At 48.3% G+C, this 144,179-nt stretch overlaps 1 protein-coding gene across 1 annotated transcript; it reads right to left on the bottom strand.

Moving 5' to 3' along the window:
• Positions 1-39,493: 39,493 nt before the first annotated feature.
• SPSB4 (splA/ryanodine receptor domain and SOCS box containing 4) lies at positions 39,494-130,312 on the bottom strand. Its single transcript, XM_043874737.1, has 3 exons — positions 129,658-130,312; positions 115,502-116,348; positions 39,494-40,973 (listed from the first exon to the last, which is right to left on the bottom strand). Exons 2-3 carry the CDS (start codon positions 116,193-116,195, stop codon positions 40,846-40,848), a joined length of 822 nt encoding a protein of 273 aa, XP_043730672.1. The 5' UTR covers positions 116,196-116,348; positions 129,658-130,312; the 3' UTR covers positions 39,494-40,845.
• Positions 130,313-144,179: the final 13,867 nt, after the last annotated feature.

The following is a 144,179-nucleotide window of genomic DNA, read 5'->3' as shown; positions in this document are numbered from 1 at the left end:
AGCTACATAGGGCCTGGAAAGTGACTAAGAGTCTCTCATCTGTTTTTCTTCAGGGATTCTCCCAGAAGCCCTGTGGAATAGGTGTGACAGGTACAGGAATTCTTCCCCAGTTGCATCCCTCTAGTTCAAAAGGCTTATCCATGTGGCTGGACTCCTGAGTCCCCTCCCCACACTCAGGAGCCCCATTAGAATGGAGCCAGGACAAATGGTGTGTCATTCCAGACATGACTTGGGGACCCTGCTTATAATGTCAGAAAGATGTGATTATTTGCATGGGGAATGATGTGGATGAAAAACAGGGCTTTTCATGCACAATAATTTCAGTAAGGCAAGCAGATGTACAAGAATCTTTTTGAAATGTCAGAGAACTAGATTCTGAAAGCATTTCTTGTGAATTAATTATATATTAGGTTATTTCTAACCTAAAATGTTTCAAATGCTATTAAGATGTTGGGTGTTTTTTTTTAATTGATACTCTATTGTTCTTTTAGAGGTTATATATTAATAAATGTATTAGAAAGTTTTTATACTCACATTTATTATTAATCCCTCAACCTTATTTTTTGTAAGGTTTGAGTTCCACACATGCATTGTTTTTGTTGAGTAAACATAAACCTCAAATTTGAAAACAAAGTCTGTATCATCCCTGAAGTTAAACATATTAAGTAAAGGGCCTCTATGTTTTCTTGGTGGGTCCTGCTTGTTTGGACCACGGGAGAGGAGTAAGGCAGGAAACCTAACCAAATTGGAAAACAGGTGACTAAAACCTCACCCTGCCCTCCATCTATCCCCTCATCCATCCCTTAGTCCGCCCAATCCATCCATCCACTCCAACATCCATCCACTTATCCACCCATCCATTCGTTTGTTCATCCATCCATCCAACAAGTATTTAAGGAGCACCAGAGTCAGATGTTGTAATGGAAACATGGAGATTAGGCAGACATGGCGTGCGTCTTCACATAGTAAATCTTTGCTCTTCACACAAAGCAGGGTACTTTCCCTCAAGCAGCAAGTCCTCACTGCTCTGGAGCTCTCATTTATGCAATCACACATCTCAGCCTTGCTGGGGGATGTCCAAGTAAACTTTGCTCTCCAGTCTTGGGGACCAGAATCCAAGAGATTTCCTCAAATCACTCTGGGAGATGGTTGTAGTCAGAGTGGACCATCAGAGGTCTCAGACTGATCATCAGATCCAAAGTCCTTCTGATGCCTAATACCTACTCTTCTAGGTACCAATACTAATAACACACAAAGCCTTCTGAGCAAATATTCAAGTGCATTGAATAATTATGACATATCGGCAAAATTGATGAGTATGTTCTTATTTTTTAAAAGTGTATGGTTCTTTTTAGGTTCTATTCCTCTTCTGGTTCTGCCCTAAAATTCTGATGTGTTCCCCAAGGTTAAATTCTGTACCCTGAGTGATCTCAGCTGCTTCTTTTACCAAATCTGAATCCTGGTCCGACTAGACTTCTTAAGCCCTTGACTTGTGTGTCTATTTTCCTGCTGGACTCCCATGTCGCAAAAGGGACAGAAATTCAGTGCATCCTAAACCAAGCTCATGGCAAGTACAAAATCAAGTCCCCAAACTCTAAGATCTGATGAATGAAATCCACAGGGGATGTCTTGTGGGCTCTCCAGAGTAGCACAGAGAGACTATAGCTAATTCAGGGACATGAACCCAGCTCAAGAAGGAGCAGCAGAGGGATTCTAAGTGGCAGAGAAAATCAGGCCCTCAGGCAGAAAACTATGCTATTATCCAAGGAAGGGAGACCTGGAGAGAGGGTCCTGGACAGACTTGCCATAGAGAGGAAACTTAGCCATGGGGTGGGAGGTTATTTTAGATTTCTCTGGTTAAGGGCTCATGCTTCCTAAGCAGCTGAATGATTACAATGTTACCTTCTAAGCCCACTGACTCCTTCAGAACCTTCCTGACTCCAGATCAGAAGCCCACTCTGTGAAAATACTCCCTTCCAGGGGAAGGGGGGTACCTCAGTCTCCTGTGAGTATGGTTATGTGAGCCAGTCCTGAGTGGCCCAAGAATCCCAGACCAGTTAGAACCTGGACTCCTCAGGTTCCGGTGGCCTAAGAAGGCATGGTCTATTTTGTACTGCATTAATGACATCCAGTTGATCAACATTTGCACCAGGGAGCATGACCACCTTCTTGCTGTGATCTCAGGACCACTGGTTCTGCCATTTCCTTTATTTATTCAAACACCTGAGTGTTCTTCCTTAGGAGCCATCTCTCCAGCAACTAAGGTTTCCATGCTGTTCAAGTGCAGTTTTGCACATAAGTATAAATTGAGAATTCCATGGATGGAGGGACCTGGCGGGCTACGGCCCATGGGGGTCACAAAGAGTCGAACACGACTGAGTGACTAACACTTTCACTTTCTTTAATAAAATGATTCAATTTGGGGAGTATTTGCTAAAGAAAAACACTCCATGATCCAGAAATTCCATTTCTAGGTCTATAATAAAAAGAAATGAATGCATACATCGCACAAAAGAATGTTCATCCTGACCTTTTCCATTATAGCCAAAACCCCAAATGTCCATCAACAGAACAATGGATAAAACACTGTGGATATCCATACAATAAAATATTACATAGCAAGAAAGAAGAATCAAGTAGTGATACATGCAGCAACACAGATGAATCTTATGGACATACAATGATTGAAAAGAGACACAAAAGGCTCATACTGTATCATTCCATCCACATCAAGTCCAAGAAGAGGCAAAATAACAAGTCATAGAGGTCAGAGTCGCGGTGACTTCCAGATGGGGAATACTGACTGTGACGGGGTGGAAAGGAAACTTTTGGGAGCTGGACATGTATTGAGTTAGCTAAAAAGTTCATTCAGGATTTTCAAAACCTCTGTCGAGAAAACCCAACAGAACTTTTTGGTCAACTCAATATTTGTCATGACCTGGGTGGTGGCTACGTGAATATATTCATATGTGAAAATTTATTGGTTATACGTTGAAAAACAGTGCACTTTTGACAATTTACTTTGTCACACTTTTTCAGACTTCCCAGGTGACTCAGCTGGTAAAGAACCCACCTGCCAATTCAGGAGACATAGAGAGGTGGGTTCAATCCCTGGGTGGGGAAGATCCCCTGGATTAGGGCATGGCAACCCACTCCAGTATTCTTGCATGGAGAATTCCATGGACAGAGGAGCCTGGTGGCCTGTAGTCCATAGGGCTGCAAAGAGTCAGACACAACTGAAGTGACTTAGCACACAGGCACGCTTTTCCAATGTTGAAAAAGAGAACAAAAATTGGAAAAATTTTTAAAAATTCAGTTGGTCTTGAGCAGAGTATTCCTTGAATCCAAGGAGATCAATTGTATTTAATCTCTCATACAGACTCTGACCAAGCTACATTTTTCTTCAGAGGTAGAGAGTAAATATTTGAGTAAAAATTTTTCTGCGCTATACCAGCTCTGTCACAATTATGCACGTCTGCCCTTGTAGCAGGAGAACAGTCACAGACAGTAAGTAAATGAGCAGGTGTGTTTGTGCACCAATAATACTTTACTTAGAGAAACAGGCAGAGCATCAGATTTGCCTGCAGACCATACTTTTTGACCTCTGATCTAATCCATTGTTGGTGACTTCCCAGGAAAATGGTTGAGACTGCTTCAATGTTGAGAACTTCAAGGTTCACCAGAGAAGAGTGCAATGATCCATTACTTATGTCCGTCAAAAGAATGAATATAGGTATCTGTACAACTGAATCAGGGCCTTCCCTGGTGGTTCAGATGGTAAAGAATCTGCCTGCAATGCAGGAGATGTGGGTTCGATCCTTGGGTTGGGAAGATTTCCTGGAGAAGGGCATGGCTACCCACTCCAGTATTCTTGCCTGGAGAATTCCATGGATGGAGGAGCATGGCGGGCTACAGTCTGTGGGGTCACAGAGTCAGACACAACTGAATGACTAACACTTCATAACTGAATCACTTTGCTGTACTCCTGAAACTAACCTAACATTGTAAATCAACTATTGTGCGGTGCTGTCACTTCAGCAGTGTCTGACCCAAAGTGGAGCCTTAGAATTTCCTGTTCATAAAATTCCCTGAGGGAGGTGGGAGGGGGGATCGGGATGGGGAATACGTGTAACTCTATGGCTGATTCATGTCAATGTATGACAAAACCCACTGAAATGTTGTGAAGTAATTAGCCTCCAACTAATAAAAAAATAAAAATAAAAAATAAAAACCTTTTCCTAAAAAAAAAAAAAAAAATCCCCTGAGCCACTTTTGCCAATTAGACCACCTCTCCAGGGCACCATTCTTCTCTGCCCTCTGTTTTTGGGGATTTGTTTGTTTTGGCTGCACTGCGGGGCATGCAGGATCTTTAGTTTCCCAACCAGGGATGGAACCTGCGCCCCCTGCATTGGAAGTGCAGGGTCTTAACCACTGGACCGCCAGGGAAGTCCTCCCCTTCCCTTCTGCTTTGCTTTTGTTCACAGCCCAGCAGTGGCAGCACCCCTCCCCACCTCGTTTTCAGAGCAGCGTAGCCCTCCCCAGACTCTACACCCACATCCAGTCTTCCTTTTACCTCGTGGCCAAAGACCACATGTTCCGGCTATGCAACGGGGCACCTCCTGTGAGTCCCTGTGGTGCCCCAGCCTCTGCCAGGAGGAGGGGAAGAAGGGAAACTCCTCCCGCCTCTGACCCTCTGGGATGAGGGGGGACGGTAGTGGTGGGGAAGGAACTACAGCCAGTTTTGATTTTACTTATTTATATGATTTTTATTGTAGTGCGGCATGTGGGATTTTAGTTCCCTTATCAGGGATGGAACCCGCGTCCTCGGCATTGGAAGCGCGGAATCCCAACCACTGGACCGCCACTTGAAGTTCCCGTTTTGATTTTAGAAACCACTCTTTAACCTGGGACACCTGCCTCGCATGCCCCCTCCGCCACGCCCAGCCCCTTCGGCAGTCCGTCTCCCTCAGTGCAAGAGATGCCTCCTTTTCCTAGAATCAAACCTCCCGTGTCTGCAATTCTCACCTCTTCTGTCTCCTCACTCCTCTACTTTCCTCCTCTTTCTCTGGGTCTCAACTGCTATCTCCACTGACTTCTTCGGATCTGGATTTAAAGACTCAGTTCTCTTTCAGTCTTTGGGAGAGGGGAAGAAAAACAAAAACAAACACAAACCTGCTTTAAATCTCGTGATCCATTTCCACCTGCTGTCCTATCTTTCTCCTCTTGTCCCCAGCCAAGATCTGGAAAAGTCGTCTCTGCTCATGGTCCAGGCACCAGATCCCCAGCCTTTCCAGCTGGTCCCCGCCGCGGTCTCCGCTCCACCGAAACCCGCTGCGTTCACACCGCGGGCGACCTCTCTGCGGCGACATCTAGCGGCCACCCCGCAGCCACTCCCCTCTCCGCTGAGTCCAAGCCGGAAACTCGCCCTGCGCTCCAGACCCGGGTCCTAGGGCTTCATGACCTCATTCCTCCCGCGTCTCTGCTCCTCCCGGCCCGCCCCTGAAAGAGCAGTTCTACTGGACTCTCCAGGCATCTTCCCACTCTGGGTGCTCTCGTTGAGCAACGCTGATGTCATAACCATCGTTTCTGACGCCACGCCTCTCCTTGGAAAGTTCTGGCATCTTGGGGAAGATGATTATAACAGGGACTGCGGGTTGCATTTACTCTCCTCTTTTTGCCTAGTAACGGATCACTGATAATTACCGGGTTACGTTATTGTTCACACAAAAAAAGATGGTATTTCCCAGCCTCCCCTACCTGTGGTTGTGGCCCCATGACTTGGTCCAGTTGAGGTGAACTCGTCACGCTGCAGAGCTGGGGGTGGGGAAGACTTCACTTGGGGTCACCTCCCGTCTATCGTTTCCCCTTCCTCCTTTTCACTGACTGGAGGGAGATGTCATGTTTTACTCCACTACCAACTTGGATCATGAGCTGACTTCAGGGATAGGTTCCGAGTGGTAGATCGCAAATGTTGGGAGCGGTCTGGATCCTGGACAACTTGGCAGCGCCTCAACACCTGCCCTGCATGCTCATTTGGACTTCTCTTATGGGAGGAGAAGACATACATACAGAACAGAACACTGCACCGTGTGTTTAAGTCCCTGTTGAATCTGTTGAGTTTGGGAGTCAACAAGAATCCTGATATATCTCTCCTCCTCTTGCCCATTGAGAAGTTAATGATCTTCTCCCATCCCAAACCTGGTCCTTCTCCCGTGTGTCTTAACGCCCCCTCCCACCCCATTCCCTTCTTGGCCTTCCCCTTGTCCATACCAGAAGTGGTAGTTGTTGAGCTGCTCTGTCATGTCTGACTCTTTGCAACCCATGGACTGCAGCACACCAGCCTTCACTGTCCTTCAGTATCCCCAGGAGCTTGCTCAAACTCATGTCCATCGAGCTGGTGGTGCCATTCAACCACATCATCCTCTGTCGTCCCCTTCTCCTCCTGCCTTCAATCTTTCCCAGCATCAGGGTCTTTTCTAACGAGTCAGTTCTTTGTATCAGGTAGCCAAGGTATTAGAGCTTCAGCTTCAGCATCAGTCCTTCTAATGAATATTTAGGGTTGATTGTGTTCAATTCCCTCCTGTCTTCTTACACCTAGCCAGTGATCAGGTCCTCACTGTATCTCAGGATGCACACTGCCTCTAGCCCCTGGTTCGGGCCACTGTAAACTGTCACTCCACAACCACCCATAGCTCTTGGGGTCCTGGGGAGCTGGGAAACTGCTGAATACAGGCAGTGATCCTGGGAGCTAGGCCTGAAGTGAAAGGAGAGACGGAGAGGTGAAGGTGACCGGGAGCTGTGATGGTAGAATTATTACAAATTACAAAAACTGGGACTTGCCTGGTGGTCCCGTGGTTAAGAATCTGCCTGCCAGTGAAGGGTACACGGGTTTGAGCCCTGGTCTGGGAAGATCCCACACACCATGGAGCAACTAAGCCCATGCACCACAACCACTGAAGACTGTGTGCCTATAGCCTCTGCTCCACAACAAGAGGAGCCACTGCAAGGAGAAGCAAGGATGAGTAGCTCCCAGTCTCCACAACTGAAGAAAGTCCATGCACAGCGATGAAGACCCAGTACAGCCAAAAATGAAACAAAAACTACAAAAATTTATACAAGCAAATCATTTCCTTAAGTTGATGGCTAAATGTTAAAATGTCATTTTTCATACCATTTATAATCTTGTCACGGTCCCTTTAACAAAGTTTGGTTAGATTTCAGTGAAAATTATCTTCCAGAGTAGTTCTTGTTCTTCCCACCCCCAAGGAAGGGAGGGGGTAACTTTACTGCGATTAGTATGTATGGTGAAGAATTTCATGCTAATGAGGTGTGTCAGCAGTGATAATTGAACCACATTTAAAAAAACCAAAAAAGAATGAATGCACATGCTTGCATTGGTGAGGGAGCCTGGGAGCCTGCTTGAGCAAAGGGAAGAGGAGCCCCTGAAGGGACGTGAGGACGAAGGACAAGCCCTGGCTGCCCCACCATTTCCTCCAGGTCCAGCCAGATGGGATGGTGTCACACCCAATAGAAAAGCCAGGCCAGATCTCAACATTTGCTTTTGAGATCTGCTGCAGCAGGCCTTTCCTCGGGACTTCCCTCTTTCCCCCCAAAGTCATTTCCAGCCACTGCTTCTTGGGGAGACTTAATTATCAATTCATAGGCTGTCTGTATGGAGAGTAAGGAAGGACAGTCAGGGCCCCTGGGCATGCTCAGGTTTAATCTTCCATCTACTAACTACCTGCTGTGTGCCTGACTCCCTGCTGACAGCCTCCATCATCCTCTGGGAGAGTTTTTCATGCCAATTTTGTGGGTGGGACACTGGCACTTGGAGTGGTGAAATGACTTGCCCAGAGCAACCAGGGCAGTGCAGCTTGAAAGGAATGGGCCTGGGACTGACCTGAGTCTGTCTGACTCCAAATCGCTGCTCATTCCCTGCTCACCAGGTATCCTGAGCCTGGATAAGGATGTCCATCACCTGCAGAGCTATTAAGAATTCTGAGTCTACAGGCTTCTGTCATGGCTCAGCGGTAGAGAATCTGCTTGCCAATGCAGAAGACATGGGTTCGATCCCTGATCTGGGAAGATCTCACATACCACAGAGTGAGTAAGTCTGAGTGCCACAACTACTGAGCCTGTGCTCTAGAGCCTGGGAATCACAACTGCTGAAGACCTTGGGCCCTAGAACCTGTGATCAACAAGAGAAACCACCATGATGAGAAGCCCTCACACTGCAACCAGAGAGTAGCCCATGCAGCAACAAAGACCCAGCATAGCCAAAAATAAGTTTTAAAAAATAGCACCAACTTTGTATTTCAGGATACTTAAAGAGAATTCTAAGTCCAGGGACTTTCCTAGCAGTCTAGTGGTTAAGAGTCATGCTTTCAATGCAAGGGGCATGGGTTCAACCCCTGGTTGGGAACTAAAATCCCACATGCCACATGACTGGGCCAAAAAAAGAGACAGAATTCTGAGTCTAGGGACAAACCCCAGAGATTCTGCTTCAGTTGCTTGGAGCTGGAGCTGGGAGTCTGTTTCCACGAGGGCCCCAGGTCTCCCAGATGACCCTGATGCTCAGCTGGGCTAGGACTGGCCCTGCATCAGGTCCCACTGCCTCAAGGTGATAGAAGCTGCTGCCTCAGGGCTGCAAGGAGGGGTTGCTGCTTGCCTGCCCCTGATGAGGCAGCTGCAGCCTTGCACAGGGGTCTGGCCAAGTATGAAAGAATTACACTCAGCAGTAGGCCCAGGAGAGCCTGCTGTAAAGTGGAAGTGCCAGGAGACAGCTGTGTCCCTTTGTTTTTCCTCCCTAACACCAGGTTCAGGGATTGTAACATTGAATTCTTTGTGCATTTGACCGAATCTAGTCTTTCTTCTTTCCATCCATCCCATACAGAGATGCCAAGTTAAGCAGCTGGGCACAGTGTCGGCGAATGTCAGCTCCTGTTTGAACATTTGCTCTGGCTTCTCCCCATCCAGAGGGCTCAGGTGAAGCTCCTGGCCCCAAGGTGGTCTGATCTGACCTCCTGCTCCTGCCTTCTCTCTTGCTGGTCTCCTTCATGAAGATGCTGGACGCTTTGCTCTGTTTCATCCCTCCTCCCCTCCCTGATTTGGAATACCCCTAGAGCCCTTCTTTATTCTCCAAATCCCATCCCAGCTTAAATATCCCCATCTCCAGGGAGCCCTCCATGATTGGCCTGGCCCATATTCCTTCTTAGAACACGCTGCCATTCATGTCTTGGATTCTGCTGTGTCCTGTGATTTTCACATGTCTGTGTTCTAAGAACACAAGTAGAGGTCATGTCTCAAGGTCACTGGCTGGGTCTTGAATGTCTTCCCCACTCTGCACCTACATTTCCTAGGGCTTGAAGCCCTGGATTTTCCTAACAATTTCCTTTCCCCTCCTTCCCCTGTTCTCAAAACGGCCTTGCCCAGTGACCCATTATTCTGCCATGAAATCAGTAAGCGAGTTTGTGATAATTCAATCATGCTATTTAACTTTTTCATTTTATTAGAAGAAGAGCTAAATTTTATGGCACGTCTACCTTTTGTTAGGGGTTGTGCCTCCGTTATCTTATTCATCAGGAAAACTCCCTGAGGTAGGTGTAGTATCCATTCTGTTGATGTGGAAACGTTCGGGAAAGTTAAACCATATGCCCAAGGTCCCGCAGCCAGTGAGGGACCAAATCCGGAAGTGAGGTTCAGGTAAGGGACATTCAATCGTTCCGAAGCACAAACTTCTTTCCTGAGCTGCAGTGTTAACAATAGCCGCTAGGCGGCGTCTGGCAGCAGCCGCGAGTGGGGGACAGGCTTAAATGGAACGCTGGTGACATACTGAACCTGTTGTGCCTACATTCACCACCAGGGGGCAAGCGGCGGAAAGAAATAGCACAAAAGGGTCGCCTAAGAGGTGGCTTAGCCACTAGATTTGAGAAACTTGTTTTCAAATGACTGGTGAACCCATTACCTTAGGGCTGGGGTAGGCACAGAAGCTCATTGATTATTTTAGTTATTCTAAACATTACAAGTTTCGAAATGTGTTACTGAAATCTTCCTCACGTATAATTGAAGCACCATCAGTTCAGTCGCTCAGTCGTGTCCGACTCTTTGCGACCCCGTGAATCGCAGCACGCCAGGCCTCCCTGTCCATCACCATCTCCCGCAGTTTACCCAAACTCACATCCATCAAGTCGGTAATGCCATCCAGCCATCTCATCCTTTGTCGTCCCCTTCTCCTCTTGCCCCCAATCGCTCCCAGCATCAGGGTCTTTTCCAATGAGTCAACTCTTTACATGAGGTGGCCAAAGTATTGGAGTTTCAGCTTCAGCACCAGTCCTTCCAATGAACACCCAGGACTGATCTCCTTTAGGATGGACTGGTTGGATCGCCTTGCAGTCCAAGGGACTCTCAAGAGTCTTCTCCAACACCACAGTTCAAAAGCATCAATTCTTCAGCGCTCAGCTTTCTTCAGAGTCCAACTCACATCCATACATGACCACTGGAAAAACCATGGCCTTGACTAGACGGACCTTTGTTGGCACCAAAGTCTAAGCAGAACTTTAATCTTTCTTGTTGACTTCAGGTTATCCGCATGGTTGGCAAAAAGAGCAGAATCTCATTTCTGCACCCTCCTGGCTTGGCCAACAAAGAAAACGACTTTTAATTATCTCGTGTAGACTGAACACTTTAAATGCTTTATCCCATTTCATCTTTACATTGTTGAGGGGTTCCAAGAGGTGAAGTGACTTGCCTAAGTTTACATAGTAGAGCCAGGATTTCAACACCAGTGGATCCAACTTCAAAGTTTCTTACCCTCTTGAAGCCTCAGTCACCTCATCTGTTCAAGAGGCATAATTATAATAACACTTGTCTCAGTGTCGAATAAGATAATATGTGTGAAATGCTTCAGAGAGGGCAAAGATGTGGGGGATTAAAGTGGGTGATGTAAAAGATGCTGGTGGCCTGAGGTCTGTCACATGGTGAATCTAAAACAGGTCCCCAATCCTATTCTCCCTTCTCTAGCACCAATAACAATAGAAATTCCTGTGGCAGGTCTCTTCATATCTGATTTACACAAGAAACTGAGGCCAAAAAGGGGATGAGATTTAGCTGAACTCTTTGAACTGGCTGGTGTTCGTTAATTCTCATGGAGTCACGTACTTGCCAAACGTTTCTTGAATACTTATCATGTATCAGGCCTGTGCTAGGCCCTGGAATACAGAGCTGACTAGGTTGAAGGTGCTGCCTTGACTTTCAGGTATTCACACTCGAGAAGAAGCAGGACTGCATTTTCACCCCCACTCAACTCTGTGATGTCACCTCACCCATGCGTGCATTCATAGACCCACCTACCAATTAACCCATTCATCTACTCACTCCTCCATCCATCCACCTATTTGCCTACTATCAACCTACCTGTCTATCAGTTCATCCATTCATCCATCTACCCATCCAACCGCTTATCTGTACATCCATCTAAACAACTGTTTATGCTTTTGTTTTTTGGGTGAAGTTCCTCTGTAGTGCTCTCACAGTCATTTGTGTCCCCTTTGTCGCCTCACTGATCGCTATGTTATAATGGTTTGTTCGCTGGCCTATATTCTCTTCTAAATAGCGAGTTCCTGGAGGATGGGAAATTGGACCATGTAAGGCATTCAGTAAATGCTTGTTAATAAAGCATTGGTGCCTGAAATAGGAGCTGGGCACTCAGGGATGGTCTGAGACAATCCCCTGGAATGCAGAAAGACCACTTTGGAACTTCTGTTTGCACTTTAGTTTTCAGTTCAATAGCAAGAACATAGTTAATCATCTCCTGGTATTTGATATCCAGATTGAAAATGGTATTGCGGACGGATAGTCCTGCCTCACTCCTAGTAGGTGAGGCATCCTGAGAGAAGGATGAGAGTCTTCACCTGTGGATAGACTGCTGAGAACCCTTTCTCTCTCTCTCTTTTTTTTTTTTTTTGGCTATGCCACACAGCATGCAGATCCCTGGTTAGTTCTCTGATCAGGGATCAAACCTGCGCCCCCTGCAGTGGAAGTGGGGTGACTTAACCCCTGGACTTCCCAGGGAAGTCCTGAGAACCCCTCTCTTGTTTGCTGGCTTTCAAGCTATTGAAAATACAGTAATTCTTCAACTGTGGTTTGTCACTGATGTCAATTTATATAAGCGAGATTTTCAAGCAGCAAAATCTTTGTGTGACTTTGTAACAAGATACTGAGTAACCAAAATTTCTGAATTAGTTGGTGGTTAAATATGTTTAATATCATCCCCTGAACTGAGTATTGTATGACAACACTGGGCTTTATATTTAGCAAAATATGGGGGTCAACCAAGAAAGGAGACGTGGGATTTGGGTCACAGGGGATTCCCTGTAGCACAGCTGGGCAGGGGATGTCAGAATGTCTGCTGGGCAGCAAGCCCAAAAGGTAGCCAGTGCAGATGGAGCTGATGCTGGAGGACTTAGGGGAAAATGACTCGTTGGAAGGCCTGATGTTTAGCCAGGATATGCCAGTTTAAGTACTTCTGAATTGGTTGTTGAATAGCAGCTAATGTGAGACACCCTCTTTCCCGGCCTAGCCTCTTCCTGGCAGCTGGACCTTACCATGATGCAGATCCAGACTCCAGGAGTTAATACCTGGCACAACAGAGGGGCTTCTACCATCTGCCCCTGGCTTTGGGGGCAAGCGCTTTGTCCATTCTGGTCACTATCTGCTATGAATTATCCCCATATACTGAATTAAATTGGGTTGGTTAGTGATTAAATCTTTTCAGCATAATTCTCTGCTCATTAGAGTATCTGTTATAAATGAAAGTTTTTAAATAAAAGTGAGGCGATGAAATAGACAATAGTACAAAGAAAAGAAAGGCAAGCAGAAATTCCAGGACAAACAAAAGGCTTACAGGAAAGACAATGTGCTCATAGTATGTTGTTACAGTGACTGGCCGAACCACCATCAATATTGGCCTAACCATAGTCATGCAAAAACTGCTCCTCCATTTTCAATTTTTAAACTTGGCCTGTAAACAAAGAGCAGAAATGTTATTTATAGTTGTGGAACAGAACATCAATCTTGAAAAAATAAAGTAAAGCTTAGCAGGGCTGGGAGGAAGGAATAGAGAGGGAAATTAATAATATTTTTCATCTCACCAAGGGAAAGTCAAAAGGCAGTGGAGAAGGATGATGGGTTTAGAAGTAGAAATATAAAGGTAGTATTTATACTTTTATAGTCATCCAAGCAAGGAATGCATATGAATATCTGAACTCAGATTAATCAGGAAGCTGATTAATAGACCATACCTAAAATTGGTCATTCTAGAAAGCATGTTAAAGTCATACTGTCTTAAGATACAGAGTGAACCACCAGCAGAGCAGCTGGAAGAATTCAGAGTGACCCCATTAGGAGCCCGGGAGGATGGCTGGCATCTTTCCTTACAAGTTGCTCTGTGCTGCTTGATGGTGCATGTGCTAAAAACTCCAAAGCAGTAAATGGAGGTTTTTGTGTGATTAAAATGTTTGAGGTGGGGACTGTGACAATTCTGCATTCCATGGCAGTTTCTGAAATCTAAAATTTATTGACAGACAGCTTTGCTGAGAAATCTTGCCATTCAGACTCTTCTCAAAGAAACTGGGCCTCTCTTCCCTGCTGGGTGGTGGGGAGGGGACTGACAGATCAGTCCGTTTACAATTTACAACAACACTGCCTGTCTGTTGCTATAGGAAGCACGGGGGACTATGGGGACCAGGGGAGCGATGTCCTATCTGCTCTGAGCTAAAAACGCTGCCCTCGGCCAGATGCCCCCTGGATTGAGTTCTGAAACAGTGGGGCTGGTGGAGATGAAGGGAAGGGCATGCGGCCAGGGCTGGAGTTTGCACAGAGCACTGCCCAGCAGCCAGAGGGCAGGAGGGGCTGGCAAGGCAGCCCTTGGAGGACTGAGCAGTGCAGGAGAGGGCCCAGGATCAGGCAGAGAGCCAGCGGGCAGTTTCCCTGCCCCTCCTGGGTAGATTGCCGCATGCCCTGCCCTCCCACCCACCTCCTTTGACTTCATGTGTCTTGGTTTCCAGGCTCTTTCTGGCTTCTGACTAAGGCTTCTGCCTTTTTAGCCGACACAAAATTGCTCTCTCCTCTCCCTGCTGCTGGGTTTGGAGATCCTGTTTTTTGGGCTAGCATCTCAAGGCTCCCCATGGTTCTGCTGTCCAACTTCCTCCTCAGCTCTGACTCAGGTCTTGGGAATATGGTCCCCTGAGGGCTGCCACTAGCCCATGGGGTGGTTTTGTGCCTTTTCCTCCAGGCAAACACTGCTTGGGTCAGGATTCATAAATAAGCAAGAGGAGTATTGACTGGACTTCAGTCCCACTGCCTTTCAGTTGGGGCCTTGGTGCAGTGCTCAACCTGCACAACTGTACATGGAGAGCCTGACACTTAAGAACCTGCACAGCTTTCTGACAAAATGAAACAAAACAGCTCTCAGACTAGTGGGAGTTTAGAAGGGGTCAGCTTGAGAACAAAGGTACTGTTGTATTCATCTTTAATAGCTCAGTGTCCAAGAACAGGGTCTGGCACTTTGTGGCTTGAGTAGATGGCCTCACATCCATGTTCACCAGCTCAGATGCCAAAATAAGAGCAAGGGAAGCCAGGAGCCTCATTGCACAGCTGCACTGCACATCCTGCCTGGTGGGGCCAGGGCTACACCTTCAACCTCTAGTTCTCCTCAGCTCAGGCTTGGGGCACCCCATTTCTGCCCTTGTGGGACTCAGTCTAGGCAAAGTATCTGAAGCTAGAGGTGGGAGTGGTTTCTAAATGTTGCTTTTTTAATTATTTATTTATTTGGCTGTGTTGGGTCTTCGTTGCCCCACGCATGTAGGATCTTAGTTCCCTAACCAGGGGTTGAACTTGTGTCCCCTGCATTGGGAGGCAGATTCTTGACCACTGGACAACCAGGGAAGTCCTTGTGAAATTATTTTACCCAAAGGGAGATCTGTTCCTCACAGCCAAGGGGAGAGAAGGAACAGGCACTGCCATGGAGTGGTTATAACCAGGATGGGGAGATACTAGATTTTTTTTTTTTTATATTAGTTGGAGGCTAATTACTTCACAACATTTCAGTGGGTTTTGTCATACATTGATATGAATTAGCCATAGATTTACATGTATTCCCCATCCCGATCCCCCCTCCCACCTCCCTCTCCACCCGATTCCTCTGGGTCTTCCCAGTGCACCAGGCCCGAGCACTTGTCTCATGCATCCCACCTGGGCTGGCGATCTGTTTCACCATAGATAATACACATGCTGTTCTTTTGAAGCATCCCACCCTCACCTTCTCCCACAGAGTTCAAAAGTCTGTTCTGTACTTCTGTGTCTCTTTTTCTGTTTTGCAAAATCATACACCATGACCAAGTGGGCTTTATCCCAGGAATGCAAGGATTCTTTAATATCCACAAATCAATCAATGTAATACACCACATTAACAAATTGAAAGATAAAAACCATATGATTATCTCAATAGATGCAGAGAAAGCCTTTGACAAAATTCAACACTCATTTATGATTAAAACTCTCCAGAAAGCAGGAATAGAAGGAACATACCTCAACATAATAAAAGCTATATATGACAAACCCACAGCAAGCATCACCCTCAATGGTGAAAAATTGAAAGCATTTCCCCTGAAATCAGGAACAAGACAAGGGTGCCCACTCTCACCACTACTATTCAACATAGTGTTGGAAGTTTTGGCCATAGCAATCAGAGATACTAGATTTATCATGAGAACAAATAATGAATAATTCAAAGTCACATATCAGGACCAAACCCTGTAGTTCCGCCTCCCCCGCCCCACCCAGACTCCACCAGTGAGCGGATCCACTGAGCCCTGCCTGGGGCTCCCGGGAGTCTGGGGTGAGCCTGTACTGCCTGCTACCAGCTCCAGGGCTCTTTGAAATTACCTGTTACGCCTTAAAAATTCATGAGAATTTTGCACTCTACTTCTGGGCTTGTTGTAACCTAACATTGTGTGTTAAACTTCTTTCCGTGAGTAAAACAGAAGCTGCACAGAGAGGCCTGAGTTTCCCTATGACTCCACATCCTGCCAGCGCAGTCTCCGTGTAGAGACAACCATTCTGCTATTTTTCTGTCTCCCTCCCTTTCTGGTGCTGATGACTCAGTTTCTCTCCGAGAGAACCATCCTCCCCCATTCTCTGTCCATAGTCAGACTCTGCCCTCTGTCCTGGGGGCGAGACCTCCTAAATCAAATGTCCTTCCTCTGAGCCCAGTGGTTACTCAGGAGTGAACACGTGACCCATGCTGAGCCAATCTGCATCAGTCTTAGGACTTCTGCTTCCACTACTGGGGTGGATGTCTAGTGGCCTCGGCCTGCAGTGGCTTAAAGCGTGATGTTACTACCTGGCCAGAGACTGAGGTTGGGTTGTTGCAGTGAGAACACTGAAGCCTAGCCACTAGACCAGTGGTCAGGGACAAGGCCCTGGCTTCTTGGGTTTGCAGAAGAGAATTCTGACAAAGACAGAAAGTAGAGAAACAAGTAATGTGTTTATTAGGAGGAAAAAATACAGTACGTGGGATTAGACACTGGCAGACTCAGAGAGAGAATCGCACCCTCATGGTAGCTTGAATCACTTTAATGGGGCATTTCTTCCAGATCCCCTTTGGCCAGTCATTTTGATTTGCCTGGTTCTGAGTCTGTGTTTGGTTTATCTCAAGATCCTCCCACCACGTGTGTGTGTGTGTGTGTGTGTGTGTGTGTGTGTATTTCTTAGCCAAGATGAATTCTAGCAAAGAGGCTTAGGGGTAGTTGACTTACTATGAGGTGATGCCCACTCCCTTTTTGACCCCTAAGAAGCCTTTCTGTGCATGTGTAATGAGGAAGTCTCCTTGACTTTGAGAATGAGGAATATGTGGTCTTTTATCTCATCTGAGCAGGACCCAGTCTCCATCATCCTGCTTTTATGGTGTTTCTGCTATTATGGAGTTTCTGTCCATAATAATTCTGAAATTGTTCAACATGAGACTCATCTATCTCCTGTCTTAGGATGAGAAGGCCTATTCCTACTAGAATGGCTAAACTGCTGGGAGACAGCCTGGAAACCTTGGGGCCTAGTAGAGAAACACTAGGGAATGAATCAATCCAAAGCACAGCAGAATTCAAACAGAAAGAGGAAAAGTCCCAATGGGCCGTGTGAGTCCCTGGATCTAGCTATACCTGAAGCTGTATAATCTGGGGGTTAAACTGGCTTGCATTAGGTTTCTTTCACTTGTAACCCACAGAGCTCTAACTAATTCAACCCGTGGACACATGCCCCAGTTAGGAGGCCCAGTCTGACTGGAAAGAATTTCAGAACTTTGGCATAGGAGCCAGAAGACTGGATTTGGGTCCCAGCTTTCCCACAAACTTGCTCTGTGATTTTAAGGGTTGGATTAGGTCATCTCCAGGGTTTCTTCCAACTCTAAGATCTTCTGCCTAAAAATCTTACAGAAATGTAATGAAAGGCAAATTTACCGTGGTCTTGGGATGGGATTTCTGGGCTGCAGATCTGGAGAGTCTGACTCGGTGTCTGGGTGGGGCTTAGAAATCTGTATTTCTAATGCAAAGTCCAGGTGGTTCTGATACGTCGCCAGGTTTGGAAACCACTCAGATTCTTAAATTCCTCTTCTTAAGGCAGTTGTTTAAAGAGTCATCTGATGAGAATTTCCTGAGCACCTACTATGTGCCGAGTCACCTTCTTCTGACAATGGCCTTCCTGTTGGGTGGGGAGGGGACCCTCCATCCTCACACTGCACTTTCTGTAAAATCCTGAAGCTGGCTCCGAGAAAGAACATACATCACTGGCGACACACTTCTTCAGTCATTCAATTGCTTCATAAATGGTATTTAAAACTTTTATTGATGAATAAGCCATTCACTGTCCACTCGGTTCATTTATAAACAGCAAAAGGTGAACGCATGCATTTATGTTGCCGTTGCCATTGAGGTCTCGTGTAAAACCTTAACAAGCCCCTGCCATGGCAACCATAACTCCCACATTACTCGAATTCAAATGGCTTATTATCAAGATAAACATTTATTCTATTAAGGTATGCAATATGAGTGTCATATTTTATACATGGTTACTTGTAGCATAGTTCAGCTGGGGGCCAACACCATATTGAATTATTTAAAACCATTTCTCCCTGGGTTATTAAAAAGTTCAGTAAAATATATATTGGTGTATAAAATTTTAATGCATGGTTCACATTGCAGTATTTGCAAGCTCTTGGTCCTTAGAAGGGGAAAGCCAGGGAAGGCACACTCCACACAGACTGTGTGTTTGAGAAGTTGCTCAACCAAACACAGCCTACACTTTGTCTCAGCAGAGACTGCCAGCCCTGCCAGGCTCTCTTATACAAGAAACAGGCGGGGAGTCCAGGATAAGGGACAGCCACCAATAGTGGTACTGAGAAGACTCTGAGTCCCCAAACTCAGTGACTTTGACCCTTGCTGACCTGATTACAGAATGAAAGTGAAAGTCATTCAGTCATGTCTGACTCTTTGCGACCCGCCATGGACTGTAGCCCACCAGGCTCCTCTGTCCATGGAATTCTCCAGGCAAGAATACTGGAGTGGGTTGCCATTTCATCCTCCAGGGGACCTTCCCAACTCAGGGATGGAACCCAGGTCTCCCACATTGCAGGTGGATTCTTTATCTTCTGAGCCACCAGAGATTACAGAGTGGTATCTACCAATTCTGCTGTGTGTGACCCCTATAACTCCCAGGTCACTCAGGTGGGCAGGGAATCAGGTGTTCCCTGCACTGTTATTGACTCGTCCTGTGAGTGGTCATTTTTATCTTCTCTGAACCACACCTTCCTTAGAAAGGCTAAGTGGGGCTAGAGTATATGGTTTTATAAAGCTCAGCCAATGGACTTCAGTGGTGGTCTAGTGGCTAAGACTCTGCGCTTCCAGTGCAGGGGGCCCAAGTTTGATCCCCAATCAGGGAACTAGATCCCACAAGCTGCAACTAAGAGTTCACATGCCGCAACTAAAGATTCCGCATGCCACAAGGAAGATCAAAGATCTGGCCTGTAGCAACTAAGATCCAGTGCAGCCAAATAAAAATAAATAAATGAATATTAAAAAAACAAACAAACTCAGCCAAGGCAGAGAAGCCAGCTTTGGTCCTGTCAAATTAAGTCCCGCTGTGGTCAATCTCCCCTCCTAGCAGCCCAGAGACCCTGTATTGGCACAGTAGGCTCTGCTGGCCAATGCCTGATCCTCCCAAGGCATTGGGACAGGGGGTCCTTCAGCTTGAGCACATCATGGCATTCCTGTGAGTCACAATAAATACCAGGGGTGGTGAGTATATGACACATAGCACATGAAGTGCTCCCCGAGTATCCATTCCCGTCCCACACATGTTAATGCTCTTCTGAGGTCTGACTTATCCACATTGTCTCACTTTTCTTCTTTATCCCCCCGTGGTGGCGGGGGGTCAGGCTGGACGTTCAGTGAGTGAGTGTTCTACGGCAGGAAAATGGATTGGTTGTTCATTTCTCGTATCCTTTCTGCAGCAGGAGACCCTCTGAAGGAGAAGGTCATTTTTCTCCCTTATCTTGCTTCTCTGAACAGATAACGGCAGACAGGGCCAGGGCTTCTTACCTCTGGAGATGTCAATATTTTGGGGTTTCAGACCCCAGAACAGAAACTTCCAGGAGTCTTCAGTCGGGGTCCCCAGAAGCAGGTCCCAAGAATAAGGATTTGGGACAGTCTGGAAGGCAATCCCCAGAGTCACAGGTTGGGGAGTGAAGCAGGAGCTGGAGGGAAATCACTTACTCCCGCCCCCAGACACCTGGGAGATGGTGGGAGATACAGCACTGTTTCGCCAGGGGCTGGTGGGCTTTTATCCACCAAGGGATATTTGTCATTGGTTGAAGTTGCTCCCAGGGCCTTAGCATCTGGGCACTTCTGGCCTGCACCCTGGACCCCACACTCTCCTGCACCCCACACTGTCCTGCACCCCACACTCGCCTGCACCTTGAGAAGCCCTTGAGCAGAGTCTCAGGGGCTTTGTAAGAAGATGCTCTTGGCCTCCCCAGAAAGGTGAGTGCTAGGGTGAGGAGCAGAACACCTCCAGTGACCCAGAACCAGATGGACAGAGCCACGTGGAGGAGGTTAAGCTTGGCTGTCCATGAGGAAAGGCTGGAGTCTGGGTGTGGGTGACTTCAGGAGATGGGGGGAAGCCAGTGGTGGTGAGTGCATGCAAGGTGAGGATGACACCTCACTTTCAGGTCAGCAGCCCCGAGGGAAGGCACACAGATGTCAGGGAGGGGGCCTTAGTATATGTGACTCTGGGGAGCAGCAGTGAGCAAATGCTGTGCCCAAGCCAGGCAGGAGGAGCTGACCTCACCCATTTTAAACGGATAACGTAGACCATGAGAATCTCAGTGGTGGCTGTGATGACCTGAAGACCAGAGATGTTTCCTCAAGTTTTTAGGACTGTGTAAATCCCCTTGGCTTCTTGCATGACCCTGGAAAAGGGAGGGTATCCCCAAACATGAGTTATGTTGGGCATCTCACTGTCCTACTAAGTGGGGGCTGAAAGCCAGATTAAACTTAAGTTAAAAGAAAAGAAAGTACAGTTGTCTCTCAGTGTCCGAGTTGAGGCAGTGGGTGGCAGAGGTGATTTTTTCCAGGGCCCTCTACAGATACCAATATCTGGGGATGCTCAAGTCCTTTATATATTGATAAAACGGTGTAATATTTGCATATAACCTACTGCACATTCTTCCGTGTACTTAACTCATCTCTAGATTACTTATACTATCTAATACAACATAAATGCTATGTAAATAGTTTCAAGTTCAATATAAAAGCTATGAAAATACTTATAAATAGAATGTAAATAGTTGCTAGCATGTGGCAAGTCCAAGTATTGCTTTAGAAACTTTCTGGAATGTATTTTTTCCTGAATGTTTGCTATTCTCAGTTGAATCTTCAGATCCATGCTATCAAGGGCTGTCATGGAGGCTTTGTTGCCCTTGAGTGTTGTGGAACAGATGTAAATTTCAGTGGTTGGAGTGAATAAAGTTTTGAAATCAATAAGGAGGGGAAGCCTGAAGGGTGAGCCCTTGTACTAAAATCCTGTGTGTCCAGCAGGGACACAATGGAAAGTCTTTTTTGCAGCAAGTGAATAGCATCAAGAGGCTGGAACACAGAGCAGAGAGTGATTTTTAAATGACAGAGACTCCCCCAAACTGCCTCTTCATCTTTAAAGACTAACAAAGTGTGTCAAGTCATGGAGAAGAAGAAGAATAGGACTTGGATTTTTTAATATTTATTTTTGGCTGCATTGGGTCTTCATTGGGCATATGGGCTCTTTTGCTGTGATGCATGGGCTTAGTTGCGTCTTCAGCATGTGGGATCTTAGTTCCCTGACCAGGGATCGAACCTTCATCCCCCATACTGGATGGTGGATTCTTAACCACTGGACTACCAGGGAAGTCCCTGGACTTGGATCTTATGACAAAGTCTAGATGCTCATGAGAACTTTAAAACTGAGTAGGACATCCTGTTCCCCAAAGGCAGCCTGTTGCTTTGAGAGAGAGCACAAGTGAAGACAGGTTCAAGAAAGGCCAGGAGGAAGTCACATCTGACACAAGCAGGTGTGGCACTTGGGGATTTCAAAGTTTGGGGCAACTGTGCCTGATGGAAGTTGTCTCCTGACCTTCCCCCAAACACCAGAGCTGGCAAAGCCATTGGGAAGGGCAGGCCAGTGTGTGTGTGGGGTGGCAAGCCACTGAGCTATCTATCTATATCTACCATGAAGATCTCAGTGAATATGTTGAAAACATGGTACCAGTAACTCAGATGTCCACAGCTGACAGAATGCACTGTGATCTCACTTAGATGGAGGCACATGGCAAACTGGAAGGAAAATTAAAAACACCCAGAGTGGGGACTTCCTTGCTGGTCCAGTGACCAAGACTCCACGCTCCCAGTGCAGGACACCTGGGTTCCATCCCTGGTCAGGGAACTAGATCCCACATACTGCAACTAAAACACCCTGCATGCCACAACTAAGACCTGGCTGGCACAGCCCAATAAAGAGATAGCCAAATAAAATATCTTTTAAAATTTCTTAAAAAAAAAAAAACCCCGAACATCCAGAGTGCATCCACCTAAAACACATGAAACAGATATTGTTAAACTATCGAAGGAACCCCCACATTTATTTACACACACATGCCTCAGGCCAGCCCTAAGATAATAATTCTAAGCCTTGGGTGATGGAGGAGGTGTCTTTAAGAAATCAGGGTCTGAAATGCATCCATGATTCCACCAGAAGCATGGGGGGTATGGAGGAAACTTCCAGAAGCAAGTGGGGCCTCAGCTGCAGGGATGAAATGTGAAGCAGTAGAGTCAGCTGGGGAGGGCAGGGAGCACAAGCATTTCTGTGTAGCAGGAAGGGCAGGTTGGAAGGTTCAGGACTGGGGTTGGAGACATAAACAAAGGTCGGGTCACTGTGGTTCCCTGTAAGTATTATGATCATATATTACTCTTTAAATTGGACACTTTGAAGAAACACTTTATTTTGAGATAATTATAGATTCACATGCAGTTGTAAGAAATAATACAGAGGGGTCCTGAGTACCCTTTACCCAGTTCCCCCCAGTGGTAATATTTTGTAGAATGATAATACAAGGTCACAAACAGGAGACTGACATTGCTATAGAGAAGATACCGAATACCATTCCCAGGACCTGTGCGGCTGTGACTTTTAGCTCTACTAATTCCCTTCCACCACCTGTCTCTTTAATCCTAGAAACCATTCATCTGTTCTCTATTTCTATAATTTTGTCCTCTCAAGAGTGCTATACAAGTGAAATCAAACAGTGTGTTACCTTTGGAATAGGTTTTTTCACTCAGCAACATTCTCTGGAGATTCATCCAGGTTGTCACATGGATCAATAGTTCATCCCTTTTTATGGCTGAGTAGTATTCCGTGGTGTGGATGTGACATGGATTGTTTAACCCCTCATTTGTTGAAGGACATCTGGATTGTTTCCAGATTTTAATTTTTTGAGGAACCTTCACACTGGAACCACAATGGCTATAGCAATTTACATTCTACTAACTGCACGCGGTGCTGCTAGTGGTAAAGAACCTGCTTGCCAACGCAGGAGATTTAAGAGACACAGGTTTGATCTCTGGGCTGGGAAGATTCCCTGGAGAAGGAAATGGCAATCCACTCCAGTATTCTGGCCTGGAGAATCCCATGGACAGAGGAGCCTGGCGGGCTACAGTCCATAGTGTTGCAAAGAGTTGGACTCTACTGAAGCGACTTAGCATGCAAGCAACAGTGCCCAAGGGTTCCCTTTTCTCCACACCCTCACCAGTGGTGTTGCCCCTAATTTTTATTTTACCCATTCTGATAGGTGTGCAGTGATATTTTATTTTGATTTTCATTTGTACTTCCCTAGTGGCTAGTGATGTTGAACACCTTTTCGTATGCTTATTTGCCATTTGTATATGAATGAAATGTTTGTTCATGTCTTTTGCCCATTCTCTAACTGAATTATATATTTTTTTCTTTTAACTGTTGAGCTTTGAGGGTTCTTTATATAATCTATTATAAATACTACTAGTCTTGTTGAATATGTAGTTTGCAAATATTTCTCTCATCCTGTAGCTTGTCTTTTTATCTTCCCTACAGAGTCTTCCAAAGGTTTTAAATTTTATGGAAATCCAAGTTATCATTTTTTCCTTTTATGGATCATGCTTTTTGTGTCAATTCTAAGAACTTGTCGCCTTAGATCCAAATGAAGCACTTTGAGAGCAAACATCCAAATGAAGCACTTTGAGACTGAACCACAACTGTGGTGCCTGGTGCAAGGATGCCTGCTCCACTGTACACATATCAAGATAAATAGCTGTACTTATTGGGAAGCAACAAGATTGAGATTTAGGTAGAAAAGGGATTGGCAGGGCTGAAAGTGACTGAGCCCCTTAGGGAGAGGCTTTTAAAATTCAAGGAATCCAGAAGGTCATGATGGAAAGAGCCTTAGGAATCATCTAGACCAATCTTCTCAATATATGGATGAAGACACGGGGCGGGGAGGGCACTAATAATGAGCACCCCCATCAGCAGATTCTTAATCACAAATCATGGAAACCTTAAATGGAGGAGTTGAGAGATTTGTTAGTTTCATAACTTTAATGCAAATTCAGGCCAGTGGGAATCTTGTTAGGTCTGCGGTGGGGCCTGAGAGTCTGCATTTTTGATAATTTCTCAGGTGATACCTGTGCTGCTGTCCATGTAGCAAAGTTTAGAGAACATTAAATAGCTCACAGAAGGGACTTGGCAGGTGGTCCAGTGGCTGAGACTCTGAGCTCCCAAGACAGGGGGTCTGGGTTTAATTCCTGGTCAAGGAAATAGATCCCACATGCTGCAACTAAGAGTTTGCATCCTGCAACTAAAGTTAATCCTGAGTGCCGTAACTAAGATCCGACATAGTCAAATAAATAAACATATATTTATATAACTCACAGGATTTCCAGGTGAGTCAGAAAACAAGTCAAGGCAGCTTCAGGGCAGGAATAATGCCTGGATCCCTGTGAGAAGCAGAACTGTGGGGCCCTATGTGCTGCGGGCTGAGCTCCCCCACCTCCCCACCCACTACTGCCACCCTTGCTGAGTTGATCCCCTGAGGACCTGTTTCTTCACATCATGAACTTCAGAACTACAGGATGGCCCGGGGTGTCTGACCAACAGAGTGGGGTTTAGGATGGTCTCTGGCTTCAAAAGAAGCTGGGAAAGGAAAATCCCCTAGCCCAACCTGCCTAACCCTCCTCGTAGGGGGTCCCCAAACTCAGTTCCAAAGGGTTGCGTGTGTGTTAAGTCATTTCAGTCATGTCTGACTCTTTGTGACCCCATGGACTGTAGCCCGCCAGGCTCCTCGGTCCATGGGATTCTCCAGGCACGAACACGGGAGTGGGCTGCCATGCCCTCCTCCAGGGCTTGCTGACCCTCATCTCCTCCGTCTCCTGCATTGCAAGTGGGTTCTCTACCACTAGCACCACCTGGGAAGCTAAACAGACAGAAAATTGTTTGCTGTCCATTACATCTCTCATTTATGATCAAAGTCTACAATCTCTCAACAACCAATGAGATTTTTAAAAAATTATTATTTAAAAAAATTATTTATTTTTATTTTTGGCTGCTCTTGTCTTTGTTGCATCTTGCCGGCTTTCTCTACTTGCAGCAAGCAGGGGCTACTTTCTTGTTGCGGTTTGTGGGCTTCTCATTTCAGTGGTTTCTCTTGTTGTGGAGCGTGGGCTCTAGAGCACGCAAGCTCAGTGGTTGTGGCCTGCAGGCTTAGTTGCTCTGAGGCATGTGGGATCTTCCTGGACCAGAGATCAAACCTGTCTCCTGTATTGGCAGGTGGATTCTTAACAACTAGACCACCAGGAAAGTCCCCTAATAAGGTTTAAAGAACTGAAATCTGGAAGGAAGAACACATAAACTCAAGTGTATGAGGGCCAATAATAATTTTTTGTTCCTCTGTCTAATTAAAGAAGTGAGTGAGTATTTACTGAGTGTCTACTATGAGCGAAGCAATGAAGGGGAAGGATCCTGTATTCATCTTTCCATTTTGTCAGGAACTAGGTTGCAAATATCCCTGCAAGTTTCTTTAGGCTTCTGACTTCTCTCTGACCTGCGGAAATCACAGAACGGTCTATCTTCAAGAAAGAGAAGTTTCCTTGGCATTCATGATTCCCTTGAACTTCTGTTTGGATTTCAATTCATTTGCACCAAATTATTAAACTCCACTTATTTATTTCACCAGCAGGCTCATGGGACAGTTTTCTTCATACGGAGGGGAGAATGGGCTGTCTTTCTGGAACATTCCAAAGCATAGTTGGAAGATGATGATCTTATAACAATCAGAGAGAGATATGGCACACCACAGATGAAAGAAGCCTCAAGAGGTCAAAGTTTCCAAAGTAATGAACAATGGAAAGAAGGAAGATAGAAGAGGTATTGCTACTGATGGTCAGTATGAAAATCTGCAATCCTAATTCAGACATGCAGATATGTACCTTTATGAAGAAAACTGGAAATGGTAACTAAAAGGGTAAGTATATAAGAGTTTTTTCTACTTCTTTAAATTTCATTGAAAGGATTATTGACTGTTTAAATAACAATAACAACAGCAACAACCCACAGTGGCTTATAGGGGTTATACATACAAGTGAAATATATGACAGCAAAAACAAAAGGCTATGATGGGTGATATGAAAGCATAGGCTGTAAGGTCCTTATACAATATGAATAGTGGTAAAACATCACTTGAAGGTACAACATGAGAAGGTAAAGCAGCAACCATTAACAAAACAAAGAGCTATAGTTTATAAGTCAACAAAGGAGATAAAATGAAGCATAAATAATTCTCATGTGTGCTCAGTTGCTTCTGTCATGTCCAACTCTTTGTGATCCCATGGGCTGTAGCCCGCCAGGCTCCTCCACCCATGGGATTCTCCATGTAAGAATAATGGAGTGGGTTGCCACGCACTGTTCCAGGGGATCTTCTTGACCCAAGGATCAAACTCACATCTCCTGTGTCTCCCGCACTGTAGCGGATTCTTGACCCACTGAGCCATGTGGGAAGCCCTAAACAATACTCGGGTCATTCAAGAGGAGACAGAAAATGAATAAAAGGAGCACAGAACAGATGGGACAAGAGCTACCATTAAAAAAAAAAGTATTTCTTTTAGGCAGTATAAAGTTTTTAGCCAAGTAGAAAAATCCTGGGATACATGACTTCACTGATGAGTTCTATGTAACATTTAAGTAAGAAATTATATCAACTTTACACAAATTTTTCTAGAAAATGAGAGAATCCTTTCTAACTTATTCTAAGAAGTCAGTATTACCCTGACACCAAAAACAGACAAAATACATTACAAGGAAAGAAAGCTACCGACTATGTCACTAAATTGAGGCAAAAATTTAAAATAAAATGTTAGCAAATCAAATCCAATAATGTGTAAAAGGGGTTATACATCACTTGTGAGTTTATCCCAGGAGCAAGGTCAGTTTAATGTGTGTCAACTGATCAATGAAATTAATGAACTAAAAAAAAACCCATATAATCATCTCAAATATGGAGAAAAACACTTGATAAAATCCAACATCCACTCCAGATAAAAACTCACAGCAAATAGCAGTTTCTTCTAATGGAAACGTCTTCAAATTGTTAAAGGACTTTTATGAAAAGCCTAGAGATAACATCTTAGCTAAAGAGGAAGACTGAATACATAAAATCAGGAACAAAACCAGAATGTCTGCTCTCACTGTCTCTATTCAACATTGTGCTGGTGGGTTAGCCAATGAAATAGGCAAGGAAAAGAAATAAAGGCATTCAGACTGATAATGAAGTAGCGCTGTCCTTATTTGCAGGCCACATATCTGGCTGCATGTGGAAAATCTGATGAAATTTACAAAAAAGACACTGGAACTAATAAGTGAGTGCAGCGGTGTTGCAGGATACAAGAACACAAACAAACACAAACCAGTTGTATTGCTATATACTAACAATCAATGACCCAAGTAGGAAATATTTAAAAAAAATGTTTATTGCAATATAGTTGATTTACAGTGTGTATTAGTTTCAGGTTACAGCAAAGTGAACCTGTTATGAATATATCCACTCTTCTAAAAAATGTATTAACAGCATCAACAAATATTAAATACATATTAAATACTTAGAGGTGAATCTCTAAGTTGGACACGACTAAGCAAATGAACAACAACAAAAGAGGTGAATCTGACAGAATCTATGCAAGACTTATCTGCTAAAACTACTAATCACTTTTGAGAGAAATTAAAGAAAACTTGAAAAGAGAGATATATGTTTTTCATGAATTGGAAAGCTCAATGTTGTTAAGAAAGCCATTCTTCCCACATTGATCTATAGATTCAATGCAATCCCTATTGAAATCCAAGCAAATTTTCCTTTTGGGAGAAATTGACAAGCTGATTCTAAAACTTGTGTGTAAATACAGAAGACCTAGGATAGTCAAAATAAATTTCATAAAGGACAAAGTTGGAGGACTAGTACTAACTGGTTTCATGACATTATAAAGCTGCAGTAGTCAAGACAGTGTAGTATTGGCATCAAAATAGGTAGATCAGTAGAACAGAAAAAGTTCACACATATAGAGACAACTAAATTTTTATGAACATGCAAAGGCAATTAGGTGAAGAGTAGCCTTTTTTAACAAATGGTGCTGGGACCTTTAGGTTTCCCCAGTGGCTCAGTGGGTAAAGAATTCTCCTGCAATGCAGGAGACACAGGAGAAGCGGATTCAATCCCTGGGTCAGGAAGATCCCCTGGAGCAGGAAATGGTAACCCACTCCAGTATTTTTGCCTGAAAAATCCCATGGACAGAAGAGCCTGGCAGGCTACAGTCCAACAGGTTGCAAAGGGTCAGACATGCCTGAGCAACTAAGCACCAAGCGCTATACAGGAAAACTTTGATCAACGTCTTACAGAATACACAAAAATTAACTCAAGGTGAACCAAAATCTAAACACAAAACCTAAAACTACAAAACTTCTTGAAGAAAACAAAGGAGAAAATCTTGTGAGCTGGGGTAAAGCAAAAATTTCTTTAATAAGACACTAAAAAGGGACTTCCCTGATGACCCAGTGGTTGCGGGTCCACCTGTTGGTGTCGGGGACACAAGTTCAATCTCTGGGCAGGGAACTAAGATCCCACGAACCATGGAGCAACTAAGCCGGTATGCCACAACTTCAGAGCCCATGCTCTAGAGCCTGCAAGCCACAGCTACTTAGCCTGCACACGCCCCAGAACCCACACATTGTGAACAGAGAATACCCCTGCTTGCCACAACTAGAGAAAGCCCATGCAGAGCAAGGAAGAGCCCCATGCATCTCAGCAAAGACCCAGGGTAGCCAAAAAAACCCACCAAAATCACAGTACATGACAGAACAAATGAATGATCTGGATTTCATTGAAGTTAAAGATGTCTGCTCTTAAAGGACCCTAATAAGAGAATGAAAAGACAGGCTACACACTGGGAGAAAATAAAACATACGTATGACAAAGGATATCAGATCTAGAGTATGTAAAGAACTCTCAAAATTTAATAATAAAAACCAAATGAAGCCAATTAAAAATGAGCAAAAGATTTAACAGACATTTCCAAAAAGAAGACATATGGATGGTAAACAAACATGTGAAAAGATATTTAACAGCATCAACCACTAAGTATCTGGAAATGAAAAACTCAGTGAAATACCACCTCACACCTAAACTTATTTAAAAAAAAAAAAGCTAATCCTATCAAGGATGGGAAGGAAGTAGAACTCTCCCATACTGGGAAGGTAAAATGACACAACAAATAATGTGGCAATTTCTTTAAAAGTTAAACATACACCTGCCATATGATCCAGCATTTTACTCTTTGATTTTTACCCAAAAGAAAAGGAAGCACATGCCCACACATGAATATTCAGAGCAGCTTTATTTGTAATAACCCCAACCTAGAAGCAACTCAAATGTCCATCAATGGCCAATGGATAAACAAATTGTTGTGTACACTACTCAGCAGTAAAAAGGAATGAACTACTGCAGGGCATAAAAATATGGACACTTCATAAAACAATTAAATGAAAGAAACTAGATTTTTAAAAAAGCACATAAAAATCAAGTATGTTCATTAGTGATCAAAAAATGAAAACCTCAAGCTATTAAACTCCAAGTTTAGAGTGCAGTTACTGAAGATAACACTGATAATGGGAAATTATTAGTGATCTGGAGATCAAATGAGGGAATTTTATTTTCATTTTTAAAGATTGGTTAGAAATGGCAAGTTGATTTCAATAATCAGGATCTCACTAATTATCAACTCACGTGCTCAGATATAAATGTCCAACCTTCCATATCAACCCGCTTGCAGAGAATCCATTTATTATTATTATTATTATGGACAATTTTAAACAATGAGTAGAATGAGCAGTATAATAAACTCTCATGTTCCCATTACCCAGGTTCAAAAATTTTCAACTCATCGCCTATCTCATTTCATCTATAGATCCCCCTGTGCCTCCAGCCCTGACATCAGGCTATTTTATCTGGAAATATTTGTTTGTGAAATATTGTTTCATTCATGAATCGCATTATTTTCAGTCTCTGTTTCAAATTTCTAGTAATTCAGAACCAGTCCTGGCAACTTCATCAGAAAATCTTGGGGGCGGGGAGGGGCGGCGGGGCTGGGAAGGAATGTAGGACTGCCCACACATTGATCAACTTGCCAAGAGATTTTTCTTAAGAAAAGAAAAAAAAAAGCTTATCTTCTCTGTTTACAAAAAAAAAAAAAAAAACAACACTTGCTTTTTCTGTAGCTAGTGGGCAGTGATATTCTATTAGACTCTGTGAAAATCCCAGGAGCTGTTGTGTAACATGACTGTTATCCAGGAAAGGAATGTGCATTTTTAGATGGAAATCTGAAATTCTAGAACGTGTCCCCTGTGGGCAATCGGACTCTTACAGGCATCCACACTTGCTTTACAGGAGGCTACTTGATATGGGAAGTAACCCAGCAGATGCTGTGTTCCCATGAGTGCCTCCAAGACATCAGAGATGTCTTCATCTTCATCCCTGGAGATGTTTTCACAATGGGGTTCTTTGTTCTTCAAAACCTTCAAAAATCTCTCCACCCGATTTTCTTTCTTGTCTTTTTCTTTTCCCCTACTGTGGAACCATCCACCTTCTCAGATGCAATAGCTCTACTGGTTGCTGCCAAGGGAAATACTGCATTAAATCCAAAGTATTTTTAGTGGGAAAGAAATAACTTTGAAAACAGAAATATTATTGATACTGCTTCTTCCCCTTTTTTTGTTGTTGAATTTAGGTATGCTATACATAAAAGAAGTACAGGATTCCTAACCATATAGCTTGATGAATTTCTACAACTATATGTATTCATGTCACCATCACCTGGATACAGATGTGGAACCTTTCCAGGACCCCAGCCAGCTCCCTCATGTGTATCCCCAAGATCAATAACAAAGCCCCCTCCGAAGTAACAGTCTTATGACTTCTACAATCAGAGCTCACTTTTGCCTGTTCTTGAACTCACCTAGGTGGAATTGTGTATTCTTTTGTCTTTTAGTTGACATTGTTATGAGATTCATTCATGCTACATATAGTAGTGGTCCATTCCTCTTCAAAAAAACCATAATGTATTTTTCCATTGTATGAATATTGCCTCCACAGATCATCTCTTTTCCTGTTGATGGACACTTGGGTTGTTTCCAGTTTGGGCTGTAAGGAATAGTAATGCTCTCTTGGTCAGTTATATATATGGTAATCATTTTCTCTCAGGCTATGTCCTTGCATTTTTAATTTCTAATATGTCTTTTAATGAAGAAGTTATTAATTTTAATGATGGTCTATATGTGTGACTTTTTCTTTATGATTACTGCATTGTGTACTCTGCTAAAGAAGTCTTGCTTACCCCAAGGACATGAAGATTTTATCTTATGTTTTCTTCTAGAATTTTTGTTGTTGTTGCTTTACATTTCATGTTTAGGTCTCTAATCACTTTCAACTGAATTTTTTGTCTATGACGTGAGATAGAGGGAAAGTGTGTGTTTTTCCACAAGGACATGCAATTGACCCAGCAACACTTGTTTGAAAGACCATTTTTGCCCCCACTGAATTTTAGTAACACAATCCATTGACCATATTAGCAAAGTCTATTCTTTTCTATTCATTGGTCTATTTGTTTATCCTTATACAAATCAAATGATCCTAATTTTTATATATTTACAGTGAGGTTCAATATCTGATAAAATAAATCCTCCTACTCTTCCTTTTTCTGATTTTTTTAAATTGGAGGATAATTGCTTTAAAGTGTTGTGTTGGTTTCTGCCACACATCAATATGAATAAGCCACAGGTATACCTACATCCCCTTCCCCCTGAAACCCCTCTCCCTCCCCATCCCAGCCCTCTAGGTTGTCACAGAGCACTGAGTTGAACTCCTTGTGTCACACTGCAAATTCCCACTTGCTATCTATTTTAAGAAGATATACAGATAGCCAACAAACACAGGAAAAGACGCTCAGTTCCATTCCGTCACTCTGTTGTGTCCGACTCTTTGCGACACCACGGACAGCAGCACGCCAGGCTGCCCTGTCCATCACCAGCTCCCGGAGCTTGCGCAAACTCATGTCTATCGAGGAGTCGGTGATGCCATCCAACCATCTCATCCTCTGTCGTCCCCTTCTCCTCCTGCCCTCAATCTTTCCCAGCATCAGGGTCTTTTCCAAGGAGTCAGTTCTTTGCATCCGGTGGCCAAAGTATTATTACTTGAGAAATGCAAATCAAAAGTACAATGAGGTGTCACCTCACACTGGTCAGAATGGCTATCATTTTAAAAATCTACAAACAATAAATGTTGGAGAGGATATGGAGAAAAGGGCAACTTCTTGCACTGTTGGTGGGAATGTAACTTGATACAGCCACTGTGGAGAACAGCATGGAGATTCTTTTCCTTTTTTTTTTTGATTGTTTACAGCAATCTTATGTCCTTTGCATTTCCAAGTAAATTTTGAAGCAACTTGTCAATTTCCACAACACAACTCAGAAAATTATTATTGTCACTGCATTGATTTTATAGGTCATTTTGGGATGAACTGACATCTTAGTAACATTGAATCTTTCAATGAACACGGTATGTTGCTCCATTTATTCGGCTCTTCTTCAATGTCTCTTGACACTGTTTGTAGTTTCCAGTGTAGAGGTCCTACACCTATTTCATTAGATTTTCTTATTTTTTGTTACTATAAATGACATTGCTAACATTTAATTTTCTAACTGTTGCTAATATGTAGATATACAATTTTAAAAACATTGTTCTTGAATGCAGTGACCTTTCTAAATTCTCTTACTAATTCTAGTTTTCTATAGATTTGTTTTTATGTATACAATGATGTCATCTGCAAATGTTGGTTGTATTTCTTCTCTTCCAATTTTCAATACTTTGTAATTTCATATACATGTCTTATGGAACTGCTTAGATTTCTAATATAATGTTGCATAGAAATAGTGGGCAATCTTTCCTTAGTTTGTTGGCTAAGAGGAAAGCATTCAATAATTTATCATTAAACATGATATTAGCTGTAGGTGTTTTGTAGATTTCTTTTACTAGATTAAGAATGTTTCCCTCTTCCTAGTTTTCAGAGTCTTTTAAAATCATAAACAAGGGTGACATTTTAGCAAATGTTTTACATTTACATCTGAGATGATAATGGTTTTTCTCTTTCACTTGGTCAATATGATGAATTGCATCATTTTTGATTTTTAAATCAACTCATGAAACAAACCAACTTTGGTCAAGATAAACCTTTTATCTTGGATTTGCTTTGCATTTTTGTTTAAGATCTTGTGTTTCTATTTTGTGTAGTTTCTGGAAATGTTATGTGCATGGTGGTGGTTGTTCGGGAGTGGCCAGATACATTAACTTCTGGTTGTGCCTGGGTCAGACTCTGGGTCAGTGCTGGGAAGGCTTCATCCACTCGTGGCTTCCTCAGTCTTGTCTACTCTAAAGCAGCTTCTCCTTGTCATTCTGCAAGGGGCATTTCAGCATAGAGACGGCTTTAATCTCAGGACAGTCAGGATGTGTCACACCTGGTGGATCAGAATAGCACTGTTGTTCAGTTGCTAATTCATGTCCAACTCATTGTGACCCCATGGACCACTCCCCTGTCCTTCACCATCTCCGTGAGTTTGCTCTAACTCATGTCCATCGAGTCGGTGATGCCATCCAACCATCTCATCCTCTGTCGTCCCCTTCTCCTCCTGCCTTCAATCTTTCCCAGAATCAGGGTCTTTTAATGAGTCAGCTCTTGGCATCAGGAGTTTCAGCTTCAGCATCAGTCCTTCCATGAATTTTCAAGGTTTATTTCCTTTAGGACTGACTGATCTCCTTGCTGTCCACGAGACTCTCGAGAGTCTTCTCCAGCACCACAGAATAGCTCTGGGGTAATTCCAATCCTAGCAGACCGGTGGCATCCTGGAGCTAGCTCTTACTAGCCTGCAACAGCTGATGGTTAAAATTTCATGAATTTTGAAAGCTGGTTATTGATTACAACATTATTAAAAATTCAATCATATAAACTTGAAATTCAAAAAATTATATTAAAAACAAAGGTAATAAAAACTCTAAAGTTATCACTTTTAATTATATTACTATCAACCTTGCCCTGCTTCCCAAGAGGCGCTCGTGGTAAAGAATCTGCCTGCCAACGCAGGAGATATGGATTTGATCCCTGGGTTGGAAAGATCCCCTGGAGAAGGAAATGGCAACCCACTCCTGGGTTGGAGAATTCTTGCCTGGAGAATTCCATGGACAGAGGAGCCTGGTGGGCTACAGTCCACAGGGTCACAGAGTTGCACATGACTGAGTATGCACGCTCAAGTATGCATCTTTGCCCTGTGGGTAACTGACATTTAGGTATCTATATGGCGGAAAAAATATTTAATGGTTGGCCACTGACCATCTTTTCCCAACTCTGCATTTAGGGACATCATACTGGAGCTTGAAATTGGCTGTGGTGGGAGTATTTATACTATGGAAAACAGCAAAGACTTCAAATCAGGCTTTTAAATTTTTCCCCGGAGAGCTGGTTGTTAGACATCTGCAAACTGTTAGTCACTCAGTTATGTCCAACTCTTTGTGACCCCATGGACTTTAGCCACCAGGCTCCTCTGTCCATAGAATTCTCCAGGCAAAACTAATGGAGTGGGTTGCCATTTCCTTCTCCATAGACATCTGCAAACATACGGCTATAGCAACTTCTGCATCTGCTCCCTATGTCTATTCACTGTTTGGCACCATCACCAGCTTACTTGTTTGTGTTCCTTTCCTACTAGATGATAAATTGCATAAAGGTGGAGATTTTTATTCACTTTCTTCACTGTAGTTTCCTCAGCACCACCAGCAGGGCCTGGCACACGGCAGGCACTCAGCAACTCCAGGGTTCCTCATACAAAAGAGCCCTATTTACTGGGTAGAAAAAACAAGTGAAGACAATGTCACCATGCTGAATTGGCTTGTCACTGGCTTATTCACTCCCAAATCCATCAAGAAAGTGGAGGGAGCACACTGTTATTGGCCAAACGTGTCATCTTGTGTAAGAAAGCAGGAAATACGCTGTTCTTGCAGCCAGGTCTCACTATCTCAAATTCTTCCATTCAAACCCAAACCATCTTCAGTCTGTCCCACACTAGCTATTCTTTAGTTATTCTGATGGGTCATGACAACACTCTCTGAGAAATTCTCCACATACCTTGGGCCCCAAAGAACAGGGTGGGGGTGGTGGTAAGTAGGGCTGGAATCAATCCGTCACGAACCGTGCAGCATCACGGCAGAGCCGGCTGGTCCTTCCTTCCTGGCTCTGGAAAACAACTGGGTCAACATCACTAAAAAGGAAGGAAAAAGGAGAAGGACTCCCTGGCTTTGGACTTAATCACATTGGTGACAAGCGCCATTCAAAATATTCCCCTCTAGGAGAATGCTGGGTAGGCTGGGTCAGTTTTTTCTCTTCTAGAACACACAGTTGGCCCTTTGTATTCCGGAGTTCTGCAGCCTGCGGGTCAACATGAATCTGCTCATGTGGAACCACAAATAGGAGCGTTGACCTCACTGCGCCATCTTATACGGTAAGGAACTTGAGCATCCGAGGAGTTTGGTATCTCTGGGGAATCCTGGAACAAATCCCTCATGGATACCGAGGGAGGACTGTACACGCTCACTAACATCACGACGTCTTCACTGAGATGATGGACTCAAGCACCTCATCCAGGTGGGCTCAACCCTGCCTTCACACTGGACTCACCTGGAGAGCTTTAAAAACTACCAAGGCTAGGACGCTGCCCTCAGAGGTCCTGATTTAATTGGTCTGGGGAAGGACCTGGGTCCTGGGACTTTTTACAGTGTTCCTCAAGGGATTCTAACATGCAACCAGGCTTGTATAATCATATAATACAGCTCATTAACAGGAGGACCCAAGGAATTGGTCCTCAAGGAATTCACTGTCTAACCAGAGACGCTCAGGGCATCTCTGGCGTCTGGGCAGAGATCCTTGATGCCTGTGAGCTCTTTGGACATCAGCGGCTAAGCATGTGAGATATTTCAAAGTCAAGTCCAGAAACAGCAGACGTGCTTTGTGAAGCCTCCCTTGGCTTGATTGTGCATGTGTGTGTGCGTGTATGTGTTTACCCACTGATGTATGTCCTGGTGATAGTCCAGAGAGGCGAATGCAGATGCCTTGACCCCGACTCAGACAGCTAACGCCCAGGAGGCAGGTTGGCAGTGAGAGGTCCCCTGTGTCTTGGGAGGGGTGGATCACAGAACGGGGGCCCCTTCTCAAGGGGCGGTCACTACTCAGCCTCTGCCAGCATCACCAGCAAGGAATGTGGGCTTGGTCTTACCACACCTCCCTAATTTTTAAGAGGTCAGAAATCTGGATTTTCTGTTCAATTACTTGATTTTTTTTTTCTGAGTTGGGCTCAATTTCATTAAATCACACACACACTCTAAGTACGATAACGATACCCATCTGTAGACCAGGATGGGACTCAGTCCCCCAGAACTAGAAGGAACAGCAGACCAGTTTTCTGTGTTTTAGATTAAAAGTGGAGATCTTGTCTCCTCACTGCGGACCTGGGGAGCAATGTGCAGGCTCTTTTGCCCCTTTGCCGAGGCACAGGTATGACTTACATTGATTGGCTCGAGGTCCTGGGGAGCGGGTAAAACTGTCCTGGCACAGATCAATCACCATGTCACTCTGTGGCCTGCCACCTGCTACCATTTTGGCTGTGACATCGTGAGGTGATGAAACCTTTGTTTCTTGGTGAAAGAAAGCCCCCGGCTAAAGTAGCCAACTGCTGCCATGAATGATGGGAAGAAAGTAAGGGAAGGAGGGGTGGCTCCAGAAAGTGGGAATGTGACATTGGGGTAAGGAGAGAATGATGGGACTGATGGGAGGGCACTCAGCAGGGCTCGGCTCTGTGGGGAACCTGGCCCACCATATGCTATTTTGCAGACAATTAAAAAGTGATTAGCAGGACTGTTTGAGTAAGTGCTTCTGTCAGGAACCTCAGAGAACGTGCCAGGGATGAGAGGGCCAGGGGTGGGTGATGATGGATACTGGCGGTAAGGAGGTGCCCAGGGTGTCCACCAAGGAAAGGCTGTCAGAGAGCCTGTGTGTGTGTGTGTGTGTGTGTGTGTGTGTGTGTGTGTGTGTGTTGGTTGGTTGGTCAGTCACTAAGTCATGTTCAACTCTTGTGATCCCGTGGACTTTGCCGGCCAGGCTCCTCTGTTCATGGATTTCCCAGGAGTGGGTTGCCATTTCCTTCTCCAGGAGATCTTCCTGACCCAGGGATCGAATGCACATCTCCTGCTTGGCAGGCACGCTCTTTACTACTAAGCCACCAGAGAAGTCCATGTGTGTGTGTAGGAGGTACCAACACACAGGAAGCCTAGACGTGTGTCGCACATACACAGGCGAACTGAAGGAACCTGGGGCAGAGAACAGAACAGGGGCTCCCGACCTCAGCTCAGCTCACAGCGGTGCAGAACCTCGAGCTTGGAGCAGGATGGGGCAGCCGGAAGTTTCCTTCATTGAGCAGGGCACCACCACCCACTCCCTACACTTGTTTGGCTCCCTTGTGTTTTTCCAGAACTCAGCATCTCTCCAGAGGCCTTCCTTGGTTGCCCTCGGCAGTGGGATCCCTCTGCTCCCCACTCTGGTGCCCTTGGCCCAGCTCATCTTTTCCCTCTGACGTCATCTCACAATTGTTTTGCTTCTGTGTCGTCACCTTTCCTTAAAATGTGAGCTCCATCAGACAGCCCACACCTCCCTCCTGTCCCCAGGCAGTACTGGGCGCATGCAAATGCCCAACAATACCTGTAGAACGGCCAGGGACTCAGAGGTGTGAGGTTCCAAAGGACCCAGGAATTCCTCCCTGCCACCCGCCTGCCTCCCCTCCCTGGATTCTCCTTGCAGGTTCTGTGGGCACCCTAACTGTAGATGGGACCCCTCTACCCCCGACCATGTGTTTGGTCCCAGCTGAGTTGCTGAGTCCATGTGTTTGGTCCCAGTGCTGTGTGGGAAGGAGCAGGCCCAGGTCCTACCATTCCAAGGCTCATGGGCCACTGAGCAAATGAGGTCACAGGGCATAGAGGGGCTCCAGTTCACGTGCTTGGGCAGGGGTCCTAGGTGCCAGGAGAGGCATCATCAGCCCAGGAGACAAGGAACTGACTCTCAGAGCAGGTAGACTTTGGTGGGTGGGTTTAGGAGGGCTTCCTGGAAGAGAATGGCTCAGACCTCTTTGGGGAGGGTGATCCTGGAGCACGTGAAGTGAGGACTGGGAGGGCGCTGCTGAGGGAAAGGAATTACATGAGCAGGATACAGTCAAACTGGAAAGCTGGTGCTGAAACTGGGAACTTATGTGCTGAGAAAGGGGTCCTTACCCTCCGGTAACCTGGTCCAGCCCATATACTGTGTAGAGAAGAGGGTGACTTATCCAAGGTCACGGCATATATAAATCTGGATTCAAACCCAGGCCTCCTGACCCCGAAGCCTGAGGCGGCGCCTGCCTTCTACAGCCCAGACCTGCCTGAGGCTGAGTCCTGGCCTGGGGTCAGAGTGGTGGAGGACACGGCCCCTGGGGGTGGGTGCAGCATGTCTGGTTCTTTTGGTCTGTCCTCACCAGGGGTGTCTTCCCTAAAGAAACAGGTGTGGAGTGCCTCTTCCAGGAAGCCCTCCCTTCAGGCTTTATCTGCCCCAATCCCTGCAAGAGCTCCCTCTTCCTTCATGAATGACTCCACTGGGGATGGATAGATCTGCTTGAACTCATGGTCCTCAGAGGCTGGCAGAGTGCGTGTTGACGGCCTGTACTGCTGAATGGATACTGCACCAGTCCTGGCCTAGACCCCGGCCTGAACTGGCTCCCGACTTCCTTCCAACTCTGAGCCTGGCTGACCCACACACTCACCCTTTGGCAATCTGCACTGCTCCTTGTTGATGGCATGTCCTGCCAAAGTTGCATCCAACCCCACTTTTGGGTCACTTTGGAACTGTTGGCCCTTTGGGTTTATCCTGCTCCACCCTGTGCCCCCTGAAGAGCCATCCCATGGATATCACAGTGCTGGCATCCATAATTTGGCCCGTTTTTCCACCTTGGTAGTTAGCCTTATATGGCCCCCAGTCCCAGGCCTGTTCTCTTGGCTGGGGCGGGCCTTTGTAAAATGCCTGGAGTCTGGACTCACATGGGGACAACCAGACAGAAGAGATGGGACGTGCCTGGAGAGGGAGGCACAGGCCTGCCTTCTCAGGGTTTGGCAGCTAGGCTGACAGAAGACGCCCTCCAAGCCCCTCCCCAAAGAGCAGCGAATAAACAGCTGAAGGACTGAACAACAGACTTTATTAGAAACGCTCTTCATTCATCAGTCAATTCACATTAAGGTGGCAGGAGGCAGTGCCGTCTGGGGCTCTGGTGTCCCACTGTTGTGACAATTTCCAGTTAAAAATCGGTCTGGGCAGGGAGTGTTGGAAACACAAGAGATGCCCTGTGGCGGCGGCGGCGGCGGCAGCAGCATGGGTCCCCAGGGAGGACAGGCCAGGCCGGTGGAGAAGGTGCCCCATGTCCACCCTTCCACTTACAAGGCTGCCCCGTGGCCCCAAGCTGATAAATACACAGCACGTCACACATGCACGCGCACGCGCACACACACAGACACACAGACACACACACACACACACACACGCATGAAACAGAAGCAAACTCGCGTGAGTATCCTCAAGTGAAAAAATAATTCGCTCAAATAAAGCTTTGTGGCAGCCAGGCTGCATCCTGAATGGACAGTTGCCTGGAGACCCTCAGCCCCCCCCGGAAGGCTCCCCAGCCAAGGACATCACCCCCTCGGGTGTCACAAGGCCCCCAAGCCCCCCATTAGCACCTGTGGACTAAGTACTGCCCTCACCACACTCCTCTTTTAAAATGCATCACTACTTAAAATAACAACAATAATAAAGGAGACACTCATTCCCTGGGGTGAATTTGTCAGACTCAGCTTCCCTGAAGAGAGGTGCCCGGAGAATCCAAAGACTGGGGGTCAGGATGGGGAGCTCATGAGAGGGGAGGTAAACAACATTCAGAGAGGTAAGCTGGGACGAGTCTCAACACTGTTTTGTCCACTCGCCAATTCCACAGCTGGGCATCCCTGGGTCACAAGTCTTTCAAAGGGGCAGAGAGTCCTAAAGTGTCCTGACAATCCTGCTGCTCTGGGAGGGGCGCGGGGGGCACAAAGGGCACGCGTCAAGCTGCTTTCACCATTCATTATTCAGAGGCAAAGTTCTCCCCAGAGCGGGCCAATTTTCCCCTGGCCCTGTCTGCAGCGGGGCCACAACACAGAGTCTCCTGCCCAAATGTTTTATTCATTCTCTTGAATAAGGAAACAGGCTCGTGGATCAATATCGGTGGCCGCTGTGTCTCGCTCAGCGGGGCAGGATCTCCAACCCGGCGCAGGCTCCAGGCTCTTCCTGGCTTCCAAAGAGGTGTCTGACTTGGGAGGGTGGCTTCCAAGGCAGCAAATCCTTTTGGCAACAGACATTGTGTTTCCAAACTGGGGAAGACGTCCAGGCCTTTCAAAGAACTGAATGTTCCGGCAAACCGGGGTGGGGAGGGAGACTCCTTCCTGACGTATTGTGTGACCGAGAAGGGACAGGCCCAGGCTTTGGGTGCCCCCGCTGCCCCCGCTCACTGGTACTGCAGATAGTTCTTGAGAGACTGAGGCAGGGGCAGGGAGCTGATGTCCTGCAGGCGCTGACGGCCCAGGGCCAGGCGGATGCATCTCCGGCACAGGTCCATCAGCGGCAGGGGCTCGGCTGCAAGGAGAGGGAGGAGGGTTAGAGTCTTGTGAGAGCCTGTCCTCACATCTCTCCCATCCACCCCATGCACAGTCCCGGCTGCCTGCCCCCGGGCTGCCCTTCAGAGGGCCCTGAGCTCCTCTGAGAAGCTTTCTCTGGTCATATTAGGAGAAACTGAAGGCTTAGAGCAGTGTTTTTCAAATTGTGGGTGCAACAGACTAAAGACTCATGGAATCAATTCATTGGGTGGTGACCAGCGATAAAGAAAAGAAAGGGAAAGAAAAGAAAAAAACACAGAGGCATGCCCACAGTAAGGGGTGAATACTGTTCCATGAAAGCTCTCTTTCCGATGTAGGTGTTCACTGTGTCTCAATGCAAAAAATACTCCTCATTGCAGGTCATGATAAAAGTGAGACGGCTGACCTAGGGTGTATCCTCTTAGAAACAGGTGGGGCGGGGGCTATTTGGAATGTCTTTAAAACCTCAAACTTCGTATACTATCAAGGGTGAAACAGATCACCAGCCCAGGTTGGATGCATGAGACGGGTGCTCAGGGCTGGTGCACTGGGAAGACCCAGAGGGATGGGATGGAGAGGGAGGCAGGAGGGGTGATCGGGATGGGGAACACATGTAAATCCATGGCTGATTCATGTCAATGTATGGCAAAAACCACTACAATATTGTAAAGTAATTAGCCTCCAACAAATAAAAATAAATGAAAAAAAAATTAAAAAAATAAAATAAAATAAAACCTCAAACTTCTCCTCATAATCTCTTTTGATAGTCAGTGGAAGACTGCATTTTCTTCTAATGTCTATTTCTGGAAAAAATTCATGAACTAAAAGTCATAAGCCATGGAACCTCTGGACATAGGACCAAGCTTTAACTAGGTTTATTGCAGACACACTTATGAAGCTCTTATTCTCTTTCAGGTCCTCTGATCGGACTCTGGGGATACTGAGAGTCCAGTACAGAGAGCTCTAAGGTAAGGCCAAAGACAGCCCTGAAAGTGGAGGAAGGCTCGACGTCTGGAGGTTTAAATACATGAATAACTGTAGTAGAGTTAACATATGAAGTAATTATTACATGCACAAAGACAGAAGCCAGGCCATTGCTTGAAAAGCTTTAAAGGGAGGATACCTGAAATGGGGTTTTGAAGGGTGAATTTATGTGATGTTTTATGTGATGTGAGTTGGGACGTGTTCTAGGCAGAGAGAACAGGTAAAAACATAGAGGTATAAGATAGGACAAGCTGGGAGGTCTGGAGAGAGGGGAATGGTGCTACTTAGCTGGATCAGGAATGAAGAGGATGCTGTCATTTGCTGCCTCATGTGGCTTGTGCAGCCCTAGTTTTCCCAAGCCCACAGGAACATGCTAGAGGCCTGCAGCTGCATCTTAGCACTTTTTTTTGGTCAATAGAACATGTGATGTTTAAAAAGCATTCTATAACATGCTAAGATACAATAAAACTGTAAGTGGTAAGCACTAACACAAGAGCTGTGATAGGAATAATATCACAAGGGAATGGAAAGAATGGGGGAGTGTTGAGAGTACATTTTATAGGAATTTTCATTTATTGGAGCTGCAGAGTTAATGAGAAGAACCCTTAAAATCAAAGCCAGACTTGACTGCTGCATTGGGAGCCACATACAAGAGCATACCCAGGCATCCTTCATGTGGGGCAAGGCTGCCTGGTGGCATATCTGGGTGTCGTGTTGGTGGTTTTAAATGCTCTCACCTCTGTATCCTCTTTCGATCCGCATACAAACTCTTTAGGCTGACCAGGGAGGCCCAGACATCCCTTGTTTCCCAGGCCTAGAAAGCAGATCACTCACCCAGAGTTTTGTGGTCACATGGTCAACATGCTTAGGCCAACACCTGACACCCCCCTCGAGATGTCCTTATCTCTCCCCTAGCAACACCCCTGCACCCAGCTCTCCTCCCACTTTCCCCACCTGGTTCTCATCCAAGCTTTGCACTGTCCCCAAAATTAGGCCTCTGCGAACCCCTTTCCCTGCCTCTCCACCTGAATTGTCCCATCTTTGACCTCTTGACCTTCCCATGATCTCCTTTTAGTTCCTATAGAACCAGTGCTTGCTGCCTGCGCCCCTGGACATTAGGGAGAAAAAACCCTTAAGTCCTTATTTAATGAGAAATTGCTACTTACTTACCAGGTAACATGAGAGATGAAATACAGTTGTAGCTACTGTTTACTGAAGGAGTGTTATGTAGGCCAGGTGCTGAGCTAAGCTTTTTATCTGTCCCAACTCATTTGCTCTTTAGACTTCCCTGGTGGCTCAGATGGTAAAGAATCTGCCTGCAATGCAGGAGACCTGGGTTCGATCTCTGGGTTGCGAAGATACCTTGGAGAAGGGAATGACAATCCACTCCCAGTATTCTTGCCTGGAGAATTCCACAGATGGAGGAGCCTACAGTCCATGGGGTCATAAAGAGTCAGACATGACTGTACCCACTCATGTGGGAATTGGGTAGGAGCTATTATTATCCCCATTTTAAGGAGGAAGAAATAGAAATACAGAGCAGGTAAGTTACTTGTCCAAAGACACGCAGCTGGTAAATGGCAAAGCTGGGAGTTGGACCCAGGCAGCCAGAAACTGAAAACTCTTATCTCTTAGCCATATTTATTGAGCGTCTATTCTGTCCCTTTGCTATGTTAGGTTTATTTCATTTAGAGTTGACGCCATCTACTTCAGAAAAAAGGAGACAGGCTCAGAGGGAAAGAGGCTTGTCTGGACAAGCACAGCACAAAAGCCTGTATGTGGAGCTTCACGCTGCTTCCTTTAAACACCACACAGTAATGGAAGATCACTTTAAAGTATGAAGAAGGAGAGGGCCTCCTGCCTCCCAGGTTCACACAGTCCGAAGATTATTACTCTGGCTCCGACCACTTTTCAGGTCACTGATGCCCATCTCTCCCACCATGAGGTCTGCACCCACCTAACCAGGCTGCCTTGGGGCCTTAGGAAGCATCACTATCAACAAAGCTAGTGGAGGTGATGGAATTCCAGTTGAGCTAGTTCAAATCCTAAAGCATAATGCTGTGAAAGTGCTGCACTCAATATGCCAGCAAATTTGGAAAACTCAGCAGTGGCCACAGGACTGGAAAAGGTCAGTTTTCATTCCAATCCCAAAGAAAGGCAATGCCAAAGAATGCTCAAACACCACACAGTTGCACTCATCTCACATGCTAGTAAAGTAATGTTCAAAATTTTCCAAGGCAGGCTTCAACAGTACATGAACCGTGAACTTACAGATGTTCAAGCTGGATTTAGAAAAGGCAGAGGAACCAGAGATCAAATTGCCAAAATCTGCTGGATTATTGAAAAAGCAAGAGAGTTCCAGAAAAACATCTACTTCTGCTTTATCAACTATGCCAAAGCCTTTGACTGTGTGGATCACAACAAACTGCGGAAAATTCTTCAAGAGATGGGAATACCAGACCACCTGACCTGCCTCCTGAGAAATCTGTATGCAGGTCAGGAAGCAACAGTTAGAACTGGACATGGAACAACAGGCTGGTTTGAAATAGGGAAAGGAGTACATCAAGGCTGTATATTGTCACCCTGCTTATTTGACTTATAAGCAGAGTACATCATGAGAAATGCTGGGCTGGATGAAGCACAAGCTGGAATCAAGATTGCCGGGAGAAATATCAATAACCTCAGATATGCAGATGACACCACTCTTATGGCAGAAAGTGAAGAACTAAAGAGCCTCTTGATGAAAATGAAAGAGGAGAGTGAAAAAGTTGGCTTAAAGCTCAACATTCAGAAAACTAAGATCATGGCATCTGGTCCTACCACTTCATGGCAATTAGATGGGGAAACAGTGTCAGACTTTATTTTTTTGGGCTCCAAAATCACTGTTGATGGTGACTGCAGTCATGAAAATCTTTTATTTTCATGCTCCTTGGAAGGAAAGTTAATGACCAACCTAGACAGCATATTAAAAAGCAGAGACATTACTTTGCCAACAAAGGTCCATCTAGTCAAAGCTATGGTTTTTCCAGTAGTCATGTATGGATGTGAGAGTTGGACTATCAAGAAAACTGAGCACTGAAGAATTGATGCTTTTGAACTGTGGTGTTGGAGAAGACTCTTAAGAGTCCCCTTGGACTGCAAGAGATCCAACTAGTCCATCCTAAAGGAAATCAGTCCTGAATATTCATTGGAAGGACTGATGTTGAAGCTGAAACTCCAATACTTTGGCTACATGATGTGAAGAATTGACTCATTGCAAAAGACCCTGATGCTGGAAAAGATTGAAGGCAGGAGGAGAAGGGGATGACAGAGGATGAAATAAATGGTTGGATGGTATCACCAACTCAATGGACATGAGTTTGAGTAAACTCCAGGAGTTGGTGATGGACAGGGAGGCCTGGCGTGCTGCGATTCATGGGGTTGCAAAGAGTCGACACATCTGAGCGACTGAACTGAACTGAAAGGGGCTGCCCTGCCACCAAGACGCCTTTTCTGCTCTCACACCTGCCCATTTCAATGTGGACCCTGCCAGCCATGTGACCCTTCTCACGTTCTTCAGGGCCATCAGACAACCCCCTCTTCTGGCATATGCCCTCTGGGGGATGTCCAGGAATTCGAAGTCCCTGATTTCAAGCTCCAACTCTGCCAACTCTAAGTCTGTGCCTTTGAGAACGGAACTGGGAGCGCTTGTTTCTTCACTTGTAAAATGGAGCAACAATCCCCAGGTTCCCAGAGAAGATTAAAGGAAATGACAAAATCACAGCACCTCCCCCTCGGCACGGTGCCTGGCAGGAGCTAGGGAAACCGGCCCCCACTCTTGGTGTATTGGTGGAACAGACCTGGGTGCCACCTTGACTGGAAGTGCTCTCATCCTTCACCCAGAGAACATGGCAAGGACTATTTCATTTTCTTTTTTTTTACCTTAAAAAATTTTTTAGGGCTTCCCTGGTGGCTCAGTGGTAAAGAATCCACTTGCTAATGCAGGAGACATGGGTTCAATCCCTAATCCAGGAAGATCCCACATGCCATGGAGCAACTAAGCTCGTGCACCACAACTACCGAGCCTGTGCCCCAGAGCCCAGGAGCTGAAACCACCCAGCCCGCATGTTGCAACTACAAAGCCCAAGAACTCAGAGTCCATGTTCCACAACAGGAGAAGCCGCCACACTGCAACTAGAGAGTAGCCCCTGCCAGACACAACTAGAGAAAAGCCCTCAGAGCAACAGGAATTCAGCATGGCCATAAATAAATACATACAATTATTTTTAAAATTTTACAGTTAAAACAATGAAGTTACAGAAAGTTTGTGAGTATGGTACAAAGAACTTTTTTCTTGACCCATTTGAGAGTGAGTTGCCAACCTGATGCCCAGTCACCCCTAATTACTTTAGTGTGCGTTTCCTAACAAATGGGCAATGGGGTCATTCTCCTGTATGTACTACAGTGCAGCCACTAAACCAGATTATGTGGCACTACTGCCGTGGATTAATAATCCCCAGGCCCCATTCAAGGATCACCCACAGTTTCAAAATGTCCTTTCTAGCAAAACAGCCCAGCTAAGAATCATTCGTTGCATTTAGTTGTCCTGTCCCTTTTATCTCCTCATTCATTGTTAAATTACAAGGAGATGGTGAATTTAAAAGACATCAGCCTGACGCATCTGTCTTAGGTCCCCCAACCCCCAGCCTGGGCCTGTCACAGGGGGATGGCCCAGAAACTGTCTATTAAATGAATGAATTAACTTGCTACCTTGGGGTGTGTCTTCTATAGCTGTTTCAAGCTATGGAAACAAATTGCTCTCAACTGGCAAGGTTTCTGACTTAGCTCCCCATACTCATGTAAACCCCCTGAGAACAGGGCAGGAGGCTTGTGATGAGGGTTAAATGAGTTAGAAAGTATAATGCACTTGGCACAGTAACCAGCACATAGTAGGTGTCAGGCATTTGGCACCTCTATCTCTTCCCCATCCAGGTCACCCTTTGTGAGGATGAGCTTGGGCAGGGCTGTTAATGACATGGGGTCTGCTGGGAGGCCGGGCTTCCCCGGTGGTTCAGATGGTAAAGAATCCGCCTGCAATGTGGGAGATCAGGGCTCAATCCCTGGATTGGGAAGATCCCTTGGAGGAGGGCATGGCAACCCACTCTAGTATTCTTGCCTGAAGAATCCCCACGGGCAGAGGAGCCTGGTGGGCTACTGTCCATGGGGTCACAAAGAGTTGGAAATGACTGAGTGACTAAGAACTGCTGGGAGGACAGCAATTCTTTCTTTGAGTGACGGGAGATGGGTTTGTATTTTGCAACAGGAAAATTTGGAGCTGTTAAGGTTTGACAGTCACTGCCAGGATTTAAGAGCTTTTGTAAGAGCTTTTAAAGCTCCAGGCACATACTAAGTCTTCAGTGTCCAGAATGCTAAGCCTGGTCAGCAAACTCAGTTCTATGTGTTCCCTGCCCACTTAGGAGCTGAAGAGAGGGAAAGAGCTCTGTTTTTCCCCATTCCTCCATAGTCACTGAAATCAATCCAGAGCCCAAACTCCAAAGGAAGCGAGGGAAGCAAGAGGGGCTGGAGTCCAGAGAATGCCTTTAGCCCTCAATGTGAAATATAAACCATCTCTAATTTCTGGGGGAACTTTAACTGATGACTTTGCAGCAACCCCAGAGCACACTAAGAAAGTCCCTGCTATGGCTGTGGAGCTTCCAGAGCTCTGAGGATGTCCAGCATGGCCTGGGCCATCCCCCAACTCCTCTCTCTTGCTCCTTCTGGCTTTGGAGCCATTCTCAGAACTGCCAGATGTCAAGGCTTAGAAATGATCACCCAGGTGGGAAGAGAAATACAGCATCTTTCAGCGTGGGAGCCACTCTCAGAAATATTTTCTGACAAAAACAAAAATGAATTTAAAAAGGAATCATTGTTTGCAAAACTGAATTTCCAAATAACCAATAGATACACGAAAAAGCACTCAATTTCAAGAAGCATCAGAGAAGTTGAAATTAACACCATGATGTGACTCTGTTATATGCCAACAACGATGGCTGAAGTGAAAATAAGGTAGTGGTAAATGCTGGTGAGGATGTGGAGCAACTGGGGCTCTCATATGGCTTCAGGAGGGTGTGTAAACTGGAACAACCATTCTGGAAAACTGGGAGTGTCTACTGAGACTGAATCTATGGCCCACAGCCTCCCCTGGTATATACAGGCTCACCAAAATGCATGTGCTTGGATGCTTCAAGAATTCCACTCTCCACCTGTGGTGGAGTGCACACACCAGCTGTGTGTCTTCTTATGGTGTGGTGTGTGTGGTATTTAGTCGCCAAGTCCCTTCATTCTCTTGGGTGCTTAGCAGTCTCTTCTCATGCTGTGTGTGCTTACTTGGTCAGTCGTGTTCGATTCTTTGCGACCCCAGGGACTGTAGCCTTCCAGGCTCCTCTGTCCATGGGATTCTCCAGGCAAGGATACTGGAGTGGGTTGCCATGCCCTTCTCCAGGGGATCTTCCCAACCCAGGGATCAAACCCAGGTCTTCTGCATTGCGAGTGGATTCTTTACCAGCTGAGCTACCTGGGAAGCCCCCAGTCTCTTCTTATAGTAGAATACTAATCAGCCATGAGAAGAAAGGACCACGTGTGTGCGTGCTAAATCGCTTTCAGTTGTGTCTGACTCTTTGTGACCCTTTGAACTGTAGCCCGCCAGACTCCTGTGTCCATGGGATTCTCTAGGCAAGAATACTGGAGTGGGTTGCCATTCCCACCTCCAGGGGATGGTCCCAACCCAGAGATCGAACCCAGGTCTCTTATGTCTCCTGCATTGGCAGGTGGGTTCTTTACCACTAGCACCACCTGGGAAGCCCAAAGGAACCACAATTACATTAAAAAAAAAAAAAGATGAACTACTCAATAACTCGAAGTGAAGTACGTATGGTGAAACCTTATCTGTATAGAGCTCAATAGCAGGATGATGAAATCGGGCAGTGGTGACATTGGGCATGAAATCAGGCGTGGTGAGCATCAGTGACTAGGGAGGACTGGATATTGTTCTGCTCCTTGATTTTGACTTCTGGCAATACTAGTATGTTTAGTTTGTAAAAATCATCAGGCTTAATCACCTGAAACTAGTATACTTTCATCCTATATGTTATACTTCAAAAACAAGTTTATATTAAAAAAATTAATCACTGGCTGAGTTAGGAATGCCTTGTCTCCTTGGTGGGTGGGTGTGGACACAACGCAAGCGAGGTACCTTCCCACCTTCCCACCTTTTGGCCTCAACAGACAAAGTAGGTAGAAAGGGCTGACTTGGAATCCCAGCTCCTGCTCTCACCCCCAGTGGTCCAGAGAGCTGGCTCATCCTCCCAGAGTCACATTTTTCTCATCTGTAAAACTGGGGTAGCAACACCTCTATCTATGCCTTGTGACGATAGTATGGCATAACATGCCTCTTGTTCCAAAGGCGTTTTCTCTACAGTATGTCTTATGTCATCAGCCCAAGAGGACCCTTTGAAAATAGTAAATAATTTACTTATTATGGTCCTAAAAATACCCCAGTACGTCATCCTAATTGACAACAATGCTCTACTCTTGATGAAGACTTACTGGAGCCAGGGCTGGATGTCTGGTTCTGTGCTAAAAATATCACAAGGCAATCATTTCCAAAGTTCTCCAGTGAGCTGAATTTTCAATAATTCTCCACCACTTACCCCCTGCATGACCCACAAAACATCCCAGGAGCTCTGTTTTCTTGTCAATAAAACAGGTGCATTAGTTCATCTGGTTTTGATGGTCTATGTGAAGGAAGTGGAGATCTAGGCACTTGGTGCCTTAAGCTCCTTATCTGGGCCCCTAGAAGCCTTCTCTGCTGATGGTGGGGAGATGCCAAGATACCAATTATCACCGTACGCCCATTCTTGCATTCATATTTTGAAAAAAAAAAAGATGAACATTTTTAAGGTCAAGACATGAAATTCTTTTGAAACAGTTTAGACGATGGTCAGCAGATGGGGGAAGCTTTCAGTGACAGCTCTGACATCTGAACTTGAGTAGACACTTTGTTTTCAGGGAAAGAAAGAAGACATACACGTGGGCAAGCACACCTACACATCAAATGTCAGACACTGTACTAATCACTTTTCACAGACTATGGTTTTGGTGTCTAAGGACTCACAGCATTGCCTGCATGCCTCTAGGCCTCCTTCATGCTGTTCCTTCAGCTAGAACACCCTTCCCTATACTGCCTGCCAGACATCTGTAGGTCCTCTTTCAGGACTCAAATTAAGTGTCACCTCCTCCCTAATGAGGCAGTTCCCCCACCTTCTAGGACTGCATCTATCAGGTGTCAATCCACTTAGCTAACTATACAAATGGATGAATGTGTCATTACCTGCTCACTTCTAAAATACTGCAACCCTCTACCAACTGGCCCTCTCACGGCCAACAGAGACCTCAGCTTACATCTAGAAAGCTCATAGAATCTGGAGTTTTCCCTTACCAAGCTTCACTGGTTGTGACTTCACTGGTTGTGACTACAGCCAGGACAAAAGCAGCATCTTCAGATGAACTCAATGCCAACAAGCATCATGGGCACAGACACTTCTATCAGGTGGAAGTGCCCGAGGGGCTGGCCCACCCACCAGCTCCCTGACCCAGGACTCAGCAGCAAAATATTCTCACCTAAAGACTCCACTGTGCTTCCAAGCAGATGAGAGCTACACTGCCATGGAGTGAATAGCAGCTGCATTTTCAGATGTGTCCAGTGGCTCTAAGAGTCTCTGCAGCCCCAGCCTGAAAGTTACTTCAGGAAATACTCAAGCAAAATGAAAAAGGAATTCAAGAAACACGATGGCACAAGCTTCCAGGAAATGGGAAGAGTAAATGGATCACAGAAGAATAAGTGATAAGAAGACCCGTTAGACTGTGATGCTTGGAAGAGCCTCCATCCAGTGGCTATCGTGTCTCTACTCTAAAGTGCTCCATGCCTCCTGACCTCTGACCCCAGACCTTGGCTCCCCCAGCCTCAGACCTTCCATTGTGCCCTCTGGAAGTGCTGCTGCACACAGATATGGCACCTCACCCTAACTGAACCCAGCATCCTCTCCCAGGACACCCCTGACCCTTCAACCTTCCCTGGGGCTGTTGGTAACTCAGGGCAGGAGGTGGGCAGGACCCCTTGCTTCGTCAGCCACACACAAAGCTCTACAGCCTCCATGTGCTGTGAGAAGTCTCAGCTCCTCTGTGGCTCACACCACTTGGCTCCATCCTCTCCTGATCTGCCATGCTGTCATCTGCTGACCTCTAGCCCCTCATTTGTCGGGGCTCTGGCCTGGCCTCCCTGGTCCCCTCTCCACTGATACCTGCCACCCCATGAAGATGGATTTGTCCACAGGCACAACCCTCTCAATCACTCAGCCTCCTGGTTCTGGACTGCCTCATCCTTGGGGCCACGCTCCTCCAACCCACATCCTGGGCCACACCACAGACCTCAGGATCGCCCCTCAGTGCCCCTTCAGGAACCCAGTGATCGCCAATCAGCCACCACCTCTCCCCTCCCCCCGTGACCATTACTTCGCCCTCTCTGTTGCTCAGCCCATCAGCACTGCTTATCCTCACCTCCCTCCTCACCCAGCTGAACAATTCATTATTCCCGGGGATGAAGAGTATGGGGGCAAGCAGGCGGGATTGGGTGGCCGGGGAGTGGATGTACAGCTGGGGGCTGGACAACAAGCTGGGGACAAGAAGACTCTAATATTCAGGTCATGTGTGGCCCATTCCACCTCACAGCTGACTGGGAAATGACCGAGCAGCTGGCAGCCCTGGGCTCTGGCTGGCCTCGGCCACCATCTGGCAGAGCAGCCTTCCCATCCTCCTTGGGGGCCTCGGCTTCTACCAGGGGGGCAAGTGGATTGGCAAGAAGGCTGCAGGTCCTTTACACCAGCTGACACTTGGCAAACAGAAGTCACATTTCATCTTGGCAGTGACTCTGACTGAACCCAATCAAATTAGGCTTCAATGCACAAGAAAAAGTGAATGGCAAGGCCAAGGAGGCCTGTGAGATTCATGTTAGGGGAGCCTTGGAAACCCAGGGTCGTGGCTCCCAAGCTGTTGGCACAGGCCAGGTAGGCTTACTGGGGGAGATGATGTTGAGGCTGGCTGGTGCGTGTGTAGTCACCTCCAACTCTTTAGAGCCAATGCATGCAGCCCACCAGGCTCCTCTGTCCATGGGGATTCTCCAGGCAAGAATGCTGGAGTGGGTTGTCATGCCCTCCTGCAGGGGATCTTCCTAATCCAGGGATCGAACCCAAGTCTCCTGCATTGCAGGCGGATTCTTTACCATCTTAGCCACCAGGAAAGCCCAAGAATACTGGAGTGGGTAGCCTATCCCTCCTCCAAGGGATCTTCCCAACCCAAGAATAGAATGGGGGTCTCCTGCATTACAGATGGATTCTTTATCAGCTGAGCTACCAGGGAAGCCTGAGGCTAGCTGGTTACAACCTGCTATTATTTGGAAGGCAAGGCTGGCAGCTCAGAGGCTGTACCAGGTGAGGCTCATTTTAGCCACAGAACTGTCAAAAGAATAAGGGATCTGCTGACCTGAATCCTCTGTTTTTGGATTTTTCCTCCACTGATACTCTCTGCCCTGCTAGCCAAGATCTCAGTAGGGCTGGAGATGCTGTTCTGCTTACTCTGCAGCCATGCCTGGCCTTGCCACAGCCAGGAGGTGTTAGCTGCTGCACTCCCCCAGCTGTGAGGATTAATGAATGGCTCCAGGCGAGTGTTGGGGACTCCCCTCCTGGGGGCTTCATGGCCTTGGCCCCTGTTGAGGCTTCTCAACCTCCAAGCAGAGGCAGCCTGGAGAAGCCTCTGTGTGCTGGGGTTTGGAGAGAGTGGGGAGAAGGAAGATGCTCCCATCTCCTGCCCAACTTCTGAGAACCTGGCTGGGGTGTGGGAAGATGTGCTGGAGAGGATTCCGAGTTCAGCTCCACCCTAGTACAAGGCCAAGGCCAGTCTGCTTCAGCAGCAAACTTGAACCATGGAAGATAACTTCACTGGTCCATCCTGCAGATGGAGAAGCCAAGGCACCAAAAAAATCACTGTTTTAATGAAAGCCTTCTCAAGAAGGGTTTGGAGGGATACCCGAGTTCTAATGTCATGTTTGTGGACTCTGAGGATAAAGTCTTGTCCAACTGACGCTCATCACTCATTCATGTATTCATCAGACTTCTACGTATAGACGTGCTTTGCAGGTCCTGAGTACGGAGCCAGACACAGAGAGTTCATGGAATGACAGACAGGACAGGGAGACTGAAATAAGTCCAGTAGGGTCTATGCTTAAGAGAAGGAATTGTAGGGGGAGCTGTGGGAGCCACTAAGAGGGGTCACGTAAGCCAGCCTGGGAGTGTGCAGGATGGCTTCCTGGAGGAGGTGGCAATTAAGAGAAGTTTAGCTCTCTTAGCTGAGTAAGAGTTAGCTCCACTGATGGGTAAGAAGGATATCCATTGCCTCTGAAGGCAACGTTACCTCTAAGATGTGTTCAGAGAATCTCTCTTGTGTAACATGGGGGGAAGTTCACAGTTTTCCCAGCAGATACTTTGAGGGAACAACAATCAATTGTTGGAGAAAATCTAGTCTGTTAAATTTTAAAAAGTCAGTGTCCATTTCTCACTGGAAATGGCTATACCCTAGAGGTCTTAGTCAAGTGCCCATCTGGGTGACTGCGAGCATTTGGGGATGGACCCACCCCATGTGATATCCTGGGCATCACCTGACATCGTGGTGATGTCGCCCTCACCCCTGAGGACTGTGAGATCCCACAGGCAGGGACTGGCTCTTGTCCTTGTGCCCCCCATGGCTCTGCTTTGGACATCATGGGTGTTGGGCCCGTGGGCGTAGGCGGGCTGGTGCCTGGGGCAAGGGAGGCAGCTGCAAAGAGCCTTCATCTCTACAAGGTAAACTATGGCCCAGCTCTTCTGGTGCAGGTAACAAATTTAAAAGTAGCCTTTTCCTACCACCCAGCTCAAGAAGCCTCCAGAAAGGTTCCTGTAGGCAGACAAAATTAGCAACACTCTGCAATGGCTCCTTGGTCTACTGGAAAGATGCTTCTGACTCAGCTGAAAACTTTCCCATAAAGTCTGACTGTTTTCAGCTTGGAGCCTGCCCCAGGGAGCTGCACGATGGCTGGACACCCTGCCCCTGGGCTAGCACAGCCCCATGTCATGTGGGGAGAGGAGCCCTGGGGGAGCGGGCGGAGGCCTGGCTGGCGTGCACCCTACACCACGGGTCATCCCAACACCCTTAAGAAGTTTTCTCTGCTGCTGCAGCCATGGGAACAAACTGGCTGCCCCTACTGAAAGAAGCATGTCCAACATGGGGAGACTAAAGCGGGCAGCAGGTTACTCATCCCATGCAGGGCAAGGCTGGGGCCCTCAGGGATGGGACCCCCATTCCTCCTGAAGTGTCTCTTTTGAAAGAAGAAGAATGAGCATGTGGAGAGCAGGAGTTGCCAACCAGAAAGCAAGTTTACTTAAAGTTATGGAAATGAATGGGCTTCCCTGATGGTTTAGATGGTAAAGAATCTGCCTGCAATGCAGGAGGCCCCGGTTCAATCCCTGGGTCAGGAAGATCCCCTGGAGAAAGAAATGGCTACCCACTCCAGGATTCTTGCCTGGAGAATTCCATGCATAGAGGAGCCGGGCTACAGCCCATAGGGTCACAGAATTGGACACAACTGAGTGAATAACACTTTCACTACTCACATGGTAATGAAAACAGTGTGGTATGGGAACAGAAGGAGCAAACTAGAAAGTCTGAGAACTAAATTAAACAAGGAGTCTAAAAAATCTACAAGGAAGGGCAAATACAAAATTCAGGAGTGGTGGCTTTGAGGCAGGGTGTGGGGGTTGGCAAGGCTGAACCACGGAGGCACAGAGGTGCCTGGTTGTCAACGTTCTAGTCCTAGGTTGGCTGATGGATTCATGTTGGCATTAAATTAGAAAGAAATACAGGAAGCACCAAAGTAGAATGAAAGAGGGCTATCTATGCATGGGACCAATGATGACAGTGTACTGCAATCAAAGGTTATGTTTAATAATAAACAAACAATGCTGTGTATCAGAAGTTTGTGTGTGCATGCTAAATTGCTTCAGTTGTGTCCAACTCTTTGCAACACTATTGACCGTTGCCCGCCAGGCTCTTTCATCCATGGGATCCTCCAGGCAAGAACACTGGACTGGGTTGCCATGCCCTCCTCCAGGTGATCTTCCCAACCCAGAGATCAAACCCACATCTCTTGGTCTCCTGCATTGGCAGGTGGGTCCTTTACCACTAGCACCACCCGAGAAGCCCATCAGAAGTTGTTAAAAACAAAAAAAGGAAAAAGGGCAAAAGTTAATGAGGAAAATCACGAGTTGGCCTCAGTCTGGCTCAAATGAGAGCTTGGCTAGAAGACGAATTACAGTTAAATTCTAGTTGATGGGTAATTACACTCTTGCCTGCTAAGAATGTAGAATAGCTTGGGAGAAGACATCACTTTGCTAGAAAGGAGAAGCACAGGTCTGGGGTGAGAAGAAGTGGAGTTAATTCTGGTCTCACGTGGCAGATGCTTCCTCTGTAGAAGAGTGACAATCCCTGCCTCACAGGGGAGCAGGGAGAGGATGAGAGGGTGGCAGAGATACCCAGCAGAGGAACTGGCATATGTGGGCCATATATTTGTTTTCAGAGCAGTTAGTCCTTCAGGACAAAGTGAAAAAAAAAAAAAGAGGCAGCTGGTGTGGTGAGCTGAGGCCCCGACACCCCATGTGGGATGCCTGCATGTCGACAGCCACAGATGATTCCGACCAGAGGTCTGAGCAGGCCAGCGCAGCCAGTGCATCAGGAGCAGAGGTCTGGACCCAGCCGCAGGGGACCCTGATCCAGCCCTGTCCATCAGCTTCTTCTACTTTGGGGGACGTGCCTTCCAGTCTTTTCATCAGAAGCATGAATATTGGTAGGATTTCAAACCCATCTTGGTGTTCTTGCTGGGCTCTTTGGTTGGACTTTTGGAAATAATCATAGTTACGAACAGTCATAGCAGGAACCTACCTAGCACTTCCTATGTCATGAGATGTCCCAAGGACTTTATATCTTACTGTACGTAGTCCTCGCTATGACCCAGTGAGGCAGCTACTATCATGAGAGCCCATTTATAGACTGAGGAAACCAAGGCACAGAGTAACTGGCTGAAAGCCACAGTTAAGTGGTGAAAATGGGACTGGAATTCAGGCAGTGTGGTTCGGGGCACATTCTGTAGTCACACCCTCCTGGGAGGTGGTGTGACAGTCTGCACTGAAAATGCAGCCCTACTGATTCCATTGCTCGGTAGCAGTGCTCCCCCGACCCTTCCCCCAGCCCCAGACCCTAGCCCAGCTCCATGCTGTGGTGCTAGCTTGTTTGTGCACTAGAGGTCCCTAAATGGACCAGTGATGGGCCCTGGCCCAACAAAGTCCAGCCCTGGCTGGCAGGTAAGCTGTGAGGTGGTCCAGGTGAGGGACTCTGCCTATGGGGTCAGTTACTAATGGGTTGCCCAATCCACCTGGTTCTGTCTGGGATTTGGCCTGCAGACCTTGGAGAGGGGAAGGAAACAGGTGCAGACCACATGAGGGGGCCTCCCCCAGCCAGGTCCAACCACAGAACCACCTACCCCTTCCCACGCAGCCCTGGGGCTACGCTCCTCCCAACAACTCAGGCCAACTGGCACAGTTGACTCCTATTTTCTAGCAAATCGCCAAGGTCAGGCCAACTTCCTTCCACTTGGGAAACGGCATCACTTCAGCCTCTTGCTAAACAGCATCAGCCCCAGGGGTTTAATATGAAGGCCTTCTAATGGATTTATTGTGTTTATTTGACCTTTCCCAGTGTGAGCTCAGAAACAGGCCCAGAGGAGGGTGGGGGAAGCTTGTTTTTCTTAAGCTAAGCGAAACTGATGAGTACACTGAATTCTTGGATGGAGTATACCGAGGTTTCTCACCCTGGCTCCCCGCTCCTTTAGTCAAAAGATCCAGTTAGATTCAAGAGGAATCCCGTGTTTATTGGATACCTCTGGACGAAGAAGATTGTGTCTACTAAGTGGTAAATGATGAGATCTGCAAATGAATATTTTCAGTATGTAAAGAGCCCTGATAAGGGATAATAGCCAGTAAATTTAGAAACGACCATTCTATTTCTACTTCTAGTTTCAAGGCAAATGACTTCTTGTTTTTAAACAACTTTTTAAAAAGCTAATGACCACCAGTGCATAAATGAAAACCACTTCCGGTATCACAAGTATATCTGTGTTTTAAACCAGAGGCTGCAAACTCCAATGTCTCACGGCCAGGCAGGTACCCTAAGTGAGCAGTGTGCAGCAAGTGGAAGCGGTGGGCAGGGGGAGGGTGGTGGCACCCACAGACACCGGAAACACACAAGGGGCCACTGCTCAGCTCAGACCTCACTCAGCTCCAAGCAGGAATGTGGGCCCCTGTTACCAGATTCCCTGCCCTTTCCAAAAAAAGCCAAGAATTCCAAATTTTTATGTGACATTTCTGAGTTACTGTAATTTAGTATGGCCACACAAAATATTTCTAGGCCCAGACATAGCCCTAGACTGGCAGTATCACCTCTACTGCAGAGTGAAGCTTATCTACCACGGTGATGGGAAGTTAGAACCTGCCACTCAGGGGCAGCTCATCCCCCATGACCTGCCAGAAGGTCTGAACCAACCACAGAGGCACAAACTCCAGTGAACCCAGCAATTTGCTCACTGTCCATCCATGGCCATAATATCCACAACTATATGTAAAAACAAATGAGCAAACCCGAGCTTCACAAAAACCTGTTTTCTCTCTGTGGTCTCAGCGTGGACTTTGAGAGTCCAGACTGGGCAGATCTCACTCACCCAGTCACCAGACACACCCACTCCCCCTTCCCCTCCAGTTCTCCACGTGGGTACCAGGCTGGTGTGGGCCAGAGTGAGAACGACAGGAATCGGGGGTACTGCAAAAACCCCCACTGGAGGATGGTACTGGTACCACCACCATACAGCACATATGGATTTCATGCCACAGGTGCCGGGTGAGCACTGCCCTTGCAGCCCGGTTAGTCCTCAGCACCTCTGCACATGCCCACATTGGAGCCCACATTAGTGCCCACATTGGAGCCCACATTAGTGAGCCCACATTAGAGCCCACATTGGAGCCCACATTAGTGAGCCCACACTAGAGCCCACATTAGTGAGCCCACATTGGAGCCCACATTAGTGAGCCCACATTGGAGCCCACATTAGTGAGCCCACATTAGAGCCCACACTGGAGCCCACATTAGTGAGCCCACACTAGAGCCCACATTAGTGAGCCCACACTAGAGCCCACATTAGTGAGCCCACATTAGTGAGCCCACACTAGAGCCCACATTAGTGAGCCCACACTAGAGCCCACATTAGTGAGCCCACACTAGAGCCCACATTAGTGAGCCCACATTAGAGCCCACATTAGTGAGCCCACATTAGTGAGCCCACATTGGAGCCCACATTAGTGAGCCCACATTAGTGAGCCCACACTAGAGCCCACATTAGTGAGCCCACACTAGAGCCCACATTAGTGAGCCCACATTAGAGCCCACATTAGTGAGCCCACATTAGTGAGCCCACATTGGAGCCCACATTAGTGAGCCCACACTAGAGCCCACATTAGTGAGCCCACATTAGTGAGCCCACATTGGAGCCCACATTAGTGCCCACATTGGAGCCCACGTTAGTGCCCACATTAGAGCCCACATTAGTGAGCCCACACTAGAGCCCACATTAGTAAGCCCACATTAGTGAGCCCACATTGGAGCCCACATTAGTGAGCCCACACTAGTGAGCCCACATTAGTGAGCCCACACTAGAGCCCACATTAGTGAGCCCACATTGGAGCCCACATTAGTGAGCCCACATTGGAGCCCACATTAGTGAGCCCACACTAGAGCCCACATTAGTGAGCCCACATTAGAGCCCACATTAGTGAGCCCACATTAGTGAGCCCACATTGGAGCCCACATTAGTGAGCCCACACTGGAGCCCACATTAGTGAGCCCACACTGGAGCCCACATTAGTGAGCCCACACTAGAGCCCACATTAGTGAGCCCACATTAGTGAGCCCACATTGGAGCCCACATTAGTGCCCACATTGGAGCCCACGTTAGTGCCCACATTAGAGCCCACATTAGTGAGCCCACACTAGAGCCCACATTAGTAAGCCCACATTAGTGAGCCCACATTGGAGCCCACATTAGTGAGCCCACACTAGTGAGCCCACATTAGTGAGCCCACACTAGAGCCCACATTAGTGAGCCCACATTGGAGCCCACATTAGTGAGCCCACATTGGAGCCCACATTAGTGAGCCCACACTAGAGCCCACATTAGTGAGCCCACATTAGAGCCCACATTAGTGAGCCCACATTAGTGAGCCCACATTGGAGCCCACATTAGTGAGCCCACACTGGAGCCCACATTAGTGAGCCCACACTGGAGCCCACATTAGTGAGCCCACACTAGAGCCCACATTAGTGAGCCCACACTAGAGCCCACATTAGTGAGCCCACATTAGAGCCCACATTAGTGAGCACACATTAGTGAGCCCACATTGGAGCCCACATTAGTGCCCACATTGGAGCCCACGTTAGTGCCCACATTGGAGCCCACATTAGTGAGCCCACACTAGAGCCCACATTAGTGAGCCCACATTAGTGAGCCCACATTAGTGAGCCCACATTAGTGAGCCCACACTAGAGCCCACATTAGTGAGCCCACATTAGAGCCCACATTAGAGCCCACATTAGTGAGCCCACACTGGAGCCCACATTAGAGCCCACATTAGTGAGCCCACATTAGTGAGCCCACATTGGAGTCCACATTAGTGCCCACATTGGAGCCCACGTTAGTGCCCACATTAGAGCCCACATTAGTGAGCCCACACTAGAGCCCACATTAGTGAGCCCACATTAGAGCCCACATTAGTGAGCCCACATTAGTGAGCCCACATTGGAGTCCACATTAGTGCCCACATTGGAGCCCACGTTAGTGCCCACATTAGAGCCCACATTAGTGAGCCCACACTAGAGCCCACATTAGTGAGCCCACATTAGAGCCCACATTAGTGAGCCCACATTGGAGCCCACATTAGTGCCCACATTGGAGCCCACATTAGTGCCCACATTGGAGCCCACGTTAGTGCCCACATTAGAGCCCACATTAGAGCCCACATTAGTGAGCCCACATTAGAGCCCACATTAGTGAGCCCACATTGGAGCCCACATTAGTGCCCACATTGGAGCCCACATTAGTGCCCACATTGGAGCCCACGTTAGTGCCCACATTAGAGCCCACATTAGTGCCCACATTGGAGCCCACATTAGATCCCACGTTAGTGCCCACATTAGAGCCAATGTTAGTGCCCACATTAGAGCCCATGTTAGTGCCCACATTAGATCCCATGTTAGTGCCCACATTAGAGCCCATGTTAGTGCCCACATTAGAGCCCATGTTAGTGCCCACACTGGAGCCCACATTAGTGCCCACATTAGAGCCCATGTTAGTGCCCACATTAGAGCCCATGTTAGTGCCCACACTGGAGCCCACATTAGTGCCCATATTAGAGCCCACAATAGAGCTCACATTAGTGGGCCCACATTAGTGCCCACATTAGAGCCCACATTAGTGTCCACGTTAGAGCCCACGTTAGTGCCCACATTAGATCCCATGTTAGTGCCCACATTAGAGCCCACGTTAGATCCCATGTTAGTGTCCACATTAGTGCCCACGTTAGTGCCCACATTAGAGCCCACATTAGAGCCCACGTTAGTGAGCCCACATTAGAGCCCACGTTAGTGAGCCCACATTAGAGCCCACGTTAGTGCCCACATTAGAGCCAAGGAGGCTCAAATACAGACAGGGCTCCTGCCTTCTGTGTAGAGGCAGAGCCGTGCGCTTCAGAGTCTGTGTTCCTCACAAGACACCCCTCAGTGCCCAGAACACTTCTGCATATAATAAGCTGCCTATAATACCCATTTTCCTGTAAAATCAGACAACTTCTTATTTCTTATTTTACTCCAGACAAGGAGTGGCAGATGGTAGAGGGTAATGAACAAAAACATATTTGTAGAGAAAAATGACTGACAAAATCAACTTTTTTGATTGTGAGCAAAGAAAAATGCAGAAAAATCCTTTAGTTCAAGGTGTGGCAAAACCAGATCCCCTTGACCTTGGAGAATAATAACAACTTAATAATATTGCATTATTAATACAGTATTACTAAAATTATTAATAATATTGCAAGGTGCTTGGGGATAGATCTCAAATGTACAAATAAGAAATGGCAATTATATGAGGTGATAGCAAAAACTTCATGGCAAATAGAAGGGGAAAAAGTAGAAGCAGTGACAGATTTTCTTGGGCTCCAAAATCACTGCAGATGGTGATTACAGCCATGAAATTAAGACACTTGCTTCTTGGAAGGAAAGCTATGGCAAACCTAGACAGAGAGTTGGACCATAAAGAAGACTGAGCGCCAAAGAATTGTGGTGCTGGAGAAGACTCTTTGAGAGTCCCTTGGTCAGCAAGGAGATCAAACCAGTCAATCCTCAAGGAAATCAACCCTGAGTAGTCATTGGAAGGACTGATATTGAAGCTGAAGCTCCAATATTTGGCCACCTGATGTGAAGCACCAACTCACTGGAAAGAATCTTGATGCTGGGAAAGACTGTAGCAAAAGGAGAAGAGGGAAGCAGAGGATGAGATGGTTAGACAGCATCATTGACTCAACGGACATGAATCTGAGCAAACTCCAGGAGATAGTGAAGGACAGGGAGGCCTGGAGTGCTGCAGTCTATGAGGTCGCAAAGGGGACTGAACAACAACCACAAATTATATGAGGTGATGGACATGTCTGCTGACACTACAGTGGCAACCATTTTGTGATACTTAAGTGTATCAGATCAACACATTTGACTCTTAAACTTACACAAGTTTATATGCTAATTGTATCTCAGTAAAGGTGGGGAACTAAAAGACTTCTTCCCTGATTTAAATAACAATAATAATAACCTAAGGCAAGTAGCAGCTGCCCTCTGCTGAGCCCTGCCTCTGGGCTGAGCCTAGCCTGGTCCAGCCACATGAAGCTTAAAGGCATCATCTCACTGGGCCGACACAGTGAGTACAGACATGGTACCATGTCCTGGGTTATTTTTCAGTGAGGAAAACAAGCACCGAGGCTGAGCTGCCAACGCAAAACTTGACAGAGGGTGAAGGGAGGGCAGACTGATGTGCGTTCTGTTTTTGTTGATGATCCTCAGGAATCCTGCATTTCTTGAGGAACTGCTGTGTGCCAGACCAGGTGCTGGAGAGTTGGAAATGAGTCAGATGCCCTCAATCTGAGAAGTGCACAGCTTCCTGGTGGTCTTGGGAAGTGAAAGGTGCTTCCCCGGTACCATGCTCAGAGTGATTAAGTTCACCCCAGGGATACTTCCTGCATGGACACAGCTAGCCTGTTGATTGAAGCCAGGGGACAACTTCCTTGCACTGAATTTTATTTTTTAATTAAGGAGTAATTTGCATAACATTGGAGTACGAATTGGCAACCCACTCCAATATTCTTGCCTGGAAAATCCCATGGACAGAGGAGCCTGGAGGACTCCAGTCCATGGGGTTGCAGAGAGTCGGACAAGACGGAGCGACTAACACTCTTCCATAACATAAAAGGAACCATTTTAAAGTGACTCAGTGGCATTTAGCACATTCACAATGTTATGCAACCACCACCTCTTTAACGTTCCAAACCCTTCTCATTACCCTCAAAGGAAACCCTGTATCCATTAGCCATTTCCTCCAGAGTTCTCCTTCCCCCAGTCCCTGGGTACCACTAATCTGTGTTCCTTTTCTATGAACTGCTCTATTCTGTTAAACGGGATCATACAATATGTGACTTTTGTATCTGGCTTTCTTCAGTCAGCATAATGTATTTGAGGTTCATCTATGTGTTGAGGTTCAGCATGTATCAGAATTTCACTCCTTTTAATGGCTAAGTATTGATAATATTCCATTGCATGATATATCCATATTCATTCATCCACTGATGGACATTTTGGAGTGTATTCGTCTTTTGGCTATTGTGATCAGTGTTTCTGTGAATATCAGTGTAAAAGTATCTCTTTAAGAATCTGTTTGCATTTCTTTCAGCTATATACCTAGAGCTTCCCAGGTGGCGCTAGTGGTAAAGAACCCGCCTGCTAATGCAGGAGACATAAGAGAAACGAGTTCAATACCTGGTCAGGAAGATCCCCTGGAGGAGGGCATGGCAACCCACTACAGTATTCTTGCCTGGAGAATCCCCATGGAAAGAGGAGACTGCGAGGCTACAGTCCATGGGGTCACAAAGAGTTGGACACGACTGAAGCGACTTAGCACACACAGAGACCTGCACATATACACCTAGAAGTGGAATTGCTGGGTCATGTTGATCCCATGTTTAATTTCTTGAGGAACTGCTAGACTGGTTTCTATGGCAGTTGCATTGCTGTACATTCCCATCAGCAATTTCTCCATATCCTCACCACTTCTTATTTTCAAAAACTTGAAATAAGTTGGATAAGACTCTTGAAGCCTTATTCAGGTCTGACTCTGCCACAAACTCATTGTGATGTTAATAACATGATAACATATATAATAATAATAATGATAATAACAGCATTTCTAGTGTGTGTACTGTACCAGGCACTATTTTAAGAACTTTCATAAATTAACTTATTTAATTCCCACAATCATTAACGTCTTCTTTTATTGATGAGGCAAGTGTATCACAGGGGGATTATAACAGGCCAAGGTCACACAACTAATGAGTAGAGATTCCAACCCAGGCAGTTTTAACCCAAGTCTAAGGGGCACACACAATGACAGTTTTCAGCCTCTGTGAAGGAGAAGGGCAGGTCTCTTTGCCAAAGCATGAGAATCCTTTTGCCAAATGAAATTTTACATAGAATCCCAGTCTATTTAGCAGATAGAAAGGAAGCTGCTTGGAGGGTGAGGTCCCAGTTTCCAACCTTAAAGTGGGGCCTTGGGAACTTTGGAGGAATAGGATTTGGGGACCCTCTTGCAAATTCCACGATTCTGAGTGAGATACTAAGAAGTGAGTGATGAGACAAAACCTCAGACTCTCGTCCCATGGCTGGCAAAAGCACACCCTTTGCTTTTAATTTTAATGTGTGAGAATAATATCTTAGATTTATGAAGCATGCTGTTTTTTCCAGGGACCTGCACAAGCATCCTATTTGCTGTTAGCATGAACCCTTCCACAAGCACACTTAAGGATCTATGAGGTCCTAAAGAAACTCTACTGACTAGGACAGAATGCTCAGGAACAGGGTGAGGGACTGATTTCAATCTTGTGCTAACAGGAGCACCCCACTATTCTCCTGCTTTGGTTTCAGCTCTTTCCTGCCTTATCAGTGCAACCTGGTGACCCAGTATAACCACCAGTGACTGTGCACTTACTGTGTGCTGGGCCTGTGCTCCGAATTTCTGACACATCATCTCCCTTCATCCTCATGACAACCCCTTGAGGGAGGTGTGACAGATCTGTGGTCCCTTATCCATAACCCTGGGACAGATGGTTTGAGAATTCAGAGAGTTTCAGAGTTTAGTAATTAGGTGGCACATGCCACTTGTTGCCTAACATCCCAGGGGACTGGGGCAGTGCTTGCAATCACACACGTTGATATTTCTACAGCAAAACCTATGAATATTCACACTGAGTGAAATAAGAAATGACTAAAAATAGCCTCCCATCAGTGCCGGTTGATCTGGCCGTCAAAGGAGTTTGCCCTAAACTTAGAAATGAAGTTTTGTTTTTCAGGACATCACTCTGTGCTAGCATCTTCATCTGACAGAGAAATGAGGCTCTAGGGTCTTGCCAAGCAAGGGTGACGCAGCTGGTGAGTACGGGAGACAGGAGTCAAGCCAGAGGTCTGACCTGAGAGCCTACATCTAAACGTGGAGAAACAGCACAGACTTCTGGGAGAAAGAGCTGAGTGCTCAACTCCCTGCCCTGCCACTTAGGAGCTGTGGGATCTGGTAAATCACTTCACCCTGACCCCTCGACTTCTCCGGAGGTTGTTAGAGGACTGTTCTCGAATTTTCCAGCTCTCATCCTCCGCGTACAGGGTCACCATGCCCTTCCCCACTCATTGAAGTTAGGTGCAGCCGTGTGTCTTACTTTGGCTAACAAGTGGAAGGGCGTGTCACTTCCAGCTGGAAGCTTTAGCAGCTGGTTGGTGACCATTAGGGGCTGTTCCTTCTGCCCTAGACCTGAAGTGAGGACACAGACTTTGCAGAATAGAGCTTCCAGGGGACCAGGGATGAGCATGCACAAGGGCAAAGACAAATATATCTTGGTTGTTTGACATTAGTGACTTGGAGCTTGTCTATTACTGCAGCAAGACCTGGCCCACCCTGACTGATAGAGGCTCCTTCTCTATAAACAACTGGTGTGAAGACTGAATTAGGTGGCCACAAGTAAAGCTCCTAGTGGTGCCTGGCAATGACATTAGTTAACTCCTTTTCCCATGCTGGGCATGAATTCCCCTGGGGTAAAGAATGGTGAGGGGGAGGGAGGGAATGGGTGGAGGCAGTAAGAGCTACCTTGCTCCTTTTAAATAACTGAAATGACTGTTAACCCAGGAGGTATGCATGGAAAGGCTTTTGTGGATGTTTCTGATGTTTTGTGGGACAGCAATGGCACCCCACTCCAGTACTCCTGCCTGGAGAATCCCATGGATGGAGGAGCCTAGTGGGCTGCAGTCTATGGGGTCGCTAAGAGTGGGACATGACGGAGCGACTTCACTTTCACTTTTCACTTTCATGCATTGGAGAAGGAAATGGCAACCCACTCCAGTGTTCTTGCCTGGAGAATCCCAGGGACGGGGGAGCCTGGTGGGCTGCCGTCTATGGGGTCGCACAGAGTCAGACACGACTGAAGGGACTTAGCAGTAGCAGCTGACGTTTTGAGTCACAGGTGTCCCTGATCCACCCGGGCATTGATGGAGAGGATGGGGCGATGTGGGGGGTGGGGGTGGGGACAGAATCCCAGCCCTGAGACAAACAGCTGCACAAGGACTCCAGGATCCTGATGGAAATGACAGCTGTGGACCCAATATCCCCAAAGGCTGTAAAAGGCCTGCCTGTGTCAAGAAGGGGTCAGGAAGGCTAGGCAGCCTGCTGACAGCTGCTGAGCACAGAGGAGGCATCAGTGCCTCCGAGAAGGACCACCAGATGGAGGGAGCGAGGCTGTGGGGAGGATATTCTCCGTGATGAGAATGCGCAGTTGCCTCAGGACCCCATTTAGCAACACCGATTAAGGAGCTATAAATAGCACCTGGGCTCTCTCACAGACCATAAAACACACTTCCCTGCTTCGCTCCCAGCCGGCAGCCTGCCCTGCTTAATTGGGGCTCAAAATAAAATATCTGGAATGCCACTTTTGGAAGGAAGGCCCGCGTTGTCATAGTGACCAGTTGCTGAGCTAGGGTTGGGGCAGAGGCTGGACGCGGGGCTGCTGCCGCAAAGGTGGGAAGGAGGAGGCGAAGGGACAGGCGGAGGGGAGGGCACACGGCTGAAGGTTCCTAGGAAATCTGGAGCCACGCCATAAGAGGTGGCGCTGTGTCCACCAATGGTCTATAAGACCGCCCCAAACGGCAGCCTCGCCTCCACCCCTTTCTAATCGCTGGGCTGACAAATGAGGACCGGAGAAGCAGAGAGGTGGGCCTGGCTGGTCCTTGGTAGATGGGAGGGCAGAAGATTTGAGTTTCAGTCCTGGCTCAGTCGCTAGACAGCTGGGAGACGTGGGGTTTGGGGGAGCTCCCCACCCTCTGGGCCTCTGGCCTTCTCCACTGTAACATGAGGGGGCGCGAAAGGTCTCTAAACTCTAATGCACGGGCGGGGCATCGAACCCCCACCAGCGTCAAGAAGGAAGAAGCCCACTGTGTGCTGAGTCACCTCTGAGATCCAGGCAGTGAAGGAAGCAGGGTGCACGGCAGCAGTGGGGGAATGCTGCTGTTTGTGTCGTTTGGAAAAACATCTCAGAAGAAAATGTGAGAAATCTGACGAGCACTGGCTGCTTCTGGGGAGGGTGGCTGCAAACGGGTGGGCAGGGGACTTACCACTATTGTTTTAATTAAGCCTAATGAATAGATTTAGTATGTGTGCTTGTCACTAAGTCGTGTCCCATGCTTTGTGACCCCATGGACTGCAGTCCTCCAGGCTCCTCTGCCCATGGGATGCTCCAGGCAAGAACAGTGGAGTGGGTTGCCACATCCTACTCCAGGGTACCTTCCCAACCCAGGGACTGAACCTGCATCTCTTATGTCTCCTGTGTTGACAGATGGATTCTTTACCATTAGCGCCATCTGGGAAGCTGTAGGAAGAAGTACTTGCAGTAGAGGTACCAGCAACCCCTCTGTGAGGGGCCTGCCCACTATTCTGCGTGATTAGGGAAAACTGATTCTGTGGACTGTTCACCACAAAGGTGTCATCCAGGCCTTCACTTCAGTTGCCTTCCTGCCTACGAGCTCAGGAATCCCATGCTAATGAGGCACCCCAGAGAAAGTGCTCCCAGGGAGTGTCTTGGCTCTGCAATTTAACTGCCTGGAGAAACTCAGCAAGGCCCTGACCCTCACTGGTCCCATCCACAGTCCCATGAAGGACTTAGCCTGGGGTCCCCCTGGTCCTCTCTAGTCCCCATCTATACCAGTGGAGGTGACTTGGACCAGGTCCCTAAAGCCTTGTCTATTTGGAACTCTATCTGGAATTTTATTTTATATTTTCTATCTGGAATTTTAAATATCAGCCCAAGCAGGGCAGAACAGTGACAGAAGCCCAGTCTAGATAAACAAGTCTCCCAGTGAACCTCCGAGAACAGAGGAGGATGTGTACGGAAGCTCCAATAGTTACAGCAAGATATTCACATGCAAGTGTGTGTGTTAGTCACTCAGTTGTGTCCGATTCTTTGCGACCCCATGGACTGTAGACCGCCAGGCATCTCTGTCCATGGGATTCTCCAGGCAAGAATACTGGAGTGGATTGCCATTCCCTTCTCCAGAGGATCTTCCTGACCCAGGGACTGAACCCTGGTCTCCTGCATTGAGCTACCGTTTGAGCTACAGGGAAGTCCAAGATATTCACTTGCAAGGCTCATGTGTAAATCCTGAAACTCTAAGGAAACACCTCTCTTCTTCCAGGTCTCTAAGTCACCACTGAAATCTGTCTTCAGCGTGACTGTCCTCTGTGGATGGAAGCATGAGAGAACAGGATACAGTTGTTACCAAATGAAATTTCCCAGGTGGAAAGAAGTGATGCTCTCAGAAAGACAGCCCTGATAATCACCCTGATTTACTGAAAGATCAATCATCTGTAAACTTTCATTCTACTAACCTTTATGTTAGTTACTAATGGATTTCTGATGGTTTTGCCTCCAGCATTCTTTACTTCCTCCTTTAGTAAAACATCTTTGGATTCCCTTGTGGAGTCTGTTTGTTCCTGAGACTTTGCCCCCTCCCAGCTCCTTGGGTGGAGCCTTTGACAGGGGCTGAGACAGTCAGGGCTCCTTTCTTGACACCCTCCAAGGAGCGGCTGCTGCGCGGGCGCAGGAGGGCCGAGGAGCTACTCCAGGTTCAAGGTCAGGAGGGGCTGTGAGGAGATACCCCTCGTCTAATGTAAGAAGCAGTGCCTGAGCTTTGCTGGAGCAGCCGTGAAGAGATACCCCACGTCCAAGGTAAGAGAAACCTAAGTAAGATAGTAGGTGTTGCGAGAGGGCATCAGAGGGCAGACACACTGAAACCATAATCACAGAAAACTAGCCAATCTGATCACAGGACCACAGCCTTGTCTAACTCAGTGAAACTAAGCCATGCCCTGTGGGGCCACCCAAGATGGTCGGGTCATGGTGGAGAGGTCTGACAGAATGTGGTCCACTGGAGAAGGGAATGGCAAACCACTTCAGTATTCTTGCTTTGAGAACCCCATGAACAGTATGAAAAGGCAAAATGATAGGATACTGAAAGAGGAACTCCCCAGGTCAGTAGGTGCCCAATATGCTACTGGAGATCAGTGGAGAAATAATTCCAGAAAGAATGAAGGGATGGAGCCAAAGCAAAATTACCCAGTTGTGGATGGGACTGGTGATAGAAGCAAGGTCTGATGCTGTAAAGAGCAATATTGCATAGGAACCTGGAATGTTAGGTGATGAATCAAGGCAAATTGGAAGTGGTCAAACAGGAGATGGCAGCAGTGAATGTCGACATTCTAGGAATCAGTGAACTAAAATGGACTGGAATGGGTGAATTTAACTCAGATGACCATTATATCTACTACTGTGGGCAGGAATCCCATAGAAGAAATGTAGTAGCCATCATGGTCAACAAAAGAGTCTGAAATGCAGTACTTGGATGCAATTTCAAAAACAACAGAATGATCTCTGTTCGTTTCCAAGGCAAACCATTCAATATCACGGTAATCCAAGTCTATGCCCCAACCAGTAAAGCTGAAGAAGCTGAAGTTGAACGGTTCTATGAAGACCTACAAGACCTTTTAGAACACCCAAAAAAGATGTCCTTTTCATTATAGGGGGCTGGAATGCAAAAGTAGGAAGTCAAGAAACACCTGGAGTAACAGAAATTTGTCCTTCGAGTACAGAATGAAGCAGGGCAAAGGGTAATAGAGTTTTGCCAAGAGAACGCACTGGTCATAGCAAACACCCTCTTCCAACAACACAAGAGAAGATTCTACACATGGACATCACCAGATGGTCAACACCAAAATCAGATTGATTATATTCTTTGCAGCCAAAGATGGAGAAGCTCTGTACAGTCAGCAAAAACAAGACCGGGAGCTAACTGTGGCTCAGATCATGAACTCCTTACTGTAAAATTCAGACTTAAATTGAAGAAGGTGGGGAAAACCATTAGACCGTTCAGGTATGACCTAAATCAAATCCCTTATGACTATACAGTGGAAGTGAGAAATAGATTTAAGGGACTAGACCTGATAGAGTGCCTGATGAACTATGGACAGAGGTTCATGACATTGTACAGGAGACAGGGATCAAGACCATCCCCATGGAAAACAAATGCAAAAAAGCAAAATGGCTGTCTTAGGAGGCCTTACAAATAGCTGTGAAAAGCAGAGAAGTGAAAAGCAAAGGAGAAAAGGAAAGATATTCCCATTTGAATGCAGAGTTCCAAAGAATAGCAAGGAGAGAGAAGAAAGCCTTCCTCAGCGATCAATGCAAAGAAATAGAGGAAAACAACAGAATGAGAAAGACTAGAGATCTCTTCAAGAAAATTAGAGATACCAAGGGAACATTTCATGCAAAGATGGACACAATAAAGGACAGAAATGGTATGGGCCTAACAGAAGCAGAAGATATTAAGAAGAGGTGGCAAGAATACACAGAAGAACTCTACAAAAAAGATCTTCATGAGCCAGATAATCACGATGGTGTGATCACTCACCTAGAGCCAGACATCCTGGAATGTGAAGTCAAGTGGGCCTTAGAAAGCATCACTATGAACAAAGCTAGTGGAGGTGATGGAATTCCAGTTGAGCTAGTTCAAATCCTGAAAGATGATGCTGTGAAAGTGCTGCACTCAATATGCCAGCAAATTTGGAAAACTCAGCAGTGGCCACAGGACTGGAAAAGGTCAGTTTTCATTCCAATTCCAAAGAAAGGCAATCCCAAAGAACGCTCAAACTACTGCACAATTGCACTCATCTCACACACTGGTAAAGTAATGGTCAAAATTCTCCAAGCCAGGCTTCAGCAATACATGAACCGGGAACTTCCAGATGTTCAAGCTGGCTTTAGAAAAGGCAGAGGAACCAGAGATCAAATTGCCAATATCAGCTGGATCATCGAAAAAGCAAGAGAGTTCCAGAAAAACATCTATTTCTGCTTTATTGACTATGCCAAAGCCTTTGACTGTGTGGATCACAATAAACTGTGGAAAATTCTAAAAGAGATGGGAATACCAGACCACCTGACCTGCCTCTTGAGAAACCTGTATGCAGGTCAGGAAGCAACAGTTAGAACTGGACATGATCAGCAGACTCGTTCCAAATAGGAAAAGGAGTACGTCAAGGCTGTATATTGTCACCCTGCTTATTTAACTTATATGCAGAGTACATCATGAGAAATGCTGGGCTGGAAGAAGCACAAGCTGGAATCAAGACTGCCGGGAGAAATATCAATAACCTCAGATATGCAGATGACACCACCCTTATGGCAGAAAGTGAAGAGGAACTAAAAAGCCTCTTGATGAAAGTGAAAGAGCAGAGTGAAAAAGTTGGCTTAAAGCTCAACATTCAGAAAACTAAGATCATGGCATCTGGTCCCATCACTTCATGGCAAATAGATGGGGAAACAGTGTCAGCCTTTATTTTTGGGGGCTCCAGAATCACTGCAGATGGTGATTGCAGCCATGAAATTAAAAGATGCTTACTTCTTGGAAGGAAAGTTATGACCAACCTCGACAGCATATTAAAAAGCAGAGACATTACTTTGCCAACAAAGGTCCGTCTAGTCAAGCTATGGTTTTTCCAGTGGTCATGTATGGATGTGAGAGTTGGACTGTGAAGAAAGCTGAGCGCCGAAGAATTGATGCTTTTGAACTGTGGTGTTGGAGAAGACTCTTGAGAGTCCCTTGGACTGGCAAGGAGATCCAACCAGTCCATCCTAAAGGAGATCAGTCCTGGGTATTCATTGGAAGGACTGATACTGAAGCTGAAACTCCAATACTTTGGCCACCTCATGCAAAGAGTTGACTCATTGGAAAAGACCCTGATGCTTGGAGGGATTGGGGGCAGGAGGAGAAGGGGATGACAGAGGATGAGATGGCTGGATGGCATAACCGACTTGATGGACATGAGTTTGGTTAAACTCTGGGAGTTGGTGATGGACAGGGAGGCCTGGCGTGCTGTGATTCATGGGGTTGCAAAGAGTTGGACACGACTGAGCGACTGAACTGAACTGAACTGAGACAGCACATTCCAAGCCAGTGGCCATGTAATTGGTTGAGGGAGGGTCATGTGACTCAAATGGGGCCAATCAGAATGCATTCCAGAGCATAAGCGTGCTGGCTCCTGCTGGATCAGGAGGGAAGGGGTGCCCCCAGGGGGTTCCTGTGGTTGTTTTGGGACCCTAGAAAGAAGACTCCAACCATGGGGCCTCCATCCAGAATGTGTGTGGGAGGGGCTGAGGGATGATGCTCTGTGGCATTTATGTGGAATCACTGTCTCTACTTAGACTGTGTCTTTTCATGTAGGTTGAGAATATGAAGACCTAAAGACACCCCTAAGGTTTGAAGGAAGAAGGGCTTGAAATAAGACATAGCTGGGCCCCAGGCTGAGCAGCTGGAGTTTGTCCCCTGAGGATAGATACTCCAAGATAAAGATAATAACAGGAACAAGGAGGAGCTGAGTCCTGTCCAGATAGAAGATAAAGGTGCTAAGTGCTCAGCTGTGTCAGACTCTTTGCAACCCCAGGGACTGGAGCTGTCCAGGGAATTTTTAGGCAGGAATACTAGAGTGACTTGCCATTTCCTTCTCCAGGAATCTTTCCTACCCATGGATCAAACCTGTGTCTGGCATCTTTTGCACTGACAAGCAGATTCTTTACCACTAGTGCCACCTGGGAAGCCCTATAAGATAAAGAGACCACACATTTCTCATTCTTGAGGTGAAGGAGACCTTCCCAACTACACATGTGCAGAAAGGTGAGTGCACGTGCTAAGTTGCTACAGTCATATTCCAGTCTTTGTGACCCCGTCGACTGTGGCCTGCCAGGCTCCTATGTCCATGGGATTTCCCAGGCAAGAATACTGGAGTGGGTTGCCATTTCCATCTGCAGGGGATCTTCCCTTACCCAGGGATCGAACCTGCGTCTATTATGTTTCCTGCATTAGTAGTTCTTTACCACTAGCACCACCTGGGAAGCCCTTTGAAGTCAACAAGGGAGGGGGCATCATCCCATAGTAAGTGATGTCAAACTCCCCATAGGCCTCTTAACTAGAATTCATCTTGGCTAAGAGATGCACACACACAGGTGAGGACCCTAAGTTAAACCAAATATGGACTCATAACCAAAGTAGGATGACTGGCCAAAGGAAATCCAGAAGAAATGCCCCATATAAGTGATTTAAACTATCACCAGCGCATGACTCTCTGAGTCCGCCCATGTGTGTCTATTCACAAGTACTCTTTTCTTTTCCTCCTAATAAACACTGTACTTGTTTTACTACTCTCCATCTCTTTGTGGAAACTCATTTCTCCGAAGCCGCTGGGCCAGGGGCTTGTCACTGGCCACTGTCCCTGGTGCTCTAGTGGTTAGGATTTACCAGAGAGGATTTACCTCGCTGCTGCAGCCTGACTTCAATCTCTGATTGGGAAACTGAGATCCTGTTTCAAGCTGCTGCAGGCTGAGGCCACTCAAGATCAGGCTGAGAAAGAGAAACCCGATCTAGATCCTGGTGACAGTGTCTGAACCCTGGATACAGGTGAAGTTGAAGCCAGATTCACCCAGGAGTAGTCACAGTGATAAACACACATTACTAAATAATAGCAAACCAAACAACTGCCAAAGGATTGATCTCCAAAATATATAAGCCACTCATGCAGCTCGATACCAGAAAAACAAACAACCCAATTAAAAAGTGGGCAGAAGATCTAAACAGACATCTCTCCAAACAAGATATACAGATGGCTAATAAACACATGAAAAGATACTCAACATTGTTCATTATTAGAGAAATGCAAAACCAAAATACACCAAGGTATCGCCTCACACAGGTCAGAATGGCCATCATAAAAAAAATCTACAAACCGTAAATGCTGGAGAGGGTGTGAAGTAAAGGGAATCCTCTTGCACTTTGGTGGGAATGCAAATTGATACAGCCACTGTGGAAGACAGTATGGAGATTCCCTAAAAAACTAGGAATAAAACCACCATATGACCCAACAATCCCACTACTGGGCAGATACCCTGTTGTTGTTCAGTTGGCCAGTCTGACTCTTTGCAAGCCCATGGACTGCAGCACACCAGGCCTCCCTGTCCCTCACCATCTGGAGTTTGCCCAAGTTCATGTCCATTGCATCGGTGATGCTGTCCAGCCATCTCATCCTCTGACACCCTCTTCTCCTGCCCGTGGTCTTTCCCAGCATCAGGGAGGTTTTTACTGAGTCGTCTGTGCACATCAGATGACCAAAATACTGGAGCTTCAGCTTCAGCATCAGTCCTTCCAGTGAATATTCGGGGTTGGTCTCCCTTAAGACTGACTGGCATATACCCTGAGGAAACCATAATCGAAGAAGGCACATGTCCCCCAACGTTCATCGTGGCCTGGAGTCTGAGAGGATCCCAGAGTGAGAGCCCTCAGTGGGCCAAGCTGCCCACTTGTAGGAAAAGGTACCACCTTTACAGAGTGGCCTGAGGGCTTCAGAAAGTCCTACTTGCCCAAACTGGCTTCCCCTCTGGTGCCTCAAAAACTGCCTGAGCATTTTTTTTTTCTTCAAGTTTAATGCAACATAAGAGAGACAACAGGGACTTCCCTGGTGGTCCAGTGGCTGAGACTCTGGGCTACCAATGCAGGGGGCCTGACTTTGATCCCTGGTCGGGGAACTAGATCCCACATGCCAAAACTAAGACCTAGCGCAGCCAAATAAATATATATACAGCTATCATTTTTAAAAAGAGAGAGGAGTCAGAGAACGTCTGTTAGAGGGGCTCTCCAGGAATACCAGTCCATGCAGGAGCTGCACAACCAAGGATCTGCTGTCCGGAGAACTGAGGCGGCTCAGTGCCAGCGGGGCGGGTCCAGAGATGGACTACAGCCCGCGGGTTCTCACTTCCAACAAGGAGTCCCGCCCACTCTCAGCAGCTGTTGTCTGGTTAAGTCTTTGCTCTTCAAAATCTTTCTTCCCGCTATGAGAAGGCTCTGCCACCAGGTGGCGATATGGAGTCACCACAGTCTGTGTGGCAGGAAGCGGTCCTCGTGGATTTGCTTTTACATTAAAAGCATCGTCTCAAACGATAATCAGCATATAAAATTATGATTAACTTGAACAGAACCTCCGGGATAAGCCCAAAGATTATAGGCGGGTTACATACATTGTCTACTCTTCATTAACTGCTTGCCTCTTTCTAACCCTGCTGAGCAGGGAGTGAAGCCAGGCTTTGAGGTCAGGCTGGCCTGTGGGAAACCCAGCTCGGCCGTGTGTCAGTGTAGGTCTCCGCTGCGTGTCTCTGCAAGTCATTCCTCTTTGAGCTCCACAGCCCCTCTGTAACCACGGGTTCACTCCTACTCCGGACAGAGCTGCTGTGAGGAATTTCCTTGCCGCATCGCCAGAGTGCAGTCAGTGTTCAGTAGGTCTCAGCAGAAGCAATGAAGGCAGCACCTACTCAAGTGCCCGGCATGAGACGGCAAGCGCTCGAAAAAGGACACTTCGTGTTAGAGGCGGAAGCGAGGCACGTCTACCAGTGAAACTGTAGGGGGTGTGAGAACTCGCCGGAAGCCCTGCGGGAATGCCAGGGTGTCCGCAGCTGCCCGCCTGCTCGCTGCCCAAGGCTGATGCCTTTCAACCTCAGTGCACGTCATTCCCCCATCTCCCCCGCTAATGCACCTCGGTTCTGAAACCCTTCTAGAATCCTCTCTGCCTTGTGAGGAGGGTCTGCAGGACAATTGCCATCACTTTCTCGGGGAGCTCCCTGACCTCACCTGTGAACAACGGGCAAACAGTCCCCAAAGTGTGGTGGTACAGAAGATTCTCAGGGTGAGGGGTGGGGAGGCTGGGATGAACTGGGGGATGAGCACTGACGTATATACACCACCATGTGTGAAACAGAGAGTTGGGGGAGGCTGCTGCATAGTGCAGGGAGCTCAGTTCCGCGCGCTGTGGGGTGGGGTGGAAGGGAGGTCCAAGGGGAAGGGGATATATGTACACAGACAGCTGAGTCATTTCACTGTGCAGCAGAAACTAACACAATATTGTAAAGCAATTGCGTGTGTGCCTGCTAAGTCAACTTCAGTCGGGTCGGCTCTGCAACCCTATGGACTGTAGCCTGACAGGCTCCTCTGTCCATGGGATTCTCCGGGCAAGGCAAGAATACTGGAGTGGGTTACTATTTCCTACTCCAGGGGATCTCCCCGACACAGGGCTCAAACACTTACATCTCCTGCATTGGCCAGGGGGGCCGGGGCGGGGGGTGCATCTTTCCCACTAGGGCCACCTAAGATGCCCAAAGCAATTATAATCCAATTTTTAAAAAAAGATTCTTGGGGAACAGGGTCTCCTCTTCTAACACAGGCTCGAGGACTGACTTTCCAAGCTCTGGGCCTCATTCTGTCTGTCTGCAGAACCTGGAGCTGGCTTGGCTGGTGCTCTCGACCCCTCCAGAGCTGGGGTCCTGGGACCGCCCCTCCCCCTCGGGCTGACCAGCCTTTCCAGGGGCACAGAATTCTCTTAACTTCAAACTTCTCAACTCTAACGGAGCAAATTATGTGACGCTTTATTTTTCCCGGGTTGAATGGGCAGAGCTAGCACCTCATAAAGCAACAGGGAAAATATTTGGCTGGTTTTGTAAGCCGGGGCCACAAAGGCTTGCTTGTGATGGGTGGCCCTGCCCAGCTCTGGGCAGCAAGGTCCGCAGACAAGCCCTGCTCGCTTGACACCAGCCACCTGTGTGCAGGCCACGAGGCCTGGCCATCTCCTCCCACACACTTCCAGACTCTGAGCTGCCAAAAACAACGCCAGCTGTCGGCCCTGCAGGGGGGATCCTCGGGGGGCAGGGAGGCCCTCAAAGAAGCTTCTGTGGACTGGTCAGCGGCCCTGCCCAGGAGATGTCTGCAGTGTGTCTGGTCGTGGTCTGTCCCCAGGAGGCTTCCCTTAGGGAATCCGCCCACTGACTTCCTTCGTGCTTCCCAGCCTCCCTGCCTTTGCTCCCCCACCCGCCCTGCCTGGACCGCTTCTCCCTGTCCCGTCCGCCCATGCACGCCCCTTCCCAGCCCCGCACAACGTCCTCTTCTCACCCAACCCCTCTGTCACTCTATGCCCACAGAGACCAGTCCCTTTCAGGAGCTGATAGCACTCCCTGCTTGTGCCCCTCATTAGATAATGAATCACACCTTTTTGGGGTGCCTCTTATTATTTAATGCTGGGATGGTTCATTCCACTGACACTTCATTTATTTGAAACTTAGGGAAAGAGCTTTTTCAACATCAGTAAATTTTTCTGATAAATTATCCATTTAAGTACCAGTTTACCTTTAGTCTGATCTCTTTGGGTGGGAATTTTTCTAAAATACATTATTATGCCTTCATTAAAAAATTTTTTCCAGTTTTATTGAAATATAATTAATAGATGGCACTGTATAAGTTTGGGCTTCCCTGGTGGCTCAGCAGTAAATAATCCGCCTGCAGTGTAGGAGATGCAGGTTTGATCCCTGGGTTGGGAAGATCCCCTGGAGAAGGGCACGGCAACCCACTCCAGTATTCGGGCCTGGAGAGTCTCCATGGACAGAGGAGCCTGGTGGGCTATGGCCCATAGGGTTGCAAAGAGTCGGACACGACTGAAGCGACTTAGCACGCATGCACCCACCGCATAAGTTTAAGGTGAACCACAATTATTTGATATATGTAGATACTGCCAAATGGTATTATGCCCTCCTCTTAAAGGATTTATCCCTAAATGTAATGGAATCCATTTTTGAGGATTCAGAATTAGAAAAGAAAATGCCACTTTTGGTACCATGACCTGGCTCTGTTCTGTTCCCAAGGTGGGGGTTGTCCCACCCCTCTTGCTGACTGGCCCCAAATGGCTATGTTTCAGAAGTTCTCACTTGCTGTGAACAAGTGTCCCTCCATGTGGGCGGGGGGTCCATGCTGCAGGGGGTGCCCTTAGGGTGCTTGCCTCTGACCTCACATACCCGCCACGCTCCCATGTACTGTTTCTGTTCTGCAAAGGGAGTGGGAGGCAGCTAACAGAGTCTGTGTAAATGAAAGCAGTGTGTGGATGAACAGCAAATAGTATCTGAGAAGAGTTTCTTTCAAGGTCCTAAGCAAGTCTTTCTGTCCATTCTCAGGGGTGGTGTTATGTAGAGCTGAGAGTGCCACATAAGCGCACGGCTCCTGTGCTGATGCCTCCTTGGGGGTGATGAGTAGGGTCCCCTGTGCCCATGCAGAGCCTGACCCAGGGCAGCTCAGAAACAGGACTCAGCTGACTTGTTCTGGGACGTGTGACCTGGATGTGCTCATCCCAGAGCTCAACCACCAGCTCTTACTTCAGAATCAACTGTATCCTGAAGGGGTGGCTGGGCCTGTAGGTGGAGCAGGCTCGGTCCCAACATGGGCTCCCAGTGCCCGTGGCTCCAGGTCTCTAGTGACTGCTGCCTTCAGAGGACGCACTTTTGGGACAGGTAAGGATCTCTAAAGCCTTGTTGCAAACAATTGTTGCATCTGATCTCTGGTTCGTGGGAAAAGAGAGATGTCCAGCAACTTTATGTGGCATACAGAACAGGCGTGGCCACTAAGGAAACATCTGGTTTCTTGCAAGTTACTATAGTTGGTCTGGGCTGCAGTAAATCCTCTTTTTAAGGCCTGGGAATAGAGGGGAGCTGCACCAAGGGCAAGCTGGGTGCAGTGACTATATAGCACTGTCAGGATTTGGGAACAGGGGAAGGAAGGGCCTATGAGGCCCCTGGAGCCCAGCTGGGAGGTGGAGGCAGAGGTATGGCCTCTGTCCCACAGGTAGGGTGGCCTGGCTGCCCTGAGGTTGATGAGCTCCGCTGAGCAGTGTGTGATGTCGCTTTCCTCCAGCCATTTTAACCAGGAGGCATCTCAAAGGAAACACTTGGCCACCTGGCCTTGGGCACTATTGGTAAACCTGCAATTTTGCCCACACCCCCAAATTATTGTTACTCAAAATTCTTAGGTACACCAAGCTTTACTTCCTGCTTGCTTCCTTTAACCTTTGTGAGACCCTGCCTGCCCCCACTACCAGCTCTGTTTCCTGTCATACTCCATGCGTGCCACCTGGATCTCCATTCCTAAACTGTCCCAGGCTCCTTCCTGCCTCCTTCCACCTGGAACACCCTGTCTTACTCTCACCACATAGCAGACACTTTGCTAGTTAGTTAATTTCAACTCTGAGCTACAGGGTCTCTCGGTTGGCCTTCTCTGACATCTAAGACAGACCAGGCCCCTCACACTCTCAGCACCCTCTGCTTCCCTGGTGTGCCACCTGACACAAAAGGAATCACAGAATAATCTCTGTACTTGGCTGTAACATGTCTCCCTGCTGAGTTCTAAGTTCCATGGGGTGGGCCCTGGAGCTGCCTGTTCATGGCCTTATCTTTAGCACCTAGCACTGTGCCTGGTACATGGTTCATGATGAGTAAATACTTGCTATTAATCAGTCACACCCTTCATTCCAACTCGAGCCATGCTGAGCTGTCCCCAGGCCCCAGTCATTCTCAAAACTCTAATTATAAGACTTCCCCGGTGATCCAGTAAGGTTAAGACTCCATGATGCCAATGCAGGGGGCATGGGTTTGATCTCTAGTTGGGGAACTAAGATCCCACATGCTGCACAGCATGGCCAAAAAAAACGACCAATAAACAAAGCTCTAATTTCTTGCTCTTCTGCCTGGATACAACTTTCTTGCCTAAGTCATTCCTGCTCTTTGATGAAAGGTGAAAGTGAAAGTCACTCAGTCGTATCCGACTCCTTGTGACCCCATGGACAGTAGCTCACCTGTCCATGGAATTCTTCAGGCAAGGATACTGGAGTGGGTTGCCATTCCCTTCTCCAGAGGATCTTCTCAACCCAAGGAATGAACCTGGGTCTTCTGGTTCAATCTTCTGTGGGTCTTCTGTGTTGCAGGCAGATTCTTCACCATCTGAGCCACCAGGGAAGCCCTGCTCTTCGATGAAGGAGTAAATAAATCAATGAACCACTAAATAAACTATCAGAATTTCAGAGATTTTATATTCTCTGAGGCCTGCCGCTGCACAACTGAAAAAGCACTAAATGTGGGGCAAAAGAAGTATTCACAGAGGAAAAGGCCCTTGAGTGAGAGTACTGCGTGCAACAAAGCTCAATGAACGCACAAGCATCCCTGTAAAATACTTTGGGAGAATCCTGAAAAGTCCCTTGTGAGCAAGGACTGGTGAGTGGAAATGAATAGCAAGTAACCTACAGTGATGAACTTGAGATGGCCATGCATCACCATGCATCTTGTATTTAGTGTGCTGCTTGCTATTCAGCTTAAGGGAGGGGGAAATTTCCATAAGGTGGAAAGGACTTTGGTATCTGTCATCTGAAGAGTCTTATGCAGGTAGTAATAAGAGCTGGGGCTTCCCTGGTGGCTCAGTGGTAAAGAATCCGCTGCTAATGTGGATCTTCCCTTGATCCCTGGGTCAGGAAGATCTGCTGCAGAAGGAAATAGCAACCCACTCCAGTATTCTGGCCTGGAGAATTCCATGGACAGAGGAGCCTGGCAGGCTACAGTCCATGGGGTTGCAAAGAGTTGGACGCGACTGAGCACCTCAACAAGAGCTTGCCTGGCAGTGACCACATCTGGGCACCAGCACGGTGCTGGGCAGCTTATATGTTTCATATTAATGAATCCTCGAGAGAACTTTGAAAAGTGGGAGCTATGTCCATTTTGCAGGTGAGAAGATGGAGGTTTAGAGAGGCTGAGTAACTGGGCCAAGGTTACAGAACTCGCTGTGGCAGAGGTGGGCTGGACCCCAGGCAGCTGGACTCCCAAGTCTCTGCCCTGGTTGCAGAGCGGGGTGCTGGGCAGGGGCCTCCGGGCAGGCGTGCCCCGAGCTGAAGATGAAGTGCTGCCACGGAAACAGAGCTCCCAGCTTCCGGCCCTGCCAGGCTGGCCTCCCAGTCTTTAGACAGATCTTCCCTAGTCTCCCAGCCTGAAGGTCTGCAGCGGCCAGAGAGAAAGGAAAGGGCCACCCTTGGACCACTCAGACCAGGCCACTAGGGCACACGTGTCAGTCTGCAGGGGGTGGCGGATGACTTCCCAGGTCCCCATCTTTTTCCATGGAGACCTCCCCAACTGCCGGCCTTGGAGAGTCTGGGGGGCATGGACAAGGGCAGCCCCGTCCGCCTTCTAGCTGTCCTTTTGTACTTGCAGAACTGCAGTCTCATGAAGCCCGTCCTCTGCTTCCTTGAAGTTACATCCCTGCATGGTGGCCATGTACCTCCACCACCAAGGAACAGCTAGTTGACTTGTGCCCTGGAAAGAGGGGCCTCTGACCCCTTCACAGGGCCTCCTTGATGGTTCCTGCAGCAAGCATAAACAGGCTTCCCCAGAGAAATACTGCGTGGTTCCCTCCGTGGGTACCAAGGGCACCCTCACCTTCTCTCTTTAGGCTCCAGGCTCACATCCAGGGCAGCTAAGTCCTGGGAGCCAGGATGCCCCCTCTACAGGCTCTGCCCCACTCTTGTCCCTCTCTGCCTGTTCAGGCCCTCTTGATACCCCATTCCTGAGCACATGGAGACCTGTGTTGAGCAGACAAGCTTCACCCCCTGTATTAGTTAGCTAAGGCTGCCGTTACAAAGTGCCACAGAGTGGGTGGCTCAAACAACAGGAATGTATTGTCTCACAGTTCCAGAGGCTGGAAGCCCAAGACCCAGGTGTCGGCAGGGTGGGTTCCTTCTGAGGTTGAGAGAGACAGAGTCTGTCCCAGGCCTCTCCCCTAGCCTCTGGGGGTTTGCTGCCGACCTCTGGTGGTCCTTGGCTTGTAACGCACTGCACTGGTCTCTGCCTTTGTGTTCCCGCGGCCTTCTCCTAGCAGCTGTGTCTCTGTTCTGCTTTTTATAAGGACACTTGTCATGTTAGATTAGGGCTCACTCTCATGACCTCATCTCATTTCATCTTCATCGCATCTTACTTCCAAGTGAGGTCACCTTCTGAGGTATGAGAGGTTAGGACTTTAACACAAGAATTTTAGGGGGACACAGGCCAACCCATAACACTGTTTTACTTTACGCAAGGGAAGACCAGGATGATGGGGGGAAGACCAGAGTGATAGGGAATAGGACACAGTCCAGCATCTGACTGCAGCTCAGTTGGGTTGGCAAGGGTCTTAAAGACACCACTGGAGAGCAATGAAAGTGACTTTGTGCAAAAGGCAGCTCGGAGTGGGCGGGCAGAGCCCTGGGAGCCCGAGCAGGGGGCCACACGGCCGCTGTGGCGCTGACAGCCAGCACTGCCGTATACCCACGGCTCCCCAGGCCAGGGCAGGACCAGCCAAGACAATGCTGGGGCACATATCTGATGACCGCATAGCTTACGACAGACCCTAACAGAGGGGATTTGCAGAAGGTAAACACAGGCTGTAGTGGGTTCAGATCGGGGGCCCCAAGAGGCCAACAGCCTCAGCACCAGCCCATTCTAATGTTCCAATCTCTTGTTCTTAACTAAACCTGGGTTCACAATAAAATACCTATGCAATGGGACTAACAACCAAGCTCACAAGATAAATCTCCTCTAAGGATACAGTCCCTGAGACTCTACAAGGTACTAATCAAAAGTTCAAAGCTTTAAAATATATATATTAGTTTAACTCATTAGAGAATCCTTTTCTGGAAAATCAGCTGGCAGTCAGTATCAGCAATCTGAAAAGCAGTTTTTATTTCTTGAGCCGTTATTTTTACTCCTAATGATCCACCATGCTGATATAAATAAAAAGACGGCAAGTATAAGCAAAAGCATTATTTGTAAAAGAGAAAATTGGAAACAACCTAAATGTACAAAAGTGAAGATGGTTAATTATATGATGATATAACCAATGGTGACAAATTATTTAGTCATTAACAATTATATTATCCCACCAAAGAGTGGGATATGCTACCCATACGTAGCAGTGTTCTAAAAGTACTGGCCGGATAACTAGATAAGAGAAAGAAAGAAAAATTGTCATTATCTGTAGACAATATGCTTGTAGACCCAGAATACCCAAGAGAAGCAAAAGAGAAACTACTAGAGAAATAAGAATTCAGTGAGGCAGAAAATCACTGGTAATCAAAAATCAACAGCTTCCCGCTAGACACATACCAAGCTAGGAAGTATAATGGAAGACAGGATTTCTTCCATAATAACAACAAAAATGATGAAATACCTAGGGCTGAACACAACGAGGTACGTGTAAGACCTGTAAGAGTAAAAATTGAAATCATGCGAAAGGACATATCAGAAAGCTTGAAAAAGTGGAAAGACATACTTTATGCTTGCAGTGGCGTACTAAGTAACTCAAAACATGCCAATTATCCCCTCAAATAATCTATGAATGCAGTATGACCTAAATTAAAATACCTAGAGGATTTTCGGGGACCTTACAAAAATGATTAACTAAGGTTTGTCTGGAAAAGTAAACAGAAAAGAAGAAACGGAAAAACACTAAAGGAAACAGTAATGAGGCAGGAGCTGTACTACTGGCTATTAAAACATTTTTGATCACAGCATTACAGTAATTAAAGCCATGTGGTCCTGGTGAAGGCCTAGACCAATGGATCAATGGAATGCTGCATTTCTCCAAGATTTGGCAAAAAAGCTGCTTCTTGTAAGAAAGAGGTCTGGTGGGGAAGGAAGGGCATGGGTTTGAGAGCCAGACAGACTTGGGCTGTCCTCCCAGCCTGTGTGGCCTTGGGTGCTGGTGGCATTTGCTCTGAGCCTGTTTTTGTTTCATGTGAATATTGTGAAAACTTAAAAAGGCAATGTATGCAAAGTGCTCAGTAAAGGGTCTCGAACGTACTGGATACTCACTGAAAGGTCACTATTACTATCAATAATTTATTCTTATTTTTTACTTTAAAATTATTTTAACTTTTGAATATTATTAATACCACTTTGCCACTCAATCAGAGTCCCTGGGGCCCTGCGTCCTGTGGCAAAAGCCACACCCCAGCTCCCCATCTGGTCTTCCCTCCGCAATAGAGCTGCTTGCACATCCCTGACCCATCCCTCCTTGCTGAACAGAGGGAGGCCAGTCTCTGTCCTTCATGGGAGACAAGCAGAGAGTCCAAGCAAAGAGTCCTTAGGAGACCTCCTGAGAAAGGGTAGATACTTTGGGAAATAGGAGTCTTCTGAAAGAAATGTGGGAAGCCTTGGAAACACAGTCTTGTTTAAAAAGCCTGTCATGGCCCCAGGACGGATCACTGAAGTTTTCCCCTTCTCAGGGTGGGGAAGCGGAGAAGGCAGTGGCAACCCACTCCAGTACTCTTGCCTGGAAAATCTCATGGACGGAGGAGCCTGGTGGGCTGCAGAGTCGGACACGACTGAGCGACTTCACTTTCACTTTTCACTTTCATGCATTGGAGAAGGAAATGGCAACACACTCCAGTGTTCTTGCCTGGAGTATCCTGGGGACGGCGGAGCTTGGTGGGCTGCCGTCTATGGGGTCACACAGAGTTGGACACGACTGAAGTGACTTAGCAGCAGCAGCAGCAGGCTGGGTAAGAACAGTGACAGTGGTGGAAATGGAGGAATCAGCATGGTGGGTCTGGGGGCTAACAAAGGCCCTGGCCTGACGTCAAGGATGCCGTACATTAGGGCAGAGGGCCACTGGGTCACACAGGGACTGGGAGCTTGTGGTCTGGCCTGGTTTTGGTTAACTATGCAGACTTTCAATAAAGAATGGAACAACAAAGAAATGGTATTCCTGGGCTTCCCTGGTGGGCTCAGTGGTGAAGAATCTGCCTGCCAAAGCAGGAGACACGGGTTCGATCCCTGATCTTGGAAGATCCCATATGCCGAAGAGCAACTAAGCACGTATGCCACAACTACTGAGCCTGTGCTCTATGGACCCCACTCCCTGCAACTAGAGAAAAGCCCCAGCAGCAATGAAGATCCAGCACAGCCAAAAAAAAAAAAAAAAAATCATTAAAAAAAAAAAGAAATGGTATTCCAGGATGATGAATCTGGAAGCCATGTACCGAGGACGCCTGGTTAAGGAAGGTCATCCATGAGGCTGACGCAGCTGACCAGGAGCGAGGGGAGACCTGCTTCAATCACCGGGACACTTCAGGCACAAGGCCCCAAACCACAGAATTTTCAAAGGGTTTAAAAAATGTTTGAGACCTGGGGTGAATTTATTGGTTCAAAAGCTACTGGAAGAAAGTCGTAAAATTAAAATTAACACATGCTTAATCAAATATTTACCAAAATAAAAAGTACAGTGTTGAGAAGTCAAGAGCAACTCAACTGACAGTCACACATTCATTGTATTTACTGTAGGATGTTGTACATTTTAACATGTTTGTTACGGACTTTACCATGCATGTAAGCAAGCACAAGCTGGAAGAGACAGATAATATGAGCATGGAAACAGAAAACCCAAACGCCCTCCATATTCTAGGAAATTTGGCATAGTGCAGTAAGGTGGACCCTGTCAAGGATTCCTATAAAGGCCTGCTTTTAGGCCTTGGAAGTAGATCCGGCTGGCAGGACATGTTATTCTGTGACATAATACTCTGCAAAAGAGAGTCACAAGCCCCCCTGAGACTGGACAATGAGAGCTGCCTGCTTTTTCCCAGTGGTTCGGTGGTAAAGAATCCACCTGCAATGCAGGAGACACTGGTTCAATCCCTGGGTCAGGAAGATCCCCTGGAGAAGGGCATGGCAACCCACTCCAGTACTCTTGCCTGGAGAATCCCACGGATGGAGGAGCCTGGCGGGCTACAGTCCACGGGGTCACAAAGAGTCGGACACAACTGAAGAGACCTAGCCCCACAGAGACTGCATCGAAAGAAAGGAGGTGAGGTCCCACTGTAACCTGTGTGAGAGAAGCCTTGACTGCAGCGTACCATCTACCTCTTCTAGCCACTAAACTCACTTGCTGTCTTACTAACCTATTAAGCTGCTTCTACCGCTGGCCCTGCATGGTCATCACAGTCCAGGGTTTCCTCTTCCAGAGGAAAGCATATAAGAAGCTTCCGGCTGAGGCGGAAGATACCTCCAGTTCTTCTGTCCTGGGTGTTATTTCTAACCCTGCTACGCTTCCTGAATCCAGGCACAGACTCAGCCCAGACATGCTTCTAGGAGTCTCCTGGATGCCCACCAGTTTGAACTCAGGATCTTAACAATGCCACATCTGCCTCCTAGTTCTTCTTTATCTTGGGAGTCCCTCTGCCCACAGTGCCAGCCCTGTGTTACCCTCCAGCCCAGCCTCCTAAGCAGAAAGCACTGAAATCTTCCAGGGGGCCAGGGCACCAAGGGTCCCAAGCTATCCCCACATTCCAGGTCCCAGCTGCTTCCCAGGAAGTTTGGGTAGGCAAGGGCCATGCCCAGCCACTCCCCTCGCAGAGAAAAGTGAGAATTCCCTTCTTCCTCCTGATGTCTGTGGCTCTGGAGCCAACAGAGCCAGATGACATTAGGATTTATATGAGTTTTGACAACATCAAGTCCCAGCAAAGTCTCAGGGGAGCCGGAAGGGAGCAGGTGGGGGAGCGAGGAATGAATAAGTCTGTTCTGAGCCCCAGGACAGCCTCTTCCATTATGCATTTGTATTCATCCCGTAGCCATGGCGCTCCAGGCAGCCGCCCAAACAATACAGAGGACACAGCTGTTGAGGAGCTTACAGTCTCAAATTTTCCGCCTCAGAGTGGCCCGGAAATCCCTTCCTGAACATGCCCTCCGCAACCCGGGCGGTGGAGCAGGCCTCTCCTGGGGCGATGGCCTGGCACCCTGCATCGCCCGGTGCAGCGCCCCGGCGGGCCGGGTCTGCTGTCCCCATTGCCACCTCCAGGGAGGCCCCAGGGAAGAGGTGTGCATTCTTCAAGTGGGAACGGGCTAGTCAGAGCAGATAGACAGTCAAGACTTTATCTGACATGCTTTCTCCTAAAATGCTTCCCTGCCGGCCCCTGAGGCCACTGCTAAAGCCCCCTCGCAGCCGCAGGGAAATGATGTAGAGTGGGGACAAGACAGTCAGGGACAGGAGGGTAGAGGCGACACCAGGAAGGTGTGTTCTCACTCCAGCCACTGCTGAGCGCCAGCAGCGGGACCCCCGGGGCCAGAAGCTGCGTCGGGAGACCCCACCTGAGGATGAGGGGCTGGGGTGCTCACTCCCCACTTCCAGAAATGACCGTGCTGCTCCCTGGCCGGGGGTGGACAGCAGGCCATTTGTTTGCTCAGTCACCCAGTCATGTCCGACTCTTTGCAACCCCATGAACTGTAGCACACCAGGCTTTTCTGTCCATCACCAACTCCCAGAGCTTGCTCAAACTCATGTCCATTGAGTCGGTGATGCCATCCAACCATCTTGTCCTCTGTCGTCCCCTTCTCCTCCGCCTTCAATCTTTCCAGCAACAGGGTCTTTTATAATGGGTCAGTTCTTTGCATCAGGTGGCCAAAGTATTGGAGCTCCAGCTGGCTACCATGGCCAAAGGGAGCCTTCAGGGCCAGCGCAGGAATGGAGGACAGGGCAAGGAAATGGAGGACAGAGGGTCGAGGAATTCACAGGGCCTCCCCTAGTCTCACCCTGCAAGATAAGAGGAATTTCTACTTGGTTTTTTTATACGACTTTTGGGGTGAACTGAACTGAAACGAAGTCCAGGAGCAAGCACAAGATCCAAGTCATGCTCTCCTCAGGCCAACTCAAAGCCTGCCTCCTCCGCGAAGCCTGCCGTGTTCTGCCCACCCTTCCTGAGCTCAGGGCACAGAGTGTGTGGGAGGAGCAGCTTTGCTGCCCCACAGCCTCCGAGGCGAATGTGAGGACAAGGAGCTGCCCCGTCCTGCCCTGCCGGCCTGGTAAGGGCTGGCACAGGTGCTCCTCGGGGTGCCTGCAGGGGCACCACAGACCTGCCCGGGGCCGGAGCACAAACTCTGTGATTCACCGAGCTCCCCGACTCCGACTCTGCAGTGGAGGGAGCGAGGGACAGTGCCCAGTCATCTGGGGCCAGCCAGAAGGAGAACAGAGGCTGCCACCGGAGGGGCCACAGGAGGAAGAGGAAGATGGGCACAACTGTGTCCACAGCAGAAGGCGACACTGGACCCCAGCTGGCCCTGGGCAGCCAGGCTGCCGCAAAGATTGTTCCAGACACAAGGTGAGCATGGCCAGCTATCAGTAACTAAAGGGAACCTGGCCAGGCTGGGGTGGCATTTGTTCAACAGCCACAGCATGCCGGGCACCCGGGTGCCTTCTTTATAGACACCACCACACCAGAGCCCCCTGATGTCCCAGACAGAGGGTGCTGCTGCCCTCCACTTCCCAGAATATAGCCTAGGAAGAACATGGCCCAGAGCCCACTCAAGGTCACACAGGAGGGTCACGTGGGATTAGGGGAGGGGGCTGGGGTTCCGAAGGGGTGGCTCAGGCTCTGGGTGACTGAGGGAGTGGGCACATGGCTCTTCACACCCAGCTTGGCTTCCGGTCTGAGCCTCTGGAAGAGGCTGAGCTGCCGGTAAAATTGTGTACGTGTGTGTGATCGATGAGTGTGGGGGGAGGGATGGGAAGCGGAGTATGCAGGGGGGCCTGGCAGCTGGCACATGGCCCTTCTCCAGCACCGCAGGGTGGCAAGGTGGCTCTGGAGATCTGGAAGCTTCCCCAGCTGTGACTAATTCGCTGTGGCCTCGAGCCCCGCTTAACCTCTCTGGGCCTCCTCTTTGTTACCTAAGGTGGAATCTTGTGATGATTAAATTACACCTCCGTTCATCCAGCAGAATAAGCATGCTTTGGGAATGACAGAGACTCTGGTTTGGATCCTGGCTCTGTCACTTATTAGCTGGGTGACCTTGGGCAGGTTAAGTGACCTCTCTGAACCCAATTACCTCATCTGCAAAGTAGGGAGTAATGTCTGCTTGGCAGATTGCTGGTATGATTTACAATAGGGAAAGTGCTTACCACAATATACGGCATTACTACATATTTTATTATTGTTGTTGTTGTCCTTATGGCCAGCTGGCATTTTTAGGTTTAAGTTCCAAGAAGCCTTGATTTCTCCCTACAGACTCTATTATGAAAAAGAACAGCTTCATCGCCCTGCGTGACCTCTGCAAATGTTCCCATATCGGTGGAGCTGCCTGGCCTCCTCTTCCCCTTCTGAGTAGGGATCCAACACCTTTCATCGCCAGGCAGGTCAGGCTCAGCCCTACCGTCCCTCTGTTCAGAGCTACAGTGGGGTCCACAGCCCCCTCTGAGTAGGGCTGAGAGAGGGAGGCAGAGGACAGAGAGCAAAGCCTGAGCATCAGACTGTCCTGGAAATAGCTGTGTGACCTTGAACAAGTTGCTTTACTTCTCTGATCCCCTTAAAGCCGGGAGCGCAGCCCCTCCCTACAGTGGAGCGGGGTGAAGGAGCTGATAAAATCTCGAGCATACACTGGCTCATGGGAGGGGGCACTGCCTCCTCTCTCTCCCTGCTGTGGGTCAGCACCCGGCTGCTCACCCCGCCTATTTTCCTCCCTGCTCTTCCTTTTCTGGGGAGCTGAGGGCTGGACGCTCACTCCAAGCAGTCAGTCTACTTGGGAGGCCCTTGGAGATGCTTCAGACCCCACAGCGGGGGACTGAGCCCCTGTGCCAACCACTCCTCCAGAGGACTGACCCACGGGCAAAGCCAGGATCTGCCCAAGCTGCTTCAGCAGAGTCTAGCTGTGTCCCTGTCTCCAGGCTCACTCCTGGTGCACAGAGGCATAGAGGTGCTAACTGTATCAGTGATGAAGGCCTTCCATGCAGAATGCCCTAATCAACCCCTTGTGACAGTCGAGAACGGAAGATGTGGTTAATGACAAAGCAGGGCTTGGTGGAACGCAGGTTGATTGCACCCTGGAAGTCTTCCTTTGGTTTGCTAATAATGATATCGCCTACTATATATCAAGTCCTATTTTGTGCCACATACTTTATATCCAGTCCATGAACCATGCTAAGAATCAAGCCTTCCTCCCCACCATGCAGAAAAGGAAACTGAAGCTCAAAGAGGTGAAATAACTACACAAGGCCTCCCAAGCTGGGGACAAAGGAAGCTGAGATTTGAACCCCACTCAGCTGGAAGCTGAAGCTCCCATACTATGGCCACCTGATGCGAACAGCCGGCTCACTGGAAAAGACCCTGATGCTGGGAAAGATTGGAGGCAAAAGGTGAAGGGGGTGGAAGAGGATGAGATGGTTAGATAGCATCACCAATTCAATGAACACGAATAGAGCAAACTCCAGGAGATAGTGAAGGACGGGGACCACTGCATGCTGTAGTCCACGGTGTCACAGAGTCAGACAAGACTTAGCGACTGAATAACAGCTCGACTCAAAGCCAACCCAGGCTTCTCATGCCCAAATTGCTAACTCTGGGTTCATGGCTTCTTCCAAAGCTTGTTTACAGCTGGGCTGGACAATACATTGACCCCTAAGACAAGCAGCAGCAGTGGGGTGGGCTGGCTCCAGTGAAAACCAGGTTTGCTGAAGGAGCTGGGATTTGAAGGAGCTCTACCCCTACATCTGCTTTTAAAAAGGAAGTCTTCCCACAAAAGGAAGTTGCCCTGCCATGTCACTATCACTGTAGGTTTCAGCCTGTGTCCCCGGCCTTTCAGCCTGAACCTGGGCCCCTGGCACCACCCGCAGTGGGCATGGCCATTGGGGCTTGTCCTGAGCAGAGCTGGCATCCACGTTCTTGCAGGCAAGCAGCACCTGCTCTGCTTAATTAAGTTGTCTGCCAGCATTAACAGGCTGTGGCAAAAAGATCAGAGCCGCCGGAGTCTGGGGTCTGCACTCAAGCCCTGGCTCTGTCACTAACATGCGGTATAGAGAGCCGGGCACCTCTCTTAAAACTCTCTGAACCCCAGGCTTCTCGCTTGCCAGATGGGGATAAACACATTCTGTCTTATTGCTCAGGACACTTCGGAGGGTCAAAAATAATTTTTAAAAAGTGGATTTTAAAGTTGGAATGCACTTATAAATAAAATGAATTATGTTTGTTGAGACAATAATTTCTATTATTAATAACAACTCTTATTTATGGTCCTCCTACTGTATGCTATTTACTATGAGAGGCTTTGTTGTTGTTTAGTCGCTACTGCTACTGCCAAGTCACTTCAGTTGTGTCCGACTCTGTGCGACCCCATAGACGGCAGCCCACCAGGCTCCCCCGTCCCTGGGATTCTCCAGGCAAGAACACTGGAGTGGGTTGCCATTTCCTTCTCCAAGGCATGAAAGTGAAAAGTGAAAGTAAAGTCGCTCAGTCGTGTCCGACTCTTAGCGACCCCATGGACCACAGCCTACCAGGCTCCTCTGTCCATGGGATTTTCCAGGCAAGAGTACTGGAGTGGGGTGCCATTGCCTTCTCCAGTTCAGTCGCTAAGCCATGTCCAATTCTTTGAGCCTCCATGGAGTGCAGCACGCCAGGCTTCCCTGTCCTTCACTATCTCCTGGAGTTTGCTCAGACTCATGTCCATTAAGTCGATGATGCCATCTAACCATTTCACCATTAAGAAGGCTGAGCACCAAAGAATTGCTGCTTTCGAATTGTGGTGCTGGAGGAGACTCTTGAGAGTCCCTTGGACGGTGAGGAGATCAAACCAGTCAATCCTAAAGGAAATCAACCCTGAATATTCATTGGAAGGGTTGATTTCCTCTAGGATTGACTGGTTTGATCTCCTACAACTGAGCAATTTTCACTCACTTCACATTCGTTGGAAGGACTGATGCTGAAGCTGAAGCTCCAATACTTTGGCCATCTGATGGGAAGAGCTGACTCATTGGAAAAGACCCTGATGCTGGGGAAGACTGAAGGCAGGAGGAGAAGGGGGCAACAGAGGATGAGAGGTTTTACATGTACCATCTCACATAATCTCCACAACAGCCTCTAGGAGGTATCAGTAGTTGTGGTTTTCCCATTTTACAGAAGGAAAGACAGAGGCTTGGTTTCTGAGCATTACAATACCCTAGGGCTTGTCCTGGGACCTCTTCTCTTCAGTAGTGACACGCATCCACCAGGGGATTTCACACTGTGTCGTGGTTATAAACACCATTGGCCTATGCAGCACCTACTCTTAGATGCCCTCTGGGCATCTCAACCCTCACAGGTCCCAAATTGAGCTCCTGACCGCCACCCCCAACCTGCAGTTTTGCCCAACTCAAATAAACCTGTCTTCATCCTTCTAGGTGCTGGGGCCCCAAGCCTGGAGGTCATCCTGACTCCTCCTCTCACCCCCTAGAGCAAATCCTGCTGGCCCCGCTTTCAGAATACATCCAGCAACAGCTACCTCTCATTACCTCTACTGCTCCCATCCTGATCCAAGCCACCAGCATCTCTCATGTGTATTGAAACAGCCTCCTAGCTGGCCTCCCTGCCTCTATCTTGCACCCCTACAATTGATTCCCAAGAATACAATTAAAGTGCCCCTGTTAAAACCTAAGACAAATCAGGTCACTCCTCTCCTCAAAAGTCTGCAGTGACTCCTCACCTCAGAGAGAGAGCCAAAGGTCACCCTTGGTCTGCCTACCCCTGCCTGGTTCCTCTCTGACCTCACGCTGCTCCTCCCTTCTCCTCTCTCCAGGTGACCATGTGACTCAGGGCCTTTGCACCTGCTGTTGCTTCTCCCTGGATAGCCCTTCCCAGACACATCCACATGGCTCATTCCTGCTCCTCTTTCAAATTCTTCATGCAAATGTCTCTTTCTCAACAAGGCCTTCCTCAACCACCTTCTTTAAAATTGACAACTGCAGCTTCCTCCAACACATTCCAGCCCCATCTCTGCTTTATTTTTCTCCATAACACTCATCACCACAAACAGTTCACTTATTAGTTGATTCTCTTTTTAAAAAATGTTATTTATTTGGATGTGCCCAGTCCTAGTTGGGGCACAGAGATTCTTTGTTACATCATGCATGATCTTTCATTGCAATGTTGCAGTACACAAGCTTAGATGCCCCATGGCATGTGGAATCCTTGTTCCTTGACCAGGAATCAAACCTGTGTCCCCTGCATTGCAAGGCAGATTCTTAACCACTGGACCACCAGGGAAGTCCCACTTCTTGGCTGATTCTTCTAACTCCACCTACTAAAATATGAGCTTCATAAGGATAAGAATTTTTGTCAGTTTTGTCCCTGAAGTTCTGTATCCCCAGTGCATGGAATAGTACTTGGCATATATAAGGTACTCAATTAATATGTGCAGAATGAATGAGTTTTTAAAAAATTACTTGGCTAGGGTAATATGGTAGTAGAATTGGGGTCTAAATTCTGGACTGACCCTTTGTATATTCCCAATCTGGGAGGTGGTGGGAAAGAAAGACAGACAGAGAAGCATTCTGCTTAGTATTCTTCTTAATTTATAAGCAGCCTGGAAGGGCAGCAGGAGCAGAAAAAAAGTGGTGGGTGGTCAGCATCACCCAAGACTGGTGTTCATGCATGTTCCCATACCTCCCACATGATGGATGTACCTACGTCTCAGTAGCTGCTTTAAAGAAACAAAAAGAGCAGTTCCAAGCAGACTCTAAAGTGACTTTCCCAAGGTCATCCAGCTGATTAGTGGCACAGCTGTTAACACCCACAAATTCTGAAAAGATTCCTGTGAAATCCCTGAAAATTGGTTTTTCATAGATAACTGGCTTTTGACAAATTTCCTAAGGATAAGGTAAGGGCTTCGGTCCAAGTGTGTCCATCGTCTCATCTGGCTCCTGACCCCAAGGCTGCTGGCAGACGTAGGCCTGCTTGTGGAAGTCTGCAACAGAAGAATTCATTGCAGTCGAGGAAGATGATCGGCTCAGTTGTCAGAAACCCCCGGCTCACTGTCCTGCCCTCCCCGCCCCTCCCCCATGAGCTCTCGCTCCTCCACACCTTGCCCCAGTAGTGCTCACAGCCCGCCCTGCTCCTTCGGGCTCTGCCCCAGTTGGCAGAAGTCCTTTCCTCTGCAGGGCCCTCCCCGGTTGGATACCTTTGTCTCCTGTGTGCCCTCTGTCCCTGTCTGTGGGAACCTGGGGCTCTTACGAGACAGTTCCACTCCTACTGGACATACGGGCTGGACCGTGTTGGCCCATCTTTGCAGCTGCAAGGCCCCCACCCAGGTCTGGCTTGCTGGGAGAAGTGGAGAAGGCTCAGCCAGTGTTTACACAGTGAAACTGACCCCTGGACGAGGACAAGGATCTGTCACACACTCCCCTTCCTTGAAGGAACTTCTAGCTGGTCCCGTTCTTAAGGGATGTGGGTGCCCCATAAGCAGGCCTGAGGTCACCAGCAAGGGCTCCTAGCTGCACCAAGCGACACCTGGAACCCCCAGAAGTGTCTCATGCAGTTACAAAGGAAGCACATTGCAGAATGGTCCCATTTGTGATTTTTTTTTTCCTTTTGGTTTTAGTAAATTTATTGAGTAGATGAAATAAGACAAGCATAAAGGAACAAGATATGAAACTGGAAACCTGTATTTAGATCCGGACACAGATGCCCTTGCATATGCCTAGAACATGTCTGAGATGCTCTGTAGAAAAGTGGTCAGAGTAGGCATGTCTTACCAGAGACAAAGCTTTGGGTGCAGGTAGTTTGAGGGTGGGGAGGCAATCTCAGCAAATAAAAATTCTGGAGACGGGAGAGTGAAACAGGAAAGGGAGGCAAGACTAGAGAGGGTGTGTTAATAAGTGGACACAGCTGGGGGCTCCTGCTAAGAGCCTCTGAGCAGCTGTGTAGAGCGTGCCTGTGTAGAACGGTTCCACTGGAGACTGGGGACACGCACCCACTGATCCCCGTGACCCCAGTGGTTGAGGCGAGCCCTCAAGGTTGAACCCACATCCACCTGAGTGGCCACCAGCGGCTAGGGGAGAGCAGATTGATGCTCCCTGCAGGAAGCTCTGGGCCTGGGACAGTCCACCAGTGTAGGGAGCAGGGAATGGGGTGGGCTCCCCAAGAATCAAACACGAAATATGGATGGCTGGAGAGGGCCTAGACTTTTCATAGTTCTATCCTTTCGTGAGTGTGGATTTGGAAAGGACAGGAAGCACAAAGATGCAGGGAATTCATCTCTTCTCCAGACACTGAGATGACCAGCCTGGAGCACCGCCTCCCAGTGTTATTTTTCAGTGCTCACGAAGTTCCTACAGCTTTATTTTTTAGGATTCACACAGTTCCTATAGCTGTGTGCACTCTTTGTGTGTCCCCACGGAACACAGGTGATACCTCCCCTTAAAGCTGGTGCTAATAGCTCTGCTGTCAGGAGAAGGGGAGGGGCAACCACCAGTCCACTTCCAAGCCAGCTGTGGGAAGGAGTTTGGGGTCCAGATGGAGCTCAGAGGGGAGGGAGGGCCCCACACCCCGAAGTGCAGAGCAGATTCATCACTGCCACCGCTGCTGCCGTCCGGCTATTAAACAAGGTGCTGCCCAGGCAGCCAACAGGGCCTTAAATCTCCGCCCCAGGGTCACTTCCATTTTCCTGCTCACTGAGCATGACCAAACTTTTGCTTCCTAAAGAAAAGTCTATCCTTGAAGGTTGGAAGCGCAGAAAAGTCCCACCACCGCCATCCCCGCCACAGACAAGGAAGGGGATTCCTCAAGGAGGCGGCTGGAGACGCTCACCATCCCTCCCCGCACCCAACCCACATGTCACCTGCCCCCTCAGCCTGGCGGGGCCAGCTTAGTACTCGGGGCCAGCTTAGTACTCGGCTCTGGGCCCCCGTCCAGCTCTGCTGCTCCAGGCTAGGTCACCTCAGGCAAGCCCCTGCATCTCTGGAGCCTCTGCTTTGCCACCTGGAAAATGGGTATGTCACACCTGCTTCCCAGGACAATTTGAGGATCAACCAAGATCATCGATGTGAAGCAGCTGGCACAGTGCCTGACACTGTTGGGACCCCAAAACTGGGGGCCCCACCAGCACACCCTGGACTTCCCACTCCTGCTGGGTCCCTCCTTCTGGGTCCACCTCCCTACGTGGCCTGCCTTCCTCCACCGTCTGCTCTAGTCTTGTCTGCCCACGATCCTCCCACCCCACCCTCTGCTAACTAACAGGGACTCCTCCAGAAACCTGGCTTTCACCATGCTCCTTCAGCCCCTCCCTCGCTTCCCACTGCCTCCCTGCAGAACTAAAGCTCAAGGGAGCAAGCCCCACACTCGCCCTTCCCCAGTCACACTCCTGCCATGGGAGCCCCACAGGGACAGCCTCCTCCAAGGCGGGCCCAGAGAGCTTGTGGGCGAGGGTCAGGGTCAGGGTCCTGGTTGCGAATCTGACTACAAGGGCTCAGAAGCCCTGGTCCTCTGTGTCGCTTGGAACCTCTGGCACAGCTGTCCCTGACGCTCTGGGCGGCCTCCACCCCCAGCACTTCCCCCCTTAAACCCAGGGCCTCCTCCTCTTCAGGACCAACGTCCCCATGCAGGACCACTCAGGCTGGGGGTCAGCGAACCCAGGAGGTCAAATCTCAGCTTCATTTTCACAGCTGTGTGACCCTGGGCAAGTCCCTAGGTCTCCCTTTCTCCAGGAAGAATGTCCCTAGCAACCTAGCTGTCTAGTGTTCTTAGGCAGAAGAGGAGCTGCAACGGAGCCTGGGATATGGTATCATTATTATAACCATCACCATAGTGCTGACATACTGATCGCGTCCTGCGTGTCACTTTACAGCGATCCCATCACTAACCGTCACCCTGCAAGGCAGGTCCTGTTATATTTGCTTTATAAATGAGGAAACAGAGCCCAAAGGAGTCAGCTACCCAGAAGCCTAACCCAGGCCTGGTGGTGGCACTTAGTCACTCAATCACTCAGTCGTGTCTGACTCTTTGCGACTTCATGGACTGTAGCCGATGGGATTCTCCAGGCAAGAATACTGGAGTGGGTTGTCATTTCCACCTCCAGGGGATCTTCTCAACCCAGGGACTGAACCCGGGTCTCCTGCATTGCAGGCAGATTCTTTACCAGCTAAGCCATGAGGAAACCCAGGCCTGCCTGACCCCAAACACTATGCCCTTCAGACCTGTTATCTCCTATATGCACAGACGATATGCCAGATGTTAAGCCCTTTATTGCATATTATGATATGTATGAGCCTTACCACAGCCCTTCAAGGTAGGCACTATTATCATCATCATCCCCATTTCACGGATACAGGGACAAAGGAACTGAGAGGTTAAGTAACACACACAAGGTCAAGCAGGAACCAGCAGCAGAGCCAGAATCGGAACCCAGGCAGTTTGAGGCCAGAGCCTGCTCTGCCCTCTGGGTCTCTTCTCTCCTCTGCCGTCTTGTATTTCCTGTGATCCTTCCAACAACCCCTCAAGACAGGGAGTATTAACCCCAGTTCACAGCTAAGGAAACCAGGGCTCTGACACTCAGCGGGTGTAAAATTAAACCAGGAGACAATGCATTTCCAGCTGTGAAAATAAAATGGCTCAGAACTTTCCTCAAATTCTTTCTGTATTATTACCTTCTGGAAAAGCTCTCACTGGGGGATGAGGCTGCAGTGACCTCAGTGACCCCTGTATTCCTTTCTCATCCTCCTAGTCCATGTTCTCATGGCACAGCCCATCCTGCAGACTCTAGGCTTGCTGAAGGGCAATGGACGTCTGGAGGATGCTATAGATCAGATACAAGATCAGACTGTAAAGTACCAAGAAACCCTTCACCTAGAATTCTGTTCAGCTCTGGGGCTTTGGAAAGTGGCTGGCCATGTGCCTGGCTCTGTTTGCAAGAACTGCACCAAACACCTTGGGAATCCCTGGGGAGAGGACCTTCTGGCAGCAGACCAGCAAGACAAACACTGGGAAGCATGCTGTTGGCTCCATGCCCACGAGGAAGGGAGACATCATTAACTGAGCAGTGTTCTTCCCACAAAGCCAAGGTAGAGCCTCCAGAGCCTTTGCAGAGCAATGTTCTAGTCAGCACCTATTGATCACAACTACATTTCTCAGCTTCCTTGCAGCTAAGAGCGGAATGTGATAATGTTTTAAACACTGGGCTATAAGCAGAAGCATAGTAGGGCATTTCTGAGACAACTTTTTAAAGAGAGACAGTGTGCCCTCCAGCTCTTTTTAAATCATACTTCCTGGAATGCAGGTGCCAAGGTTGGAGGTCTGGCAGTTGTTCTGAACCATGAGGTACCTTTGAGACAAGAAATCACAGGCTTGGGAAGGTACAGCAGCAAGCAGGTGGAGCCTGAGGCACTGATTAGCTTATGGAGTCCCACAATATCCTTGGATTCCCTATTTCCAGACTTGTCTTAAGTGAGAGAGAAATGAACCCCTACTTATGTTTAAGCCGATTAAATTTGGAATTTGGGGTTGTACACAATCCAACCTAATTCATATTGATATAGCTCTAAGCCCCCATCATCCTCCAGGTATACTTTCTGCCTGCTCTCCAATTTGCAGGCCACTGAATCTATCAAGCTGCTTCACACCCTGAGCTGGTACCTGTGGCGAGCGTTTCTCTGAAACACACTTGCCCATTCCTCTACCTGGCGAACACCAACTCATCCTTCAAGACAGCTCAAGCATTCCTCCCTGAGAAGTTGTCCTGGATTCCAAGGTTATAGTGCATCCACCTTCTCAATTCTAATGGTGCTCTGGGTCCCTTGCTCACCCTGTCCCATAATCAGCTTTAGCTGTCTCAGGGAGCTCCTGGTTGCAAGGCAATGTTCAAGCTTCCCCAGAGCCCAGGCAGAGGAAGCACAGTGAATGCTTATAGACAAAGAGTATTCACTGTATGAATGAGTGCCTGGAGGGTCAGACATTCTATGCTATAGAAGCTCCAGCAGCAGCAGTAGCCAGGGAAGACTTCCTGGAGGAGGAGTCAGACCATAGCATAGAGTATACTAGCTCAGGCTACTGGACCAGGCCACTACCTGTAGCACAGAAAGTAGACACCACAAACTGTCAAGAGCTCTTTATATGGCTTAATGGAATGTCTCCAAGATAGACTCTAAGTGTCTCTGAGAGGTCACAGCCCCCAGCTGCTGCCAGGCCTGGATCCCCAATTGGTAGTGATTGACAGAGCAGCTGCCTGAAGAATCTCCGAGGCCCCAGGTCGGGCAGGGGAGGGGTCAGGCATTGTTGGAAGCTGAGCCTCCTCTGTGCCGGCACTGTACAGCCATCTGGTTTGGGTCAGAGGTCTCTAGGGACAGGTTTGATTTATAGGCCGGTGCAGCCACCCGGGCGGCATGGAGGGAGGGCACAGGGAGGCCAAGGCATGGGAGTGGGAGAGGAGGAGGGAAGGGCCAGGAGGGGCCCCTCAGAGGCTGAGCCAACACTGGGCCTCTGCTCTCAGCCTCGAGGGTCTCGGGTTGCTTTTAATAGAGAAACATCGCAAAAAAAGTACTGGAGGGCTTGCCTGGTGGTCCTGTGGTTAAGAATCGGCCTTGCAACACAAGGGACACTGGTTTGATCCCTGGTCCCGGAAGATCCCACGTGCCATGGGGCAACTAAGCCATGGTCCACTACTACTGAAGCCTGCGTGCCTAGAGCCCATGTTCTGCAACCAGAGAAGCCACCACAATGACAAGCCCGAGCACCGCAACTAGAAAGTAGCCCCTGCTCGCCACAACTAGAGAAGGCCTGTGTGCAGCAAGGAAGACTCATCACAGGCGAAAATTACATAAATAAGTAAATCTTTTTTAAAAGAAGAAAGTACTGGAAAAGCAAAGAAGTCTTTACTGTGAGCTCACTGTCCGGGCTGTACGTGGGGCTGCGGTTATCTGGGAAAGCAAAGGAATGAACCCCAGGGCAGCCCCACCCACAGCGCTGAGCTGGGCTTGCCAAGCCGGCAGGTCCCCTACCCTCTCTCTGCCACCCTCCATGGCCATCATCAGCCGCACTTTCCAGACGATGACACCAACGGGAAGGACAGAGAGGCCCCAGCCAGGAATGGCAGAGCTAGGATTCAAACTCCGGCTTTCTACCCGACCTCAGAGCTTTTCCCTCTGTTCTGCGGGGTCCCCAGAATGTTCCAGAGGTGGAGAGGTAAGCAGGGACCAGAGTCTAATGAGGGGGAGCCACAGAGGAAGACCCTGGAGCGTTGGCCTTTAACAATGTGGTCGTGCCTTCAACTTTTGAGTTAGAAAGCCCTGCAGGCCCTCATCCACCCAAGTGCACTCCGGTCGTGCAGAGCAGAGTTGTCGGTACCAACTGAGGTCACCAGGAGCACTTTACAAACAATCGGGCATCTCTCTGAGCCTGGAGAAAGGATCGCACTAGGCAGATGGAGAAGATGGCATCCGGGCAAGGAGCCATAGGCGAAAGTGTGGAGGTCAAATCTGCCTGGTGAGATGCGGATGCTGCCCTGAGGATGAGGGGCCAACTCTTGTAACAGAGTGGTAAGAAGCCAGCCCTGGTGAGAGAGGGCACATAGTAGGTACATCTCCTGGAGTCTGCCCTGAGAAAGGGGTGCAGCAAAGAGCCCCCACTCCCCAGGGCAGAGCCATCTGTACTCCCAGAAGGCTGAGAACATGGGCCCCAGAGGGGCTGATGCTTTTCCCATGTCCTCTGCTGGACATGTCCTGGGTCAAGAGAGATACTGCCCAGGGTTCTACTGGGGGTGGTGAGGATGGGTAGCATGGGGACTGTCTCCTCAGACACCACAGAGCACAGTTCCCCGGGACCCCTCCAAACAACCTGGGGGCAGCTGTGTGCCTGGCATGCCACCCCTCCAGCTCCTCGGATATGTAAGGTGCCCCCACTGTCTAGTGAGGGCAGCTGGGCTCAGAAGGACTCTGTGTCTGGTCCAGGTCACAGAGCTCTGCAAAGCCCAGCCCTGAGCCTTCACCCAGAGAAGTTCAGATCTTCACACTGAGGCTAAGCAAAGAGCGCAAGGAGCGTTTCAGGCATTGAAAAACCTCACTGGGATCAGATGGGAGACACCAGGGGTGAGAAGGGGACCTTCAGGACACTTGAACCTGAGAATCAGACAGATTAGGGCCCACATTCCAGTTCTGAGTTTCCCTATCCATGAAATGGGGGTGTTAACATGACCTACCAAAAAGGAGTTAATGGGATTGCATATACATATCTAAAGCATTTCTGGGGCAAGGAGGTGTTCAGCAAATGTTTACTTTGACTTAACTTCATGAACACTTCCGTCAGGAAGCCCACCAATGTGTGTCACGACAAGTGGCTCGGGGGGTTCAACTCCCCTCTCTATGTTCTGTGTGTGCTAGTGGGGACTTCATGAAACGCCAGAGCCAGACCTGAGCCATGAATCCATCCAGGGCTGGGGTGCAGTAGGCAATCCATTATCCACAGTCAGCCAGACATGTCACCTCCCAGCAAGGAATGCAGATGAAAGTCCATTTCATCATGAAATTAGACACCAGGCTACTTCCTGCCAAGAGCACCCCAAGTACACCCCTGCTGTGGCCTCTGGCCTCTGGCCTCTGACCTCTGCCCTTGGTTTGTTTATATGCTGCAGGGCTGGGGTCAGAGCTGAGAGGAGCCCATGGGTTGAGAAAACAACAACCAGATCCAGGCAGACACACACGTGTGTTAGGGACAAGGAAAACTGTTGGAGGACTCCCAGGGCATGACTACAGGCCTGCAAAAGATCACCAGGTCAGGAGGAAGAAGCAAGAGCCGCGGTCCCTGCGCGGCAGCCACCGATGCTGCTCTGCCCAACTGCAGTGGGACGGCGCCGACAGAAGCCCCCTGCCTGCAGGGACGAGGGAAAAACACCACCCTTTCTCCAAAGAGCCTGCTGCCTGAACGGAGAGACAGGACAGACACCTCAGACAGACACCTTAAAACCACCACTGAGACAGCTACGATTACAAGTCAAAGCGAACCATCAACAGCGTCTTGTGAAGCAGTCTCTACCTTGATCCAGGCCACCATTTACAAAGGGCTCTCCAGAGTTTGTTTTATTTCATCTCCATTAACAACCCTCTTTCTCATTCCTCCCCTTTCACCCACTAGGAGGAGGCGGCTCAGCTGGCTCAGGGATGCCGCAAGGACACAGATCTAGTAAGGGGCTCTGCTGCGCCCCCAACCCGTGCCTGGGGGTCCTGGGTTCTTGCCTCTGTTGCAGCTGTCCCTCCCCCCAAGAGAGCTCCTGACCCCTGCAGTCCCCTGGCCCTCCTCCTTGCATTCCTGGCATACCTCCTGTCAGTGGCCCCCTCCTGGCTTTCCCCACCCAGGACTTACAACATTCTTTACGGCTTCCTGGTCCTCCTGCTGCTGCTGCCTAGTTGTCCGGGGTCCTTCCTGACCCTCATCCTTGAGTTAGGTCCTGGAATATAGCTCATGGGAGAACTGAATCTCCTCGAAGCGCTGGAAGGAAACAGTGGCCTATGCCCTCTCCATGGGGCTCCCCAGTCCTCCCAGTGGCACTCAAGAAGGACTGCCCACTAGAGTTTGGCATGATGATGGAAATGGTCTAACCTACCTTGTCTGACGTGGTAGTCACCAGCCACCTGTGGCTTTGAAGTCATTGAGTGTGGCAAGTGCAACTGAAAAACTGGATTTTTAATTTGTTTCTAATTAATTTAAACTTAAATGTAAATAGCCACACCTGGTTGGTGGCTTCTGTATTGGACCAGAGGGTGTGTAAAGTCTGTCATCCAAAAAAAATCAAATGTGCACTCTCTGGATATTAGATAGCAAAGAATAATGGAGACCCTTCCAGGTCATCTTGTCTAACCCTTCCTTTTTGAGATGGAGAAACAGAGGCTCAGAGAGGGGAGGTGACTTGCCCAAGGTCACACAGCTGGTTGTCAAGCTGGAGCAGCTAAGCTAGGTTTTCTGGCTCCCAGTCCCCACTCCCTCTTTTCCAAACACCTCCCAACAACCAGTACCTGTACACCTGGGGCATTACTGCTTAGCCATCCATACCCCCTACTACTTGACTGCACCCCACTCATCCAAGAAGCCTCCTTCAGGCAGGAATCCTGAGCAGCTGACTTCCAGCCAGTGCTGGGTTGATGGCAAGATCGACTGCAACTGGGAAGCTTGTAACACACACACACACACACAATCATTCCAGGGCCCATGGATTCAGCAGAGGAGAGACAGCCAAAATCCATGTTTTCACACTCTCCCTGAGGAACACTGAGGTCAGGCAAGTGTGCTACGTGACCAGCTCCAGGACTCCCCACAACCAAGGGAACCAGCAGGTTGGACCTGAGCCAGAAGTACCAATCAGAGGGCTGGGGGGAACCTCTATCTGCACCTGAGAAGCGCTGAGCCCATCGGAGACTCTCAGGACTTTAAACCAAGACCTGGGAAGACAGCGTGTTGGCTAATAGTGAGCCAGAAGTGGTCCGAGACCAGGAGGTGGTGTCAGGGCCATGGTGAGCTAACCCCAAGGGATGCCCAAATTATGAGGGAACAGAGAAGACACAGGAGAGGTGGGGCACAGTGGGACGGGAAGGGGTCTGGGGGCAAATGTGCAGCGAAGGCAGTGGTGGGCTGCCGGAGAGCATCCCATTTCTGGGTCCACCCACCACTTGCACCACCACACACTTGCCTCCTTACCCGAGGCAACCTGGATCCCTCCTGAGGATTGGAGGTCCACATCCCCCACATTCTCAGGGCTTGGCCCCCAGGTGAACTCTGAGTGGCCCTGGGCTGTGACTCTGACCCCTGTCCCAGCGGAAGCCACCCTCAGAGAAGATCCCATGTGGGCCTCCCAGCAGGGACTGAACACAGACAGAAAGCTATCGTCCACCTTACTGAACACCAGGGCAAAACTGCTCTGATCCTAGGACACCCCGTGGGTGCATTTTGAGAGAGAAACATCAACCAATAGGACAAGATCTGGAAGGCGGCTGTGGCTTCTAATGGATTGACTCGGATGGGTTCATGCTTCTATTCTAATGACTCCACCGCCGGGAGGACCACATCTCTGCTGGGGTGGGCTGCCTCATCAGGTGTGGTCCCGGGGGCCCAGGATGGGGCAGCCTGTACCCGGTTGGGGGAGGAGCGGGAGGAGGGGGATGGGGCTCCCGGCAGGCGGGTCACGACACAGGGCGCACAGCTCTATTTATAGAAAGTGGCTGCTGCGAAGGATGAAGAACTGGGGAGAACCGGCTCAGCGGTATTTTCCAAGCTCACGCTGTCTCGGCTTAATTTCATCCCAAGCAAATAAATCATTAAGGAGGCACCGAGTCCTGGAAGATCTGATGAAGAAGGGCCATTAAACGGCACAGCCTTAACTTGAATTATGGAAGGCCTCAGACAAGCAGCCTTATTAGTGTCTGGGCTAAGCCGTAACTCATGCTAACCGCCCCCTTGCCTTAACCAAGTGACGAGACAGGGAGGGTCAGCCGGCTCCCCAGCCACAGGCACAGCCCAGCAGGCTGTCTGCTCTCCCCATGTTTTAAATACCCTCCTGCAAACGTGCTTACTCCATACACTGCCACCCCAGCTGCACCCACTCCCATGGGCAGGGGTGATGATGGATGGCCTGGCTGCTGGTGTAAGGGTGTTCACAGGCTGGGGCCGTGGGAGCTGACGACACCAGCGTGGGGAAACCCTTCTGATGAGCACCCAAGCGCCAAGGTCTGGGACCACCCACAGAGCCACGGAAGACTCACATGACCCCGTGCGTCATGGAGGTGAGAGGTGTGGGTTCAAATCTGCAGGCTGGCTGTCTCCCAAGCTCCTGCCCTGAGCAGGCTCTTCATCTCCCCTGGCCTCAGTCTCCTCACGTGGGAAGTGGGATAGCGACACCTTCTCATCCATGGATGAAACGGGATAACGTGCATGGGATGCTCACGAGCGTTGGCAGGGGCCTGTGGAGGTTTAAGTCAGATGATACACCCGCTGTGCTAAGCAGCATCTGGTCTCTTGTAAGTGCTCACTCGAGGGCTGTTTAACGCAGAGCTGTTTCTATTTGCAGTAATCCCTTCCCAAAAGAAGTTGCCCTCACGGGAAATCCATGGATGATAGTGAGGATTCACTTGGGTGCATCTCGCTGGCAACTGTGAGAATTTGGGTCTCAGGACACATAAACTGAGTCCCGCAGTGGTTGGGGAAGACAAGGACATGAGGGAAGTGGGGTGGGATGGGGAAGGGGCTTACGCAGCAGGCACAGCTGGGCTGCTGGGAGCAGGGGTGTGGGGGGTGGTGCACAGGACTGGTCCTTGCATCAGCCAGGAGGGAGGGCGGCAGGCAGAGAGCCAGACTAGGCAACCCTGGGTCTTGCTGGGGCCAGGGAAGCGGGTCATTTCCAACAAAGAAAAGAGGTCAACATAGGCCAAGGGGATTAGCTGGGCTGCAGGATCAGAGTGGGGTTAGGCAGGGGGAGGGGCTGGGGAGGAAGGGGAGCGGGGGCCTTGCATGTGGAGGCCTTGCCCACACCCCCAGTTCACTGCCCCTCCCAGTGGCACCCACACCAGTCGCACCGATGCCCATCGGCAGGGGCGAGAACAGGCTGGCTGTGCTGTAGTTGAGGGTGTTCAAACACAGCGGCAGCTGCTGACACCCGCTTCAGGAAACCCTTCTGCTCAACAGACTGCCCGATGCCTCGTCATGAGCATCACCAGGAGCTCGTCAGAAAGGCACAGCCCGGAGCCCTGCCCAGACCTGCTATGTCAGAAGCTGCTTTTAACAAGATCTCCAGCTGACTTGAGTGCACACAAAGGTCTGAGATGCTCCGCTGACAGCAAGTCTATGGGAAAGTCCCAGCATCACACCCACTGTACAGGTCTGAGAAGTCAGGAAACCTACGCCCAGGCCATCCAGGTCGTCAGTGGAGAGGTCACTTAAGTCTGGTCCTGACGGCGCTGAACCCCCTGGTTCAGTGATCTGAGCAGGGGTGGTTCTGGGTCTGAGCAGGGGTAGAGTGTCTGACATGTAGGAGGCACTGAAAGGCCAAGGAGGGTCTTGCTATGGGTGGGGGTGGGGGTTGGGTAGCACCTATTCTAAACTCTACCCAAGCTCCAAAGGCCCTTAACCCCCATCCATCCTCCTTCTCCTAAACTCCTGTGTCCTCCTTCATCCATGTTGGGTCTTTCAATACAGATTCATAAACCGCATTGAATCTCACCCTCATGTTTCTGGTGAGGTGCATCGCCAAGCGGGCATTGGAGGTCTGGGTTTCAGCTCTGGTTCTGCCACTAAAATTATCAGGTGACCTTGGGTAACTCCTCCTGGCTCTCTGGTCCATTCAGCTCCCATCTGTAAAATGTGGGTCTTGCACGGGCTGTCCAATGGCACGTTCCAGCCCTAATGCCCGGGGTGGGAGGGGGGCTGCTTTCACCCCCTGCCAGTCCCTAAGAGGTGAAGACTGGCCGCCCCATCCCTTTCCCTTTCCTTCAAGGACCAGTAGCAGCCAGTCCACAGCCAGGCCAAGCAATCATCTGTTCGGAGGCACACGCTGCCCCTCAGGCCCACGATCTCACAGCTCATCTCTGCTGAATATACACGTGGGCATAACTGGTGAGGCCACTGCGTGGTTGGACATCTGTGTTGAAAACATGCTTACCAGGCAATTCACCACTGGAAGCTACAGAGTGCGTGAAGCAGACACTTTGGCTGGAAACCTTTAAAACTGCTCATAGGGAAGGCTGAGCACTCCCAGCTCATTTGCAACAAACTCACAGTGGCCTCTGAACCTCCGGTGGCATTTCCATCATGTCTCTCAAAGAGAAAAGAGACAAACTTCCTCAAACCTCCCTTGTGTGGAATCCATCAGTGTTCACAACGTGGACCCACATTTAACAACAATCATTACTTCCACATCTAATAACACTAAAGAATTTTACCAACCTATGGGAGGTGTAATAGTTGAAACTGGTAATTTTTAAGCCCACCTTTTTTAGTACTTACTATGTGCCAGGCACCAGTCCAGTCACTTTCTGCATGTGACCTATGAACCTGGCGCCTTGTGGCAAAGTAAATTTCTGCTACTATTAGAGTCAGGACACTATGGCTCAGGGGTGGTGACTTGGGTCAGAGCTAACTAGCAGCCAAGTCCTGACCGAATCCAAAGCTGGGAGATCTCTGAGCCGCAGCTCTTCCCACGACCCCAGGCTTTGCACCCCCCACCAAGACAGATGACAGCAGCTCCACGGTGGCCCACGGTGACACTTGTCCCAAATGGGCCTGCACTTCAAAGCTCCCTTCTGGGATTTCCCAGGCGTTCCAGTGGTTAAAAGTCCATTCTGCAACGCAGAAGACGTCGGTTCAATCCCTGGTTGGGGAACTAAGATCCCACATGTTGAGGAGCTAAGCCTGCGTGCCAAACCTAGAGAGTGAGTGTGCTGCAGCGAAAGATCACTCATGCCACAATTAAAACCCGATGCAGCCAGATAAATAAAGAAATAAACATTAACAACAACCACAAAAAGTTCCCTTCTGCAGGCAGGACTTACTAGTCATGAACCTACTCATGACTATGTTAAGTGTGAAAAGAGCTCTCAAAGCAGGGCCACATTGTCTGAGCGAAACCCTTTTGTTCAGCTGAAAGTCTGTTCCTTTTTGTGGAAAACAAAGGGCAGGGGCCAGTTTCTGAATGCTGAGACCCTGAATTGAGTTTCTGGGCCATCATGCAGCCTCTGCTTGGCTTGGGTACGGGGACAGATGTGCGGTGCATGACGCACAATGAGGGGTGGAAATGGGTCGCTCCGGGGTCAGGCTTCAAGGGGGCGGCAGCTCTGAGCCCTGCTCACTCCCTTCCAACCAACTATGACTCCAGTTGCACTGCAGTGGAGAAGAGAAAAGCTAAGCAGGTGGCGGGAGCTCAGCTCAGGACAGTAACACAGGCTGCTTGAGCACCTACTATCTACTCTGCTACAGGGGTGGCTGAGGAGACTAGGATGCACTTCTGGCCTCAGAGAACTGCAACTTTTAGCAGGAGCAGCAGCAGCAATAACAAAATAGCAAAACAGCAGAACAAGAAGCTAAAAAAATAAATAAGTAAAATAAAACAGAAAGCATGTTGTGGTAAGAAAGACATGTTTCATTTCTTTACTTATTTTTGCCTGCGCTGGGTCTTCATTGCTACCTGCAGGCTCTTTCTCTAGCTGCAGTGAGCAGGGGTTACTCTCTAGTTGTGATGTGTGGGTTTCACATTTTGGTGACTTCGCTTGTTGAGGAGCACCGTTTTTCAGGTGCACGGGCTTCAGCAGTTGCAGCACACAGGCTTAGTAGCTGTGGCTCATGGGCTCCGGAGTGCGGGCTTAGTAGTTGTTGTGCTCGAGCTTGGGTGTCCTGGGATCTTCCTGGACCAGGGATGGCGCCTGTGTCCCCTGCACTGGCAGATGGATCCCTAACCAGGGAAGCCCAGAAAGACATGTTTTAAGAGTTTCATTCTGCTATTCACTGACTGGAGAGAAACTACTGTTGTTTTTCTGAGTTTCCATTTTCTAACTATAATAATAAAATAATGAAAGGTAAAAAAAAAAAAAAAATCAGCAAAACACACTTCCTATGGACCTGCTCTTGGCTGGAGAAGCCCCATGGACAAAGGAGCCTGGCTGGCTCTAGTTCATGGGGTTGCAAAGAGTCAGACACGACTGAGTGACGAAGCACGGCAGAGCACACGGATCTGCTCTGTGCAAGGAAGGGCCCAGTGGTCTCACGGTACTGACAGACAGCCCATGTAAAGATTGACTGAACTGACTGAATCAAATGATCAAAGTCCAACCATGAGTTTGAAGCCATCTTAATACAAAATTAAAGCAACTGTGCTATATTTTAAATCAGACACCAAATCATTCATAAGCATTCATCAGGTGCCAAAGACAAGCTCAGCACTGGCACAGCTCAATGGGTAACACAGGAAATACTGTAATATCAAAGGCTCCCCTCCACCCCACACCTAATGTGAGCCGCGTGCTGGCACACGCTGCATTTCTGCATCAACCTTAATATTCACAGCAACTTTGCAAGGTATATCTAATTATTCCCACCTCACAAAGGGGAAAAACTAAGGCTCAAGGATGCCAATTAGCCAGCAGGGGTAAGAAATAAACTTCAAATCAGGATCAAAAGTTTACCCTCAAAGACTGGAAATTACCTAGATGTCCAAAAGTAAGGGTCTAGATAATCAAATTATGATACAACCATTACACAGAAACCCATGCAGCTGTTAATAAGGAATGAGGCAGCTCTACGTTAATCATATTTAAAAAGTCACCAAGATCTACTAAGAGGGGAAATGAGATGCAGAGCAACATTCACCGTATGATCATGCTGGTGTGAAACTCCTGCAAGGACATGGGGAAGAGTGACAATAGCGGTTGCCAGCAGGAAGAGGCTGGGGAGCTTTGGGATGGGGTATTTCACCAGACAGTCTTTTGTAACATTTAAATTTGTTGTCACATGCACCGTTTACCTTTCAAAAGTAAATGCACACATATTTTTAAATCCCTCTGGGGCTTCCCTGATGGTTCAGTGGTAAAGAATCTGCCTGCCAATGCAAGAGACACGGGTTTGATCCCTGATCTGGGAAGATCCCACATGCCAAAGAGCAACTAAGCCCACTCCCCACAACTATCGAGCCTGTGTTCTAGAGCCCAGGAGCCACAACTACTGAAGCCCGTGTGCCCAAGAGCCTGTGCTCCACAACAAGAGAAGCCACCACAATGAGAAGCCCGAGCACCGCAACTAGAGAGTAGCCCCCACTCACCGCAACCGGAGAAAAGTCCTCGCAGCAATGAAGACCCAGCACAACCAAAAATAAATAAAATTATCTTAAAGATAAGTAAATAAAGTCCCCAGTCTGCCCGTTTCCCCACACATGCCTCCTGGGTGACCATTTGTGCCCTGGGGAATTCACACCCACCTGGAGAAAGAAGGCACACACATGTGGGAAAGTAGTGAGTGGAGTGAAGCAAGAGGAGGACTCAGTATTGAACTGGGGGCTCAGGGGACAGAGCCATGGGCTGAGGGCTGGGGTGAGATAGAGTCAGGGCAGAGTGATAGGGCACTGGTCAAAGGGGAGACCAGGCCTGGACTTGAGTCAAGAGGGAGGAGAAGCAGAGTCTGGATGTCAGGGCGGCTAGGAGGACCACACCACCGGGAGACACATGGGAGTCGGGCAGGAAGGTTACGAGTACAGAGCAGACAGCTCTGGCAAGGGGACAGTGTCCTTGCAGTCATCCTGGTAGAAAACTCTCTCTGGCCTTCATCAATACCAGAAGCCTTGGCTGGCCGCCAGGGCTTCTTTGCTGAGCTGTTGCACCAATAAATACTTGTTGGCAGATCAATTAAACCATCTAGGAATGACGTCTGGAACGACAGTGTCCCTGGCTCAAGGAAGGTGGACAAGCCCTCCCTGCTCATCAGGACTGAGATGCTAGGGGTTCCCATTCCCCATCCCCCAGAAAGTCAGTCCTGGGCTCCGAAACCTGTTCTTTGGAACCGGTAGGCAGAGTGGAAGCAGCGCTGGCTCAGGTTGCAGGAGGCAGGGTGCAGGAGTGCCCCGGGTTTCAGTAAAGCCTGCCAGTAGCTAGTTGTGGGGCCCTGAGCCAACTCTTCAACTCTCCAAGGTTCAGTTTCCCCATTTATAAGATGGGGATAATAACAATAACATTGCCTCAAGGTTCACTGTGTGGACTGAAAAAAAAAGTGAGTAAGACACTTGGCCCAGGGCATAGAACCTAGGTGGTACCCCTCCAAACATAGAGTTACACGACTCCCAAATCAAAGCTTCTGTGTCTGGGGCCCTGCTCCTCTTCCTGGGTCACTCATGTATTACTTGTGTGTGCATGTTAAGTCACTTCAGTTGTGTCCAACTCTTTGGGACCCCATGGACTATAACCCGCCAGGCTCCTCTGTCCATGGGAATCTCCGAGCAAGAATACTGGAGAGGGTTGCCATGCTCTCCCTCCAGGGGATCTTCCTGACCCAGGGATCGAACCCACATCTCTTATGTCTCACACTCTGGCAGGCAGGTTCTTTACCACTGAGCCATCTGGAAAGCCCTCACATACTACTTACCACCCAAGAATTCCAAGACAGGAGACAAAGCGGTTCTGTCAGGCCTCCTGGCCGCCAGCATGTGGAAGGAGGAGCCGGGGGCCAGGGAGCAATTCCGGAAATCATCCTGGAACAGATTCCAAAGGCCGGGCCCACCCCAGGGACGACCCTCACAGCGGTTGGGATGCTTTCAGTGACATTCTCCTGTGAGCGACCAAAGCACGCCTGATTCACAGACACTGCTGGGGCTGTCTTTATGCAAAACTTTTCAGAGCATCCTGCAGAGCTCTGTGCTAAGCCAAGAGCTTTGAGGGCTGGAGGTGAAACCAATGGGAGGGACAGATTCTCGGGGCCTCCTCCAAACTCACTGCCAAAGGAAAGGGTTCCATCCTTTGCTGAGTAGCCATCCAGCCCGATGGAGCAGCCTCTCCTGTTCCTTCCCTTTTATTGGTAAATATCTGTACAAGGTACCCCCTGGACCAGCCTGCCTCAGTTTGATCCTGTTATTAGCTATGTGACCTTGAGCAACTTACTCAAGCTCTCTGGGCTTCAACTTCTTCACGGGAAAATGAAGATGATCATACAGGTTGTGAGCTATAAAGAGTTGTTACAAGGATTAAATGAATTAAAACGTACTTAGAATCTAGCCCAGCCCACACTAGGTACCAGAGAAGTGTCGGTTATGGGTGATGGTGTCACTGCTGTTATTTGGCCCCAGACACAGGTACCTTGAGCCAGCTTGCCAGTTTGCCCGGCCTCGGTTCTGTGCTTCTCAATTCATTCAGATGGCAGAGTCCCTGGGCATCCTGTAGTTCTTTACTATAAACCCCCCACCCCAGATGCTGAGCTGTTTTGCTCCAGGGTGTAGCTGAAGAACACATTTGTAATAGGAAAATGCTCTTCCAGGAGCTCTTGGCCTCCACAAACACATACTTCAGAGTCACAAGCAGTTAGCTCTTTCTAAGTCTTGCTTTTATAGTCGTAAAAATTAAAAAACAGAGAAAATGATGTCCATTAACTTCCTTCCTACATATTGGAGGAGAAGGCTCTATTGAGGCCACTTTGATTTTTATCCTTAGGTGAACCCCCGGACCTGGCCCAGCTCACCTAGTTAATCAAAGCAGTGAGCAGCAGTCGCTGTGGGCTTGCTCTGTGCTGGCAAGCTTTACCACAGCTGTTTCACAAAGGAGAACACTGCGGTCCACAGGGAAGAGGTAATCCTTGTCCACGGCCTCCTGGTAAGTGCTGGGGCCAGACTCTAAGCCCATCTTTTCTCCCCACCGTGATCCTGTGGGAAATCAATCCATCCCAGAGAGGAACTCCGTCTGCCTCTCTGCTCCATAACCTCTCTGTGACTGCAGTCCCCTAATCCCCTGGTCAGGGCTGAATTTAGGGACCTGCCTTCATGTCCACAACCAGTGTTGCTCAGACTTCTCCTCATACTCAGAAATCCATCTTGGGTCACCCTACCTGCCCAGGGACTCTCTAGGGCCAAACCCCTCTCAGTGTCTAGGAATCCACTGGACTTCAGCCCAGGTTACTAGCTATAGGCATTGCACAGTCCCCTCCCCACCAGTCCCTGTCAGACTCCCCTCGGCCTGTCCTTTGTTGGTCTACCCTATAGTCAGGTCTCGTCCCACTGACCATGGGTCTTTCAAAGCCCAGAAAAGCTGAGCTCCCCCTTTGGCAATCACACTCTGCCCAAGATAGAAAACATCACTCCTATCTGAGAAGAGGCCAACACCACAGTACTCAAGTCAGTCCTGTTACCCAATGGGAAATGCCCACGGCTCATATGACATGACATCCCAGCCTTCCCTTGCCTCCTGGATGGGCATTCTAGCCTCTGCCAACCCGAAAAAAAATCACTGCCAAGGGGAAGGATGGAACATTCCAAATTCCAGCCTCACCAAGCGTCTCCAGGCACCTGAAGGATCCACAAGCCCCAGATGCTCGGAACACAAATATCCTTTCCCATCCAGACTCTGCCCTCAGCAGAACATCAAGGCCTGAGTGCTCTTGATCCTATCCTGAGTGGGGGACCCACTACCTGCAACACTGTTAGCACCTTATTGCCAAGCTGCCAAGTCACTTCGGTCGTGTCCGACTCTGTGCAACCCCAAAGACGGCAGCCCACCAGGCTCCCCCGTCCCTGGGATTTTCCAGGCAAGAACACTGGAGTGGGTTGCCATTTCCTTCTCCAACACAGGAAAGTGAAAAGTGAAAGTGAAGTCGCACCTTAGCTTGTAGCTAAAAATGAAGCAGCAGGTAATACCCAAGTGGAATCAATAACCAAGGGAAGGCCCACCTTGGGGGCCCAATTGTTGGCTCAGGTAGTTCTGCTGGGTATCAATGCTGTCCTTTCATCCCAGATGTCATATTATTGGTGCCACTGCATGAGATTTCACAGCAGCTATGAAAGGGACCTGCTACTGTTCCCTTTTACAGATGAGTAAAAATGAGGCCTGAGGCATTAGAGTGGCTCACCAAAGACCCAAAACCACTGAGCACTGAGGATGCAGTGGGAAATGAGGCAGGTCAGAACCCAGAGCCTTGGCACATCAAGGCCACCCTTCTAGTCCAGTGAGCAATTCTGGCAAGGAGATTTCCCAGTTCCATTTTACAAGAGTATTTGTTAACAAAAATAAAATTTGCTGTTGCTGTTGGTTTTCTCAGCACTGGGGTTTGCCTGGTTACCACGTCACCCAGCATTCTCCACTAGGCACTGTGGTGACTAAGCTAGCCCATCTCAGGATAAATGTTCATCCTTTCTTTATCTAACCAGCCAATCAGAGAAAAAACAGAACAACACTTTGCCATTCAATGTCAATCTGAGTCCAACAACCACGGAAATGAAATGTGAGCAAAAGTGTCGCCAATTAAACCACAGAGCAGAGCACAGCAGCCACTTCCCAATGGCCTGTCACCCTTGAGAACGGTCAGCCCACCTTAGCTTGAGCCAACGTCAATTTTACTTGAGTATAATCTTGTCCTTGACCTCTTTTCTGGAGTGTTACTCTCAGTCCCTCAGCTAAAGTGGGAGCACGGGAAAAGAGTGGGCTTCAGAGCTGAGAGAACTGGGTAGGCCTGGGTTCTTGTTCTTGGTAAGCTCTGCTCTTCAGTTTCCTCTTCTCTGAAAGGGGGCAGTTATATCTCTGGTTTAAAGTTAATAAGCTGGAATTCTGGCTTTAAATGCCCACCTCAGGAGCTTCATCAGGGGTATGGCTTCATAAGTCAAGTGGACAAGGTATGTGCAAGCCCACAAGTGCCCGACTCCAGGCTCTACTCAGCCGGGATTCCACGGGGGGCAGACAGTCACGTGCACCTCTGTCCAGGGGCCACCCTGCCTCCCTGAGTGACTCCCTCCTAAAATCGACAACCGTTTTTGTTACCAGGGTTTTAAGCTAGCTTCACAGGATGACTGTGTATATTAAATGAGAGAAAGCCTTAGAGGTGTCAGGAGTCAAACCCAGCAGCCTGTGGGCTTATCTGCAACCTGCAAGGGAGTTCTGTTTGTCCACATGGTGTCTTTAGCAGCTGTCAATTTGAAAAATGGGAATAGTTCACACAAAATCTAGATTGCTGGGTCCTCTGGAAAGAAGTCAGAAGATTCCACAACTTTTGGCTCTCATTCCCATGAGGCAATAATCAGAGAGATGCCTAAGAGATAGTTCAGCAGGAAGACCTAGATTTGAGTGTTCAGCCCCTACATACAGCAGGTATTCAACAAATGATAGTTACTATCATTACTTATTATTTATCAGTAACTTGAGTGCAAGAGATTCAAGTGCAGAGACTCTGTCTTCTACTTGTCTCTCTTCTCCTGCTGTGAACTTGAAGCCAGGTACACAGGAGACATCATTTGGCACAATCCTTACAGAGACTGGCTTCTCTGGTGGTTCAGACGGTAAAGCATCTGTCTGCAATGCAGGAGACTCGGGTTCAATCCCTAGGTTGGAAAGATCCCCTGGAGAAGGAAGTGGCAACCCACTCCAGGACTCTTGCCTGGAAAATCCCACGGACAGAGCAGCCTGGTAGGCTACAGTCCATGGGGGCGCAAAGAGTCGGACATGACTGAGCAACTTCACTTTCACTTTACAGAGACTGAAAGGTGTGTGACTGTCACCGACAGTTCTCAGCACTGCCCTAAGCACTGCATGTTTGTTCTTGCTGTTCCGCCGCTCAGTCATGTCCGACTCTTTGCGATCCCGTGAGCTACAATGTACTAGGATTCCTGTCCTTCATCCTCTCAGGGAGCTTGCTCAAACTCATGTTCATTGATGTCATCAGTGATGCCATCCAACCATCTCAGGCTCTGTTGCCCCCTTCTCCTGCCTTTAATCTTTCCCAGCATCAAGGTCACTTCACATTATTATTATCTTATTTGATTTCTCATAACAACCCTGAGCTGGATTACTATCATTGAGTCACTTCTGCAGAGAGAGAAACTGAGGCACAGCCCAAGATCACCAAGTGAGCAGAAAAAAGTCAAGATCCAAACCCAGGAGCCTGGCCTCGGGGTCCACATCCTCACCACCAGTCCATGCCGCAGGATGATCCCAAGTGCTGACGGCGGATGGGGCCTCACCTGCTTCCCCTCCCCCCCATCTCTCCTCCCTATCCAGCTCCATTAGGTAGGGACAGGCAGCCTCTGGACCCATCCCTGCCAGCCCCCAACCCCACAATCCTCCACAGCAGGCTGCACTTACGGTCAAGGCCATTGATGTAGCGCATGGTGACTTCGCAATGGCCCCACACGGCACTCACCACCGGGTAGAGCTTCTTGCCCTTGAGGCCACGGAAGGCCACGCCCAGGTACTGGCCGTCCACGACGAAGCTGAGTGTGCCCTCGTCCATGTCCAGCACCACGAGCAGTGAGTCGGGCAGCGCAAAGGCCTCCTCAGGCCCCAGGAAGGCGGGGTAGGCCACGCCGGGCCGGTTCTTGCCGTCGTGGTAGAGGCGGCTGCGGCCCAGGTCCCAGCCCCAGGACTCGGCGTCGCTGCCCACCAGCGCGGTATAGCCCACCGAGTGCAGGGGGGCCCGCGCCGTGGCCACGCCCACCACCGCGTGCGTGCCCCGCTGCCGCGCAGGCCAGTGGATCTGCCAGGCGTGCAGGCCACGCGCGTGGCCCACCTTCCCGCGGATGCCATCCGTGCTCTGCGCCACCGGGTGCCGGTGGAAGGTGAGCCGGTCGTCATCCTTGACGAAGACGTTGAGCGAGCGGTCCTCGGGGTTCCACGCGTGCCTCAGCTGCACCGCCAGCCCCGCCGCCGGCATGTCCAGCAGCTGATCCAGTCGCGCGGGCCGCCCCGGCTCCTCTCCCCGCAGCTCGCGCTTGGCCGGCCGCAAGGCCGGCTCCCGCACCTCTACCGACTTGAGGCTCCCCGAGAGCTTCTGGCCCATGGCTCGCTGCCGGGACGGGGCCGCTGCAGGCCACCGCTACCTCCTGGGAGCTTCCACTCCCCGCAGCCAGGGATGGGCCACGGGGCTGGAAACCAGGCGTCTGGACTGGACACGCCCACAGCCTCCACAGGGCTGGGGCAGAGAACCAAGCTCCTGGAAGGAAGCAAAGGACACGGGTTATAACAGCAGCCTCAACAGCCATCTATGCCCATGCCTTGGCTGGGCCCTGGGCATGCATTCATAATAATAACTAATGAATAGAATGATATATGACACTTATCTAGAACTCACCATGTGCCAGACACTGCTCTAAATGATTCACATTTATTAGTTCATTTAATCCTTAAACCCTCCCAATAAGACATTCATTATTATTCCCATTTTATAGATGAGAAACGCATAGGTCATAGAGGAGGTAAGTAATTAACCAACGTCCCACAGTTAAGAGCGGCTGAGCCAAGATCCACACTGAGGCCATCTGGCTTCAGAGTTTGTGTTCTGCTCTTGGAGAAATCACAGGCTATTTTATTTTAGAAATAAGAACTGAGCCCAGAGAAGTTGTGATTTGCTGAAGATCATAGAGAACCCCAGTGCACTTGGTCCCAAGAAACAAGCCCTAGGCCCTAGGTAGGGGGAACAGGATGCTCAAGACAGGGGCGCTGGAGATGTTTAGGGAGTGGTCCATTGGTTCCTATCCTTGGCTGCCCTGGGGAGCTTAAATAGCATCTAAAGTGCAATCAGGCTTGAGAAGCTAGACAGTGAGCAAAGATCCACCAAGGCCACCCAGGGACAAGGACAAGGACATAAGGCAAGCATCTGAGGATAGGGTGAGGTCTCACGGTAAGGTGAATTGGAAGCAGGGTGATGAGAGTTGGTGTTCAGGCTCTGGAGCCACAGAGAACTATATGTAAATCCCTCTCTCCATCTCTTAGTTGTGTGTCCACAGGAAGGTTCTCTTAGCCTCTCTAAGACTCCAGTCTATAAAATGGGGATAAAATATTCCCTCCAAGTGGTATGGGAAGCTAAGAGACAATATCAGAAGCCAAACCTGAGACTCTGCCGGCAGATTTTCCTTTCTGGCTCTATCTTCTGGACATCTTGCATGTACCCCTTCCCCTTGGATGGGCAAGCTCTGTCTTTGAGTGCATAAACCCCATTAACAGCATTGACCCTGGACAGCCTCCTCTGAGACAGGACCCTGGTTTTTAGGGAGGAGAACTTGGCCACCATCACTAAGAGACCAGCCAGAGTCCAGGGTTCTTGGGGTGTTTGGATGGACCCTGGGTGTGGGGAGAGATGGAGAGCTGAGCCTTGCAGCCCATCTAGAGCAAAGGCATGTGTCTTCCCTTCCCCGGTCTGAGAGTTGCTGGGTTCAGAACACTTTCCCCTGAGACAGACCAGGAGGCATTTTCCATGCCCTGCTCTGCCTGGCCACGCCCTCGCACCCAAACAGTGGTACAGTCCCAGCCAAAGTGCCATAGGCACTAGCTGCAATAGTGTGCATTGCTTTTTTGAACCTTCTGATTTTATTCTCAGCTCCTATTTTCTTTCTATTGTCAGACCCCAACTTCAGCTCATGCCAACCTTATCCAGAGAGCTCTGGCTAATGTTTAACCTAAGGGGATACCAGCATACGTAAAAATATGCAACTAGACATTTCTAAGATAGCAAAATAGTTACTCCTCTTCATATCCAAAATCACCCAAAATAAAGGAGAAAGAGAAACGGGAAGGCAGATTCTATCTTCAGCAAAACTAGAACACATTTGTAATCCAAACCACAACTTATAAGGAAAGGCTGCCAAAAAACCAGTTAAGAGCTGCCAAAAGCAGTGAAGATCAAACGAGGTGTGAGTAAACACCTACAGAAGACACCTGTGGCTGCAGATCGCTGAGGAAGATGGCAGAGTCAGCCAGCAGCTGGCACTTCCTGAAGGAGAATCAAGACCAATGGGTACAGGGTCTGTGGTCCAGTGATGGGATCTGCCTCTGACACTATAGGGAAAGAGGAGGATGGGACTAACAGAGAATACTACCATCCGCCATCTTCACAGGAAGCAGTCTGCTGGTGAGGCAGAATAGTAGAAGGGCCTGGACTGTGGGAAGCCCATGGCTACAGATCCCTGCTGACTGGGTAGAAGCTAGAACAAATCATTGCCACAGGCCTATGAACAAAGTTACCATGAACCCAGAAGCAACCCTGCTCTCCCAAAATACCTCATGGCATTTCATTTACACACACCACCTGCAAAATGCTGATCAGGAAGGTCCACATCTTCCAAAGAGAAGCAGCACATGACATAGTCAAAGATACTGGAAAAGAAAGAAATGAGGAAAAGAACAGGAAAAAAGACGGCAAACCAAGAAAGCTCACCAGAAAAAAGCTGTCACAAAACAGACAAAAACTGTGACCAAATTTGTAAACTAATTTTACAATCACTTATTTCATAAGGGAGACAACTAGTACAGCCTTCAGAAAAAAAAAGATTAAATACATTTTACACGGTTCAAAGGCAACCTCCAGAAGAACTCAAAATAAACACAAACCTTCCCAATTGTCATAAAAAACACAGCACAAAATAAAACAGACCATACACTGAAAGATTTTGCTTTAAAAAGCAATAGAAGCAAAAACACAAAGACATAAAACTAAGACCAAAATCCTATATATATATATATATATCAATGAATGGCCATAGGAAACTCCTAAAAAGAAAAGATTTTAAGGTTGGGGAACAAGACAAAACCTTCAACCGTACGCCGTGTTTAAGAGATACTCCCAAAGCAAAGTAATTCAACAATGTTGAAAATAACAGGAAAAGCAAATATATACCAAATAAGTGCAACCTCAAACTAAGCAGGTACTGTAACCTTAATATTAGGCTGCTGCTGCTGAGTCACTTCAGTCGTGTCCGACTCTGTGTGACCCCATAGACGGCAGCCCACCAGGCTCCTCTGTCCCTGTGATTCTCCAGGCAAGGACACTGGAGTGGGTTGCCATTTCCTTCTCCAACTAAAGTTAATTAAGGGTAAATGATTGTAAATGAGACAAAGAACACTTTATAACAATGAAGAATATAATCCACAATTGAAGACTAACTACATTAAATAACAACACTAAAATTCAAAGCTACAGAAAATACAAGGAAGATCAGATACCCAGTAGAGGCAGATGATTTTAATTCACCTCTTTTAGCTCATGACAGATCAACCGACCAAATTAAGTAAAAACATAGAAAAACCAAAACTGCATACTTAGTAAGACAGACTTAATTTATGTATAGTAGTAGTTAGTGGAAGAAGTTTAGTTGTTAAGTTGTGTGCGACCCTTCTGACCCCATGGAGCCCACCAGGCTCCTCTGTTCATGGGATTCTCCAGGCAAGAATATTGGAGTGGGTTGCCATGCCTTCCTCCAGGGGATCTTCCCAACCCATGAACTGATCCCATGTTTCCTTCATTGCACGCAGTCTCTTGCATTGCAGGTGGATTCTTTATCTCTGAGCCACCAGGGAAGCCAATTAATGTATATGTATTTCTAAAAGAGTTCCCATATATTAGGCCACAAATAAAACCTCACCCCAAAAGCAGAAATAATACAGAATCTAATAATACAGAAAAAAAAGCTAGAAATTAATCACAAAATTATGGCTGACAAAATTCTATCTTTGGACATTTTTAAAAACTCTATTTTAAACAGCTTGGATCAAAAGGAGACCTATATAGAAATTGAAGAGTATCTAGAAAATAAAATATAGAAAACATTCCATATATTAGAATCTGAGGGATCCTATTAAAGTAGAGCTCAGAGGAAATCATGGCTGGTGTACTCTTATTAGTGTATGAAGAAGAGTGAAAGTATATAAATTAAGCATAATAAAATAGAAAAAGAAAAAGATCTAATAAAAAACCAGGGTTTCCCTGGTGGCTCAGTGTTAAAGAATCTGCCAGCCAAGGCAGGAGACATGGGTTCAATCCCTGGGTCAGAAAGATCCCTTGCAGAGGGAAATGGCAGCCCACTCCAGTCTTCTTGCCTGGGAAATCTCATGGGTGAGGTCCCTGGTGGGCTATAGTCCACAGGGTTGCAGAGTTGGACACAATTTAGCAACTAAAACACAACAAATTGGAAGAACAGAGCCTCTGGTGGTACAGAACTATAAGCAGCTCTGTGGCCCACACAAGACATTTCTAAGGAGAATGGCTTTATCCTTATGCACACTATGCCAACTTTGGAATGCTGAAAAGACACCTTTACTGGGTTTGAAAGCAGCTACCTTCAGGTCATGGAGGTCTGGCTGCTTTCCTTTCTGGCCTTGAAGCCTCTACCCCATGAGTGGCAGGTGGGGACCTCAAAAGTTGCTCTCACTGGCAATAGTGAGGTGGACACACAGCAACCCCTTTGCTGCTCCCCAGAAGACAGGATCAAAGCAGAGTGCTCATGTCCACTAATGGTCATTCACTAGGGAAAGCTAGCGACAGCACAGTATAACAAAGGGCAGGGTTCAGTCCCTTCCTGTCCACTGGGCCCTGCGTAAGGGCTTAACCTCTCTAAGATGCATCTGAAAAGCACTCTGTGTGCTAACCTTGCCTGTCTTTGCAAGGATCAGGGGAGACATCTGTCTGGAATGGCACAGGCACCTGGGAGGCACCTGGTGAATGTTACATGCTCTTTTAAATTGTGCGTGTCCTCTGCCCTAGACATTTAACCACCTGAATGCATCCCAAGGGCTGCCCTGGTGGCTCAGCAGTAAAGAATCCACCTGCAATGCAGGAGATGTGGGTTTGATCCCTGGGTTGGGAAAAGTCCCTGGAGAAGGAAATAATAATCCACACCAGTATTCTTGCCTGGAGAGTCACACAGACAGAGGAGCCTGGTGGACTACAGTCCATGCGGTCTTAAAAGAGTCAGACACGACTAAATTCGAGCGCTGCAACTTGAAAAAGCTGATGTTTCCCCTTGAAGACCCTGCACAGACAAAAATAAAAACTTAAAAAAAAAAAAAGGAAAAAGGGCATGCACTAGGATTTAGCTACAGAAGCAAAGGGCAAAGTGGTTCATAGCAACAAAGGACAGAGATCAGTGTAATTGCTCACAATAGGAGGTTTGACTTTTTCTTGGGTGCCCAGCTCCCAGCCAGATCCACTCTGCCCATACCTGTCCAGCACCCAAGTGGGACATTGCCTCTGCAGTTCTCACCCCTGAGAAGTTCCAGCTCCTGCAGTCTCCTACAATTGTGACCGAACTAACAAATGAATAAAAGAGGGGCTGAGTTACTTGGGCTTATTCCCATGGAAGCTGTCAGAGGCAGAGGTCAGGATCAGCATGACCAGCTAAAGGGCCAAGGCCAGAGCTGGGAGACAGAAAGTTATTTATGCAAAGTCCCAACCTCTAAACCAGGGTGACACATCAATCTCCATGTCTTTGTCCATGCACAGTTGGGGCCCCAGACCTTCCTTCCTCACCCCCTCAATCCTGCCTGAGAGCCCCACCTCCTCCAGAAAGCCTGCCCTGATCCTCTGGGCCTCTAGGTGCCTATCCCACCTCTCTGTCCCTCCTAAGTCAGCCAGGACTTTCTGGTCCACTATCCTGGTTTTTTTTCTACCTCAAGGGACATTGTCCCGGGGACAGGAAGCTTCCCCTGGGCTTCTTCACAACCTTCCTCCACCCCCCAAGCACATATACAAGCACGGTGCTTTGAAGACAGGGCAGAGTACATGTATCGTGTGAAGAGGAGATTCTGGCCTTCAGCAAAGTCTCGCTTTCTGTTCTCTCTAGAGGATTCAGCAGGAAAAGGTCCAGGGCTGGAGTCAGGAGATGGGAACATGGGGCCTTGTTCTCCACTAACACAGTCACCATCTCTGAGTCTCTGATCCTGGGTCATATCCAGTCTGCCCCTTGTTAGATACTGCTGTGCTCCCTTCCTGCTTCCAGCCCTCATCTATTCATTAGACAAAGACTTGGTGGATGGCTGCCATGTGCCAGGTTCTTTACTGCTGAGAGCCAGGGGCATGTAGTAGTGGCCTAGTCAGGCTCAGCCCCTGCCCCCTCTCTCCAGCCCGAGGGAGTGAGGGCTTGTCACATTTCTCCTCTCATCTTCACCACAACACGTGGCACCGGACTAGGCATAGACGAGATACAACAGGGCCTAACTTCCTGGTAGGAGTAACATCAGCTCTCAACCCAGCAAGCGGAGGGCATACTGAACAGTGCCTCCATCACATTTCCTCAAACCAAACTTAATTTCTTAGACCATGCTTGAATGGGGATGCTTAATGACATTAACCGGAAGGATCCTCCCCGGGGCCTCAGTGATGGCTGAGCAAGAAAACAAAAACTCAAATTGTCAGTTGCCCTTCCCAGGACCCTGGCGGGTGTTGCAGCCCGAGAGGGAAATGAGGAGACAACAAAGCGTGGATGTTGCACTTTGTAAGGAGCCTTGGCTGTTTGCAAAATGTGATACTCAAGTCTTCAGAGGCCCAGAACCCCAAATCCCATTCTCGGAGTCTTGTCTGCTGGACTTAGTCAGGCATGGGGTCTGCCAGGAGACAGGACTGCCGCAGAATTGATGATGACTGGGTGAAACGCCCTCCCCTCAATGTGGCCTCTGGCTTTGGACTTGCTAGGGAAGGGGTTGGGGGTGGATTTCATTCCTTCATTTAACCAGCAGTAACCATGCCTCTCTGGAGATCTGAGGCTTCAGGAAAGTGTAAGACCCAATCACTTCCTGTCCAGGAGAGCTCAGAGGGGTCAGACTCAGTGACAAGTCTGAATAACGACAAGGACTGTAAAAAGCAGTGCAGTTTGATACCACTTGAATCCCTATAATAGACTGACTATTGCTTTCAAACGTATACGACAGCCCTTGTGAAATGCAAAGCTGATCTAATCATATTCCCTGCTTAAAGTCCCCCACAGGCTCTCCAGGGCTTTCAGGAGAAAGTACAAACTCCTAACCCTTGTTTTTCTTGTTGTCTAGTCCGGCTAAGTCATGTCCGACTCTTTCATAGACTGTAGCCCGCCAGGCTCCTCTGTCCATGGGGTTTCCCAGGCAAGAATACTGGAGTGGGTTGCAGTTTCCTTCTCAAGGGGATCCTCCTGATCCAGGGATCAAACTTGCTTTCTCCTGCATTGACAGATTCTTTACCACTGAGCCACCAGGGAAGCCCCTCCTAACCCTTCTCCCCACAAAAACCTCACAATATTTTCTTGGCCCATCTCCCTCTATGAAGTCCCTCAGAGCATCCCCACTAAGCTGTGTGAATTTCCCCACAGGCACCACAGGGGCCCACACACTTGTGTCCTGAACCTCTGCTGCCTTCACTTGTTCACTCTCCCTTGCACACCCCTCCCATATATACTCACCTGGGTAATTCATTCAACTCGGGTCTCAGTGCCTCTGGGGAGCTCGTCATCCTGTGCCCCGAGAGCCCCTGCACCTGTCTCCATCACAGACTTATCACTGATGTTTCCTCAGCTGCCTCCCTCCCTCTAGACGGGGGGCAACTCAAGAGCAGGGGCTGGGTCCCCCACCAGAGTCCTCAGGGCTCTGCAGGGCTCTGGCTCAGAGGGAAAGTGGTAGGCGCGAAAGCATGAACAAAGAAGTAAAAGCAACCTGCTGCCTCGGAAAGAGCCTCCGCTGAGGCATGACTGAGACAGCAGAGCGCCGTGAGCTTGGGCGAGTCAATTACTTACATCTTCAGCCCTCAATTTTCACCTCTGCCTAATGGTGCCAATGGTACCTACTTGGACCTGGTTCGATGGGGATGTTCCTAAGATTTTCTTGGTATAAACATTAAGCAAAGAGGCTATTCTATTAAAAGATGTTCACTGAGAGTGAACCTGCCAAAAGTGAATGAGCTAAAGAAGCCCCAAGCTTTTATTCACTGGCGTCCATTAGCTTTTCTCTCTGTAGACATGCGTGGAGCTCATGCGACACTCGACTGGGGCAGGCCCTTTCTTACCAGGAGCTCACAGAGAGCCATCTGTCCAGCTCCAGGTGGAACCGTCTCACGCCCGTCCTCCGGGAGCATGAATCAATGAGGTTTCCCTGCGCCTCTCCTTCTTGTGGGGTTTCCATGGGAATCCTCCCACGCCTGACAGAGCCAGGAGCCCCCAAGGCAGAAGCTCAGGCTGTCAATCAGCAAGGAGTGCAGGGGATGGGATGAAGAAGGTTTGCTAGGCAGTGACCAAGCCAGCTTGCTCTGCAAGGTCATTTGAAAGAGACACACCTCTAGGGCAGCAAGGCCAGAGGCCCTACATCCAGGTGCCTTCCTGGCAGGGTCTGCCCCTGCGCCCCAAGCATGTGTGGGTGGCTCTGTGGGACAGCTGGCCTCTGTGAGGCTGCAGCAGACCTACCTAGAAGAAAGCAGCTGGGGGTGGGTGAGGCATAACCGGACCCTCAAGGAAAAACTTCAAGGAAGAAAACACAGTGACCTTCAAGTCTAGCCTGTCATTTATCTCCCTAACCGAACTTTGCTCGCTTGATTGTCTGAAATCTCAATGCCTGAATGAAAATGGAAACTGTATGCCTCAGGCTTGGTCTAGGAGGTCATAATAGGTACCTGCTGGAATTTCTGAAGGTCCTTCTGTTAAGCTTCAGGTGTCTCTGGGAGCATTTTTTTTTTAATTTTTTTTTCTTTTTTCTGGGAGCATTTTTGAGATACTGAGGGTGGGGGGGAGCGACTAGAGAGGCAGAGGGGATGGAAGGAAGTGGGGAGACAGGGAGACTCAGAGAGAGAAGAGACAGGGAGCCCTAGGGAGCAGGGAGCCACTATGGCCCCAGGAAGCCATGTGACATGGTATCTCACAAAATGTGGCTGATGGGCGAGACATTTCTGTGGACAAAGCCACAGACTGGTTTCTGGAGAAGGCAGAGCTCCAGGCTCCCCCATCAGTGACTTTTCACATCCCTGAAAGCCAGATGGAGGACTTGGGAGCGGCTCTGGGCCCTCCTTCTGCGCACACCAGCGCATGGAGGTGCAGAGCTCCAGGCAGTTTCCTCCAGCCTTTCTGCTCCAGGGTGCACCTGGCCTGCCTCATAAATGGGGCTCCCCCACTGCTGCCTCTTCAGTTCTGCTGCTCCCTCTCTGCGTGCCTCTTCTCTTGTGACTGGCATTCCCAGCCCTCTGCAGATTCTCTCAAACTGGGTCTCCAGCCCTGCTCTCTCTCCTCAGCACCAGACCCACCTACTCGGAAGCCTGTGGCCACCCCAGATCACCCCAGACTAGCTGCTCCTTCAAATGACGCTGTAAAGCCAGGGGGTCTCTTTCCCCGTGGACACGCCCACCCATTCTAGATAGCAGACATGGTGGCTTAGGGGCTGCAGGCACCTCAGAATCTACACGCCCAGGGCTGAAAGCAGCCTCTTCCTTCTCTGGCAAACCAGGTTCCTCTCTGCACCGCCTCTTTTCTGCCGGGGATCTCCCTGTCCCTCGGGCTCCCTCCGTGCCTTTGGCTCTCCCTCAGTTCAGATCTTGCCTGGATTACTACATGGGTCTCCCGGTGGTCCCCCAAACCACCACTCCTGCTGCCACAGGGTAAATCTGTCCGAGGCACCCACTCACCTTTTGTTCAGCTCTCCAGGTGGCTTCACCAGGGAGAAGCTGTACCCCTTTCCTGGGTACATAAGAATCCCCAAGACCTGTCCTTGCTTATTTCTCCCATACCAGTCTCCCAGCACGGCCCCCCGTCAGAACAGTCACAGTAGACTCCTCTCACAAACCCTATCCTGCCCATCCTTTCACCTGGGAGCCTTCTCACCTCCCCTGGTCTGACTGGTATTCATTCTCCTCATACTTCCAAGTGGGGCTGGGCACCCTCTGTGGCATTCCTCCATTGCCCTGTGGCCTCATCCTGCGTCCCCAGCTGTCTTCTCTACCATGGGCTCTGTTTCTTCCTGGCGAGGTCAGCGCCCGCCCACCCAGCCTCTACCTCCTACCAGCACCTGCTACCTCTGGCTGCATCGGACTGAAGAAGAAACTTCCACTCCACACCTCTTGTACAGTTTGCCTTTTTAACAACAAACATTGTTCTCTCATGATTAAAGTACACATTTTAAGTGGGGATTAATTCAATATGTTTAGCAAAAAAATCACACGCAGTCCACACCACCCAGGAAAGTTCTTCTGAGGAAGGTTCACGACACCTGATTTGGGTCTTCGATCCTCTCTCCCAAAGGACTCCGCAGAGATGACTTTTTCCTACAGCTTCAGAACAGATACCCCCTGTGAGCTTTATTTACGGACCATATTTTATTCAAAATATTTTATTTAAAATGTGTTGCTGGCGACTTCCCTGGTGGTCCAATGGTTAAGATTTTGAGCTCCTAATGCAGGGTACTGGGGTTCAGTCCCTGGTCAGGGAACTAAGATTCCACATGCTGCAACTAAGAACCGGTGTCAAATAAATAAATAAATATTAAAAAAATAAAGGACTTCCCTGGTGGTGCAGTGGATAGGAATCCACCTGCCAATGTGGGGGACACAGGTTCGAGCTCTGGTTGGGGAAGAAATGCCAGGGAGCCACTAACCTGTGCACCACAACTACTGAAGCTGGCACATCTAGAACCTGTGCTTTGCAACAAGAGAAGCCATTGCAATGAGAAGCCCATGTCCTATACCAAGAGTGGCCCCCACTCACTGCAGCTAGAGAAAGCCCGCGCAAAGCAACAAAGACAGGGCAGCCAAAAATAAATAAATAAGTAATTTAAAAAAATAAATCAAATGTGTTGCTATTTTATTTCTTATTGTTGATCTTTCTTGCCAAGTATGTATGGTTATGTTCACATAAGTTGTGTGTATGCACTTATGTATTTAGTTTTTTAAATGACTCTGAGGCAGAGACGTCTGGTAACTTTGCTTCAGGTACCTCCACACCCCCTGATTTTCTGCACCCAGTGGCCTGTTCTAGCTGCAAGGTTGCCTGAGACCCTTCTTTCCTGTACCAACAAAGAAGGGACCCTTGAAGAACCTGGCTATCTAACCACGTCAGGCATCATTCTCTTGGGGAGAATCAAGTAGCCCCTGTAGGGTGAATGGAACTAGGTCTTTTCCCAAAGAGGAGGGGAATTCAGTACTGGCCCAGGTCTTGGCTACTTTCTGGAGTAGAAGTGAAGCTCCCCAAGGACAGGCCTGTCTAAGTGAGGAGGAGCCAGGTTTGATAAAAGCCAAGGAAAAAGTCTTTGAAGTGTTGGAGCAAAGCCCAAAAGGTCAGGGGGTGGAAGTTAATAAGAGAGGAAAACAGTGAGAAAGGGGTGAAAGGGGGCAGGAACCAGACCTGTAGGCCTTTGGAGGCACTTTAATCTTACTCCTGGGCAGCCTTGAGGAGATTCTAAGACTAGGAGGGATTTGATCTATCTTATATTTTTAAAAGATGTTTCTGATAAATGATTATTTGCTAATGTGATATGTGAAAATTGTCTTGTAGTTTGAACTTGAATTTTTCTTATTGAGTGAAGTAGGGCAACTTGTCATATGCTTCTTATTTCAGTTTTACTTTGTGCATGTGAACAGTGAATGGTCTTTTTCTTGATGACTTGAGAACATTTTTACACATTAAAGAGATGAGCCCTTTGTGACAGGAGTGACCATTCTCCCAGTTTGTTATAGATCTTTTCATTGTTTCTGGTGATGTCCCTGTAGATTTTCTTCTCATATAACTGAGTTTACCAGTCTTTTAAGCAAAACAGAAATACAGACTGGAGAGATATTTGAGTAGAATGGTCAGCAAGCAGAATTTTGTTTGTTGTTGGCCCAAGGTGGCTTAAATTCCTTTTATTGGTACTTTTAAACGAAGTTTGTAAAATGGAATCTATCAGAGGGTTATGTATCTCAGGAGGATGGTGTCTTGTGGCAAACATCCTTGTATCAAGCTACCAACACCGTGTCTTTCTACAAACTCCATTAATCAGCAGCACTTCGTGAAAAATGGAGTTGTGGAGGATGAACAGGGATCCCCCATCAGTCTCAGTGACAGAGACTGCAGAATTGAGTTGGAGGAGAGGGGCATCAAGGGGGAAAGAGAGGGAGAGGCCGGAGAGATGTGTTGCACGGGCGCTTCTTCCTTAGGTGCAACGACCGCCTGGAGGGGGGAGGGGCGGGCAGCTCCCGTATTCTCCTTTTAATAGCGTTTCCCCCAAGCTCAGGCACGTCTTCCTGATTTATGCTCATCGATTGCAGGGGGACCGAAGGTGCATGGAGGATGGTGGCTCTGATTCCTAGAGAGGAGAGAACTCCTACCTTCAACCCCCAAAGCTCCCCCAGGAGGAGGCTGGGGCAGACTAGGAAACTGAGCTGGGAAAGATTAGAGTACTTGTCCAAGGTCACACTGCGGGCTGGTGGTGGACGCGGAATTCGAACTCAAGCCTTACTCCAGAGCCGAGAGCTCTCCATCTCCTAGCGCTAGCGGCCCAGAAGTGCCCTCCTCTCTCTGCCAGTCCGTAACAGCCCATGCTCCTCCATCCCGGAGGCGGGAGCGGCCACTCCCCCACCTTCCCCCCCCAACCACTCTTCTCCCTTCAGGGAGAGGTCCTGGGCTCGGCGTCCCCTCCTGGCTCCAAGCCCGTGGCGCGTCTTGCGCTACCAAGGCGGACACATTTGCCGCGCTCCAGGCTCTGGCCTCCTCCCTTCTTCCCAGACCCCACCCCCCTCCCCTGCTCGTGACTCACACTGCACGCGACCCCCTCCCTTCCAAAGCATCGCCAAGTTTGTCTCCAAGCAAGGCCAGGAGCTGGCCCCAAGTAGTGCTCGGACCGGGCGACCAGCCTCACTAACCAGCGTCAAGAGTAAACAGTAACAGCCCCCATTTCACCAGTGCCCACTGCGTGCCAGGCGCTTAACTTCCATCGCTCTGAACTCCCCCCGCCCCCCAACCCGGACGAACAGACTCCTGGAAATTACTGTCCCCAATACATCGACGAAAGAACGGCTGCAGCTCCGGAAAGTTGGATGACACGCTTGGGTTCATACAGCTAATAATAAGCTGGCTAACGTTTGATCGAGTGGTTCTTATGTGTCAGGAACAGGTCTACGTACATTACGAGGACCACCCCATAGATGCTACTAAGAGCCCTATTAAAAGGGTACCATTATCATCCCCATCCTACGGATGAGGAAACAGAGGTTTGGCGCCTTGCCCAAGGTCACTCATTCAGTGAATGACAGATCATGGACCTAAACCCAAGAAGGGTGACTGGGGCGGGGGCGGGGGGCGGGTAGTTTTTTTGTGCTGTCTCCATTACGCAGAAAAGCAGCGGGCTTCGAACCTATGCCACCAGGGGCCGGCCCCAAACGCCCAAAGGCAAACCAACCAGCTCGGATTGCCACAGCCGGCAGAGAGGAATTCCCGGGGATCTGGACCGGACCCACGCCAGGAGCGCGGACTGTGGCCGGTGCCGGCCCGCACCAGGTCCGCGCGGCCAGACCTCGGCTCCCGCGCGCCCCTTACCAGAAGATGGAGAATACTCACCATAAAAGAGAGGGCAAGCGCCTGCCCTGGAGGAATCGCCAGCGCTGGCAGGTCCTGGACTCCGAGGAGAGACGTCTGCGGCCGCTGCCACCCGCTCAGGGGCGCCCGAGCGACCCCGAAGATGCCGGCTTGTTCCCAGGGGCCAGGGGCGCGTCCTCACGGCTCGAGCCCCGCAGCAGCGCCCCCTCTGCCCGGCAGGGTGGCCCGGAGTTGGAGCGTTCTTGGGGAAGTTGGCGCTCCAGCGCGGCGGGAGGGCGCAGGGGGTCGGGTGGGAGTGGGGAAGCGTCTTTCTGCGCGGATCCCGGGGGCGCGCCAAGGCCCGCGCTCCAGCGGTTCCTAAGCTCCGCGCTGGACCTGGAGGGCGGCGAGTCCCGAGCTCACGGCGCACGGGCCGCGCCTCTGCCGCCAGTCCCTGGCGCGCCCGGCGTCTGCCCCCTCGCCCTGGGCGCACGCATTGGTGTTCGAAGCTGGGGCCCGGGTCGGGGCTACGGTGCGCTCATCGCCCTCCCCAAGGGGCTGGGCGTCTTTGTGCGCCGGGCGCGCCGACCGCCGCGGCCAGCTCTGGATGCTGCAGCCGCCGCCGCCGCCTCCCCCTCCTCCTCCGCCGCCGCCCGCTCCCCGCCTTCCCGGCCGGCCCAGAGGCTGCAGCTGAAAGCCGATCCGGCTGAGCTCATCCCTGAAGGCCACTAATCCAATAGCCGCGGAAGGCGCGGCCGCCGGGAACGCCCCTTCCCCCACCATCCCGCGCCCCGGCCCGTCCCAGCTCGGGCCGCTGCCGGCGCCGCCACCTTTCCGAGGCCACCAGCTGGCGGGAGAGGGAAGTGGAGCCCGCGCCCGCGTGCCGAGTCGGCGCGGTCGCCATTCACCCGCCCGCTAGCCCGCGAACTCCCTCACTCACGCACTCATTCATGCGCGCCCCCCCCCCCCCCATTCATTCAAGCGCGCCGGGAGCGCCAGGGTGGGTGCCCCTGAGCCGGAGGAGACACACACGATCATTCGGCAGCTTTGCTGTCTTTACCCAACTTGTGTGGGAAATAGCAGCCGGGGAAAGAGCATGGTTTAATGACCTCTTCCTCAGGAGCGTGTCTACACTTTATTTTTTTAAGATCAGAGTCCAGCTCATCTTCTAAAGCCCAATTTCATACCTCTTCTGCTTCTCGGAAGCTTCCCCCGACCACTCGCGGCGCAAAGAGGTGTTTCAACTCTGCCTGCTGCCAGGACTGAAGGTGGGCCGCCCCATTGCCCGCCTGGAGCAGAGGAAGAGGGCGTGGCCAGAGCGGAGGCCAGGAGGGTGCTTGTTGCATCTGTGCTCTGTCTGGAAAACTGACAGTTACTGGTCTGGGTGCCTTTTGTGCTCCCAGAGGTGAGCTGAGTTCACTCTCCAATCATCTGGTCTGACCTCAGCCCTCTCTATGCCGGATACCAAACGGCCTAGGTGCAGAGTGCCGGCTCATCTGGGACAGAGACAAGTAAGAGGTAACTCAGCCTAGGGAAACAGATGGCAGCTCTGGGGCTCCTTTTTCAGACTGGGAAGGGCAATCTGGAAATGCTTCCTAGTAGCGGTGGCTACATGAATTAGCCCTGGAGACAGAGGGACAGGGTGGTCATCTGTCTAGGTACCTATCACAGCACGGAGCCTATGGTTTGTATGGGAGTGTAAATGATAAGTTAAGATGTGGCTGGAGGGATGGACAATGGCTAGGGTCTTGGAAGTCAACTAGAGTTTGATCTTTCCTCAAGATTAGTTGAGGCCTTTAGTGGTTCAGACAGTAAAGCGTCTCTCTGCAGTGCTGGAGACCCGGGTTGGATCCCTGGGTCGGGAAGATCACCTGGAGAAGGAAATGGCAACCCACTCCAGTACTCTTGCCTGGAAAATCCCATGGACAGAGGAGCCTGGTAGGCTACAGTCCATGGGGTCGCAAAGAGTCGGACACGACTGAGCGACTTTACTACTTTACTTAATCAAAGTAATGCTTTATCAGATTTACATTCTCCAAAGATCTCTCAGCAGAGTGAATGGATAGAGGAAAGCAAGCTTGGAACTCCTGATACAGTCCAAGCAAAAGACGACGCTTCACAAACCAGGTTAGCCATTGGTGGGACAGCCAAAGGGGGTATTGATCAAGTATTTATCGCATTTATCCTACTGTTCTGTCATTGCCTGTTTGTATGTGTCTCCCTCCTAAAGTTGTGAACCCCTTCAAAGGGCAAGAATGCTTTTTATACGTGTCTGAATTCTCTATACCCAGCCCAGAACAGATGTTGAATAAATGTACTTTGAATTGACCTGAGTGGCATTCTGACCTGCACTCACATTTACTGTATTTGGGGCGGGGGGGGGTCTCCACAGCAGTCCTTTCTATCCCCCATCAGGAAACTCCTGGAGCACCTACTCTGCAAGTTACTGAGGAGGCTATGGACACAGATGAGGGGCGAGAAAAGAAAATTTTGGGGAAAAGATACAGAAGCCAAAGGGAATTGAAAGAAGATTTTCAGTGGTTTCTCCACCTGAACCTAGTCTGGCTGACAGGGTGGGGGAGGGAGGGATATGCCTATCACTTGCCCTCTTTGCTGGGAAATATCACAATAGCCTCAAGCAAGATAGGGAATGAACAATGGTCGCAGTTTGAGAAACTAACTTTTCCCTGGGGGCTCCAGATAGGTTCAACCTGCTGACATCTCCAGATGTGCCTTAGGCCCAAAGATGTAGCCACAACACCACTCCAAGTGCCCCTAAAATACTCCAGCCCCTGTATACCAAGCAAAATGACTTGTCATTTTGGGAGAAGTCAGAATAGCCTGCCTGTTATTTAATAAAACTCTTCACATTGAGGTAAGCAGCCTCTAAGATGTCTCCAGCAATCTCTGCCCCTTGGTTTCATACCCCTGTGTAACCACTCTGTTTAGGTGTGGCCGGCCTCATGGACTTGCTTCTCACCAAGAGAGAATAATGTGGAAGTAATGGATGGCCCAGCCAAGATTATGTTATAAAAGATGGTGGCTTCTTCAGCTTTGAGCATGCACGCTCTGTCTCTTGCATGTTCGCTCGCTCTCTCTTTCTTTTGAATTAGCTCTCTGGAAGAAGTCACCTGCTATGTGCTGAAGCAGCCTTGTGGAGAGGCCCATGTGGTGGGGACAGAGGCTGCCAACAACCGTGCGAGTGAACATAGAAGCTCATCCCACCCTCCAGTCCTAGCTGGGCCTTCATATGAGAAGGCAGCCCTGTCTGACACCTTGACTGCAATTTCATGGGAGACTTTGAATCAGAGAAACTCAACTACACTGTGCCCAGATTCCTGACCACGGAAACTGTAAAATAATAAATGTTCATTGTATTAAGCTGTTCATTTTCAGGGGTAATCTTTGTGCACCAATAGATAACTCATGCAAGATGTTCTTAACTACCCAAGGGCGATTCAAAACACAAACCCTTGAAGAACTAGCCAGTCTCACTCCAAAGAAAACACGTATTTCACGGGTATGGCCAGGCAGCCTTTGGGTTTAATTTTAATTCAGGCCCTTTGAGTCTTAGCTTTTTCACTATAAAATGGGGACAGAAGGATTTCCTGAGTATGGTTATGTGTTGTAGCATTTACATACAGAGTAGGTACTCTATAAATCTTTTTCTTCTACTTCTCAGCAGTAGACAAAGATCTGCAGCATTCTTGGAATTCTTGGGCTAATGCAAAGTCAGGCCTGGAGCAGAAAGTCCATGGAGGGGCTGCTACTGTCAGGGGTCCAGAATCGCTGTTTATAATGCAAAGCTGTGGACTTTGCCAATACTTAAGAATCCACCTGCCAATGCAGGGAACACAGGTTCGATCCCTGGTCTGGGAAGATCCCGCATGACGCAGAGCAACTAAGCCTGTGGGCCACAACTACTGAAGCCCATGCACCTGGAGCCCAAGCTCTGCAACTAGAGAAGCCACCTCAATAAGAAGCCTGTGCACCACATTGAAGAGTAGCCCCCACTTGCTGCAACTAGAGAAAGCCCTCATGCAGCAACCAAGAGCCAGAGCAACCAAAAAAGAAACTAATTAATTAAATACATTTAATACAAAGCTGGGAACCCCACCATTTGCCTGCCTCTTTCTCCCAGCTGACTTGGAATCTAGGTTTCAGCAAACATGATCTCCTTCTCAGTATTAACTGTAATTTAGTAGAAGTTGAGGAAAAACTTGCTCCAAGGAGGTGTATGGCAGGGAGGAGGACTATGCGGGGTGCAGGTGGCATGTCTTCTGCCCTCCCTCAGAGGAAACCTCGTTTGAGCCTAGCCTATGGCGTGGGATGGCCTATCTGAGATTGGTCCCCTCTAGTGCTTGTGCCTACCTGTGTGTTAAGTCACTTCAGTATTGTCTGACTCTTCGCAACCCCATGGACTGTAGCCCGTCAGGCTCCTCTGTCCATAGGATTCTCCAGACAAGAGTACTGCAGTGAGTTGCCATGCCCTCCTTCAGGGGATCTTCCCAACCCAGGGATCGAACCCAGGTCTTTTAAGTCTCCTGCATTGGCAGGCAGGTTCTTTACCACTAGCGCCATCTGGGAAGCCCCTCTGCAGCTTATGCACCACTGTCTCCTTCCCTAACAGCTCTGCTTCGTCACTTCTGCTCTGCAGCCAAAGCTGTCTTCTCAAAGTCACCCCTGCCACCCTTTTCAGAGAATGGCCCACAGGATGGTTTTCCCACTTCTTAGCTGAATCTGGTGCTAGCCTCAGTTTCCTGCACCTTTGCTCTGGGCCAAGCCACACCAAGACCCGCTGAGCCACGCTTCATCCCTGACACCAGCCTTCGAACACACTGACCTTGCTCCCTGGCACAGATTTTGCCTAGATAACTCCGATTCTCTGCCTGTCTGCTGCTCCAGGAAGCCTTCCCAACACCCTGGGGCTCAGGGTCCACTGTCCTGTGTGTGCCCTCCCACCTGTTCCCCCCACCTCGGGGTCCCCATTCCACTGTTGCTGCTGCCTCTTTTCTTGCTGTCCTCTCCTCCCCCAAGATGTGAGCACTTCCAGGGCAGAGCTGTCTTTTTCTTCTTTATAGCTTTTGCACTCCCACCTCCCATCTCCATTTCCATCTCACTAATTTCTCTTCCATTTCCATCTCACTAATTTCTCAGAGCAACACGGTCCTCCCCAGTACCCCTCCCCCTGTGGGTTAGGGCCCCTTTCCTGGAGCCCCACAGCAGCTTGTTGTCTTCCTTCTGTCACTGCTCTTTGCAAACCCTTTGGGAACTGTCAGACTCCCGCAGCAGACAGTAGCTCTGCTAAGGGCACAACTGTGTCTGTTTCACCTCAGTGCTGCTGGCACCCAGCCTGATGCCAGGTATGCAGCAGACAGCCGATAGATGTTCATGGAAGAAATGACTGAAGGCAGGGCAGAAAGAAGGAAAGACAGAGGCTGGGAGGAAGAAACCTATCTCCATTACCCCCTTCCTTCCTCTCCCTCCCTCTCTCTCTTTCTTTCTGAGATCAGTGCTGAGAATTGGATTAATCATAGTCCTTGGTTCATGACACACTTTCATCATTAACCCATGCATGGCCCTTAGGTATTTACACATGTGTTCATAATATTAAATATGTAAGCACGTGGTACCCAACCCAAGGCACCTACATCTCCCATGTGCTACTATCCTAGCCCATCTTTCTGCTTCCTTGTCACATAAAACTACTCTTCTGATTGTTAAGACTTATCATTTTCTTAGATTATTCTTTTCAAATATCTATACAGTTAACCCTTGAACAAATCCAGGGGTTAGGGGTGCCAATCTCCTCACAGTTTAAAATCTTTATATAATTTCAGGGTTGGCCCTCTGTGTCTGAGGTTCTACATTCAGGGGTTCAACCAACCACAGATCTCGTTCAGTTCAGCTCAGTTCAGTTCAGTCACTCTGTCGTGTCCAACTCTTTGCAACCCCATGAACCACAGCATTCCAGGCCTCCTTGTCCATCACCAACCCTCAGAATTTACTCAAACTCATATCCATCGAGTCGGTGATGCCATCCAACCATCTCATCCTCTGTCGTCCCCTTCTCCTCCTGCCCCCAATCCTCCCAGCATCAGGGTCTTTTCCAATGAGTCAACTCTTTGCATGAGGTGGCCAAAGTATTGGAGTTTCAGCTACAGCATCTGTCCTTCCAATGAATACCCAGGACTGATCACCTTTAGAATGCACTGGTTGGATCTCCTTGCAGTCCAAGGGACTCTCAAGAGTCTTCTCCAACACCACAGTTCAAAAGCATCAATTCTTCGGCGCTCAGCTTTCTTCACAGTCCAAATCTCACATCCATACACGACCACTGGAGAAACTGTAGCCTTGACTAGATGGAACTTTGTTGGCAAAGTAATGTCTCTGCTTTTTAATATGCTATCTAGATTGGTCATAACTTTCCTTCTAAGGAGTAAACGTCTTTTAATTTCATGGCTGCAATCACCGTCTGCAGTGATTTTGGAGCCCAAATTAATAATGTCTGACACTGTTTCCACCATTTCCCCATCTATTGCCCATGAAGAGATGGGACCAGATGCCATGATCTTAGTTTTCTGAATGTTGAGCTTTAAGCCAACATTTTCACTCTCCTCTTTCACTTTCATCAAGAGGCTCTTCAGTTCTTCTTCACTTTCTGCCATAAGGGTGGTGTCATCTGCATATCTGAGGTTATTGATATTTCTCCCGGCAATCTTGATTCCAGCTCGCGCTTCTTCCAGCCCAGCGTTTCTCATGATGTACTCTGCATATAAGTTAAATAAGCAGGGTGACAATATACGGCCTTGACGTACTCCTTTTCCTATTGGGAACCAGTCTGTTGTTCCATGTCCAGTTCTAACTGTTGCTTCCTGACCTGCATACAGGTTTCTCAAGAGGCAGGTCAGGTGGTCTGGTATTCCCATCTCTTTCAGAATTTTCCACAGTTTATTGTGATCCATAGAACAGATCTCGTAGAACATATTTATTGAAAACCATTCACACAAGTGGACTTTTATGGGTCAAACCCAGGGGTCAACTCTGTCTGTGTGTGTGTGTTTGTATGTGTGTATGTGTGTGTGTGTCAGTGAGTGTTCATTTGCTCAGTTGTGTTTGACTCTTTGTGACCCCATGGACTGCCAGACTCCTCTGTCTGTGGTATTTTCTAGGTGAGAATACTGGAGTGGCTTGCCATTTCCTACTCTAGGAAGTCTTCCCGACCCAGGGATGGAAAGTGAGTCTCTAGCATCTCCTGAACTGGCAAGTGGATTCTTTACCAGTGTGCCACCTGGAAAGCCCAGTTTGTGTATATACATCTATCTATCTATCTATCTATCTATCTATCTATCTATCTATCTATTTGGTAGTGGTGGTGGTTCAGTTGCTAAGTCGTGTCTGACTCTTGTGACCCATGGATTGTAGCCCGCCAGGCTCCTCTGTCCATAGAATTCTCCAGGCAAGAATATTGGGGTAGGTTGCCACTTCCTTCTCCAGGGGATCTTTCTGACCCAGGAATTGAACCCGGGTCTCCTGCATTGCAGGCAGATTCTTTACTGACTGAGCTACAAGGGAAGCCCTTGCTTAAACATTACTTAGTTTTACTTGTTTTTTGACTGTTATTAAAAGATGCCATACTACCTGTAGTTTTCTAAGACTTGGTTTTTGAACACAACAAGATTCATTCATAATGACGCATGCAACTCTAGCTCATTCATTTTCTTGGCTATGATAGCTTATTGTGTGAATAAACACAATGTTAAAAAATTATTCATGACACTTGTTGAAGATGGTGAGGAAGACTCTGGTGGGAGTTGGGGAGGGTAGGCGGGTGGTGATGTGTGGACTACGATGGGGTTTCATAGCCAGGGAGGGACATCAGGCTCAACTCGAGTACAACAAGGACAAGTAGGGATTTACAGCCAAGGAGCAAGGTGGAGGGTGAGGTCCGTGGATGGAAAATTGCTGGAAGCAAACACAGAGATAAGATGGATTCTTGCTAGACTAACTCAACAGGGTCCTTGTTGAAGGCAGACCAGCCTGAGGGATGATATTTGATCAGATAGTGAGGGTAATCAGATACAAAAGTGTGGGAGGGTTTTGCTAAATTGATTTAGTAAGATTCTTACTCAAACTCTACAGGGATGGAGAGGGAAGCCAGCGATCAGGCCTGGATGAGCAGAGGAGACATTCAAGTTTGGTCAAAAGAAAGCATCTTTGCCAGCAATTTATTTTTTCGTGGTCCTTTCAAGGGGTGTTGAGATCGATTCTAGTCTGGGGGCTGTTTGGAACGGTGCTGCTATGAACATTCCCAGTTTCCCTCCCACATCCATGCTAATGTTTTCCTGGGCCCATTCGTAGGAGTGGACTTGATGTACTGTCTAGCATGGGCCAGCCCATTCAAAGAAGTTCTAAAAACTGTTTCAATCCTCCACATCAAAGATCATCAGGGAAAAAAAAAAAACAAACAACAGCAAAGGTCATCAGGGAGATGCAAATCAAAGCAATGAGAGGCTGCTACCCCTCCATTAAAATGGGCAAAGTCCAGAACACTGGTGGCACCAGTATTGGCCAGGATATGGAGCAACAGGCACTCTCACACACTGCTGGGGGGAACGCAAAATGGTAGAGCCACACGGGAAGACACTTCGGTTCTTTCTTATAAAACGAAAGCGCTCTTACTATGACTCATTCATTCATTTCGGTTGCTCAGTTGTGTCCGACTCTTTGAGACCCCATGGACTGCAGCATGCCAGGCCTCCCTAGCCATCACCAACTCCCAGAGTTTACTTAAACTCATGTCCATTGAGTCGGTGATGCCATCCAACCATCTCATCCTCTGTTGTCCCCTTCTCCTCCTGCCTTCAATCTTTCCCAGCATCAGGGTCTTTTCAAATGAGTCAGCTCTTGGCATCAGGTGGCCAAAGTACTGGAGTTTCAGCTTCTACATCAGCCCTTCCAATGAATATTCAGGACTGATCTCCTTTAGGATGGACTGGTTGGATCTCCTTGCTGTACAAGGGACTCTCAAGAGTCTTCTTCAACACCACAGTTCAAAAGCATCCATTCTTCAGCGCTCAGCTTTCTTTATAGTCCAACTCTCACATCCATACATTACTACTGGAAAAACCATAGCCTTGACTAGACGGACCTTTGTTGGCAAAGTAATGTCTCTGCTTTTTGATATGCTGTCGAGGTTGGTCATAACTCTCCTTCCAAGGAGTAAGCATCTTTTAATTTCATGGCTGCAATCACCATCTACAGTGATTTTGGAGCCTCCCAAAATAAAGTCTGCCACTGTTTCCACATCTATTTGCCATCAAGTGATGGGCCCAGATGCCATGATCTTAGTTTTCTGAATGTTGAGCTTCAAGCCAACTTTTTCACTCTCCTCTTTCACTTTCATCAAGAGGCTCTTTACTTTAACTATATAGTTCAGCAGTCACACTCCTTGGTATTTACCCAGAGGAATTGAAGTTTTCACACAAAAACTTGCACATGGATGTTTATAACAGCTTTATTCATAATTGCCAAAATTTGGAAGCAACAAAGATGTCCTTTGTAGGTGAATGGATAAATAAACTGTGGTACATTTACAGAATGGAATATTAATCAGTCATGTCCAACTCTTTACCACCCCATGGACTGTAGCCTCCCAAGCGCCTCTGTCCATGGAGTTCTCCAGGCAAGAAAACTGGAGTGGGTGGCCATTTCCTTCTCCAGAGAATTTTCCGACCCAGAGATCGAATCTGGGTCTCCTGCATTGAAGGAAGATTCTTTATTGTCTGAACCACCAGAGAAGCCATATTATTTAGTACTAAGAAGAAACAAATTCTCAAGGCATGAAAAGACATGGAAGAAACCCAAATTTGTATTTCTTACAAAGTGAAAGAAGCCAGTCTGAAAAGGCTACATACAGTATGATTTCAACTATATGACAGTCTGAAAAAGGTAAAAGAGTATGGAGACAGTAAAAAGATCACTGTTAGTCAGTGGTTAGGAGGGAGGGAGGGATGAATAGGTGGAGCACAGATTTTTTGAGCAGTGAAACTACTCTGTGTCATGCTATCATGGTAGATAAAGGTCATCAGACATTTGTCAAAACCCATAGCATGTACACCAAGAGTGACCATAGACAAACTACAGACTTTGGGTGCTAATGATATGTCAATGCAGGTTCATCATTGTAACAAATGTACCACTCTGGTGGGGAATGATGATAATGGGGGAGACTTTGCATGTGTTACAGCAAGAAGTGTATGAGAAATCTCTGTACCTTCCACTCCATTTTTCTGTGTCCCTAAAACCGCCCTAAAAATACAGTCTATTTTTTAAAACTGTTTAAGTCCAGCCACAAAACATGGAGGGTCAAATGCACTGAAAATAATTTGCATCATCTACAGGTTACCACAATGATTGACCTAGGGAACCCCAACACTATTCCCTTGGGCTCATTTGCATACAAATGATTTGCATACTGACATAGTTGCAGATCTCAGGTTATTCCTTTCCCGTTCTCTTGCTGTTTATGTCCTAGATAAGCAGAGCTATTGGTGCCCAGAGGACTGAGCACCCCAGCACTCTGGGATACACCCTAGTTAATCTGTAGCAAGAAAGTAGACAAGTGTGGCTCAGTCACAGACACACCCAAACTCACCCAGTGAACGCTGAACTTGGTGCAGGATAAGATAATAAGGACACACACAAGCATGCACATGCACACTCAACTCAGAGTCCTGGACCCTGGTACACTGGGATGAGGTGGCAGACAGAGGACAGATCACAGCAGGGTCACACCACAGGGTTTTAGCCTTTTAATCGATTTCTATAATCCTCACGTTTATATGAAATGGTTGAGATACTGTCTACCACATAGAGTTGTAAGGATTAAAGGAGGTGCTGTCTACAAGGGCTTGGCAAATGTTTGTTCTTCATATTGTGATCTTGCACAGGTTACCAAATGCCTGGAAAATGGAACTAATAAGTGTACCTTTATGTAGGGGCTTCCCTGGTGGTCCAGTGGTTAAGATTTTGCCTTGCAATGCAGGGGGTGTGGGTTTGATCCCTGGTTGGGGAGTTAAGATCCCACATGCCTATAACCAAAAAAAAAACAAAAAACAACAATAACAAAACATAAAGCAGAAGCAATATTGTAACAAGTTCAAGAAAGACTTTTTTTTTAAAGTACCTTTCTTTAGTGGCATTTCTCACATTGAAATACTGAGCAGTTGAACCACCTCTCCAAGCCTGAGAAGTTCCCCTCCACATGAATCCAAGCAACTCTGCATCCTACAGATGAACAAAAAGCCCAGTGCCCATTGGACTTCCTTGGTGGTCCAATGGTTAGGACTGTGCTGCCACTGCAGGGGACACAAGTTCCATCCCTGGTCGGGGAACTAATATTACACGTGCCAGGCTGCATGGCAAAAAAAAAAAAAGAAAGAAAAGAAAAAAAAAAAAAACACCCAGTTCCCAGTCATTGCTCTCAAATCTCTTGCAAATGCTCATTGCATTTTATTTTTGGTAAAATCAAGCAAATAAAACCCCTTCATGTCCTAGCTTCCCTTGCCCTGGATGTGGCTGTGATCTGGATTCTGCCAGACAAACATACCAGTCAGATTCAGAAGTTCACTCCTTTAGAACATTCTTTAGGCCTACGGAATCCCCTCTGGCTGGTACTTCTGGGGAAGTAGAGGAAGCTCTTTTCTGGAATCGGAATGAGAGTGGCAGATTCCTCATCTCATTTGTGGCAGAAGCTCCCTTACCAGGCCCATTCTGCAGTGTCTACAGAATTTTCCTGAAAGTTCTATCCAGAGCCTAGTTTTCAACAATCCCAATGATTCCATAAGCTATTTATTCTGCTTCACTAAGTCCCCACCTGCATGAAATAAGTGGGGTGGATTCTACAGTTGGCAACTAAGAACTCCTTCTGTTACCTTCCCTTTTCCAGTCTTCCTGACAGCTTGGCTAATCACATCCTTCCTTCTGGGTTTTCAAAACTGGAACCAACTATTCCAAAAAAAAAAAAGCAAAATGGTGGAGAATTCGTTCTGATGGAGGCATTGGCAGCAGCAACATCCAGCCCCCAAGGACGCCATCAGCTGTGGTACCCGCTCCCACATCCAACGATCAGTGCTGTCAACGGCAGCTCAGTAGATTGGGTATGGGGTGTGATTCCAGCTGTATTTCTCTGCACTGCATTTGTTGTTGATTTTGTTGTTCCTGCCTTTTTTATGGTTTTTTCCTTTTTCCTGGATCTTGCTCTCTAGCTTTCCAAGTCATTTTGTGATTTCCCAATTTCCTTTCTTCTTAAATCTAGTCATAGAGTGAATTACACTGATTGGGTTTTGAATGTGGAACTAGCTTTGCATTCCTGGGATAAATCCCACCTGGCTGTGATATATTGTCCTTTTACTACATGGTTGGATTTCCATTAGTGTCTATATTCATGAAGAATACTGTCTGTGCTTTTCTTGTAATATCTTTGTCTTGCTTTGATACCAAACTAAGGCTGGATTTCAAGAATGAGTTAACAAATTGCACTAAAAAGGAAAAAGAAAAAGAAAAGAATGAGTTAACAACATTCTTCTTCTTTTTTCTTTTTTAACATTCTTCTTTATTCTAAGAAAAAAGAAATATAGAAATGATAATATTTCTCCTTAAATGTTTTATGGAATTCACCAGTGAAATAATCTGGCCCTGGAGTTTTCTTTACGGGGAGAGTTTTAAACAGAAATTCAATTATTTTAAAATAGATACAGAGCTATTGTGTTTGTTTCTTTTTGAATGAACTATAGTAGTTTATATCTTTCAAGACATTTGTCATGTCACATAATTGTTGACTATATTGGCATGGAGTTCATAATTTTTCCTTATTATCTTTTTATTTCATGAGAATTTCTGTAGTGGTGTCAACTTTCTTATTTCTGATACTGGTATTTTGGGCCTTTTCTCTCTTATTTTGCTTGTTCAGTCTGGCTAGCAGTTTATCAATTTTATTGATGGTCTCAAATAATCAACTTTTGTTTTCATTTATTTTCTCTAAGCTTTTTTGGCTCTCTTTCCTTTCTTGGGCTTACTTTTGGCATCCATTTGCTCTTTCCCTTAAGGCGGAAAGCTGAGATAATTTATTTTAGACCATTTTTCTAGTCTAATACAGGCCTTTAGTGCCATTCATTGTTTTCTAAGTACTGCATCTCACAGATGTTGCAACATAGTGTTTTTACGTACATTCAATTCAAAAGACATTGCAAAATTTTTTTTTTGATGCATAGCTTACTTAGAATTTAGTTATTTTGTTTCCAAATATTTGAAGATTTTCCAGACATCACTCCAGTATTGATTCCTACCATTTCTATGTGGTCATTCTTCCTATAACTTGAATAGTTTTAAATTCACTGAAATTTATTTTACGGCTCAGAATACAGTTGGGCTTTATAAGCGTTCTGAGCGCCCTTGAAAAGGATGTGTATTCTGCTACTGTCAGATGAACTGCTCTGGAAGCACCAACGACATCAGGTTAGCCGTGTTACTCATGTCTCCTATATTCTTACTGATTTTCTGTTCATCTGTTCTGTCAATCATAAGAGAGGGCATATGAGTATACTTGTGAATCTGTTTGCTGCTTCTTACAGTTCTATCCCTTTTTGTTTCACGTATTTTGAAGCCTTGTTTTAGGTGCATATACTTTTGGGGTGTTCCAAAACACCAGTGTTCCTTTATGAACTGTCTCTCTTTGCGCCTGCTAATGCTCTCTGCTCTGAAATCTCTTTTGTTTGCTATTGTTAAATGTGCTTTCACTTCTTCTTAAAATTAGTGTTATCATAGTATATCTTTTCTATCCTTTTACTTTTAACCTGTATGGGTCTTATAGTGCAGGTCTGATGGTGGTGAGTTCTTGAAGCTTTTGTCTATCTGAAAAAGCCTTGTTTACCCTCTTTTATTTATTTATTTATTTTTTAGTTCTACCTCTTTATCGCTACCAACCCATCTCCCTCCACCCTAGTGCACACATGCTCAGTCATGTAATCCCATGGACTTTAGCCCACCAGGTGCCTCTGTCCATGGACTTTTCCAGGCAAGAATACTGGAGTGGGTTGCCATTCCCTTCTCCATACTCTCACCTTTAAAAGCTTTCTTCTTAGTAAGGAATTTTAGGTTGATGGATTTTTTGTTTTTCTTCCATTGCTTTAAAGATGTTGCTGCCTGTTTATAATAGCCAGGACATGGAAGCAACCTAGATGCCCATCAGCAGATGAATGGATAAGAAAGTTATGGTACATATACACAATGGAATATTACTCAGCCATTAAAAAGAATTCATTTGAATCGGTTCTAATGAGATGGATGAAACTGGAGCCCATTATACAGAGTGAAGTAAGCCAGAAAGATAAACAGTATACTAATGCATATATATGGAACTTAAAAAGATGGTAACGATAACCCTATATGCAAAACAGAAAAAGAGACACAGATGTATAGAACAGACTTTTGGACTCTGTGGGAGAAGATGAGGGTGGGATGTTCTGAGAGAATAGCATTGAAATAAATATACTATCAAGTGT

Source organism: Cervus elaphus, chromosome 19 (assembly GCF_910594005.1).
Source record: "Cervus elaphus chromosome 19, mCerEla1.1, whole genome shotgun sequence".
In the NCBI taxonomy this organism is placed as follows: domain Eukaryota; kingdom Metazoa; phylum Chordata; class Mammalia; order Artiodactyla; family Cervidae; genus Cervus; species Cervus elaphus.
This window is presented reverse-complemented; position numbering and strand designations above follow the sequence as displayed.

Bases quoted from the DNA above. Each gene is read 5' to 3' on its own strand.
- SPSB4 (XM_043874737.1), bottom strand. From the start codon at position 116,195: ATGGGCCAGAAGCTCTCGGGGAGCCTCAAGTCGGTAGAGGTGCGGGAG. The intron at 40,974-115,501 runs GTAAGTGCAGCC...CTCTCCTTGCAG, and splicing joins CTACATCAATGGCCTTGACC to CCGAGCCCCTGCCGCTGATG.